Source organism: Podarcis filfolensis (assembly GCF_964270895.1).
Source record: "Podarcis filfolensis genome assembly, chromosome: 11".
NCBI lineage: Eukaryota > Metazoa > Chordata > Lepidosauria > Squamata > Lacertidae > Podarcis > Podarcis filfolensis.
The window spans coordinates 19,001,289-19,145,075 of NC_139613.1; the positions used below are offsets into that span (position 1 = coordinate 19,001,289).

Genomic DNA, 143,787 nt, shown 5'->3' on the forward strand with positions numbered 1-143,787 from the left:
ATGGCATCATCCAGGTATTTTAGAAATTCAACTTCCAGCAGCTCCAGCCAGCATGGTCAACAACATCTGGAGGGCACTAGTATGTACACGTTGCTATACAACAAATCTCTTTGGAAACTGAGAGGTGTTTCAGAGCCAATTACAACGTAGCCCTGGGGCATGCCAGACTACAAGAAAATGTCAAGTTCCACCAAGCACAGCAAGGGCATGGGCATACCTTAGAAGGGTCTTTGGCTCTTAGCCTACAACTACAAAAAACAACAACCACACACAGCAGAATGGTGCCGTATTTCAAAGTCTGGTGCTAGAAACACTGCCTAGTATACGTGAAGAGCTGCCAAGTAAGGTAACAAAATTTGCATTTGATATCAAATGCTTGTGGTAAACAAAGCTTAGCTCTGCAGAGAAACTGCTGGATGATGGATAGTATTTCAGCCTGCTGCCTTTTCGTCGAAGTTTGTTAAGGTCACTATTGACCGCTGCAAGATAATGGCAAGTGAATTGAATGATTCAAAATTACTCGTTCGCATTACTGGGTTAGAAATTAAATTGCAGATTTGTTCAGGAGAGACACGGGCAGTCCTACAACTTGCTAATAGTACATGCATGCATACTCTGGGAATGCAACATTCTTATTTAGGGAAGGGTCACAGCTAGTAGGGAATCTGTTTTGCTTGGAGAAAGTTCCAGGTTCAATTCCAGGCTCTTTCCATCTAGGTCACATCACTGAAACTCAGCTCCAAACTCTGGCTTCATCCTTCTAACTAACCACCCATTAGCCATCTCCCACAGAGCTCCTTTCCTTTGTTTCCCTTAATGGCCCATCGCCCAGGCTATCGCCTCAACATAGAAAGCTAGAAGAATCTTGCACACAGCCTACTTCCGCCCCCGCACCAAACTCAGAAACACACACACAAATAGTTTTGCAGTAGATGTTCCTGCTCACAAATATTAAACTATAAAGAGTTTGGGCACAGTGCTGAGTCCAATGGAATCCTCTGGAAGCTTTTGCAACAGAAATAATACATAACAATATGATTAGCAGGAAACATGCCTCTTTGTGTTTTATCATTCCTCACCTTGCTGGCTCACTTTTCCCAATGAAAATCAACCAGCATTCATGTCTGTGTGTTCACAGCTTGCTGAGCAGCATGCGTTTGAGAATCCGAACTTGCATCATCAGGCTCCTGGTAATTATGCAGATGAGGCTGCGTTTTGAACTGCTTGAGAGCTACTCAAACTGGGCACAGCCAAAGCAAGCTACAAATGGTGCTGAATGCTAAAACAAGGCAGGCGGTAAAAGGAAACTGTTTTCTGTTTTTACTTGCCAGAGAGGCGCGGCTGTTACCTGCAGGCGTCGGAAACACTGGCAAGAAAGCAGAATTTTGAGGGCAGAATTGCCTTTTTCCTTGCTGTACCCGCAGCAGTGTGGTGTAGTGGTTAAGAGCGATAGACTTGTAATCTGGGGAACCAGGTTCGCGTCTCCGCTCCTCCACTTGCAGCTGCTGGGTGACCTTGGGCTAGTCACACTTCTCTGAAGTCTCTCAGCCCCACTCACCTCACAGAGTGTTTGTTGTGGGGGAGGAAGGGAAAGGAGAATGTTAGCCGCTTTGAGACTCCTTCGGGTAGTGATAAAGCGGGAAATCAAAGTCAAAGTTTATTAGATTTGTGAGGTCCATGCCTTTACACAAAATACCATAAAACATTATTAAAAGATAAACAATAAAATTATAAAAATAAGCTAAAATTCATGCCAAGCTGTCCCAGCAAGGAAACTACCCAAAAAACCTTGCCATTCAGGAAAGAAGATACAGCAACAGGTTAGGAGAGCAATGGGAGGAACCTCACCATTTCCTCCAGGAACCATACCCTAGTTTTCATAGCCTTCACCACAAAGACCGCTACCACGTGAGAAATCCGTGGATCAGCGTCCACCAGTAAAAACTTTACTTGGTCCTCAGGGTCGGCTATTGATTTGGGAATAGTTTGTAACATCGCATCCCTGAAGGCCGAATAGATGGGACAATACAACATGTAATGTGTGAGATCCTCTTTGGTTCTCATATGACAAGGACATATACGCTGCTCTACTGGGATTTTTGCATATCTGCCTGACAAATAGGCCGTAGGAATGGTTTGAAAACGGGCCATGGTGAAAGCTCTCCGAAGGGTGGGGTTGGTGATATTCGCCAAATAATTGGCGCAGGTTTTGACTGATTTCAGTCGGGGAAACCAGTGGGAGGACCCTGGGTTCTGTATTTTTGTGATATCTAACAGAGCGTCTCTCTCCAGAATCCATTGATAAAGCGGGAAATCAAATCCAAACTCTCCTTGTATACAGTACTGAGCTAGATCGGCCAACAGAATATGCTCTTAATTCGCTTGCCATCAAGGCAACTGCAGCCTACCAGCCGAAGATGCTCAGCACTACCTCCCTCGCCCTATGCTTGCAATGGCAGGCAAGCAACTTCCACCCACTGACTGGGATTAGGACTAACTTACAGTTTGCTCAGACTCTCTTCAGCTGCGATTAGACTATGTATGTATGCACAAGGTATGGGGTCCCCATCAGTGCCTACCAAATATGGCCAACGCTCAGGGAAGATGAGAGCTGTGATCTAACAGGCAGAGGGCACCATGTTGGCCTTTTCCTGGTGTGGACAACACTGGCCTAGGTGGACAATGGTCTGATTAAGTTTTTTCCCTGAGATCCTGCTTCATTGCACAAGTCGGATTAAATGTGGGTTCTCCTGGCTCCCTAGTTCTACACTGGGGTGGGGAAGGTGGTGCGTCACCTCTCATCACTGTTGGGTAGAGGCTGTTGTGAGTCTAGCAAGAAGCACAGGTTTCACAGCCCTGCTCCAGAAGGAGAGACTGCAATTTCTATAACAACCACCACCGTTTCTCCTTGTAACATTTTAGAGCCGTTCTCTACATAGCTTCCACCGAAGACACCAGCTCATTATTTTTGATATTAACACTACCAAGCCTTTCATTTTCAGGGGGTGGTAGACAACACAGTGCTTAGTAACTTGTTCCATTAGTGCAAGCATGTACACCTACCCCCAACATTTGTTAGGGGGGTTCACACAACTCTTCAGAGCCAATTTGGGGAGCGCATGGAGGCGCACAGGGGAAGTACCATTGCTCAAGCGTAAATCCTTGCACTAATGGAACAAGTCCATTAGATACCTCCTACTAACTCAAATAGCCACTTTCAAGCACAAAGGGGATTCCGCCTACATTCCACTAGGAAGCAGGTGGCTCTGCCTCCTAATATTAACCCTCACCTCACTGCAGTTCTGTTTCTGTATTTTTTACTGCTCTGTTTTCCAAGCAGACGGTGTTAGAAATCTTCATTCCCCCCCCCCCCCCCTTATTTGAAATGTCAAACTCTGCTGGCGGTAGAACTGTCCGCGTTTTTTAAAGAAAGCACTCATTTCACTTGTTTTTCTCTATAACCCCCCCCCAAAAAAACCCCAACAACAAATGTCACTCCACATCCTTATGGAGATTTAGAGAAAAATGAAGCTGCGTTGTGAAATCATCTGCGTTGTGAAATGTGAAGCAAGACGATAACAAAATACAAAGTGTTTCATGATTGCCCCGGTTCTCACAAAGCATGGATTACACGTTGACATGATGATCAATAGCGCAGCAAAACAAAGGTTCCTTTAGCATTATTGCTTGACAAAGATTCTCCCTCATGGTAGCCCTGTCATTTTTATTGCAGTCTGAATTCATCTCCCCGGATTACAAGCCTTGAACGCAGTGGCGTAGCGTGGGTTGTCAGCACCCGGGGCAAGGCAAGTAATTTGCGCCCCCTAACCCGTGGATTTGCCCTAACCCCCAGATGTTGCGCCCGGTGCGGCCGGCCCCCCCTGCACCCCCCACGCTACGCCACTGCTTGAACGCATTCTACCACAAATTTCACCTGCTTGAGTAAACAGAGGGCAAAGGGAGAAGAGGATTAGCCACAGAACCTACTTGAATAATATATAACACAGGAAAAGGAAGGGGTTCTTCAGCAACATCATGGGTCTCCTGGAAGAGTACAGGGAGGAACTATGGCAGCGAATCCCTGGAGGCAATGCTGCATTTTTCCTAGGCCACATTCACACTGTGGATTGTATTCAAAGTAGCACTAAGGGTTCCATTGTGCAATTGGACTTCTCCCCCTAAATATGTTCTACAGGTTCCCCCAACCTTCCGTACCAGATTTGGGGAGGCCCTGTTGCCCTAGTGCAGTGTTTTCCAAACTTGGGACTTCAACTGTTGTTGGGACTACAAATCCCATCGTCCCAAGCCAGCAGGACCAGTGGCCAGGGATGATGGGAGTTGTAGTCCAACAACAGCTGGAGACCCGAGTCTGGGAAACACTGTCCTAGTGGTAATCAATGTGCTATTGCGATGAGTTGGTTGAATACCGCCCTCTAAACATTATGATACCATTTTAACAGTCATGGTTCCCCCCCCAAAGAATCCTGGGAACTGTAGTTTGTGAAGGGTGCTTAGAATTGTTAGGAAACCCCCTGTGCCACTTGAAGCTACAATTCCCACTTTCCTGGGAAGAGGTGTTATTAAACCACTATGGGAACTGTAGCTCTTTGAAGGGGATAGGGGTCTCCTTACAACTCTCGGCACTCTTCACGAACTACAGTTCCCAGGATTATTTGGGGGAAAGTCATGATTGTTTAAAGTGTTGTAGTATTGCTTTAAATGCATAGTGTGGCTGTGACCCTACAATCCTTAACCAAAACATGGAAAATATGAGCTGACGGATAGGTTAGGGCTGTTTAGAGATGGAAACAGCCACCTTGTACTTGCATTTCCAGCAGTAGAAATTCAACTGATGTAGCATTGCCAAGCACAGATGTACAGTGACTGATAATGCACCCTCATCTGAAAGTGAGTGCCATTGAACTTACTGCATGGAAATGCATAGGATTGCATTGCAACTCACTGGATCCTCACAGCCTGCTGTCCTTTGATAACTGTGTTGATCAGGAAGAATTTTGACAGTTGCCAAGTGGTCGGGCTGGAGTAAGAAAGAGCATACATACAATGGCGGGATACAAGACGGTTAAAAATAAAGAAGCACAGACACTGGGTATCCTGGGCTTATGAAGAGGTTAAATAGTATCTTTGGAGACAATAGCATCAACCTTGGACTGCTCTTAGGTAAGTGACATTAAGTTCAAAGCAATGAAATGCACTTTCTGCCCATCTCACCTTGAGCATTTTGTGCCCTTTTATTTTTTAAAAAAGGCTTTCTAAATCACTCAGTCCAAGTCGCATAATCACAGGAGAATAATGCAAAATGGGCCTTTTTTATGTGATAATGGCAGCCATCAATTGTTTGCTAGAACACGAGAAATGGCGCCTGTAAAATGAGTTCTTCACAGTTCTCACTGTTCTTAACCAACAAATTGAATAATGGGGCAGCAGACTTATCTTCACACAGATACCCAGGCATAAAATTGCTCTCAGTCATTTCAACAGGATAGGAGAGTTCTCCCTATCCACACACACCCAGTACAGATCTATTAATACTGATAGCAACAAGGCATTTGTCTTTATTGTTGCCAAGAGTCCACTTGGTATCTCTTTCCTCTGGAAAGAGGTATATCTGCTGTATAGCCTTTCTCTATGTATTTAGAGAACAGCCATATTTCTCTCAGTGATTTTCTATTAGGCGTTGACTTGTAGCTGGAATGGCTTTGTTGTGTTGGTAACCCTGCATGACAAACCTCTACCAGGGAGCTATTGGAACTGAAAATGCTAAAATTTTATGCCTCGTGAAATTTCTTGTTCCCAAGGATCTTTGCGGTGTGTCACCAGTTCTTTTTACACACAGTAACTTGGATCCAAATGAGCCCCTTGTGCAAGGCCATCAGAAGGCATTTCTGCACACATAAGCGAGGAAGGGGGGGTGCGTTTGCCGATATCCTCTCCCATCTCATCCTGCATCATATTCTATTCCAGGACAGTATCCACAAATCCTCAAGAACTGGTCAGGTGTCTTGTGTGAGGTTGTATTGTTGTATATGCTGTACTAACACTTGATTGGAAGCCGCCCAGAGTGGCTGGGGAAACTCAGCCAGATGGGCGGGGTATAAATAAATGATGATGATGATGATAATGATGATGATGATGATGCAGTGGGACAGTGGCAGGATAGCACCACGGACCAAGCAGGATGCCTTCTGTTCTTCGAATGTAACCGTTTTCTTTCAGAAAGTAATTGACTTTAGGGTCACCAACATGGCACCCACAGTATGTGCCTGTAGCCTGCTGGTACATTTGGCCCCAGAGAAAGGACTCAGTAAATATTTTCTCAATGATCCACAATTCAGGAAAGACTCAGTTCGTTTGCTTCTCCTGCACACACAACCAGCAGCCATTTTGTGCCACGCCACACTCCCACAGCAGCTATTTTGTGACTGGCACCCACAACACTTTCTCCACATCCCAGATGTGCCCACTGGCCACTGGTTTTCCTGCCTCTTTCCTTCCATTTAAACGTGATTCTAAACTATTAGCTTTTAGGGCAGTTGGGCACATTGGAAAGCGCGGGGTTGGTGGGAGTTCAGTCAGCTACTGTCTGAGGTGATTGAAAATGGTGGGAGCCTTCCCCCCCCCCCCGACCTGGATTCTTAAGCTGCCCAGGAGCAGTAGATCAGTATAGATTTGGAACAGTGGTTTGCAGAGGGACATAGTTCAGAAGATCGAAGTTAGGAAGAACTGAGGGGCGAACAGTAAAATGAAGAACAGGAAGAGAGCCCTCCCATCAGATGTCAAAGAAATAAACAAGTACCTGACGTTTAAAAGACATCTGAAGACAGCCCTTTTTAAGGAAGTTTTTAATGACTGATGTATTAATGGATTTTTAATCTTTTGTTAGAAGCCGCCCAGAGTGGCTGGGGAAACCCAGCTGGATGGGCAGGGTATAAATGATATATAACAGACTCTCTCTCGCTGGAAAGTATTCAGCCTATCAGTCCAAGGTCACGTAGAGCAGATAACGTGGCGACATATAAAGCAGGTTGCAAGATCAGTTTGCAAGATGGAAGTGACTAGGGGGGAAGTGGGTGGAATCCTTAATTGGGAACATTTTTATTTTGAGTACGGATGTTTTGTTCTTTTGTTGTGATTATTAAAAACCCTTTAAATTGTAAGGAGCTCTGTTCACTTTGTCCTGCTTATCTACAGCCAAAATGGGGGAGGACGCAGAGTCCCCAAAGCCTGACATCTACAAACTTAAGCTGCCCAGGGACATCTGTATACAGTGGTACCTCGGGCTAAGTACTTAATTCATTCCGGAGGTCCGTTCTTAACCTGAAGCACCACTTTAGCTAACGGGGCTTCCTGCTGCTGCTGCGCCGCTGGAGCACAATTTCTGTTCTCATCCTGAAGCAAAGTTCTTAACCTGAAGTACTATTTCTGGGTTAGCGGAGTCTGTAACCTGAAGCATATGTAACCTGAGGTGCCACTATACTAGGACCTGCTAATGTGTGTCATGATGGGCCTGCATCTCGTTTAAGTATTTAGCAATTCCCATGCTGTGAAGGACAAATGAAAAATTCTAGTTCTCATTTTATTTTCCACAGGAACATAGGCGGTTGCCTCAAAAGTCCACTTAGTTCAGTCCTGCCCACAGCACTCCAGGATTTCAGGTTTTCCAGCTCCAACTGGAGATACCAGGGAATGAACCCAGGGCCTCTTGCATGAAAAAGATATGCCCTATCACTGAGCTACAGCCCTCCCAAAGCCTGTCATGACCACTACCATAACTGTATACTTTAAGAAGAAATCTGCAAGTGCTTTTGGGGGCACGGGGGAAGCACTGCCATACATGCATACCATCACCCATAAAAGGATGTATCGGCTGTCAAGATGTAAAGTTGATTCATTTCCCCCTGATAGTTGCACAAAATGATGGCACTGCAGGGGCACGTGCTAATATGATCTTGGGTCATCCAGCATTGACGAAAGCATGTCAGTATTATTATTGGTGCTCTGTTATGTGTTTTTAACATTGTACATCACCCTGGGATTTTTTTGGATAAAGGGCAGTATAAAAATTGAATTAATAAATAATAATAATAATAATAATACAATATCCATCCTTAGGCTCCTGAGGAATAGTACAGTACAGTGGACGCTTGGGTTGCGAACGTGATCCGTGCAGGAGGCACATTCTCAACCCGCAGCGCCGCGTCTGCGCATGCGTGGGTCGCGATTCGGCGCTTCTGCACATGTGCAAAGCATGATTTAGTGCTTCTGCGCATGTGCGAGCACCAAAACCCAGAAGTAACCCGTTTCGGTACTTCCAGGTTCAGCATGGTGCGCAACCCAAAAACGCACAACCTGAAGTGTCTGTAGCCCAAGGTATGACTGTAGTTGGGCTTTCAATATTTTTCTTTTGGGGCAAATACCTAAACTCTGTAGGATTGCAGGGCCCTAGGATGTTGATCTGGAAGAAGTGGTGGCTTCTGGCAATGGTGATTAGAGATTGCCAGATTAGAGATTTTTTCTGGGGGTATGCATACCCCTAAACATTTTGTTAATCTAACGGGAGAAGAAACTAAAAAAAATTAAAATTTCCTTTTCTTCTCTAGCACGGTGAATCATCAGTTCCTTTGCTACCCCCAATGGTGGCCTCATTTCCTGTCGCTGTGTTTCCCAAGTCTCAGACGGAAGCGAGTGTTTAATGTGTGAAGTAGGAGTCGGAATCTAGCATGGTGATTTGTCATTTTCGTTGTTACCACCTCCAATGGCAGCTTCATTTCCTTTCCCGGTAATTTTCTTGAATCAAAATGAGAGTACCCCCAAACATATTTTTTTTAAAGAAAAAAAAAAGCACAGGATATTTGGGAAGGAAGGAGGTCGACATGGATCAAGGCATGGAAGTCTGAACTCACGCAGGAAACTTAGGGAGTTAGGACACCATTGTGCTTGATGTAACCTTTATGAGAAAAAAGGAGGGGACCATTAATAAAGGACACCACGCATGGCACTTTTGTGATTCGCCACCACTGCCAAAGTTTGAGCAAGATGAGATGGGGTGGTGATTGAGCCTTACTGAGGAAACGTGTGTGTGTGTGTGTGTGAGAGAGAGAGAGAGAGAGAGAGAGAGAGAGAGAACACAACCAACGTCTTCAGAGAAGGAGCCAAACACCAGCACATCAGAGCCCCATCAATGTTCCTCCAGGAATGGGACCTTAGCCCACAGCCACCCTTAAGGTAGGTTAAGCTGAGAATGTCTTGTCCAAGGCCACCCAGAGCTTAATCGCTAAACAGGGACTTGAAACTAAGTCTTCCACGTTGAAAACCACAGGCATAGGCAAACTTGGCCCTCCAGACGTTTTGGGACTCCAACTCCCATCATCCCTGGCCACTGGTCCTGTTAGCTAGGGATCATGGGAGTTGTAGTCCCAAACATCTGGATGGCCCAGTTTGCCTATGCCTGCTATACGACATTGGTTCTCAGTTGCCCCAGTTCTAATATGTAGCTTTCATCCAGTAATTTCTTTTTCTTTTAGGAATCTTTATTAATCAAGTATTAGATAAGATCTTTACAATCCAATTCGTACATTTCCACCATCTTTGGAACTGATAAGGGCAAAAAGAGAGAAATGTGACCTGCTACCATTTTAAAGTATGGAGGGAAAGGTCCACTTTCGGGTGGCATAGTTACTATACAAACAGATAAATGGCACAGCAACTGCCGTAAAAAGGCCCTACCTTGCTCCCACTGCGTTGCTAGATATTTGTGCGAATGATTTGTTGATATCAAGGGGAAGGCAGAATCCAGACACTAACTGTAAACATGCAACTCTGTATGCATTTATTAAGAAGTCAGTTTTTTTAAAAAATTAACCATGAGAGCAGGACAATGGCTTCCATTTCAACAAACTTCCATTATCTGAAAGCTTATCAACTCACTGTATGTTTCCTATGCAACCTAGGGCTGTCTACAGAACTTAAATAATGAAAATCCTATGCCGAGGTAACCCAAATTTTGTATAAAGTACAGCTGCATTCTGTGGCCTGCATAATTTATGCAAATTAAATTTGCATCCCTCTGTTTATTTTGCATACCTCATTCTGCTAGCATTTCATTTACTGCTACTCTGAAAATTCAACACAAAAGTGTCCTAAGTGCTATTTATGAAGAAGGGGAAGGAGTTAGTTAACGCAGAGCACAAAGCCCAATTCCCTTACTGCTGGAAATCTCAAAAGCAAATGTCTCTCCTTGGTTTCTGAGGTTTCAGCAGGAAGAGCCCACAGACTTTCAAGCCTGTCTTTGCAGCCCTGAAGACCAGATACATGGTGGTTTAACAAAACACGGACTTTCAATTACAGAATATAAACAGCTCCCCCTGCCCAGGTTTTTAGCTATGCAAACTTCTGTAAGTAGAACTCCTGAATATCCAAACATCTGATTATTTACATGTTTGAAAACCAACAACTTGTCCTGTACCTCTTTCTTTGTGTGTGCGCAGTTGCAGCCTACCGTACAGGCACTTGCAAATTAGCATGTTCTGTGCGTGGAAGTGACCTCTGCCTCCATACAGAGTTTCAGTATTAACGTTCACATCTACAAGGGATTGGATGTGTTTGATCCTATCTCGGCTTAAGCAGAGATATGCATGAGCCTGTTGCCCACACCTGCAGCCCATTTGCGCAGCAAAGCATGGAGCTTCTATTGAACCACAGTCGCCTGTTTCATCCAAACCAGGAAACTATGGCTACCAGCTTTGGAACAACTCAAGGTCTTAAGCCATGCTGTGGCTGAAGATCCTGGCTTGCTCACACCCACACAAAAGAAACTTTGGCTAACTAAAGACTTTCTGGGTGATTTGTGGCTTGCGCATGCTCCAAGAAAAGGCTCGTGTGTTTCTCCGCTTCATAAACCAAGATAGGATCATCCAAAACAGGCTATTGTCTCTTGCCAGTGTTTATTTGCAGTCAAACCTGCAGTGTGGCAATTATAAATATCTAGGTACCAGCTAGGATTTATTTTTGGAAACTGCACTGTTGCTTGCGAATAAACATTTACATAGTTCTAGTTACATAGTCAGCCTGAACGCTAACTACCAAAGAAACTACTTTACAAAGACCTCTTTAAAATGCATAATTGCAAAACAGACATTTGATTCCCCTTCGCTGGAAGCGTGGATGTTAAGCCCAGTCTACTTTTCAAGTCGAAATCTGCTTCATTGGCGAGAGCTTTGGCGAAACCTAGTGATGAAAGAAAAGAAAAATCAACAGAAGAATAATGCAGTTTGGTGCCATATGCAGTATACCTTCTAGCTGAGCTTCTAGAATGTATTTTGGAGAGACATGACCCTCTCCATTTTGCTTTTCAGCTTCCTTTTTAATCATTCCCCTCCTTTTTGGAAGTTTCTTCTTTCGAAATCAAAATGTGACCATGCTGGATTTTCTTGGCAATTGTACATTTATATAGATGCTGAATTTGACAGTGCCATGATCCCTGTTCCCAATGAGATATCAGAGTATCATGGGCAGGAATGGTGAATATGTTATTTCCAGATGTTGCTGGACAACTTCCCAAGTCCTTCAGCAATGACTATGCAGAAACCAAGGAGAGACCATGCTGGGTGAAGCTGATGGAAGCTGAAGGCTATCAAGATCTGGACTGAGATGGTTCCCTGTCTCCTGATACATCACTTATGTCTACCAGAATACTCATGTAACGATTTACAGGAGAAATCCATGCACACTTTGTGGTCTCACAGTGAGCTCGGGATTGGACAACATGACATCCTATGTCTACAGAGAACACTCACACAGAAGATCACATGTTAAAGCCCCGGTGTCTCCAGGCTGAGGGAGACCCCTGCACCTGAAATATTTATTAGCATTTTCAAGAAACACACAACAAACAAAAACCAAAAAATAAACAAAACAAAAAACACAAAAATACATAATATTCAAAACTAGACACACAAAAAATAGAAAAAACACATAAAGTTTCTGTTACTTATTGTTCTTAACCTTATTTCTCAGACCTCCTCACACCTCCCCTTCTTGTATTCCAATTTAAATTGTCAATTCAGCAAGTCCTTAACTTATTTCTTTACCTTAGCTTAAACATTTATTCTAACATACTATTATTTTATTTTACTTCTTTTTTCCATTTCCTCAATTTATTTTTAACAACCTTATTTTCAATTAATTTAGAAAGAAAAAACCAATTTTACCTTATTAAAATTATACATCAATACTTATACCTCATTATTTATTCTTAGACCTTTTTCCTAAAGTCGACCAAAATTTCCCTTCCACGATTTACCCAATTTCCTTACCACTAACAAAATATAAAAAGCAAATTATCCTTATGTACCCTTTGGATTCCCAACCTCGACCCACCCTTTTCCCGGTTCCAGTCCCCAACCAATATCCGTCAGTCTTTATGTTATTTATTTAGCCTGGAGATCTCACGTCCGAGGCCCTTATATCTCTCTCAGTTCCTTTCTGCCGGTCTCTTTGATAGTCTTTGATATTAAGCCCCAAGTCTCGGAGGGGCTCCGGCCCAACAGAATCCATGTTACTTCCAGCCGGTCCTCCATCCTTAAAAGCAAAGCCTATGGGGTGCTCCAACTCTTGTTTCAAATTTCTTTCAGATCCAGATGTCCCCAAAGCTCCAGCTTTCACCTTCAACAAATTTGTAATCCTCAGGTCTTCAGATCTCCTCCAAAGTGGGTCTCTCCATTTTCCAGACTCCCATTCAGACCAGGCTTTCCACATCCAATTTTTATTGTCCTTTTTTGTCATCATGTCAGGCCTCATATTGTAACTCTCCTTTAACTCCTGCAAATCTCCTGCTCCTCCTTCATTTTCTTCAAAAACCACATATTGCTCCATCGTATCTACACTTTCAGTTTCATTTATTTGTTCAGTAGAATAGGCTTCCTGTTTCAAGTCCTTATCATGCTCAAAAATGTTGTTTACTGTCCAGTGTAGTAGTGATGCCTCTGTAGACAAAGCATTGTATTCATCTTGCAAGTTTCCCAAGAGAACGAGTGCTCTGTCCAATTCTGCTTGCAATTTACGTACTCCAGCCATTTTTATGATGTAGTGTCCCTATTACCCCTCTAGAGGGATTTTAGTTCCTTAGTATTCCTTTCAGCTCAAAACCAAAAGTCCAGTTATTTTGTAACAGTCCTCCTTGTTTTCAACAAATTATACCGAATAAACCAGCAAAAACAGCAGAAACAATGTTCTCTTTTTCCAGCTGACAACTAGCTGACTAGCAGCTCACTTGACAGCTGTCAAAATCTTCAATGCAACAGGCTTTCTCATAGGACGTTCCCGGGTCTCGGGGGGGGGGGGTGTGAAATTTCAACTCCCAAAATTCTTTTTATCCTCCAGTAAATCTTCTTATCGTGTCAAAACCGTGAAGTCAAGATCTTTCATTAAAAAACAAGAGACGAATTCTCTCGACCTTAGCTGCCCAGTCCTTTGCTTTAAATTGTTTACAAGAGGGGGGGTGGACTTCCTTTTTAGCCCCTTCCCGCTCGTTCCAAATCCAAAATTAAAAATTTTTTTAAGGTTCCAATCTCCGTATTACTCACGGGTTTATGTTTTAGAGTCCAATCGGTCCTAGAAGAAGTTGGCGCTCTCTGTCAATGGCTTGCGGCTTCACTCCGTAGGCGAGGGAGTACTCTCAGCACCACCACCCTGCCTCCGTTCCGGAGCTTTTAAAAAGGCTCCGTCGCGGATTGGGGGGGCGCAAATGGTGCCCGCCGAGTCTCTGTGTTCACAGGCATCCGCGCCTGTGATTTTAAGGGTCTCCGCTTCGCCGCAGCGGCCAGACCCAGACGCTACGGAGCCGATGCCCTCCGGAGCTCGGAGGGAATCCGCCATTAAACAATGGCGCCAACCCGGAAGTCCTCGACCCCTGCACCTGAAATCCAGGAAAGCTGTAGCCAGCCAGTGTAAAAAAGGTAAAGGTAAAGGATCCTTGGATGGTGACTATGAGGTGACTATGAGGTGCAGCACTCATCTCGCTTTCAGGCCAAGGGAGCCGGCGTTTGTCCACAGACAGCTTTCCGGGTCATGTGGCCAGCATGACTAAACTGCTTCTGGCACAAAGGAACACCGTGAGAGAAGCCAGAGTGCATGGAAACGCTGTTTATCTTCCCGCTGCAGCGGTACCTATTTATCTACTTGCACTGGCGTGCTTTCAAACTGCTAGGTTGGCAGGAGCTGGGACAGAGCAACATGAACTCGCCCCATCGCGAAGATTTGAACTGCCGACCTTCTGATCAGCAAGTCCAAGAGGCTCAGTGGTTTAGACTACAGCGCCACCCGTGTGCTAGTAGGTCCATTTTTCTGACTTGATATAAGGCATCTTCCTAGGTTCCGTCCTGCCCGTTTTGATTTGTACCAGGGGTGAGAAAGACTTTTCTTTTTTTTACAGATTCAGTTTCCATTTGCCATTTTGCCCCAACATCGATGTGGCCATGTCAAATGCCATTTCCAACTCTCTGAAATAATCATCTTTTCTGTCTCCTACTATGGCTGATCTATGAGCCACAGGTGCGCTAATGACAGATGATCGATGCTAGCAATTGCAAAGAAGAATGTGATGATTACATGAGAAAGAGAACAGCTGGAGGAACTAAGGATTCTACTGCACACACCAAACTTCTCCATCTATGTTCTGGAAGCCAGTGTATTTGGCCTTGCAGTGCAGTCCTATACACCTACTCTGGAGTAAGCCCCACTGAGGTTAATGGGGACTGCTCCCACGAAGTGAGTACAGGCCTGCAGCCTTAATGGTTTTTTGTGTCCCCTGACAGAGAACCAAGCTTCCACGGGAAGATAAAGCAGCTGAATCTTGCTGTTTGTGGACTTGCTCACTTTAAAAACAAACAAAACATATCCGATTTATCCAGGTACAGCTTTCCATTCTGGTTGATTTTTCCCCCCATGGTGGCGTTGTAATTCAGATGATAAATTTGACATGTACAAATGAAAATCGCCCTGGTGGGACAATCTGTCTTGAAGCCAAGCTGTAGCAGATCTGATTTAAGGGCACAGGGAAAGTCAAAGTTTTGTCTTTGGGGCCCAACAAAATCCCGAGCGGACTGCTTATAATATCAGCTTCATAAAAAAGAGAGGAGGCTGTAAATCACTCCTCCCTTGTTATGAGGCGGCTGTGCATGCTGCCTAGAGGATGCTCTTTCTAATAAAGCTGTGAAAATCAGAAAGTTCAGTCACAGCCTTCCAAAGAAGCCACAGTGCTGCTGCGTGGTTTCTCTTCTTTTGAGGGAAGCCATTTTGGTGCAAAGTGTACAGGCCCTGCTTCAAACAAGAGATATAAATTAAGTTTCACAGGGTTCTAGCAGTAAGCTAAGTTTCCAGGACTTCCCTGAGGCTTCTCTCTTTGAAGCAGTCCCTGAAGTGAGCAAATTGCTGGTTGGGAACCGAACGCTCCCAGCTTAAAGCAAGATATTCACTTCATTCCACTTTCAATCTATGCGTGAATACAGATACACACAGAGCAGGCCTGAAGCAAAACAGAAGATGGCGTCTCCTCCATTCAATGTACAGAAGGAGTAGGAAAGTAAATGTAGCTCAGGAACTAAATGTGATACCCACTCTGAGCTTTCCCCAGGCCACAGCCCTCACTGGAACTGATTTTGCATCCTGGGTGTTTTGGGCTGGATGGAATGTGTCCTCAAATTCCATCCACTCATGCAAGAATCAGTCGGGATATGTGTGTGAAAAAACTAAGAAAGGTAAAAATTACACTCACTGCTCCACCCACTTTCAATTCTCTGTTCAGATCTACGGGACCTACGGGACCGCCTCTCCCGTTATGCCCCACGGAGAGCCTCAAGCTCCATAAATAGCAACACCCCAGTAGTCCCGGGCCCTAAGGAAGTTAGATTAGCTTCAACCAGAGCCAGGGCCTTTTCAACACTGGCTCCGGCCTGGAGGAACGCTCTGCCTCGTGAGACCAGGGCCCCACAGGATCTGATTTCTTTCCGCAGGGCCTGTAAGACAGAGTTGTTCCTCCTGGCCTGGAGCCAATTTGATTCCCTCCCCCTCTTTCTTTTTTTCTTTTTCCTTTCTCCTCCTGTGATGAGGCTGCATTTTAATATTTTAATGTTTCAATATTTTAATTGTTATATTTTAATCTTGTTTTTAAGTTGTATTCATTCAACTTGTTTTTATTATTGCTTGTTAGCCGCCCTGAGCCCGGCCTTGGCTGGGGAGGGCGGGGTATAAATAAAAATTATTATTATTATTATTCTCTAAGAAATAAAATCCTACCAAACAAATGGAACCTGGTGGGTGGGTGGGTGGGTGGGTGTGTGTGTGTGTGTGTGTGTGTGTGTGTGTTTGAACCTTTTTTCATACTTCCCTCTCCAAAAGCACCAGAAACCTCTCCAGAACAAACTCCTGCAGCAGTCCTTTGCACCTGCAGCATGGACAAGCGGCATAAATAAACCTTCATTTGGGCTGATCTTTGCTTCCTTACCAAGCTCCCTCAGAGCCAAGAAACACAACTGCAATGTTAGCCAGACAATGACTTACTGTGAACTCAGCACCAGTGCTTTTCTTGATGTCATCCACAGACAGCCCTTCCCAGATTTCAATCAGTGTCAGTCCCTTTTTCTTGTCGACATCAAACACAGCCTGCAGGTTCGGAAAGAAATGCAAATTGTTTCGGTCTAAGAAAAGGAAAGGAAGGGAGCCTTGCTAGCTGAATGAAGCCAGTGCTTCAAGTTGATAAATACCAATTCCCTCCACCTTAGCACTGATTTTCGGGAGCACTCTTGGCTGGATGGAGTTATAAATGCCTTAAATAAAATGAAGTAAGGACTTAAGATTGCTATGCAAACTGCAGTATTTGGAAAATATGGCTTGACTGCTGCACGGTTACAAGAGCTGATAGTGTGTGTGAGACATCTGCATCTTCTTCCTGGGCCAGGTTTGCAACACTCCTTCTCATCAAGGGAGCCAGGATATTAAAATTCAAGAGTTAGTCATGGGCAACTCAAACCCTCATTACAGGATTATCGAGAATATAAAAATGCCGCTCAACAAAAAAGATGGATCAGAAGTGCAACGAAAGATAACCTACCTTTTCTGTTATGATGCGGTTCACACACTGTTTTCCCGTAATTGGCAAAGTGCATTTCTCCAAAATCTTGTGGGCATTGCCCTACAGTGAACACACACACACATACAAATGAATGATCAGCTTGTCAGAGCAAACTAGTTGCTTGAAATTCAAAAGGACTTGCAGTCAGTAACTTCAGATTGAGACAAATATATGCTACCTCCAGCTCAGAAGCTTCCACTGTGTTTGGACCTGTTGTGGAAGACTCACGAATTCATTGCTGAAATATTCCGAGGTCCTTAGTGACATGGGTAACGATGACTTACTCAAGAAGGCATACACAACAGGACTGGCATACACTCAAGTGAATCATGTGCCTAAAAGTTCACCTGGAGCCTTCACTATACATCTTTTAAGTGCCAGGGGAAAATGTTCCTCTTCAACCAGACCTTTGGCAAACTAACATCCTATACCCTTTCAAATGTGTTTGTGGAAGGGGGTGGCGGGTGGGAGTTATTGGTTTGTTTTGCTTTTGTTCTTATTTTCCGTATGCATTTTGTGTTCTAGTCTTGTATTTTTATGCTGTGAACTGCCCTGAGATCTAGGGATGAAGGGCGGGGTGCAAATTTTATAGATAAAAATAGCCATACGATAATGACTTCTGCACTCCCTGTTCCTGCTCACTTCCAGGACACCATGAAACACAGACATAGGAACCACATGGGTTCGGCAGATCACTGAATCAAAGAATTATAGAGTTGGAAGGGACCCAGAGAGTCATCTAGTCCAACCCCCAGCAATGCAAAAATCACAGCTAGACCACATAGTTCCTTTCCATGCTTGTGATGTCCCTTCTCAGGGCAGGGAGCAGACAGCAACCTTGGTGTTAAAAGGAATCATGTTGGCTGCCTGGCCAGAAATTATTGATGCATTCTGGGATTTACCACACAGAAGCAGGTTCTAATACTATCAGTATATTTCTAAAATAACTCTGTTAATGCCGCTTCACTTTAGGAGTAAAAATTGCATTTCCCCCAGTAATAATAGTAGTAGTAGTAGTAGTAGTAGTAGTAGTAGTAGTAGTAATAATAATAATAATAATAATAATAATAATAATAATAATAATTTGTTATTTATACCCCGCCCTGGCTGGGCTTCCAAAAAAATATATTAAAATACTGTAAACATCAAACATTAAAAGCTTCCCTAAACAGGGCTGCCTTCAGGTGTCTTCTAAAAGTCTGGTAGTTGTTGTTCTCGTTGACATCTGGTGGGAGGGCGTTCCACAGGGAGGGCGCCACTACCGAGAAGGCCCTCTGCCTGGTTCCCTGTAACTTGGCTTCTCGCAGTGAGGAAACCACCAGAAGGCCCTCGGTGCTGGACCTCAGTGTCCGGGTAGAATGATGGGGTGGAGACGCTCCTTCAGATATACTGGACCGAGGCCATTTAGGGCTTTAAAGGTCAGCACCAACACTTTGAATTGTGCCCGGAAATTGTGCCCCAGGAATATTGAAGTTTCCTTGTAGCATTGCCTAGAACGACATAACTATTCTCTGCTCATATTTTGTGATAACAATCTTAAAAATTATCCCAATATACTGTTGCAATGGTATGTCCTCCTTTATATGCAGGGACAGACAACGCTGTAAAGGACAGGGGCATCTGGGATTATCTTAAAATCTTTCCTACTCTTGCCTTGTTGTTCTCCTATGATTGGCACATAAAAAAACAAAAAAACTGTTGCCTATAATGTTTTTTTGCAAAATCAAGCCCTCTCTCCAACTCCTTGCAGGTTGCCCCAATTGCAAAAAAATAAAATAAAACTGCTCTTTTGGGCAGTCTAGCATTGTCCCTTTAAACTGTGATGATTTAACGAATTTTACAGCGGTGTCGACTCTGCCTACCAAAATGGGTTTTTAATTTATTCTCCCCCCTCCCCACTTTATGTCAGGGAACAATTGCTTCACTCCAATTCCTACCAGTTAACATCTGTTTCTGCATTCAAGACAGCTAGCCCCCCCTGAGTGAAACTGACAGGTATTTAAGGGGAAATGACAATGCTTAATTCAAGGACCTTCCAAGTTCTGTTCCCGGGAAAGGAACAATTCATCTGTGCTATTTTTATAGAAAAGTGTTCATCAACCCATCAGGTATACCTTTAAGGTCATGCAATATCTCCTTCTAAGCATCCCGGGGAGATTGAAATGCTCAGGCTTGAGGAAAGAAGACTGCTTTCCAGGCAGCCGCTGTGACCCCAAGCATTGCAGAATGCTGCAGTTAAATATGATCTTGCTTAACTGCAGTTAAATATGATCTTACTGTCACTGGTTAAAACCTTTCTGAAGCCGCATCTAAAGAAAAATAGCCGCCAGAATGGGAATAGAAGAACAGAGATATTGGCCCAGCCTTTGTAACATCGTCCTATCAAATCTCCCCACAAGCAATTAATAAGGGAAGACTCATGCTTAGCCCAAAGGTTGAAGGTCAAGGGTCAAAGCAATATTATTTCTAAAATGTGTATTACACAGTCCCATTCTGTTGTTGTTTTTTAAATAATATTTATTAAAGTTTTAAATACACAGCCCCATTCTGCAGCATATTCCCATTGGTCCATTTGCACAAACACCAACACACCCCTCAACTGTGAAGCATAAAAGGTAAAGGTAAAGGGACCCCTGACCATTAGGTCCAGTCGTGTCTGACTCTGGGGTTGCGGCGCTCATCTCGCTTTATTGGCCGAGGGAGCGGGCGTACAGCTTCCAGGTCATGTGGCCAGCATGACTAAGCCGCTTCTGGCGAACCAGAGCAGTGCACGGAAACACCATTTACCTTCCCGCCAGAGCAGTACCTATTTATCTACTTGCACTTTGACGTGCTTTCGAACTGCTAGGTTGGCAGGAGCAGGGACCGAGCAACGGGAGCTCACCCCGTCGCCGGGATTGGAACTGCCGACCTTCCAATCAGCAAGCCCAAGAGGCTCAGTGGTTTAGACCACAGCGCCACCCGTGTCCCTTTTGACTGTAGAGGCAGAGCACAGCCATCATGGCTAGTAGCCATGGGCTTTTAAATCTGCTCTTCCACTCGTGCAGCAAAACTTTCTCCTCCTCCCCACAACCCATGCACCCTGAAAACCTGCTCCAGAAAGTTGGAGGAAAACACAAGAGGAGAAGAAGACCCATTGTGTGACTGGAACTCTGTGCACACAGAATTGGACAAAACCTAGGGTATGTTTTCAGTCTAAGGAGAAATCCACAAGAAGAGAATATTTATAAAAAGATTACCTTTGCAGAGTGCTCCATAGTGACGACCACTTTAGTTCTTGAGCTGGACACCAAATCCATGGCGCCTCCCATGCCTTTCACCATCTTACCCTAAAAACACAAGATTTCACACAAGAAGAAAAAGAAGAACAGGTGTCAACAGCACAGCTCAATATACCAACACTCTTTGCTTTGATGCATTTAATCTACAGATTTTGGAAAACAAGCATCAAACCCGCACAAAATGCAAAATTATGCCAATGGTCCCTTTAGTTTCTCTCTGAATAAATTATTCTTCATAACATCTCCAAGTCTCTACATATCACAAGCATACCATTTTGAGAGTGTTACCATATTATTTATGGGGAAAGAAGATTGATGGGCAAAACGAGGAACTGCGTCTTGTCTCCAAATAACTATAATTCTTCAGCACACATGGGTTGTGTGACTAAAAGTTTTGGATTATATTGCTAGGCCACTGAAAGGCTTAATTTAGTTGCAAACCTGATAGCAACCACTTAGCGTGCATGGTTGTTTGGGAAATGCAGTCATTTCAAAATGGCAAACTCGAATTTAATTTAATCCACTTTATTTCCCATGATCCTTCAGGAGGAAGGATTGGGTGCTTTCCCAACATGTAGGTGACAATCCCACACATTCACTTGAAGGGTAATTCCCATTTGTTTTCTGTGAAGCAGAAGACCGCCAAGCAAGCGCTGCTGCCAAAAGCCTCGTGTGACTGCCTTGACGTATCTAAACAGCTGATCCTTTGGATTGGCCCAATTGTGTGAAAGTTCGGCAGGGACAGGATCAGCATTGGTCCATCAAGCTCAGTACTGTCTACCCTGACTGGCAGCAGCCCTCCAAGGTTTGCGGCAGGGATCTCTCCCAGTCCTACCTGGAGATACCAGGGATTGAACCTTGTTCATGCAAGTAGATGCACTACCATTGAGCCAAGACCCTTCCCCAATGAACAGCTCCACACCCAAATAAACCTGTTTAGAACTGAGGCAGCAGCTAACCAGAGCTGGCTCTGCATCATATAAGGCAGAGGTTTTCAACCTTTGTGAGTCCACGGCTCCCTTGACCAACTACATTCTTTCTGCAGCACCTCTGTAGGGCTCAGGAGCCCAGTTATGTCACCCTTTGCCTGCAGAGCTGGCAGCCTCTTGTTTGTTGTTGTTGTTTAGTCGTTTAGTCGTGTCCGACTCTTCGTGACCCCATGGACCAGAGCACGCCAGGCACTCCTGTCTTCCACTGCCTCCCGCAGTTTGGTCAAACTCATGCTGGTAGCTTCAAGAACACTGTCCAACCATCTCGTCCTCTGTCGTCCCCTTCTCCTTGTGCCCTCCATCTTTCCCAACATCAGGGAGTCTTTTCCAGGGAGTCTTCTCTTCTCATGAGGTGGCCAAAGTATTGGAGCCTCAGCTTTAGGACCTGTCCTTCCAGTGAGCACTCAGGGCTGATTTCCTTCAGAATGGATAGGTTTGATCTTCTTGCAGTCCATGGGACTCTCAAGAGTCTCCTCCAGCACCATAATTAAAAAGCATCAATTCTTCGGCGATCAGCCTTCTTTATGGTCCAGCTCTCACTTCCATACATCACTACTGGGAAAACCATAGCTTTAACTATACGGACCTTTGTTGGCAAGGTGATGTCTCTGCTTTTTAAGATGCTGTCTAGGTTTGTCATTGTAAGTTAGTCTACCATTTCTGAAGCGGAAGAGTCACGATGAGGTGACTTTCTCCCCACCCTGCAATATTTACTGTCCCATGGGGTTGCTGTGGAGATAAACAGGAAAGCAACTTTAAGGCCCTTTGCCAATAAGCACTACAAAGAAGTATTCAAGGAGGCTAGAAAGGACGCTGCCTGGTTCCTTGGGGTGCCTGCCGCCATGGTAGGTAGCCTCGTCATAAGGCATCTTCAGTAATATGGTTTTGCCCAGGAGAAGCAGCTGCCAGGAACAGGCATTTCTCAAGAACCCCTTTCTGAATACAAGGAGAGCTGATAAAAGTTGGCAGAAAGTTTCGAAGCGATTACATGCCGACTGTAGAACTTTCCCCAAATTTATTCTTCAGGATTCATCAACAGTTAGCCTCAGGGCATCTGTCACTGGTTCAGTGGTTTATTTGCTGTTGCATCAGATCAGCAGCACCAGTATTTATGGTATTAATATTAATAAATCACTAGGAGACCTCATCCATCACTTTTAATCTCTCCTCCAACTCCTACCCCATTGCTCTTAAAGTGTGATCTTCAATGGCTCAGGGCTATTTTACCAATATAAAAGCATCATTAGTCAAAGAAACTACAGCCTCATATTCAACGTTTCTGTTGGGGGGGAGGGGGGTGTTCCACCCAGAAGAGCAACATAATTCATCGCAAAATGTACTTCTTGATGCAGCCGTTCCAGATAACTCATCACAAAAGAACCAATTTTAAATTGTGCTTTGTGTTTGTTTTTTTACAAGACAGAACCAGCTAAAACAAAAAAAAAAAAATCCACAGTAATTAGTGCTTCAAATACTATTAAGGAAAAATTGCTAGTGAACGTCAAGTCTTTTCAAAATGGACACATTACAGGGTTGGCAACACCTCCTGCAAATCATACAAATGATGACTTGTGCACGTTTTATGTCAGAACGTATTATTTTCCTCCTATTTCAAATGAAGGTGTATCTCATCTGAAAAGAGAGCTCCTTCAGATGCACAAATGGGCTCAATTATAGGGAAGCAGAGTTTTGACTATTCTCTTTCAAATGGAAGCCCCTGGTGCTGCTGTGTTGCAAAATGGTTTGGTCTTTCAAATCTGGGGGGTGAGGGTATAGGGGTAGGCTGGGGTCCCCCCCATTCTTTCAAAAATAATAGCCCCACTGTTCACATGGAGCTTAGTAGAGTATGAAAAGAATAATTTCATTCATACCTACATGCTTAGCCAGAAGTAAGCATCATTGAGTTCAATGGGACATACTCCCAGAGGTTGTGCAATTGTGCATAGGACTCCAGCCCAAGGCAGACTTTCTTTTAAGAAACTAGACTATAGTGAGGATCTTAAAGACTAACAACACATTTACAGCACGAAGAAATGATGGCCATTCAGATCTTGCTGGACTCCAAGTCTAATCATCTCTGACCACTGGCCATGCTTGCTGGGACTAATAGGAGTTGGACTGAGCACATTCAAAGGACAGGTTAACTCTTAAGAAGCCATTGCTCTTTCGGATTCCAAGCAAAGCAAAGAGGGCCTAAATATTCTGTTAGATTCAAGCCTCAAGAGTGAACCAGACTATTTTTTCCAGGATCCCTACATTGGTGTCAGGCGAGGCTGCATGAAAAGGCTTAACTGCTGAGAGTGAAATATCACAAGTTGCAAGTTCTCAGTGGGAGGTGAATAGACTCTGAACTACAGTCATACACACTAAGAAAAGGAAATCCTTGCAATAAGAAAAAAACCAGTTTTTTAAACAGCCCATATTATGGTGATGATGATGGTGACTACATTACATGTGTGTTTACTTCTGGAAATTGATTTAATTCATTCTGTCACCTACATTTTAGGCTTTTGCCAATTTCTCTAATGGACAGCTGGATTCCTTGCTGAAAAAGCCAACGTGCCTAGGAATGACTAGATTACAAAGTGGAGAACCAAATATGTTTAGGGAAGGGCTGTGGCTCAGTGGTGAAGCATCTGCCTTGCATGCAAAGGGTCTCAAGTTTGATCCCCAGCTCCTCCAGGTAAGGCCATCTGAAATTAGGAAGAACTACTGCCAGTCATTTTAGACAATACTGAGCTAAATGGGCCAGTTATAAGGCAGCTTCCAATGTTCAATTGGTAGGTGAAGATTACTAGCCCGTTCTCTACTTTGATTACACAATAACATGCTTTGTTAGGAGGAGTCGTGAGCACCCACCCACCATAAGTTCTTGCGAGAACTTATGAACTGATGCTGGATTTTTTTACATGTATAAAAAGAAGAAGAAGTAGTTCTTCAATTACAGAACAGAAACAACGCATTGGGATCACTGCATGCATCCAAAAGGAGTCATTTTTACTATTGTTGAGAACACATCATTTCAGTGAAATGAAAAGACCCTTCTAAACGCTTCGAATAAAATGCATGATGTAAAAACATAACACGGACCCTTCTCCATCTACTTACAGGAATCATCCAGTTGGCTAGATCACCATATTTAGACACCTGCATCGCTCCAAGCATTGTCAGATTAACATGTCCCCTGATAAAAGGAACAAAGAAAGAAACGAGCACGCTTTTGGCATCAGAAATTCTGGCACAATTTTTGTTTGTTCCATCTACAAGCCCTCTAACCATTCCTCAACAGTAAAAAGGTAAAGGGACCCCTGACCATTAGGTCTAGTCATGGCCGACTCTGGGGTTGCGGCATTCATCTCGCTTTACTGGCCGAGGGAGCCGGCGTACAGCTTCCAGGTCATGTGGCCAGCATGACTAAGCCGCTTCTGACGAACCAGAGCAGAGCACGGAAACGCCGTTTACCTTCCCGCCGGAGCGGTACCTATTTATCTACTTGTACAGGGACGTGCTTTCGAACTGCTAGGTTGGCAGGAGCAGGAATCGAGCAACGGGAGCTCACCCCGTCGCAGGGATTCAAACCGCCGACCTTCTGATCAGCAAGTCCTAGGCTCTGTGGTTTCACCCACAGCACCACCCGCATCCCAACAGTACCTCTCTATAAAAGCAAGGGCAGAAAAATAGCTTAAAAATCAAGCGCCGCTGGATAGCTGCGAGACTAAAATCCCATGCACGTTGAGGCTGCCATCTTATACCCACTTACCGAGGAGCAGTGGCGTAGCGTGGGGGGTGCAGGGGGGGCCGGCCGCACCGGGCGCAACATCTGGGGTTAGGGCAAATCCACAGGTTAGGGGGCGCAAATCCACGGGTTAGGGGGCGCAAATCCACGGGTTAGGGGGCGCAAATTACTTGCCTTGCCCCGGGTGCTGACAACCCACGCTACGCCACTGCCGAGGAGTAAGATCCATTGAATTCTAAGGCAGATATAAGGGTAGTGTCATTATCTGGGATTATGTCCCACTGAACTCAGTGGCCTGGGATAATTATCTACATGTCAAACTTGGTACCATTCGTCATTTGCTAAACAACACACCAAGGCGGTAACGGTAAAAACAGAACATCACTGCACAGCCTGTACCACAAAATCACCCTTAATACTCTGTTCATACAACACAAAAGATTAGTACAAAAAAAGTGTTGGCCTGACAACTGACAGCACCAGCCGAGTTGACTATTTTGAGTTTGATACCCAGCTGCTAAATCTATTGAGTTCCAACACCCAGCTACTAATTATTTTGCTGTTTCGCAGAAGACTGACGGATAGTCACTTTGGTGTGGGTTACTAATAAGTTCGGGCACCAGCTGGGCCTGTGCTCTTGACATTTAGCAAATTAGGTTTTTTCATTACATACCCTCGAATCATTGCAAAAGATTCATCGCTAGAGAAGTAGGAGGCCCCTGGAAGCACGGTGACCGTCTCTTTGCCTGTAGAAGAAACTCGGTGTTAAGTTTGCTATGGCCAACAGGCAAAATCCCAGGGTGGTGCTGGGAATCGATGCTGTCTGTGTCACACAACAGGGCTTCACAAAGCTTCTACAGTGGTACCTCTGTTTGCGAACGGGATCCGTTCCGGAGGCCCATTCGCAACATGAGCAGAATGCAACCCGTGTCTGCGCGTGCCGCGATTCGCCGCTTCTGCACATGCGCATGACTCATTTTGCACGCCTGCGCATGCACGAGCAGCAAAACCCCGAAGCAACCCTTTCCGGTACTTCCGGGTTGCCGCAGGACGCAACCTGAAAACGCACAACCCGAAGCAAACGTAACATGAGGTATGACTGTACTCTTTTTTCGGGGGGGGGGTGAGGAAAACAGAAAGACAAAAGCAATAAAACACAAATGACAAGAGTCCCTCCAAACTTCAAGTAGACTCTTCCAAGGGAGAATGCTTGTGAACAAAGATCCTTGCCAGCGACTCTGATAAAATTTTGTGACATTCCTTTAGACACAGATTATATATATATATATATATATATATATATATATATATATATATATACACACACACACACACACACACACACACACACATATATATATATATATATATATATATACGTATGTACGAATGTCTCTGGCATGCTGGCTCTTAAGTAAGCTTTAATTTCTCTGCAACCTTTTAAATATATTTATATAAAGGTTGCAGAGTAATTAAAGCTTACTTAAGAGCCAGCATGCCAGAGACATTCAAATGCTGCATAGTCGTACCTTGGATCTCAAATGCCTTGACTCCCAAACAAATCAGCTCCCGAACGATTGAAACCCGGAAGTGAGTGTTCCGGTTTTTGAATGATTTTCAGAAGCCGAACATCTGGCGCGGCTTCTGATTGGCTGCAGGAACTTCCTGCAGCCAATCAGAAGCCGCACTTTGGTTTCCAAACATTTTGGAAGTCTATCTGAAGCTATCTGAAGCTGTCCATGGTTCTGTTTCTCTGCTTTCCTCTCCCACCTCCCCATTAACTTCTTGAAGGGTGGGCAGTATAAATATGTGAAAGGAAGACAAAAATCGAGTTTAACCTGCATTGATGAGGTCAGGGTCAACTTCGCTTTCAGATGGGTAAGGTCCCTAGTTAAAACACAAAACAAACACTTGCATCAACTTTCCAATCAAATGGTTGTGTTGTGTATTGATTCCCGTTGCCTGTGTCCCATTCTTACCAAGCCAAGGACTCCATTTTCACTTTGTAGATGAACAGTTATTTCTGGACTGATGAAGTTGCTGGCAAGCAATGGGATTCCAATACCCAGGTTAGCTTAAACGGATCAGTCAAGGTTAAACGGATCCAAGTTCTTTATTCTGTACACGAATTTATTTAATTCAAATGCGCTCCGAATTATTTTTTTTTAAAAAAAGCAACTGCATTCCACACAGCCAAAGGATACCGTACATGCCATCCTCGAATTCAAGGGCCGCTCGCCTGATGATCCTCTCTCTTAGGTTATCGCCATCTTTCTTCTGCTTGCTTTTGCTATCTTCAGCTTTGCGTAGCGACAACCTCTAGAAAAGCAAGCAGAGTGAAAAGGGTGGTGACAGCTGCACTCTTTCGTGGAACATTAAGGACCAACATATATTATATCACAGTTGGTAGAGGCAGGCCTCAGGCACCCTGAAGCAGTAAGAAACATTTTTAAGATGGCCTGGGTTGGTTTACGCTAAACACTGGCCTGATCCCCACATAACGTAAATGAAGAGAAACGTATGAAGTAAATAAGAGAGGCGACCTGGAGGTCCTATATTTATGGTAAGCTCTCTGAAGGTGTCCCTTTGCCTGTTTGCACTCAGAGTCAAACCAGGTGGCAAATTCCGTTAATCTTTTTGTGGCAGTATTTTGGATCACAGTTGTTAAGTGTAGTTTCAGCCTTTCTGTGAGTGTCTTGAATAGTTTCATGGCCTCAGCAGTGGAGTTAGCGGATATAATCGCAGTATGGATGTCCTTTAGCTCAGCTTTTGAAGAAGGTGAGTCAGGGCTGCATTCAGTAGGGGGGACCATTTGATTCTTTTAGCTGCGGATATGCCAAGATTTGCATTAGGGATATATTGCGGTTTTACAATAGAATTGTTGAGGAGCGGACCTGCAAAAGCCAGAGTTAAGAGTAAGTGGTCGCTTTTAATGTTATAGCCCACTTGGAACTCCGTGACAAACTTGCAAATTTTGAGATTAAGATATAATCTATGACACTACTGCCAAACTTTGTGAATTGGATGTATTCCCCAGGGTGATCCCTCTCTATATTGGCATGTAATATTAGCAGGTCCTTCCGCTTTGCGGCCTGGGCTAAGCAAAGTCCTGGGTAGTTGCATCTAAGATCTTTAGAAAGGTGGGCAGTGCCTGTATCTAAATGGATGTCAGAGTCCAGAAACTGGCTGTAGGGGGTGTATAAGCTGTCATCATTAGCACCCATGCGTGCGTTGAAATCTCCACCAATAATGAGCAGAACAACAAGATGGATGGATGGATTTGAGAGACTCTATATAGGACTCTAAATCTGCCCAAGTGGCCTTAATTGTAGATTTTTTCTGTCAAGGAGGTATATAGACTTTGACCAGCAATAAAGAGGCTCTCCTTAGTTTGAGTAGGAATTTCCTTTTCTGCGTATACTGTAATGTTTTGCTGTTGCTATGGCCATTGGTTAATGCGAATAAAGTTTTATCTATCTAACGTAAACCAAGCTATCGCTTATTGTGAACAAGCAAGTGTGCCGGTGCCCAGAAAGACAGCAATTGCTGTTCTGTTTCCCCTTGCACCAATGCTAACTCAGCTCACCACCTTTCTGAGTCTATACTTCTCCACAAACTTTACCCAGCAGGTCATGTAAAGAGACTACCTTATACCGGGTCAAATGATTTGTCCCTCTGGCCCAGGGGCAGGTGGAGGCAGAGTAAAACAAAAAGAACAGGGCAACCTCGTTTTCATTCCCTTTCTCCATTTCCTCCCCATCATGCAAGGTTGCTAGAGGAGGGACATCTTGTTCTGGTCAGAATTTCACCCATTTTGGTACAGACATCCCACTCGGTTTCCGTCCAGTCTTCCACCACACACATGAAGTTAGGGCAATGGCCGCAGGCTGCCCCCAGAGACTGGGGTTTGAGAAACTTGCACCTTCTAGTTACAAACATGTGCCTACTTAGGGGTGTGCAAATTTGTCATTTTCGGTTCTCTAAGTTTCCCCTTTTCCCTCAGTTCTCCACATTTCCACAACAATTTGTGCATTTTAAAAAAAAAATCCTCATGAAAATTTCACCAGCATTCACTGCTTATTTCTGCTAGCAAATGTTATGTTTGTGTGCAGTCCTGACTCAATACACACATTTAGGCAAAACCATCTTCCCTAACTTACTGCATTTTTTGCACGTTGTTTCTTCATTTTGCATCGCAAAATTTGGAGAAGTGCAAACTTCATAGGCTAGCGGCATTTCCGTTTGCCTATCCATTCAAGAAATTCAAATTAGCTTCTCATTAGAATGCCAACAAAATCAAATGCCTCTTCCACCAGCCACTCACTCACATGATGAATTTATACTCTACCTTTTAGGGAAACTTTCCAAGTTATAGAAAAACACTGAGCTATATGGACCCTCCCCAAACCAACTGCTGTGAACACAGCCTTTGGGTGAGTGAACAACACACTTGCCTGGTCCTTCCTCAGGTTATGCCTGAGCAACAGAAGCCCATTTCACCAAGGCAGCACTACTAAGGGAAAGTCTCTTCTAGCTTCTGCTGCAAAACTAAAGTGCTGCTCCAGGTTGCCATCTGCTGTTACCGTTTCGTACAGCATGCCAACTCCTTCCTAACCCAAGGAAGGGCTAACATTAAAAAAACCACACACATTATCAATGGTGGATCAGGGCAGGTAAGACACCACCACTGGTACTCCCCATTATCCAAACCCACATGTCCAAGAAGCCTTTTCCAGAGTGAAACTGAAGCAGACTTGCCAAAAGAGCAGAAGAAACTATTTATGTACACTACAACAGCGGCTAGGATATTACTAGCCCAAAAATGGAAAGATGACAAGATACCAATGAAAGAAGAACGGCAAGATAAACTGATGCAATATGCTGAAATGGTGAAGCTAACTGGAAAACTAAGAGACAAGGACAATAGAGATTTCAAAAAAGACTGGGAACCGTTTATGTTGTATTTACAGAAACATTGTAAAGAAGTGGACTCACTAGCAGGGTTTGAGTAAACACAATTAAGAAAACAAACACAGAAGCTAAGATGTAATAATTGGAAAATAACGAAGTGTAAGATGTAATGTAAAAAGAATTATGGTATAAAAATGATAAGAATATAATAACATTTAATTTAAAGATTACAATATTAAGGTAGAATAAAATAAGAGGAAGCAAATCTTTAAAGAACCAGAAGAGGAAGTTGAGGAAGTCACAAGAGGGGGGAGATTGGGAATTAAAGGTTTTGTTCCCTTGTGATAATGATGATTGTAATGAATATAAAATTGTAAAATTAATAAAAAATATTTAATTATAAAAAACAGTGTGAAACTGAAGCAGAATGAGGAAGAGAGGCAGTAAAAGTTAAGAATTCTAAGCTCAGTGAGGAAAAAAATGAAAACCAAGAAAAACAATAAATCAGACACAGAATGAATGCGAAGTAGCAACAGCAACAGTGCTTTATTAAAATTAATAATAAATAATCAGCAATGCTGCTGATTTCGTCTTCTTCTGAAGATAACGCCTCTGGCAGTACACATTTGCATGAATTCACAGGAAGTTTGGAGTAAACATTCAGCAGCTCCCAAGCCAAAAACAGACTTGGCTTGGAAAGATGTGAATTGGCCCAGTAAGCAGAGCTCAGTACTTCAATTGCAGTCGGAATAAGCTCCCCAACATCCGTGGGGAATCGGTACATTTGAAGTGCTTCCGCTTAGGACCAGTGGTTTTAAAAATCCTTCAGAGTTTTTCATTTATCTACGTTGCTTAAATAAACCCCTGCCCTATTTCACTTTCCAGGCACATGACTTTTATTTGGCAGAACAGATTTCCGAGAGAGAGGATGAGAAATTACGCATCTTTACATTTTCCCTCCAGGAAGACAAGAATCCTGCAGACAGAGGCAAGGGCACTCCTGCATGCATCTCAGAACTGGAAGCCTGGAAGCAGCAAGACTGCTAGGTAAAGGTAAAGGGACCCCTGACCATTAGATCCAGTTGTGGCCGACTCTGGGGTTGCGGCACTCATCTCGCTTTATTGGCTGAGGGAGCCGGCGTACAGCTTCTGGGTCATGTGGCCAACATGACTAAGCTGCTTCTGGCGAACCAGAGCAGAGCACGGAAACGCCGTTTACCTTCCTGCTGGAGCAGTACCTATTTATCTACTTGCACTTTGACGTGCTTTTGAACTGCTAGGTTGGCAGGAGAAGGGACTGAGCAATGGGAGCTCACCCCGTCGCGGGGATTCGAACCGCCGACCTTCTAATCGGCAAGTCCTAGGCTCTGTGGTTTAACCCACAGCGCCACCCGCGTCCCTACCAGGACGCTGCCAAGACTGCTACCAGGATGCTTATACAGTTGTACCTTGGTTCTCGAACAGAATCTGTTCCAGAAGACCGTTTGACTTCCGAAAATGTTCGATAACCAAGGCACAGCTTCCGATTGGCTGCAGGAGCTACCTGCACTCAATCGGAAGCCGTGGAAGCTGCGTCGGATGGCTTCCCAAAATAGTTTGCAAACCGGAACACCTACTTCCAGGTTTGCGGTGTCTGAGAGTCAAAACATTCGAGTCACAAGGCGTTCGAGAACCAAGGTACGACTGTATACTATATCCATGCATTCAAAGCATCTGAATCTAAAACTCTGACTTGCATCTTGGCCCAAGTCTCTGCTTCTTCTCACTTTTGAAACTGAGGCATAAAGAAAACGCGAAGATATGTTTAATAACAGCTTAAATCGGAATTAGGCTTCCCTTGGGATGTTTTGCTCTCCCAGCCAGAGCCAGGCCAGATATTATAGCCATAATTATTCCTCTCCTAATATGATAAACTATCTTCCTTTTCCAGGCACTCTAAGCTAAATCTGCTTTATACTGGAACCCTCACTCAGCACTCGGGTGGATAACCGCATTCCGTCCAAGACCAATTTACATTTGAAGAAGTGAGCCCAGAGCCTCCAAGGTAGATGCAATTTTTATAGGCACTCTCACTCTTAAGACAGTAAACAGAGGAGCTTGCCGTTTCATCGCCTGTTTTGACAAGGCAGATCCCTAGAAGGATTACAAAACTCAGCAGACCAAAATTAATCCCCGCTGTAACTTTGGTCTAGACGATATAAAACACTTAAAAACGAGGGTTTTTTTTTGGGGGGGGGGGAGTGGCGTCGAAGGGAGGCAGGGGAGAAGCCGGTCTGGAGAACAGGAGAAAAACTGAAAACAATCATGGTTTGGCTGTGCAATAATGAAGATCTACACCCAGCCTCCTATTGGGCTGAAGAAGAATCAGGAATAATATTTGATGCTTGGACTCAAAAGGAAAAAGGGAAAGGTAAGCAGTGCTATCGTTCAGCACACGTAAGATGCATTTAATTATTTATTCTCTCTCTCTCCCTCTCTCTCCCTCCCTCCCTCCCTTCCTTCGTTCCTTCCTTCCTTCCTTCCTGGAGCTCAAAGTGACATATATGGAGGTTCCATCATGTGCCCTTAGGGTTGGAACCAAAGCACTATAACAAGAGTTTTATCACAAGGGGCGGTTTTTCATGTTTTCTATGTTCATGTATTCATTCAATCAGCCCTGAGTGCTCACTGGAAGGACAGATGCTGAAGCCGAGGCTTCAATATTTTGGCCACCTCATGAGAAGAGAAGATTCCCTGGAAAAGACCCTGATGTTGAGAATGATTGAGGGCACAAGGAGAAGGGGACGACAGAGGACGAGATGGTTGGACAGTGTTTTCGAAGCTACCAGTATGAGTTTGACCAAACTGCGGGAGGCAGTGGAAGACAGGGGTGCCTGGCGTGCTCTAGTCCATGGGGTCACGAAAAGTCGGACACGACTAAACGACAACAACAACAAAACTTTCCCTATGGATATGCCTGCTAAGGAAGGGTTCCGTATCTGCCACAGACCCCTTGTGCTCTGCAAAGAGTTCTGGGGCAGGTTATAGAGGGTGTGCAGATTGATGCAAGACACTGCCCTTGCGTTCCTTCCCCGTTCAAGTTTTTCCTTGCCTCTGAAACTATCCATGGAGCTGCCTTATACAGAGAGTCACAACATGGGTCCGTTCATTTATTTATTATTTTACTTTATTTATTTCCACCAGGTAGGTCGCAAAGCGGCTGCCAACAATAAAAATATACACTGTGCAAAATTTTAAACATAACTTAAACCTCCAAAACACAGTTAATACTGACTGGCAGGGGCTTTCCAGAGTTTCGGGGATCTCTACAGTTGCTGGAGATTGCCAAGGACTGAACCTTTTTGCATGTAAATCATGAGTGCCAGCTCTGAATCACAGCTCTTCCCTAATCTCAGCATTCCTCGCAAAACAGTATGGAAACCACTTCTAATAATAGGTCAACAGAATCGTAAGATATGAAAGCCACCTGGCCCCACCACCAGCAACATGAAACACAATGATCTGCTCAACAGGCTTCCAAAGGATCCCCTCTTGGCATGAGGTAGTCAGGATGGTACCCTCCAAAATATCCTGTCATTCCTGACCATTTGTCATGCTGACTGGAAGCAACTGAAGTTGGCTACCCCCACCAAGGTCACTCAAACGACACCCATTCTCCAGAGAAGAGGCATGGACTTGCAGAGACAAGAGCTCTAGCTGGCTTAAGTAAAGGTAAAGGGAGCCCTGACCATTAGGTCAAGTTGTGACCGACTCTGGGGTTGCGGCGTTCATCTTGCTCTATAGGCCAAGGCAGTCAGCGTTTGTCCGCAGACAGCTTCCCGGTCATGTGGCCAGCATGACTAAGCCACTTCTGGCGAACCAGAGCAACGCACGGAAACGCTGTTTACCTTCCCGCTGGAGCAGTACCTATTTATCTACTTGCACTTTGACGTGCTTTCGAACTGCTAGGTTGGCAGGAGCAGGGACCGAGCAATGGGAGCTCACCCCGTCGCAGGGATTCGAACTGCCAACCTTCTGATCGGCAAGCCCTAGGCTCTGTGGTTTAACCCACAGTGCCACCCGCGTCCCAGCTGACTTAAATAAGCCAAGCTAAAAAACTGAGGGATGCTTGGGCACACATGCCCACACATAACATACCAGCCAAGCATCTTCGCACCCCCAGAACCTAGGGTGGCAGGTCAGGTTTCTTGCCAATGCAAAAATATGGTAATAACCGGATCCTAAACGTGAGCTCAGAACTCATCTGCTATTTCTCACCAAAGGATGTTGGACACAGCTGCAGTTTGGGGGGCTATTTAGTGAAATTCAGATGTAATTAATGAAGTGCTGAGGATGCGTTCTGTTAAGTGGGTCGCATTGGGATTCAACCTTCATTTATAATTGGATATGGAAACGGCATGGTGTCTGCTGAGGCACAAAAAATGTTTTATTGCTTATACATTCAAGCTCCGATGAGATTATCAGCTTTTTTTTTTTCAAAAAAAGTGAGGGGAAAAAACAAGTTTCCAGCCCCTCAGGATGAAGATATGCTTGGAAGTGTGTGTTTGTGTGTGTGTGTTTGTTTGTGTGTGTGTGTGTGTGTGTGTGTGTGTGTGTGTTGATTTTTTTTAGAAGTCAGAGAGGTGGCTAAGCAGTATCACTCGTGCTTGGTTACATCACTCCTTGTAACTAGCAAAACCCATAATTATGCAAAATAAGAGCAGAAAGACAAATGTGCCCAGGCTGCATGGGCAAACACACAGGGTGGCCCCCAACCCGTTAAAACTTACCTCAATTCTTTTTTCATACTTTCCCCCTTTGATGAGACGATGGACATAGATCTTGGGGACATGAATATCTTCTGGGGCAAAGGAACCAACATCCACAATTTCTTCTACCTGAGCAGATGTGAAAAACAAAAAGGGTAAAAATCAGAGGGTGCACACAGTACACAAAGATTAGCAGATGGCAACAGGCAGGGCCCTTCAGTTCCTTTTGAAGAGGTAAGTCCCCGGGTCCTTTTCTGTAGCAACAATGAGTTACATAGCTCCAAGAGCTCTCAATTTATGAAGTAAGGTGAGGGCTTGGGAGAGCCAGCATGGTGTGGTGGTTAAGAGCGGTGGACTCGTAATCTGGTGAACTGGGTTCGCTTCCCCACTCCTCCACATGCAGCTGCTGGGTGACCTTGGGCCAGTCACACTTCTCTGAAGTCTCTCAGCCTCACTCACCTCACAGAGTGTTTGTTGTGGGGGAGGAAGGGAAAGGAGATTGTTAGCCACTTTGAGACTCCTTCGGGTAGCGATAAAGTGGGATATCAAATCCAAACTCTTCTTCTTCTTCTTAGATCCTTTAACTGGAAGTCTCACTTTCTCTACTACCCACTTCCTGGTTCTGCAAGTAAGCGTTGCACAGATTGTGTCTAAACACACTGAGTGCCATGTGCACAGCATGCTTTTAAGTCAAGAGCGTCAGGTGGTTCCCAAGAACAACCGTGGCAAAATACTTTATGCCATCCATTCCCCAAGGTAGTTTGCTGTCCCAAGATCACCCACTGAGCTTCACTGCAGAGTGGGGAGTTAAAATCCAGTCTCTCCTTTCCTAGTCTAGCAGGCCAACCACTATACTACACCGACTCCTAACACCCCACCAAAGCTTCCACACTGAATATTCTAGTATAAAAGAGCCTGAAGCCAAGCAGGTAATGTTCACATGTTTATGCTAGAGGAGAAAGCCGCCTCAGCTGCCTCTCAGCAGTGCAAGGTCTTGCTATTAATTGCCAGATGGGAACAGGAAGTCCCCTGCCAGTATTTAACTTTCTTGTTCTCTCCAGCAACACAGTGAGGTACTGTGCAATGGTCCTCTCTTTAACCAAAGATGTAGCCAAGGCGATGGCTTAGAAGTGCGACCTGAAGGTGCAACTGTGCCTGTAGCTGCTTTGAGAACTAGCAGCTACTACAGTCACTAGGAGGCTTCTCTCCATACGGCGCCTTTCCAAGAGGAAAATATTTGAGAAGAAACTATTTTCCCTTTCTCTTCCTATATCCATGATCTTTCACTTTACTTCTTGGAAGCAAGGAGCATTTTACAAAGCAAAATAAAAATAAAAATATGAGCACGCATTTATTCTGAGCGTATAGTTTGGGACACTTCAATTCATAACATGTGCAGAATGCACATGTTGCCACCCCATGTGCTAAGAACACCAAAGACATTTATTTAAGCAGGTGGGTTGTCCCCATGGGCTTATAAAAGAATAAGCGTTTTGAAATGCCAGTCGGAGAAACTCATCATAAATCAAGATGCGCATTGCAACATAATAGCTGAACACAGCAAGACTCTTCCCCACAGAAACTCCAAATAGGATTGAGGAGCGCCGTGGGGGTGGGGAAAGCAACAAAACGCACCATTTTCCAATTTGACAGAAGCAAGCAAACAGCCAAGCCTCTCTACCTCCTGCCTTACTTTGCAAAACAGCAGTAGGTACCCAGCAGAACACCAAAGGAAAAATGTCTTTCTATTCTAGCCTTCTAATAAACCTTTCAAACCATTAATTCTACCCCCCACCTTAAACTACGAAAGAGGAAAAACAGAACCAGAGCTCTAAAAACAGTAACTAGATGGATTCCTAAGGCTGAAATGTGGAAGACCAAGATGGCATCATGGCCAAATACGTTGTTGTCGTATGTATGTATTGATATCCTACTTTTCTCCCAAGTTGCATGAAGCACTGCAACCTTGTGCATCTGGGAATCTTGGGTACAAACCTTTGCTCTTGGCAGGAAAGTGTGCAAAGATTCACTACTAGTGACAATTGCCACAGGAATTTCCTGGACACAAAAGGCTAATTCTTGTGTCCTTGCAGCTGGGAAGCCGCTAAAGACGGATGCCCAAGTTCATCCATTCAGCAGGTGCAAATTCATATCTTACACCAGTATATAAAAGCATTTTTGACTGGCCAACGCTGTAATGTTTGATGCGGAAAAGTGATTGTGTGGAAGCTTGGACACGATCCAGGAAGCAACCCTTGACCCTTCGGATGTTGTTGGACTCCAGTTCCCATCGTTCCCGACCTTTGGCCATGCTGCCTACGGTTAATAGGAGATGGATTTCAACACCATCTGAAGGGTCTTAGGTTAGCTACCCCGAATTAGAAAAAAGGGGCAAGATAATAATAATATTATAATAATTTATTATTTATACCCCGCCCATCTGGCTGGGTTTCCTCAGCCACTCTGTGCGGCTCCCAACAGAATATTAAAAACACGATAAAACATCAGTCATAAAAAACTTCCCTAAACAGGGCTGCCTTCAGATGTCTTCTAAAAGTCAGATAGTTGTTTATTTCCTTGACATCTGATGGGAGGGTGTTCCACAGGGTGGGTGCCACCACCGAGAAGGCCCTCTGCCCAGTTCCCTATAACCTCACTTCTCGCAGTGAGGGAACCACCAGAAGACCCTCGGTGCTGGACCTTAGTGTCCGGGCTGAACGATGGTGATGGAGATGCCCCTTCAGGTATACTGGGTCGAGGCCATTTAGGGTTTTAAAGGTCAGCACCAACACTTTGCATTGTGTTTGAAGAAACTCATTGGTAGGCCAAAGCCCCTATTGCAGCTTCCCGTCTGATGCATAGTCAGTGTAGCGCATCTCGGAATTCAAATTTGCGAGGTAGAATTAGAATTAAGCAGAGTTTCTGGGACACAAAAGCCAGGACTGTTATCGGCAATATAAGAGTGTGCATTTATAAGCATGGCCATTTCTCAGCGTCTCCTCGTTAACAATGAAAGCAACACCACAATTTTTGGTGACTAATGAAGCTATTCATTCCTGTCCCACAATGTAATAAAAGTCCATTGTACCTGCGATAGCAGCATTCTAATGGCGTTGCTAAGTAACCAAAGATACATTGCAGGGTTTTTAATTACATTTCCTTAATTAGTTGTGGGTGAAAGAGCATTTCTGCACTCAGATCTGAGCCCCACCCCCACCCCTTTGTTCCTCTTCCTTGCTAAATCAAACCTCATCTTCCAGTCTCCCAACTATTCCATAATGAATGAGGATCTCAAAAATCAGGAGGAAAACTAGGCTTCTGTTATCCTAGCTTTTGTTTTTCCCTTTGGTAAGGAACCATTCCACTTACAAAGTACTCTACAAATGGGATACAAAAAGAAAATAATAGCATGTGAAAACCGCATGCTCAATCTTCCCTGGACTGCATTGGAACTTTTATCTCCATTTGCTGTTTATATCCTGCATTGGGGTTTGTCTCTTCATTTGAGGTGGGATGGGTATGTTGTTGTTTAGTCATTTAGTCATGTCCGACTCTTCGTGACCCCATGGACCAGAGCACGCCAGGCACTCCTGTCTTCCACTGCCTCCTGCAGTTTGGTCAAACTCATGCCGGTAGCTTCGAGAACACTGTCCAACCATCTCGTCCTCTGTCGCCCCCTTCTCCTTTGGCCCTCCATCTTTCCCAACATCAGGGTCTTTTCCAGGGAGTCTTCTCTTCTCATGAGGTGGCCAAAGTATTGGAGCCTCAGCTTCACGATCTGTCCTTTGGGGCTGATTTCCTTAAGAATGGAGAGGTTTGATCTTCTTGCAGTCCATCGGACTCTCAAGAGTCTCCTCCAGCACCATAATTCAAAAGCATCAATTCTTCAGCGATCAGCCTTCTTTATGGTCCAGCTCTCACTTCCATACATCACTACTGGCTTTAACCATAGCTTTAACTATACGGACCTTTGTTGGCAAGGTGATCCCTTCATGGACCACTGCCGTGTCATGGCGAAGGGGCTTGAATAGCTCAGAGAAGCTATGAGCTATGCCATGCAGGGCCACCCAAGATGGACAGGTCATAGTGGAGAGTTTTGACCAAATGTGATCCACCTGGAGCAAGAACCGGCAAGCCACTCCAGTATCCCTGCCAAGAAAACTCCATGGGATGGGTATACTTGTGCCCAATCCTAGCTACACAAAATTCTTCAACTTCTCTCTAGATGTGTAAGGGCAGCTTTCTCTTCCATCCCTGGGGACAATCAAATAATTACGGCCTTCAGAACACCCGTTGTTTTGCAGAAGGGTTAACAAGTGCACACTGGAAACTCAGGTTTGTGAAACTAAAAGTGCCTCAAAGTTGCTCTGTTTGCCCTGGCTCAACAAATCTGTTTTAAAAAACCACCACCACCACCACAGAATCTTTTGGGGCTAGGAGAGTAACCAGAAAATCAGGATGAATGCTGACAGTCATAAATCTTCCCTGCAAACAAATCGGATTGAAAGCTCAAGTGAAAAATTGGACATATACCACCCTGGGCTCATTTGGGAGAAAGGGTGAGAAACAAATTTTATTTATAAAATAACCTCTGCGTAAGTTTTGGACAAGCAGATTGGAGGGAAAGCTCAATAAACAGGCTGTCTGGGGGAGTCCAAAAATAGCTTCTCAGTGTGAACCAGGAACTGACACCCAGAAAACAAGATGGTTATATAGCTCTCTATATAATCTATATATTCGCTTAAGCCTGTTCTGCCCAGTCTATTCTATTCCCTTATGCTACCTAGTTCTCAGTTTCCCCATTTCCCCATTTTTCAGTCTGTCAGTATTCTACAACATTTAATTTTTGTGTGGCTGCTTCCCCACCCTCTAGGATACATTTTAGCTACAGATTTGCTTTTCTGCCTGCGTATAATTATTACTTCATGTCTGCTGGGTACTTCTTCCCTTGAGCGTCAGTGAGGTTTTGGCTACATAAGCACAAGCACGGGAAGACTGGTATGCCAGCATACAGCTGCTGAAGATCTCATCTGCACTATACCTGAAAGTGGCATGATGCTGTTTTAAAACAGCCATAGCTTCCCCCAAATAATCCTGGGAAATGTAGTGTGCTGAGGGTACTGAGAGTTGAGGAGACCCCTATTCCCCCTCACAGAACTACAATTCCCATAGTTCCCTGGGAAGAGAGACAGACTGTTAAACCACTCTGAGGACTGCGATCGTCCCTGCTGATATCGCTTTCTATGCAATGGAAGTTTAGGTTTAGGTTTAGGTTTAGGTTTAGGTTTAGGTTTAGGTTTAGGTTTAGGTTTAGGTTTAGTTGGTTGAGGAACATTAAATCTTGGGGGTCTCCACCTTCAGCCTGCAGGCCTCAGGTGAGCACTAGGCCTTTCGTAGTTGTTTACCAGAAACAGGTGTTCAGGTTTTACATTCACGCAAATGATACCACAGCTTGTCATCATTTGGGCTTCTCTAAAATCCTTCCCTCTTCTATCCCTGCTGCAGGTAAAGGCATATCATCTTCGACTGGAGCAGAACATCACGCCTGGTTTCAGTTATGCATGTATACAGCATCTGTCAACTTCATCTGAGCAATTCGCAAAGATCTGTACGGAGTCCTTGCAAGCTTTGAAGTACAAGTAAAAATTGTTTGACCTTACCTCTACTACAGTTGTTCTGGCAGCTTTACACATGGGCTGGTTAAAGTTTCTTGCCGTTTTCCTATTTGAGGCAGAGAAAAGGGGAAGCTAAAGTTAACTGAAAGCAAAAGATAGGAGAGTATTTTCTGCTCACATTCAGGCTGCTATATTACTTTAATATCAGGAAAAGCACTGGGTCAACCTAAATTTAAAGGAATTAGGAAAGAAGGAGAAGATAGCAGTAAGGTGGTAACATATAGGTAACACATATCTAGGATATGTTTAAGAACACATTTAAAATTGCAGGTTTGTTTACCATGCAGTGTGTGTTTGTGTGCATGTGTGCTACTGTTTAAAGAAGGGGGGGGGACTTTGCAATGCGCTCCTTCTAAGTGTCAACTGGGAAGCTGATTCCACCGAGTTCAGCAGTGTTTACTCCAAGCTAAATAAACTGGGCAACAGGATGCACATCAGGGCACATTTTGAAACGTGGAGGGGAGAAAGGAGATAATCCAAGTTGCACATCATTTGTGACACCTATTTGACCACTGAATGGGGGAAGAGCAAGACTTGACTGCAAAAATACTTCATTGCCTTCTACCCAGAAGATTCCCACTAGCAAACCAAGGCCCATGGCAAACACAATATTGGTTGGGGTTTGTTTTTTTTGGGGGGGGGTGTTATATAAAAATCTGACATATGCTTAAGAACATAAAAACGTAAGAAGAGCCTGCAGGATCAGGCCAATGGCCTATCTAGTCCAGCATTCTGTTCTCACAGTGGCCGACCAGATGCTATGGGAAACCAGTAAGGAGGATGTGAGTGCAAGAGCAACTCTCCATTCCTGCAAATGAGCTGTCCTTGTTTGCATGTGTTGTACATGGGGGAAGAGGGGGAAGGGAATGGGGGGGGGTTGGTGACCAGAGCAAACGGGGTCAATCCCACCGTTATACAGGAGGTGTCAAGTTTTTCTGATAATGTGTCTCAAATGATGGTCTAAGGCACAGACTCTAAGCCTTGGTAGAGCAGCCTCAAAACTGAATCAAAGGATCCTATTTTCTAGATATTTCTCTCTATCCTGAGCTTATCATACAACATAAAAAAATGTTTGGGCTTCTACTGCCCCCTCCTGGACACCTTTGCTTTATTACCATATTTTTCGCTCTATAAGACGAACTTTTTCCCTCCTAAAAAGTAAGGGGAAATGTGTGTGCGTCTTAAGGAGCGAATGCAGGCTGCGCGGCTATCCCAGAAGCCAGAACAGCAAGAGGGAGCGCTGCGCAGCACTCCCTCTAGCTGTTCTAGCTTCTGGCTTAGCCGCATGAAGCCTCCGCATGAAGCCTTCATCCCCGTGCCCTGCGAAGGTTTCGCGGGGCTATCCCTGGCTTTTGCAGGAGGAAAAGCCCCCAAGAGCTGCGCTCTTTTTCCTCCTTGGGGAAAAGCCTGCAAGCACCGCACACACGCTCCTTGCGGCTCGTGAAAGGGAGCGCTGAGCAGAGCCTGGGATGCATACAGGCTCTGCTCAGCGCTCCCTTTAAAGAATTTTTTTCCCTTGCATTCCCCCTCTAAAAACTAGGTGTGTCTTATGGTCAGATGCGTCTTATGGAGCGAAAAATACGGTAAATGCTAAATGAGTCCCTGTGGTCGCCAAATTTGAGTGTTTAGAGTTGCATGATACAAGAAATGCAGATTTCTTTTTTAAAAAATTCAGATCTACCCTATTTGTTTTTTTTACAGCATTATAAATTCATTCTCCGTCTATTTAATCCTTATGTTTCCTAAATCTCCACTCTTCACGGGTCATAAGAAACAGAGTCAGACCATTGGTCCCTCTAGGTGAAAACTGTCTGCATTAACACACTCAAAACCTAATCATAACCAAAAAAAGCCAACCCTGAAGTGTGGGCTAAACAACTTTTAAATTAAATTTAAATTATTATACAAGTCAAGTGGACATCATGTGCCCCATGTGAGCTGCAGGTGCATTCCAACACAAGAAAAAAAAAGCCCCTTGGAGCTGCGTATTTCAGGGGAAGAACATTTGCACACTGATGGGTCAGCTTTGTCCAACATGACTGATCTTCACGTTCAGGATACTCTGGTGAGCTTCCAAAGGAAGTCCAAGATTTCCTGGAGAACCCTGCTGCTTTGGAGAAAAGCACATCTGCTCTGTGTGCAATACTGTACCTGAAGATAATGTTCCCGGCACGATCAGATTTCCACGCCTTCACTAGAGCAAAATCCCCTGTTATCGACTTTTCCATAATATAGTGTCGCCCATCAAACTCCCTCACCTGTGAGAAGTCGGGAGCGGGAGGAAATATTTGAAAAGTTATTCATCTTGAAAACTGTTCCTTCCCATGTTGGCATTTTAAATTATTCCTTTGCAGAATGCCAATCAACAGGGATGGAGGCATGGCTGATGCTAACTGGTCAAAAGCCTCACATGGTAATAATAATAATAATAATAATAATAATAATAATAATAATAATAATAATAATTTATTATTTATACCCCGCCCATCTGGCTGAGTTTCCCCAGCCACTCTGGGGAATCGATTGTTAAAAACAATACAGCATTAAATATTAAAAACTTCCCTAAACAGGGCTGCCTTCAGATGTCTTTTAAAAATAGGATAGCTGCTTATTTCCTTGACATCTGATGGGAGGGCGTTCCACTGGCCGGGCGCCACCACCGAGAAGGCCCTCTGTCTGTTATGGACTCTCTCTTCCCAAGAATGATGGTCCCCTACCGCTGCCCTAGTTCCACCATTAAAACACACAAGCATGATCTTTTACCTCTCTGGGCTCGCTGGCAAGGGCAACAGTACCGTCTGTGTTGTATTTGATCGGAGCCCCTCCTTCTTGCACTAAAGTCCCGTACCCCGTGCTGGTGAAGAAAGCTGGGATACCCGCTCCTCCTGCTCGAATGCGCTCAGCCAGGGTGCCCTAGAAGGAAAGAAACTGTTAAGTACAGAGACCAATAACAAGAGAGAGTCCCAGGTTGTTCAGGACGTAAGTGGAGCCAGCAGGATCAGAAGTGGGGCCAATGGCCCTTCTAGTCCAGCATCCTGTTCTCAAACTCCCTACTTCTCCTGCTTTCTCCCCTTTGACTTTTTCTGCCTGCTTCCCACCAAACAGCTCCAATTTTCCTCAAACGGCATGTACTGCCATCTGAATGCAAAAGTATGCAGAACAGCACTCATTAAGGGATTTGGTTTCACGGAAGGTGCACATGGGCCTTAGGATTTCGAATCTCATTGGCTGGCCTGCTCTGATGTCACAGGCTCTCTTAGCACTCTGCTGCCTGGCCTGGAGAACCACTCCTGCCTATCCCACGGTGACATGAAACCCAGAGACAACAGAGAGAGGAAGAAGGGTCCATGAAAATATTTTATGGGAGAACATCCTGCCAGAGCGACAGACAATTTCTAATCTGGCTAGGACCTGCTTTATTCCACCTTTGCAACGGTGGCCTATTTTATGGATAGGATACAGTACTTTTTGTTGCTAGGAAATTCAACACGCCAGCAAACCTGCAAACCTTACCAAAAAAAATTGCTTGATCTCAGAAAGGCCTGAATAAATTCATTCCATACTTAAGTTTGATCCACAAGATGGCAGCATCTGTACTTTACAAACCTGTCTCTGACAATTCTTATCTACCCACCCAATTTGTTGTTGTTGTTTAGTCGTTTAGTCGTGTCCGACTCTTCGTGACCCCATGGACCAGAGCACACAAGGCACTCCTGTCTTCCACTGCCTCCTGCAGTTTGGTCAGACTCATGCTGGTAGCTTCGAGAGCTCCCATAAGTTCCTTGGAAGCCACATGTTGGACCAGGTGGAAGTTCCAAGTTTTTCTTCAAGGGCAGCCCCACATGAAACACATTGAATCATCTAGTCTGGAGTAGTACAGTGGCCAACTCAGTTCTGTCCAAAAGGGGCCTTAGCTGGTGAACCAGCAGGATCTGAAAACAGACGTTCCGAGCCGAGGCCACTTGACCCTCTGGTGAAAATGTTGGATCCAGGATAAACCTCAAGCTACAGACCTGCTCCTTCCAGGGGAGTCTAACTCCACCCAGAACAGGCCAAGAAGCCAAGGTTCACTCTATTAGGTATAACTGTTTTAAATGGCCACAGCCAGCAGGCTGACATCTGGTGACAAAGCGGAAGCAGTCTCTTTCCAAAGCAGCGATTATCTGGAAAACCTTCTCCTGCCAAATCCAAGAATCAGCTGTGATGTGTTCTACAGGCCTGTTAAAAAATGTATTTATTTGTTCAGGCATTTCCTGTTGTTAATTTTTAGATGGCACTGCTCAGTGTCTTGCTTTAGTATTCCATTTTTGTTTATATATGTGTGTGTGTGTGTGTTGCTTGCGTATCTATAAATTCATTACGAAACACATTTTCTTAAAAAATATTTAGCCCCTTCAGAAAGGTGTTCTACCTGTGGCGTAAGCTCAACCTCCAGTTCTCCAGATAAATACTGCCGCTCAAACTCTGCGTTCTCCCCAACGTAGGACGACACCATGCGCTTGATTTGCTTCGTTTGGAGTAAGAGTCCCAGCCCAAAATTGTCTACCCTGCACAGAAAAAGTTGTTGGGCGACGGTTACAACAAAACAAATGCCACAGAATATTATGAAAATTCCACACTGGGGTACCCGCCTTCCAAAAGGGAGAATAAGATAGATATGCCATACTTGGCATCACCCTTTCAGTTTTGTATGTAATAACCTGCACAAGTGCCTCTGTGCCAGAATTGCAAAGGCCCATCACTAGGTGGCACTAATTGTATCGCACAGCTGGACCGGCCATGAGGTAATCAGTTTGTGCTTACATCTTGTCAGTAACAAAAGGAAGCTGGCAGACCATTCATGCACCTAATTCATTTGTCTATACAGTCGTACCTCAGAAGTCGAACAGAATCTCTTCCGGAAGTCGGTTCAACTTCCAAAATGTTCGGAAACCAAAGCGTGGCTTCTGATTGGCTGCAGGAAGCTCCTGCAGCCAATCGGAAGCCGCAGAAGCCCCATCGGACGTTCAGCTTCCAAAAATAGTTCGCAAACCGGAACACTCACTTCTGGGTTTGCAGTGTTCAGGAGCCAAAACGTTCAAGAACTAAAGCTATTTGAAAACCAAGGTACGACTGTACTAGGAGTGGGGGACCATTTTTTGCCTCCTCCCCTTCTGACAACCTTCCAAGGGCCACTTGCTAGAGATGGGCAGCACCAGGGTCAACAGCGGATGGAGAATGAATGTAAATATCACTTTCATTAAGCTAGTTTCTCCCCTCTCTATCCTCCACCCAGGAGACCAAGAGTTCATGATCAGAGTTCAAGGCAAAGAACATCAACGATGGGATGAAGCAAAGACAGTAAGCGGTGTCAAGTTGCAAGAGAAGGTGTGCCCTGGTGAGAGTCCTGAGGTCCAGATAAGGAGGGCTGGAAGGTCACATTCTCCACCGTCCCACCCCAGTCCTGAGGCTCCTTACTTTTGATCTATACCAGTGTTTCCCAAACTTAGGTCTCCAACCATTTTTGGACTACAACTCCCATCATCCCTAGCTAGCAGGACCAGTGGTGAAGGATGATGGGAATTGTAGTTCAAAAAAGACAGCTGGAGGCCCAAGTTTGGGAAACAATGGTGTACACCAACTGGCATTATTTCCCCCACCTAAATCTGGGGGTGCTAGGAATGGAAATTGTGAGTGTATTATCTTCTTCAGTGTGAGGACAACAGTTTGGATAGAGGACACACTGTAATTCAGAATTCAATAATTATATGGAATTTTTCAATTTGCTCGCTTGCTCTTCCTAGGCTATAGGACTGGCCCATCCGGCAAAATATCATGAAGGCAGGCTCCTTACCTAACTCCTGCTCTTTCCAAGCCATAAAGTCATAAAAGTCACCATAAGCCACTTGCTTTATGGCCAGCTGGGACAACTGTCCTCAATCCATCATGAAACGGACTTGGCAAACAATGGCAGGAACAGGAGTGGGTAGGATTGGCAAGATTTAATGCTGCCCCAAGGCTTTTAAACTGCCAGAAGTGAACTACAGGGAAATTATCATCCAATAATTATCAGATAGGAAACGGGGCTGGAAGGGGTCATCAGACAACGCTGCAAAGATGAGCTTATGGAAGCCGATAAGATCACAGAATCATGTTCCTAAAGAGTTGTCGGTGCCCCGAAGCAAAGTCATGCCTCCATCCACAGAAACACACACAGAGAGAGATGAACCACTTTAACTCACAGGCAGGGAGCAAGAGCAAACAGCCTGCATTACTTACTTTGATCTCAGCATCACTAATTCAGATACAGTGGTACCTCAGGTTAAGTACTTAATTCGTTCCGGAGGTCCATTCTTAACCTGAAACTGTTCTTAACCTGAAGCACCACTTTAGCTAATGGGGCCTCCTGCTGCCGCTGCGCCACCGGAGCACGATTTCTGTTCTCATCCTGAAGCAAAGTTCTTAACCTGAAGCACTATTTCTGGGTTAGCGGAGTGTGTAACCTGAAGCGTATGTAACCTGAGGTACCACTGTATACATATGGAAATAGCAGCAAACAGCAGTAAGGATAATTATAGTGGATTCTACTGCTGCACACAATGCAGCTGTAACTTCGGCATCTGCACATTACAGGGGTGGTAAAACTCCCTGCAATGATGCCATAGGGTCACAAATACATGTTTTGTTCAGTATTAGCCGAGGGCCATGTTCCCTTATACACAACCTTCTGGGGGCCGCGTGTCAAGAGTAGGTGGGGCCCGAGGCAAAAATGGGCGGAGCAACAGATGCGGTTCTAACCTTTCGTGCGCTCCAGCCACGCAGAGGAAGCCAGTGGGTGTTGTTGATATTTTAAGACCTATATCTCCATACAGGGAAGCAAGAAGCATCGCCACAGTTCAAGAACACATTCCTGACAGGCAAGGGGCACTCAAATGGGGGTGCAGAGCAGGGCTGGTGAGAGGTGCAGCCTAGAGAGAGTCCCGAGGGCCAGGTGGAAAGGTCTGGTAGAGGGTGCATTTAGCCTCCAGGTCACCTGGCCCTAGCCTTATAATACAGTGGTACCTCGGGTTACAAACACCTTGGGTCACAAACACTTCGGGTTACACACTCCACTAACCCAGAAGTAGTACCTCGGGTTAAGAATTTTACCTCAGGATGAGAACAGAAATCACGCACCGGCGGCATGGCGGCAGCGGGAGGCCCCATTAGCTAAAGTGGTACCTCAGGTTAAGAACAGTTTCAGGTTAAGAACGGACCTCCAGAATGAATTAAGTTCATAACCAGAGGTACCACTGTACTTGCATGCTGGCAGTGCTCCTCTTGAGACCCAAATGGGATTAGTAGTGGGTCCCAGACCCACCAGTTGAAGATCAGTGTTCTAGGCCAGGGATTCCCACACATGGGTCTCCAGCTGTTTTTTTGGACTACAGTTCCCATCGTCCCAGACCAGTGGCTGCTAGCTAGGGATGATGGGAGTTGGGGTCCAACAATTGTCTCTACCCAAGTTTGGAAAGCCCTGCTCTGGGCCAAGATTGGGGACCCTGCGGCTTTCCAGATGTTGCTGGACTATAACTCCCATCATCCCTGGCCACCACCATGCTGGCTGGGTTTCTCTTGGGAGTTGAAGGCCAACCACAACTGAACAGCCAAAGGTTCTCCACCCCAGCTTGGTTCAGTTCATTTGTGTGCTCTCTTTTTCCTAGAGCAGCTTCTGTTTCTTGGTCACTCTGAGGGTGAAGGTAATAGAAGCACAACAGAAAAGGAAACCTCAAGTTTTTAGGGGTCCCCTCCTTCATGTTATACATTATGGATATCATGCAGTCAGTCACAATACTCACAACACAAGCCTAGCAAATGACATCTAACAGGGGCTAGGAAAAAAATAACATCCCAACCAGAGAAGAATGGCAGACTAAGTTGATGGATTATGCCGAAATGGCAAAAATGACTGGAAGAATCAGAAATCAGGAAGACTAACATTTTAATAGAGAATGGGAGAAATTTATAACTTATCTAAAAACCATTGTAAACAGTTAAGATTGTTAGTAGGATTGGAATAACACTTGTAGTTTAATGGTGAATTTTGGATTTTATGGAGATGGATTACTATAAAAGATTCAGGAAGGAATGGCTAACAGTAGGACCCACAAAGGGGAGGAGGGAAGTCCAGGAGATTCTTTGGAATCTTGTTTTTATGTTGCATGTTGAATATGTGATTGTAAAACTGTAATTCGAAGAACCAAATAAATAAATAAATAAATAAATAAATAAATTTTAAACGACATCTAATAGGGGCTGCAAGCCAAGGTTAATCTTTTTGTCTCTCATGCATGACAGACTGTTCTAATGCAGTGGCTGACTTCAGGGTTGGAAAACCTCCCATGTTTCCATTCCTCGTTTGTCGCCTGAATAGCAAACAACCCTGTCGACAGTGTGTGAACATTCAGAGCCTCTGTATGTTAGGAATTATTACCGGGACTGTCTGACCTGCCAGAATGCTGAAGTAACCTTCTCCCTATAAAAAGAAATTGCTGTTCTGAAGTGTGTAGGGTTGACAGTGTCAGTTCAAAAATAAACACAGTTAACATCTGGTGAAATATGCTAAAATAATTTAGGACCAGTTGGGCTGGTCCGAATATGTATTTCCATTTATTTCAAGGTAAGAATTGGGTGCCGTTGTGAGGTGAAATGAAAGCAAACAAATCCATAGGCAATCCAGTGTTGCATAGAAAGAGGCTGCAAACCAAAATGCAATCTTATTTTTTGGAGGTGAGGGGAAAGAAGAAGAAGAAGAAGAAGAAGAAGAAGAAGAAGAAGAAGAAGAGGAAGAGAAGAAGAAGAAGAAGAAGAAGAAGAAGAAGAAGAAGAAGAAGAAGAAGAAGAAGAAGAAGAAAGAGAGAGAGAGAGAGAGAGAGAGAGAGAAGAGATTGTGTGTGTGGTTGTAGCACCTGTGCTTTCTGATTTCGCTCATTTGCAAATGTGCCCAGAAGCCCAAAGAAGTTGCCAACTGATATACAAATTTAATTAACAACAACAAGAACCCCCATACAAAAAGCATGAACCCGAGCCCTGGGAAAATGCCTCAGTGAGCTTCTTCACAGGTGTAGCGAGGGCAGCAGAGCAACTGGTTGAGCCAGGCACTCAGGAATGCTGAAACTGGTGCCAGCATCAAGGGATGCAGAATTTAAAATAGGTCGCCCAGGAACTTAGCCAATATTGGTCATCGTGACCCCATATGCCCTTTGTCCCCTTTTGACAGGCATTAAGAAAATATATGACTGAAGTCAAAAGAAAAGTAATAGATCTGACATAAAACTGGGGGAATATGTTAAGGACTGCAGAAGATTAACACTGCGTGCAACAAACATTATTTTCTTTGTTTCCACAATTTGCATGACGTCCCATAACAAAAAGTTACCTGGACAGTGTGCATAGCTATAGATATATGTATATCTTGTGCGTATATATTCTTCAGCATCACAAGAAAAGCTTGAGCATTTCATGTATTCCAAGTACTGTGTCAAGTTTCCAGCAATGACATTCAAATTGGGTAATGAAAAAAGACTAAAAGTGTTTTGATTATAGAGGATATCAGCATGATCTTATCATTTAGCTACACTGTAAATAGCAGTATCAGGGAAAACCTTCTTTATTAATTAATGTTTAACCAGATTCAGGTCTTTTACACCAAGCATCCAAATCCCTCTGGTGTTTTGCAAACACTCGTTAACACTGATAACATGGGACAAAGTTAATTTAAATGAAAATGCAGGTCTTGGTGCTCTGCTTATGTGAATGTAACCAGGCACAGCCACCGGCAGCTCAGCCCTCACTACACTTGTATATAATGCATTTAGCGTAGTACCAGCCTCATCATTTCAAGTTATTATTAATTACAGTGGTACCTTGGTTGTCAAATGCCTTGGTACTCAAACAACTTGGAACCCAAAGACTGCAAACCTGGAAGTAAGTTCAGTTTGCGAAGTTTTTTCGGAAGATGAACGTGCTCTGTTTCAAGTGTCACGCTTCCATTTTGAGTGCCACACTTCCGTTTTGAGTGTTACGCTGAAGTCTGCTTTTGTTATTTATTCTGCGGCCCTTTTTGTTTTGTTTTTGTGACTGTGTGGAACCCAGTTCAGCTACATATTGACTGATTGTGTGACTGCAGTACATTGTTTATTGCTTTCATTTTATGGATCAATGGTCTCATTAGACAGTAAAATCCATGTTAAATTCATGTTTTAGGGGTTGTTTTTAAAAGTCTGGAATGGATTAATCCAAGCGTGCCTTGGTTTTGGAACGCTTTGGTTTTGGAACGGACTTCCGGAACGGATTAAGTTTGAGAACCAAGGCACCACTGTATAAATGTATATATCGCTTTATGCCAAAACAGTCTTCTATTTTGAAATGTGGGTTCTCCAGAGGGAAAACCAGGGCGCTTCCTCACGCATACAAGGGCTGTGGTCCATCACCAGTTGCATAAGAGAATCCCAATTAGATTTTGTACAAAATCTATTCCAAGAACAGATGCACACGTACCCTGCATTGTTACTGACAGCGGTTATCCCTTTTACACCAGTCTTCAACAGTGCTCCTATGAGGTTCTCAGGGATGCCACAGAGCCCAAAACCTATGCAACACAAATTATTCAGCAGTGAACATCTCCATTGCAAAAATGACCCACCATCAACCATTCGTTCACCTCAAGCAGGGACCTTCTTCAGCAGCACATGATGGACCCTGCCTTCCAACCCAGAAGAAGGGGTCCCTCCCATATTATGATGGTCTTCAAAGCCAACACAACCCCCGTTTTTGTCTGCATATGGGGAATGGGAAGGGCCAATGGAGACCACAAATTTCAGCCCACTAGTAAGCTGACCCAAAACACACGGATCCTATTAAATCTAAATGTTGTGATCAAATGATGTGGTTTGCCAAGTGGCAAAAAAAAACCAGCTAGCACCTGAAACCATGGGTGGAAACATTCAAACCTGCAGAAAGCAGCAGCTCAATTCTCCCTTACCTCTGCAGGCTAACTTTGACAGGTGGACAGGACTTTCTTAACTGAACTCTGCACTGGTCTCCCCTTTGTGAAATTACTGGCCTATATAATGACGTTCCCTCCACAACAATAAAACAACGTACACAATGCTTCCTTTACTTATCTTTCTATTGCCCTGGGCTGTTCAACTTCTAGAGCAATTCTCTTTGTGATAAAGGTACAGTTCTGAAGTCAGCAGAGACCAAACCACAGCCCTTTATAGTCTTAAGAGCTCTCAGCTTTAAGTATTTTTAATGCCCTGACGTGAGAACTCTGCATTCTGAAGCCCTCACCCTGCCCTAGAAACGTTACTCGTAAAAGTGTTTTATGCTTGCTTTCCCAACATTTTAACACCATCCCTGAAAAGCCCACAGATACACAAACCCAATGAAGACAATAAGTCTGAGTAGGCGCAGCTGTTTTTGCAGCTCTAAAGCACTAGGTGTGTCTCCTAGGCTGGTTTCTTGAAGCCAATGATGGAAGCATCTCCTGCTCAGAGGCAGAAGCCCAACTTCCTGGCTCAATCAAAGTGGAAGCCCTTTTTCTCATCTTCTAAATCACATGCATATTGAATGCGTGGAAGGGAAGCAGTTCCACACCCACTGTCTCTACCCCATGATCTTCACACAATTGGCAGAAGGTCTGAAAAAGGCCTCTGTTGACATACAGGTGTAGGCATGTAGCCGTTCCACAAGGTCGGAACCCAGTTTAATCAGGGTTCCAAGTTGTGCAGTGAACCCATGTACACAGAGGTTCCTTCCAGACCTTTGGCCAAATACATATGGGGCAGAACCCCAAGGCACCCAAAGGTTGGGAATGGGGCTGGGAAGCCCAGCTCTACTCCTCGCTCCCTGCATGCAGAGGAAGTATCAACAAACCTGTAGAACAGCCTTGTCCAACCTTGAGTGCCCAGATGGTTGTTGGCCTCCAATCATCCTTGGCCAATCTGGCTAGGGATGATGAGGATTGTAGTCCAACAATTTGTGGAGAACCAAGGTTGGAGAAGGCTTCTATAGAAGAATGCAAGGGAAAAGGAGTCAGGTTAAATCTGATTATACAGGAACATAGGAAGCTGTATGGTATTACCAGCACTGACTGGCAGAGGCTCTCCAGGGTTTGAACCTTGGTTTTCTGCATGCAAACCAGCTGTTCTACCACTGACCTACAGCCTTTCTCCCATTTTACCAACTGCCTAGGAATCCTTTACAGTGGTACCTTGGGTCCCGAATGGCTTGGCTCCTGAACAAATCGGCTCCCGAACATCGCAAACCCAGAAGTAAGTGTTCTGGTTTGCAAACGTTTTTTGGAAGCCAAATGTCCGTTTTGGCTGTCAGCATTGTTTCTGGCGCCAATCAGAAGCCACGCCTTGGTTTGCAAACGTTTTGGTAGTCAAACGGACTTCCAGAATGGATTGAGTTTGGGAACCAAGGCACTGGTGTATTACCGTATTTTTCGCTCTATAGGACGCACCTTGTTTTAGAGGGGGAGAACAAGAAAAAAAATTTCTCCCCCTCTCTGCGCAGCGCCCCTTCAGCGAAGTGGCAGGAGAAATGGAGCCCCTTCCATTTCTCATCCCGCTTAGCTGAAGGGGCGCTGCGCCTTAGCTGAAGGGACACCTACCCTTCAGCGAAAGGAACCTGAAGCCTCCTGAGCACGGCGGGAGCTCCCACTGCGCTCCGGAGGCTTCAGGTGGCTATCTTTGGAGCCTGTAGAGCGGGAGGGGTCGGTGCGCACCGACCCCTCTCGCTCTCCAGGCTTCAGCGAAAGCAATGTGAAGCCTCCGGAGCGCGGTAGGAGCGTTCCCACTGCGCTTCAGAGGTTTCGCATTGCTATCGCTGAAGCCAAGGAGCCTGCATTTGCTCCATAAGACGCAAACACATTTCCCCTTCATTTTTGGAGGGGAAAATGTGTGTCTTATAGAGCAAAAAATACGGTATGTTTTGTCTGAAGTACTGAAAATCTAAAGCCTATCATTTATGTTCATGGAGTAGCAGAAATGTTTCCAATTCATAAAAATGAGCAAGTAGATTCCTAAGTACTTACCACCAACGAGGAGAGTGGCCCCATTGGGTATGTCTTTTACTGCTTCCACCGGATCATTATAAAACTGGGTGTTGTGGCGGCTGCTTGTTGAAAAATAGCAGCCACAGCTCTAGAAAGAGTAGAAGAAACAAAGGGGAGAAAGCGTCAAGGTACAACCTTAGGTGCTCATTCGCAGTAACAAAGGATATCCCGCCAGCAGTTTTTAGAAAGACATGCACAAGAAATTTGTGCTGATCAAAAAGTGCAAAGAATGCATGCTAGAGGCTCATGGGTAACACTAGATTTGAAGGGTGTACGTCACTATGGTCAAAACGACATGTATGCTGCCATTTTATACAACCATACAACTAATAAAATGAATGTGATGTTGAATTTCCCAATAATCTCTGCTTGCTTTCCTTCCTTTTTAAAAGGGCAAATTTCTAGCTACTGCGCTTGAAAGTTTTCAGGCAATGCACCCTGAAACATCAGAAGGAACTGCAGTTCCAGACATGCTCTGCATAATATGAGCTCTGAATCACTTTAGCAAATACTGTATTTAGGTGAAGGACAGTAGGGGAAAGATTTAAATTCTTTAATTATTCTTTGCAACTTGGAAGTAAGGGTATTATTACAAATACCAATACTCTTAAGCAATAAACATATTGTAAACTTGAATTTCCAAAACCACATTTAGAGGTCTGTCCTTGATATGTCTGGCCACATTTTTAATTAAAGAAAACAGTGTCTGAACAGACTGTACTACTATCTTAAGCAACTCCTAGGAAATATCTTTTCTCTAGACACGCAACTAGGGCAAGGGTAAGTATATTTCAGGTTTCAACAAAATGCCTGAGCTTCACAAGCTTGCAGAATCATAGTTAAGAAACTTTATGCTCCAATCCTAAAAAGACTAACTTAGAAGCAATTGCCACAGATCACAGGCTTAAATCCTGTAGGAAGTAAATTCCATTGAAGCCATTAAATTTCATTCTGATTCTGCAGACATGGATACTTATGGATTTTATTTTATTTTATTTTTATTTTATAAATTAGATTCATATCCTATCTTTCTTCCAAGGAGCTCAAGGTGTCATACTTTGTTCTCCCCCTCCCCATTTTATCCTCATAGAATAACAACCCTGGGGGGGTAGGTTAGTGACTGGCCCAAGGTGACCCAGTAAACTTCAAGGCTGAGTGTTTTATTTTAAATAGTAAAACTAATGTGGTATATCTTAAAAAGAACAATATATAAATATTTTTTAAATAAACAAGGATCTGTCTAGTCATACTAACATATACTATATTGTAAAATGACATACAATTGAGTTATATTCCTATTTAAAATTTATTTACAATTCTTTATTATTTTTGAAAATGTTTTGCCATCTTAGTAAACAACACAAAGTCTTAAGTTATCAAAGGTTCTAAGGCTGCAATCATAACCCTACTTACCCAGAAGTAAGCTCCATTCAATTCAACAGGACTTACAGTACTTCTGAGTAGACATAGCTAGGACAACACAGTAAAATGTTGATTCTATTGCAGTTAAAACCCTTTCTATTGGAATTTCAACTACGTGTCAGTCACCTTGTGGGTGTTTCTAAACGGCAACGCCAGGTAAACCTCTTAATAAACCAGATTCCTGGCAGTGCAAGTATATTTAGTCAGCAGCAAGTTCTACTGAATTCTATGAAACATACAGTAAGGTAAAGGTAAAGGGACCCCTGACCATTAGGTCCAGTCGTGACCGACTCTGGGGTTGTGGTTCTCATCTCGGTTTACTGGCCGAGGGAGCCGGCATACAGCTTCCGGGTCATCTGGCGAACCGGAGAAGCGCATGGAAACGCCATTTACCTTCCCACCGGAGCGGTACCTATTTATCTACTTGCACTTTGATGTGCTTTCGAACTGCTAGGTTGGCAGGAGCAGGGACCGAGCAACGGGAGCTCACCCCGTCGCGGGGATTCGAACCGCCGACCTTCTGATCAGCAAGTCCTAGGCTCTGTGGTTTAACCCACAGCGCCACCCGCGTCCCTTGAAACATACATTACTCCCTAATAAATGATCTTAGAAATGTAGTCTTAGGCTGCATTCTGATACAGCAAGGTGGGGAACTTCCAATCCATGGACCAGTTTGGCCCATCAGGGATTCCATTTTGGGTTCTGAGGCCATTTTTCTAAAACCATGGTCACTTGTCAATCAAGTGGCATCACCCAATGATGCCTTGGGCATGTGATATCAACTGATTGGCAGGACTTCAATCCAGCTTGTACGTTTTACTTCCCTGCAAGAAATGGTTGGCCCAGAGGCTTCAATCCTGTTTTGTAGCGTACACTTACCTAGGAGTAAATTTGGTTAACAACAACAACACATCCTCCATGTAATCCTATGACATCTGCACTACTCTTTACCTATTTACAAAAATCTGAGATGTCTCCTGGCCTGACCAAATATGTAAAATTATGTCCTATTTCTAATCAGATTATTAAGTAGATATACAACATAAAATAGGAGGGGGGAGGAACTCATTTTCCTTACTATTAAAGCCCAGAAATAATGAGCAATGGAGCACTCAGCAATGGAGCTTCTGGCAGCCTTCTGCACAAGATACTTTAAGAAGAACCAGCCAACAATTCTTCCCGGCGTGGAAAGTCACATGCTATGCTTCATCAACACTGGCACAACAACAGAAACCCCAAGCAACCCTTTCTCCAACAAGGACACATCTCTCAGCCAGTCAAAGTGTGCCGACTAGGTCAAAGTCATTTCTCCTTTGACACAGAGCTACAGCTAGTCTCCAATTTATACTGCAGTGCAGCAGTTCAAATTTCTGCATATGGAAACTTTGTGAGCCAGTATTATGCACATTGAGAAAAGTTGTGTCCAGCATGTTAAAAACACTGGGTGACACTGAATTGTGGCATCCAATGAAGGACTTCTACTTAACCTTCCTCTGGGGAATCCTCCAAGAGCAGAATGAGGAGGGAGGGAGGGGAATTCTGTGGCATCTACTGGTGTGACATTAAATCTGGCCTACAAGGTTTCCATTGCCTTGTCAGGAAATCTAGAACAGGGCAGAACACCTGAAGCAGCGTCCCAATAAACAAGAGATTGCTAGGTACCAGCACAGGATTACATGCTCACTTGCAGAACAAGAATGCCCAACCTCCAGCGCAGACAGCTGAAAGTTGTGGCACTTCTAGACAAGAGCAGAAGAGCCCAGAGGGCCTGAGTCTATGGCACAACACAGCTAAGCCTATGCTATTGCTTCCCTCCCTAGTGACACACCCTGTCTTCCTTCCCAAAGCAGGAGACTAGAAGCAGAGCCATGGAACTTGCTCCCGTAAGAGGCAATGGCAGCCACCAAGTTGGATGGCTTTAGAAGAGGATCAGACGAGGGGCGGACTCTGGTAATAAATATGGTGCCCTGAGCAAGGACAAAATTTGCCGCCGCCACCCCAAAAAAGCATTGCTTATTTTCACAATACAGTGGTACCTCGGGTTAAGAACTTAATTCGTTCTGGAGGTCTGTTCTTAACCTGAAACTGTTCTTAACCTGAGGTACCACTTTAGCTAATGGGGCCTCCCGCTGCCACCACGCAATTTCTGTTCTCATCCTGAAGCAATGTTCTTAAACCAAGGTAGTATTTCTGGGTTAGCGGAGTCTGTAACCTGAAGCGTATGTAACCCGAGGTACCACTGTAATGTCTTTAGTACAGTTGCTTTCTTATGGATCTCTTCAGTAGGTACCCATATAAATATAGGGTTGTTGTTGTTGTTTTGCGCCCCCTTGGCTTGGCACCCTAGGCAGGGGAACTACCTGCATCCCACTAATTCTGGCACTGATTAGACAAAACAAGGCTATCCTTTGTTCTGCCTCTGCTGCGAGAGGAATCGGGCCTCTGAATACCACTTGTTCCGCTCATGTCCCACTGGCATCCAGTCAGTGGGAAGAGGATGCTGGACTGAATGGACCTGGTCCAGCAGGCTTGTCTTATGTTCTTATTCATCTGTTTTGCATGCAAAAAGTACCAGATTCAGTCTCTAGGTAGGGCTGGCACACTCCAGACCAGAAACACGGCCAGTCAGCCTAGACCAGCCTTTGCCAACCAGGCCCCCTCTCCAAATTCCCTTTGGGGGGTTAAATGAGGAGAGACCACCTTGAGCTCCTTGCAGAAAAAGCAGGATATAAATGCAACAAATAAACAAATGTTTAGGACTTCGATTCCCATCACCCCCAGGAAGCAAATGTTCAAAAAACCCCAAAAACTTTAGAATTTCACTGCTTTCTGCATGCTATTTGGCTCTTTAAAACTTTTTTAATTCAGTTTTTTTCCTATTTATTTAGGGGGATTTTCCTTGAAGGGCGTGGAGGGGAGAAACAATCACACTATGCAATCGCACTCATGGGCATAGCCAAGGAAATAAAATAAACAAACAAAAATACTTAACTAAAAGCAGAAATTGTAGAAAGATTTTGACAGGTGTTTTCCCCCCTGAGCACTTGGGGTCAAAATAAAGTATTTTAAAACATTTCATTCCCAATCGGCTAGGCAGTTAGACAAAGGATGATGACAGGTGGGTGTCTTGCTGCCTCCCACCCCACCCCCCAACATAAATCCTGGCTGCGCCCCTGGCCACACCTGACTATACCAGTTCTATTTGGAATGTACCTGTTTCTGTGTTTCCACATCTTCCAAGAGGCGTAAGGGAGCGCCTTAATGAAAGATGCAAGAAGACCTCTGGCTAGGCCTGTCTTACCGCCAGTCAGCCTGCTCCTATCCTAAGTCACTTAGCCAGCCCTGTCCCCTGGGGATGGGGACAGAAAGGGACAGAGCGCGGGCCTGCAAGCAAAGCTGCTCCCTTCCTTCTTCCTCAAGGTCAGCTAAACAAACAGGCGCCTCTGTTCCGCTGAAGGACGCGCGCTCAGCAGGTAGGGATCCCCTCCGGCCTGGTCAGCCCAGTGGCGCAAGGAGAGAGGCGCGCCGCTCCTTCTGCCGCGCGTCGCGGGGGAATCTTTACGCCTTTGCAAGGAAACCTTCGCGCGCAACGAGCCTTGAAGGGAAAGGCGAGCAGGAGGTTCATCCACGGTTCAGAGCCGGCCAGGGGCCAAAGGGAAGGGAGCCAGGAGGCCGGCGAGCGGATTAGAGAGCAAGAGGGCATGGAAATGTCAGTGGGACGCGTTGCTGTTTAGGGGGGAAGGGGGCGAAAGGCTGCCCAGTGGCCAGGAGAAAAAAGAAAAGTGGGGCAGGTGGCGGAGAGAAGCAGCATGGCCTGCTCTTGCGCCTTCGTAGGGGAGGATTTTTGCATCACATGGAGCGAAACCTGATCTCCTGCTAAGGCTCAAGCTGCGCCGGCGAGTCGGTCCAAGTTGCAGAGGCTGCAAAGGCTTCCTCGCGAGTAAGCGCGCACAAAGCCGCCGCAGAAGGGTCCTCTGCAACCATCGCCGCGCGCTTGCTTACCTTGGCCGGGGCTCGACTGAGGAGCTGCGCCGTGCCAGAGCCGGGCAGGCAGCGAGCAAAGCGGGCCAGGAGGCTCTGAGCCGCCATCTTCGTGCGCTTCGCGGCGTGCAAGGCGAGCAGGAAGGAGCCGGGGCGAGCAGCGGCCTTGGAGAAGGAGAAGAAGAGGAGGCGGTGGCGGCGGCGGCGGCGGCTGATGCCCAACCCCCTCGGCGCGAGGCTGCCGGAAAAAAAAGAGAGAGCAGGGCGCGCCTGTCAAATGGGATGCGAAGCTGGGGGAGGGTTAGGGGGCTCGACGTCTGACGTCGTTTTTAACTCCTTGTAAAACCAAGCGGGAGGCTGGAGAAATGCACCGGCTCCTTGGAGGAGGCTCCTTGGGAGTTGGAGATGCAACAGGGCGCGCTCTGTGCTCCGTGGCGCTTGCTCCCAGGAACGGCGCCCTTACAGATTAGCAGACTGTGTCCTTTTAAACGTGTTTCTTTTTTTTCTTTTTTTTTTTTTTAAAATATTTTTATTTTTCCATATAAACACAATACAACAAACATAAACATACAAAAACAAGAACAAAACAAAAAACATGTATCGTTTCATATCCTAATTTCATATCCTATCTTCCCCGACTTCCTCATGCCTCCCTTTTCTGTATTCCAAATTCTTATCGATTGTTCAGCAAATCTTCCCTTATTTTAATTTAAATTTAGACTATTCTTCCTTGTTTTCCTTGTCTTAACCATTGCTAATAGTAACCATTTACTTTCCAGTCCAACATCATTCTAACTTTCATTAACTTTGTGATATTTCTTTAAATAGTCCTTGAATTTTTTCCATTCTTCTTGCGCTGCTTCTCTTCCCTGGTTTCGGATTCTGCTCGTCATTTCTGCCAACGTGTTTCTAGGATGCTTTGGTTTGGTTTTCCTCTTGTTTTCGTTATGTACTTTGTGGTTTTATTCCGAGATCTTCGGACGAAGGATGGTATACAAATTTAATAAATATACAATTGTACTAATGATGCCCCCGACCGAGCCGAATGTTTTGGTTGTTTAGTTGGTTTGACTTATCTGCCGCTTTTCCACAAGGAGCAGCTCGCAGCAAACTTTCGGAACGGCACAACGGAGCACCCTGGGAATACAAAATGCAGATCATGTCAGTAAATTAGAAATAACGAAAACCATCCATTTAGCAAACACAGAATGAATTCAGTAATACAAAGAAAAAACAATATAGGCTTAAATACTACAGAGCAAAAACGAATGGAGCTTTCACTCAATAAAGCAGGGTAAGGACGACTAGGGATGCAAAAGGTTAGACATAGTTTACTTGGGAGTAAGCCATATTGGGCTCAGTAAGACTTCCGAGTACACACTGCAGTGACGAGTGTAAGATCCAATGAAATCAATAGCGCTGATTTTTTAGTAAATTGGTTGTAAAGTGATAGGACGAACTTCCAAAGACAAAATAAAATTAAGGAGTGGATTTTAATGGATCCTTGTGGTTTGGTTTTTTGGGGTTGCCTGCTTGTGAACTGGCCCCTGTAGCTGCTCCCTGTAGCAGCACTTTTATTTCTGCAGAGATTAGCAGGTTTTCATTTTACCTGCATCCCATGAAAATTTTTACTCCTGATTTCTGCATATCAAACCTCAGCTAAAAGCAGTGAAGTTTTTGGCTTTTCCTGTACAGTTGGCTTTGTTCCGCTTTGTCATGCAAACTCAGCAAAATCTGCTCTCAGAAATCATAACTTCCATTTGTTCCTGCAGATTGCATTAAAACAACAAAGAAATCAGACCTTTATGTAACTCTTCTGCCCTGGAATATGCTTCCTAGTGAGGTTGTGAAATAAGAACATGTCTCCTTTTGCACCATACATTGAAAGCACTATGGTACCACTTTAAGAGTCTCTGCTCCCCAGAATTCTGGGAACTGTAGTTTGTTCAGAATTAGAGCCTCACAGAGCTACACTTTTCAGAGTAGTGCAACAATCCCTGCCTTAGCTTGTTGATATTTGGGGAGTTTCAAGGGGCTAATCTCCCTTTTGGGATGGGTGTTTCAACCCCTTGATTAAAGTAACCTAGTGATGGTCTGTCCTCTGAGAATCTCTTGAAGTTTGGCCTGCCAGAAGTTGTATGTGCAAAAGACCTCTTTTGTGCAGTTTTACATTGGATTTCTCTGTGTTTAATGTCCCTGCTACGTCCAAATAAATGTGTTCAATCACTGTGAAGCACCCCTAGAGCTGGGGAGCACATATTTTATCACGGAGTCCGATCAGTTTTGCAGCACAATACCCTTCTGTCACTCAGGCTACTGTCTGCAGAGCAGAACACAGCCCAAAAATGAAAGATGTGTCCGTCCCCGGCTTAGAGCAGTCAGCTTCTAAGTCAGCAACAGACATCTGACAGCCTGAAGTTAGCATTTGAACCCTGCAGTCATATGTCATGGTGTCATTTTTCAGGAAAAGCAGGAGTCAAATGAATATTAGGGTTTGGGTTTCAGGGTTTAAATATGCCAGTGCAATGAAGCAATTGAATTAATGCGCGTTATGCATAGTCATTGCATAGCTCCTTCTAATGGTACTTTTTTATGGCTAAACAACAATACGCACAAATGAAACATGAGAGCAAGCATCTACATTGGCTGATAAAACTGTTTCCCAAATATCAGGCATGCCGTAGTTGTGGCACCTTTCAGTTTTTTAGTCAGATCAGTGCAGTTTAGCGGCTAGGAGTTATGAATCAGGAAGCCCCTGGTTTGAATTCAGCCTCTGGCATAAATTTCCTTAGCAAGCCCCTCTTTTGCAGCTTCAGTATGGCTATTGGGAGGCTTGGGCAGAGGAAGGGGAGTGTGGTGGGTGCGGGTCATCCCAGGTGTCACTACCGAGGGGGGTGACAAAATGCCAGGCAGCACTCATCATCATCATCATAAACTTTATTGCACTAGCCAAAGGCCATGGCATCATTCACAAAGGGAACAAAAAGAAAAGCAACAATAACCATAAAGACATCAGGCACTGCAGATGCAATAAACCACGATCACGTCTCCTAAGAATTATTTGTTGCATACGATAGAATAGCAAGGAATTCTCAGGTAGAATGTGCCAGGTTAAATGTCCGAATCACCTTTGCAATTGACTGCTATTTTATCTAGTTCTTTTCTCCTGATCTTCTTAGCTGCCAATGCATATTGTTGTTGTTTAGTCGTTTAGTCGTGTCCAGCTCTTCGTGACCCCATGGACCAGAGCACACCAGACACCCCTGTCCTCCACCGCCTCCCGCAGCTTGGTCAAACTCATGCTGGTAGCCTCAAGAACACCGTCCAACCATCTCTTCCTCTGTCGTCCCCTTCTCCTTGTGCCGTCCATCTTTCCCAACATCAGGGTCTTTTCCAGGGAGTCTTCTTTTCTCATGAGGTGGCCAAAGTATTGGAGCCTCAGCTTCAGGACCTGTCCTTCCAGTGAGCACTCAGGGCTGATTTCTAAGTTACAATCACCACAGGGCCTGCAGCGCGTCCAACCCATGCGTCTCTCCTGGGAGTGACGCAGTGGCTTGGGCACGCACAGGCTCCCTGCTGCCCAAAAATTCGCCCGCTGCCTCCCCCAGCTGTAAGGTGGCTGAGTGGGAGGAGACAGTCAGACTATTTGGAGGCCCCAAGGAGCATCCTGCCCTGGCCTGCCCCACCCCTGGGCGCAGGGCATGCGCGCAACCCCAGTCGCCCGATCAGTTTGCTCCGCCGCTGATTGGAGGTGGGCATTATGCATACTGTAACTCTGAAACACGGGGGAAATGAATATTGACTTACCTAAGCTGGGGATAGCTCACTTGGTTTGAGCGTGGTGCTGGTAACACCAAGGTTGCAGGTTTGATGCCCATAACGGATAGCTGCATATTCCTGCATTGCAGCGGGTTGGACTGGATGATCCTCAGGGTCCTATGAGTCTGTGATTACAACCAGCTAATGTAAGATAAGAACCTTGAGCCTGTTACACAGTGGACCTGGTTATCAATTTAAAATCTTCCTTATAGTTGACTGCATAGTTAGCCACTCACACATCTGATTCTGTGCTGCTCAGCAGTCTGACCAGCTTTCGTAGACTGATATTGCTTTTAAATTTGATCCTATATTCTAACATTTTTGAACTTCTTCCTAGTTTTTTTTATTATCCGTGGAAATACCCTATCTACCCATCTATGTTCTTAATGTTTGCTGGCAGTGGAGATTAAGTGATGCAATACATTGGAAGAAAAATAGAAATTATAGAGATGGAGAATGAATACATAATGTTATAAAAAGAATTGGGATATATATGATGAACTGATTTTTTTACTTTAAAAAATCAAATTAATCAAATTTTCTAGTTTTCTTTTTCTACATACAGGTGCAAATTAAATTAGATATCATATTTGCCTTTTAAAAATTAAGTGCCTACTGTACTGAACACGCATACTCCCATCCTTGCCATTCCAGAATGTACAGTATGTTTGATGTGGATTTTCCACTACCATTTTGAGTTTTATTGTAACACTGGCCAGCAAAAACAAACTAAAAATCATACATTTTGCAGGGAACAGTAGCTGGAGTTTGGAACTTCTTATGCTGAACAGGGATAATTTGCCAGAGTTAATGTGATGGAAGGAACTAAGTTAAACCTGTTAGAAGTTAATCATTACAGACACTAGTCTTAATTTTCTTAAACCTTAATCAAAACCACTAGAACACTAACTTGGTCATAGCAGTATTGGAAACAATCCAAGGAAAACATGGTGTTAAAGGAATGAATAGTCATGAGAACTTTCCCGAATTCATCTCCTCGGATGGAGCACACATTTTAATTTTATTCCTACTTTTCTTTTCCTGCCATGTTGCAAGGATGAATTACAGTGTATGTTCAATTCATTTTATTTGAACTACCACCACCCAATTCGGTTGCTTAGGCAAAGAAATCATTAGTTACACAAGGTCACCCATGGAGAATCATGGCTCAAAAGGGATTCCAAGTAGAGTAGGAGGAGTAAATTGAATTTGTTTGGTTTTTTAATAAGAAGCTACCTGATCTGCACTTCTTGAACCGAAACACAGCTATCCTTTGAAACTCTTATTGATCCCAGTTTTGTGACGCAGCCTTCCAACCAAAGAATACGCACAAAAGTCAATAGAATGGGGAAAATAACAAATTAAATTCATTATATATGCTACCCTACAAGCTGCACTTTCTGAAAACAATGGAAGATGTTTTTGTGCCCAGTTGCATGAATGTGTCTCTGCCATGTTGCATATATTTTGTATTGCATTGTCCAGGACAGCCTTTCATTTGGTTAGTGCTGGGTTACGGGAGATTCACATTCACAACTCTATTTAGCTGTGATCTTAATTGGGTGATCATGGGTCAGACGCCATCTCTCAGCACAAAGTTTGTTGTGAAGATAAAGGAAAGGGGAGAAAACTATGTGTACAGCCTTATGCTCCTTCGATGACAGCCAGGATATAAATATAACTACAGTGGTACCTTGGTTTATGAACTTAATTTGTTCCGGAAGTCCGTTCTTAAACCAAAGCGTTCTTAAACCAAGGCATGCTTTCCCATAGCAGCAGGGGACTCAATTTACAAATGGGACACACTCAACAGGAAGCGAAACATGTTCTTCTTCCAAGGCAAAGTTCGCAAACCAAAACACCTACTTCTGAGTTTGTAGCGTTCTCGATCCAAGTTGTTCATAAACTAAGCTGTTCTTAAACCAAGGTACCACTGCACTCTGCTTCTTGCAGTGCTAGTCACAGGTGATCTGTGACAACAGCCATATCCAATCATCCCTGGTTTCTTTACTATTAGCAGGGGAAATCGCTACATGAAGAGTACATAACAAAATGATGAGTAGAAGCTAAGACTGTTATAACCAGAATCCACTGTTATAACCAGAATCCTCTTAGCAGCTGACAACCAACATGCCAATTCATGTCTGATAAAACCTTCAAGAACAGGATTTTCTGGACTGTAATACAATATTCAAAGGATTACTTCTACTCTGTTCATGTAACACACTGTACGTGTTACACTCTATATATAAGCTGCATGGTGATATTGTCCTTAAGGATTCTCAGGGAAAGGCAGGAAAGTGCTTCAGGCAGAAAAATGCCTTGATCCAGTCCTGCCTTGCTCAATACAGCAATCTCTGCAACAAACACTGGATCTGCTGAACACATTGCAGTACTATAACTGCAGTCACAAAACCTTTTGCCAGTTCTAAAGCCTTCAACAGATATGTTCCCAGCCTTGTTCTCCTGACATCAATCAAGAGCTCGACTGGCAAAGGAGCTGCTATATGTGAATGATTAAGCTGGTTGGATTGAGGTACGTCTAGAGGGCTTGTCATAAAGACTAGGGCTAAACATAGACCTCAACTAGACACAGGCAGGAGAGTTCGGAGCTGACTTGTAGGTTCCCCTGGAGAAAGCAAGTTATCAAGACTCTCTTCAGTCTGTTTCATTATCAGCTTACTACACTTTTTAGTGATAGCTGATCCATGGCCATCTGATGTACCTTTGGGGACTATTAATTTGGTATGTATTTATTATTGGTTGGTTAACATGCAGGCCTGTCATTTCTTTCACTGGACTGTATTTGAATGTAATGGTTTTCATTTCATATTATTGTTAGCTGTTACAGTCATACCTCATGTTATGTCCACTTCATGTTACGTTCTTTCAGGTTACGTCCCGCAGCAACCTGGAAGTGCAGTGGTACCTCGGGTTAAGTACTTAATTCGTTCCGGAGGTCCGTTCTTAACCTGAAACTGTTCTTAACCTGAAGCACCACTTTAGCAAATGGGGCCTCCCACTGCCGCCGTGCGATTTCTGTTCTCATCCTGAAGCAAAGTTCTTAACCCGAGGTACTATTTCTGGGTTAGCGGAGTCTGTAACCTGAAGCTTATGTAACCTGAAGCGTATGTAACCCGAGGTACCACTGTACCAGAAAGGGTTACTTCCGGGTTTCACCGCTCACGCATGCACAGAAGTGCAAAATGACGTAACGCGCATGCGCAGAAGCAGCGAATCGCAACCCTTGCGTGTGCAGATGCGCCGCTGCGGGTTGCGCTCTTTTCATGTTGCGAATGGGCCTCCAGAACGGATCCCGTTCACAACCAGAGGTACCACTGTATCACTGAAACAGTTCATTATCCTGGAAGAACTGTACTGTCTGCTGCTGTGCTCGGAGCACCCTATTGCGATGTTTGGAGCACCCATCATCTTATGTTTGTAGGATATTGACTGTAGAAAGGCATTCTGCCTCCATTTCAGTAATCTTTGACTTACCACTCCTACCATTCATGGAACATTTATTTGATTCTTATTCGTTTGTGACTCCATGCTCCATATTATATGTCTTCTGTTTATGAATTTTGAAACAGCATAGTGTATGTTTATGAATAGTCTGTTTATGAATTTTGAAACAGCATAGTGTAATAATAATAATAATTTATTATTATTTATACCCCGCCCATCTGACACCCATTCATACCCAAGGACATAGTGACATTCTCCTTGCCCCAAGTGGGCAAGTAATGTATATGTGAACGGATGTAAACAAGCCTGGTTACTGGGCATTTTTACATTTGATTTGTTCCAGTAGCCACTGAATTCCATCTACCAGTCCATCCAAGGTGGAAGTTTCAGTGTCCTGAACCTGTGAAATGCAGGAATAAGCAAATGTTAGTATCTTTCACAAAACAAAAGCGCTTGAGGCTTCGGCTTGATTGGCAAAGAGATGAAGGCCTGTTTTCTGCAGGCATTGCCTCTATGAGTGAATTTCCTGTGGGGTGAACGGGTTCACACTGCTGATTCAGCAAGTGTTAGAAGCCTGCTTTCTCTTGGCAATGGTGGTGCACCTTATGGCTCCCAATTGTGTGCTGGTAGCTGCATCTCTACCTGTTCCTGATGGAGTCAGGTGAGGGCAGGTGAGCCCGGTGTAGGGAAAATGGCCTTGTGGGCCAAATCTGGCCTGTGAGCTGCTATAGACATAATTCAGAATGAATTTGACCAACCTTTAAAAAAGGAATAAGGCATCAAAGGTATAGTCCAGTTCTGTAACCTACAGTGAAATTCTATGCACGTATACTGAGAAGGCAGTCCCATTGGTTTAACAGGCATTACTCCCATATAATTGAGAACAGGATGGCAGCCTCAATTACACAATGTGGAATGGTGCTTCTAGAGCCTGTTGTCAATCAGTTTCATGATCCCAGATACTTAAACAAATGAAAGGGGGGGAAATGCTACCATCCATGGCCGCATGCCAAGCAGGTTCAGCTGCAGCTGATGTGCCATATAAACACAAGGAATTCTTTTGATCTCAGCACAGGAAACGCAGGACAGGACAAGCAGAGGCCTATCTGTAGGGCCAAGGACTGGGTCAAGCATGGCTGCCAGCCAGTCAAATTCAAGTTGACGCTTGTGTCCTGCAAAAAGAGAGTGAGGGAGATAAAGGATTTGCCACCCTCTACCAGCTGTACGCTAAAAGCTATGTTGGCATCATTCAGAAGCCCTTACATTTATTTATTTTAATTTTAAAAAGGTTTTTGTTGGTATAAAGCACATGCACACAGAAAACAATAGAAAATACAACAGATCCCCCATTCTTAGACCCTACTGGGTTGTATAGCCACATAATTATTCCCTTTTGTCCCATATGGCGCAAAGGTCCTTACTTTTATGAGTGTCAGCATATGCAAGATAGATGAACCCATCCATTAGTCTGCACACGTTTTTTAAATGTTTGTTCAGACTGTAATGCATTTTCCCATCAACACCGGACTCCGCAGAGAACACCTTGTTGACGGGACTGATGTTCTCTTCCTTTTCTCTGAGACTTTCCTCACTGGAAAGAGAGGAGAGAAACCATTTGGTTTTTCCCCCAGATACTGTGCAGCAAGGAAGGGAGAAACTATGCAGAACTGAAGGTGTTGAGGACTAGTGCCTTAAGAAAGAACAGTGTGGTCTTTTGTACACATCTAGGCCAGGCAGTTCAAGCAAATGAACAATTCACAGGTCTACTCTGGCTCCTAGTAATCTTAAGTCCCCAATTCCTGAGTGAACTGAGCAAATGAGGCCATGTCCAGACTGTGGCCAAAGGTTTCCTTGGAAGAAACGTGCACAGAATGAGCACTTCTTGAAACAGGCTTGCTCTCCTCTTCAATCAATCCTATTACTATTAGAAAATTCCCATATGCATCGGCATGATGATGGACATCTAGAATTTTCTTCTTTTGGGACAATTCTATCCCTGTTGGAATACTGTTACTTGAAGGGGTAGGGAAGCAAGCAAGCAAAAAACAACACCTCAGATAACACTTACATGGTTTCTGTACACAGTGTAATATTGAATTTCTGGCCATTCAAATGATATGTGACTCCTAATTCTATCCCTGTTTGAGACAAAGAAAGAAGAAAAGAAAGGTGAAGAATTTGACACCTGTTTAAAACTGGTAAGTTCTTAAAAAGGTAAAGGACCCCTGACAGTTAAGTCCAGTCGCGAACGACTCTGGGGTTGCGGCGCTCATCTCGCTTTACTGGCCGAGGAAGTCAAAGTTTTGTCTGCAGACAGTTTTTCCGGGTCATGTGGCTAGCATGACTAAGCCTCTTCTGGCGAAACCACAGCAGTGCACGGAAACACCGTTTACCTTCCTACCGGAGCAGTACCTATTTATCTACTTGCACTGGCTTGCTTTCAAACTGCTAGGTTGGCAGGAGCTGGGTCCAAGCAATGGGAGCTCACCCCATCGCAGGGATTCGAACCACTGACCTTCCGATCGGCAAGCCCTAGGCTCAGTGGTTTAGACCACAGCGCCACTCGCATCCCACATCCTTCTAAGTTCTTAGAAGATTATAAATGGCAGCTAACAGATTGAGGTTGAATCCTGACAAGACAGAAATACTGTTTTGGGGGGACAGGGGGCGGGCAGGTGGGGGGGACTCCCTGGTCCTGAATGGGGCAACTATGCCCCTGAAGGAGCAGGTGCGCAGCCTGGGAGTCATTTTGGACTCACTGCTGTCCATGGAGGTGCAGGTCAATTCTGTGTCCAGGGCAGCTGTCTACCAGCTCCATCTGGTACGCAGGCTGAGACCCTACCTGCCTGCAGACTGTCTTGCCAGAGTGGTACATGCTCTAGTTATCTCCTGCTTGGACTACTGCAACACGCTCTATGTGGGGCCACCTTTGAAGGTGACCCAGAAACTGCAACTAATCCAGAATGCAGCTGCTAGACTGGTGACTGGGAGTGGCCACCAAGACCATATAACACCAGTCCTGAAAACCTACATTGGCTCCCAGTACATTTCCAAGCACAATTCAAAGTGTTGGTGCTAGCCCTAAACGGTGTCAGCCCAGTATACATGAAGGACCGTCTCCACCCCCATCATTCAGCCCGGACACTGAGGTCCAGCGCCGGGGCCTTCTGGCAGTTCCCTCACTGTGAGAAGTGAGATTACAGGGCCTTCTTGGTAGTGGCGCCCGCCCTGTGGAATGCCCTCCCACCAGATGTCAAGGAAATAAACAACTATCTGACTTTTAGAAGACATCTGAAGGGAAGTTTAGGGAAGTTTTTAATGTTTGAAATTTTATTCTGTTTTTACTGTTCTGTTGAAAGCCGCCCAGAGTGGCTGGGGAAACCTAGCCAGATGGGCAGGGTAGAAATAATAAATTATTATTATTATTATTATTATTATTATTATTATTATTATTATTATCATCATCATCATCACTATTACTATTATTATTATTATTGGAATACACAGAGCCTCTGTTCTGCCACTGACTCATTGTCCCTCATAAAAAATATAGTACTACTAGATAAGTACTATATATTTTTGAAAAGCTGTTTCTTCTCTTTCTGTCTAATGATAGGGCTGGCCCCACTCTGCCTCCAGTTAAACTATGTTCTGTAGCTGGGTTAGAAAACATCCCACTCAGAATAAGGAGGCTTCAAATGTTCACCATTGCCCTTTCTGTTTGCTTGCTTAAGATAAAGAAATCATGTTACCATTCAGTTGTCCAGAAGGAAAACCAGCCAGCGGCCAAATCTCTGGACACACTGCCATTCTGTACAGCAAAGAGTCATCCAGCTCTTCCAACACAGGCCCAAACATTGCAAAGCGAGGCTCTGTCTGTGTGATCACCGACTGTAACATGGAAGTGACAGATCCAGAAGTGGGTTGGCTGGTTTTTGGACATCTTTTACGCCAGGAGCAACACTTTCTGTACCTGTGTGTATATAGAATGTGTGTGTGTGTATACACAGAGAGGAAAAAACCACACACACCATAATAATGAAAACTGATTGTAAAACCTTAGAAGGAGTAAGACAAGTTTTTCAGCATGAGCTGCAAGGTCCCACAAATAACAACAAAAAATGCTCAGCGCTGTTAACACAGCTGAATCTAACCAGGTGGGACAATTCTGCGAGCCCAAAAGAACCTGCTCAGAGCTTTCCAAGGAAGAGTTAGGTGCACATTTGTTAGCTTTGAAAGTACTCAAACTTACTGTGACACTTACTGTTAACAATTTCATGGTGAGTACCAGCACCTATTTTTCCTAGAAAAAAAGCACTGCCTAAAAACAACACTTTGAATATATGCTAATAGCAAACTCAGTTCTCTGAGTGTGGATCCTTATTCCATCAAAACATTGCCATCTATGGTCAAGAGGGAACCAACAAAGAACCCTTAAGCAAAAGCTGTATTGTAAACAACGGAGGTACAGTGGTACCTCGGGTTAAGAACTTAATTCATTCTGGAGGTCCGTTCTTAACCTGAAATTGTTCTTAACCTGAGGTACCACTTTAGTTAATGGCGCCTCCCACTCCTGCCGCGCTGCTGCTGCGCGATTTCTGTTCTCATCCTGAAGCAAAGTTCTTAACCTGAGGTACTATTTCTGGGTTAGCAGAGTCTGTAACCTGAAGCGTCTGTAACCCGAGGTACCACTGTAATATGATTCTATGATAGCATACACTAACTGTCGAAGGCAATCTGCTAACACACAAAGTAAATCTGGGATGGCATAAAATTTAATGATATATTAGTGGCAAGTGTATTATTGATGCCAAATGTTACATAATGTTTACAAAAAGAGGAGTAATTGTAGAATCAGGTTTTAATATTACTGAATGTTTATAGCTGTTCATCAATTTATGCTATTTTAAATCCTGTTATGTTTTTGTTTAAAAAGAAGATTTGGAGACATACAGCACAAAACTTTGTATGTCTATAAAGATGTACATTACCTACGTGGAATTTTAGAGGATACTTACGCAGCCATGTAGTCACATGAGACACTATTATGAAGTTCAGAAAAGGATTTATTAAATATGTTTGCATCAGGGACTGACTCCCAATCAATAGAACGACAGGAAGGAAGATCGCGGATGAGAAAATAACGCCATAGTAAGGGATCCTGGATTGTTAGACTCCAGTAGCGATTGGTGATTCCCAAATTACTCAGATCTTTGGGTGTGAGGAAGGACATAATGTATAACTTCACATCTATCTGGGGGGGGGAAAGTTTAAATATTTATGAATGAATCATTTAGGAAGCATAAAAACATAAAACAACAGCCCCTATCATTCTCATATATATATATATTTGTTGTTGTTGTTTAGTCGTTTAGTCGTGTCTGACTCTTCGTGACCCCATGGACCAGAGCACACCAGGCACTTCTGTCTTCCACTGCCTCCCGCAGTTTGGTCAAACTCATGCTGGTAGCTTCGAGAACACTATCCAACCATCTCGTCCTCTGTCGTCCCCTTCTCCTTGTGCCTATGAATGACCTTGGGGAGTCCCTTCCAAGTTTACCATTCTGTGCTTCTATGAGATGCTCCAGCAATGGCCTGGAGCCTTGTCCCAAACAACCTGACGGAGGCACATATATATTTTTGTTTTCATGCAATCAATTAGTGCATCTTGTTGACTTTTTGCAGGTGGTATTCTTAAAAATTAATAAACTTAGTGTTATGGGTTTGTGGGTGCCAGACCTCTTCAATCCCTGGATCCAGCAAGTGCTCGAATTTAATCAAGGCTTGTGGTGTTAAAACTAGGTGCCAGACTTCTAATCCCTGAATCCAGCAGAGGTTAAAAGCTCATCAAGCCAGGAAATCGCCTGGGTGATGGGCGATCAAGAGAGAAAGGAGAGGGGACTCTGTGCCCCTCCTCCAGCTCTCAGATAGTTAGAAGGACAAAAGTCTGAGTCTTAGAGCACCTTCTGCTGTGATGTGACCTAGAAGAAAAAGCTGTCAGCTGGAAAGGCAGAAAAAAACCATGCCTGATTTCTGCTGGAATCCAAGGCTGCAAGCTATGGGAGAAACAAGACCCCTTTTGGGGTGTTAATGCTGTGAACCCCTCCATCATATGCTCAGGTTGTATATACGAGTTAATAAATTATATGTCATAAAGACACCAGAGTTTCAACTGTGCCTCATTGCCAAAAGGAAACACGGACCCTGGGTAAGTGCCTGGAACCCCTGGAATGGGGGTGGCGCACAGCAATATATTAAAATAAAATAAAATAAAGAGTGCAACTGCCTGGCGTCAAAGGGGCGGGGCCGTGAAGGGACCAATGGGAAGCCGAGCGAACAGGAAGCTCCAACGGGGAACTTTTGGCAACACTGCTGGAAGCGGCGGCCGTTCGCCTCGCTGGGATGCGCCAGGCGACCTCGGGGGCGGGGGCGCGCTTACCGGCAGGGCCTCCAAGGCGCTGGGCGTCGTCCTCTGCTTTTCCTCCTCCTCTTCCCCAGCGCGATCGTCGCTCTTCGGGAGCCTCTCCGGCTGCTGCTGCCCCCACTTGCCGCGCAGGACGCGCAGGCTGCTTCGCAGGAGCGTCTCCAAGTTCTGCCAGTCCCCACCGCCATGCGCCATCGCTCCGGGGCGCACCGGCAACCCTCCCCGTTTCTTACTTAGCTGCTTCTTACTTTCAGCATCCCCGGCACTGCAGCAGCTGGAATCCTGCGCCCCTTGGCGTCAGAGCCCGGATCCCACCAGGAGGTGGGTCTCAGGAGGAGGAAAGCGGCGTCCGCGCAAAGGCGAAGCTGCTTGCGCGCAAGTAAGAAGGGGAAGTCTTGGCGAAGAAGAAGCCGCGCGCCCCACCGGGATTCCGCCTCCGGTTTGTTCCGGAGGCGTGGGAGGCATTCGGGCCGCCACCCCCGCAGTCCCACTGGCAACTGCGCGCTGCTGCTCCGGATTCTAGTCCTGGGTTAGAGCGCGAGCATCGCAAAAGCCAACCCCCCGCGATTGATTAAGCATTCGCGGCCGCGTCGAAGTTCCAGAAGTCGTGGTGCAATAAAAATATGGTCCCCACATCCCGCTCCAAAATACAGTACACATAAAACCTTCTAGAAATTTTAATTATTATATTTATAATTTTTAATGATTATTGTCATATCAACTACATTCCTTTGCTTTTCTGTTAGGATCATATGACGTTTAAGATTATAAGACCCAGCTAGACATACACGTCCTTTACTTGTTCCTCTATGGTTTCTTAATCAGTTGAGAATGCTTCCTTCCTACTTAACAACCATCTCATAAGGTATGCGCCTCTTAAGGTTTACTTTGATGCAAGTCCCTTGTTTGTTCAAATGGCCTTACTCTCAAGTAATACGTTTAAAACTTCAGCCTCAATAAAAAAACAAGCGAAAACCTTAAATACTATTAATCAATAAATTGTGGCATCAGCTTTCAGTTTGTCAGATTTGTGTTTACTGGCCGAAATTTATTCTCATTCATTTAATTTGCAAGAGCAGATTTACCAGAATGTCACGTTCTGCAATGTGAATGTTACTAGCACTGGTTGTAAAATGGGGTCAGGGGGTCAGGTCAAATTAATACACGTCTACCTCTAATCCCAAAAGCAAACCAACAGTGTGTCTTTTGAAAGGGGGGCTATAAAGTGAAACTTCTTATGGACCCAAGTGAAGGCCAGCCTGGGACTACAACTCCCATTAGCCTCAGACAGCACATCTGTGTGCATAGCATCTGGAGGAACCTAGATTGGGGAAGGCTAACGCGGTGGCGCTGTAGGTTAAACCACAGAGCCTAGGACTTGCCGATCAGAAGGTGGGCGGTTCGAATCCCTGCAACGGGGTGAGCTCCCGTTGCTCAGTCCCTGCTCCTGCCAACCTAGCAGTTCGAAAGCACGTCAAAGTGCAAGTAAATAAATAGGTACCGCTCTGGCGGGAAGGTAAACGGCATTTCCGTGCGCTGCTCTGGTTCGCCAGAAGCGGCTGTCATGCTGGCCACATGACCCGGAAGCTGTACGCCGGCTCCCTCAGCCAATAAAGCAAGATGAGTGCCGCAACCCCAGAGTTGGTCACGACTGAACCTAATGGTTACCTAAGCAGACAACACTGGGCAGATTGTGGAAGGCTAAGTAGACAAATAGCCTGAGCTTATTATAAGGCACCTTCCTGTGTGCTTTTTAAAGAATTGGATTACACTGTGGACTAACATCATGCATGTAGTAAATCTGGAATAAAAAGTATGGCTTTGAAGGCATATTGTGGGATGTGGAATCCTTTAAAAAAATGTAATACAATCTTTTGGTACAGCAAATGTCAACATTTTAATCAACTCTGTGATTGAGACTGGTTACATCTCTGTGTTGAGCTTTTTCTGATTAGCAGATGCTATTCAACCTGCTGCAAGATCTGCTACTTAAAACTCACTTCTGAAACACTTCATTATATCAAAATTGCACGTGTGCATTCATCTAAGTTTCTTATGATGATAACTTTGTATCCGTTCAGGTATACAGAACACCTTATTTGGCAGTTACTTTCCAGCCACCTCACATAGTCTGCATTTCATGTGCTCCATTCATGCATAAGTAATCCAGTGCAGAATGAAAAAGCAACAAAGGCCTCCTCTAGATGAGCTGTTTATTGAGCATTCATCCAAATTTGCTGGCCCAAGGCTATGCAAAGGTTAGACTGTGAGTTTTACTGTGCATTTGTTCCCATTTGTTTGTGTGGAAGTCATTTGACAGCAGAGTATTTTTCTGCTTCAGAAACGTGTGAAGAAGCACAATGGCTTAGAGCAGGGACCGATCCACTGTCCTTCAGAGCCTGTGGGCGGCCAGACTATATTTTTGGGAGGAAAATGAACGAATTCCTATGCCCCACAAATAACCCAGAGATGCATTTTAAATAAAAGGACATATTCTACTCATGTAAAAACACACTGATTCCCGGACCGTCCGCGGGCCGGATCCGGTCCCCAGGCCTTAGTTTGCCTACCCATTTTTTAATTTAGAGGATCTCAGAATGCCAGATTCTAAGCTCATTAAGGTTATGGAAGACAATCAGGGTTGTCTGAAATTGGTGCGGTCAGAGAAGGTAAATACACGTACTAAGCACATAGACCTAAAATGTTATACAATAAGAGATTTGAGCCAGAATGGGTTTATTGAAATGCAGTATCGTCCAACAATGGAAATGACAGCTGATATTTTAATAAAGCCTTTGTTGAAATGAAAGTTTTGAGAAGTTATGTGCTAAACTAAATTTTATTAATTCAAATTAGGCACAGTGAAGAGATTGTAACATTTGTGACATTTATTAGGATGCCTGGCATCAGGTGGGCAGGGCTTATGTGTTGTGCTCTGGAATCGGCCCCTCCTTTCGGGTGTTCGGTTAAGTTCAAATGGACAGGCCAACTGCCATTCTTGCCTCATGATGCTGTTTTAGTTTCTTTCAGATAGTATGTTATGTTACAATTTTCTTTATTATTAAAGTTTTGACATATACAGTACTTGTAGTGAACAAATTGCTAAAAGAAACATTGCTGAAAGAAAAGAAACTCTGCTGAAGAATGGTGGAATATCCTAAACTGGGTGGGGGGATATTCCCAGACTCGCCAGCATGCCCCATCCAAAGTGTCACTGAGGCTAGCTGTGGCTGGCTCTCCAGTGACGTGGTGGCTTGGGTGCTCTGCGGGTCCTGCGCTGCCTGAAAAAGCAGTGTGAAGCTGTCGCCTCCCCCTCAGCTGCCCTCCGGGTGGAGGGTGCCTGGGAGGGATGCAGCAGCTTGGACACAAGCCCCACGCTTCTTTACAGCCAACATGGGAGGGACACAGCTTCAGCAGCACACAATCCTGAGGTCTGTGAACCACGCAGTATCTCTGAGGAAGGCATCAGGGTGGCACCTTTCACCATCATAATGGCTGTGCTAATTTGCATCTGTGCCACTTGCCTTTTGGGGTTTTTTGCCCTCCATTACCTGCATGAAATGAACAAGTGGTGCAGCCAGGGGCTGGAAAGCTGAAGCATGAAATTCTTTAGAAGGTGAGAAGAACCTACTTGTCTTCCTACCTACCCAGGGGCCTAGCAGGGGGGGGCGAGGGGGCCATTGCTCTGGGCTGTTTTTCCTTGGGGGGGGTGCATCAAGACACCCTGCCCCGTTGTGAGTTGGAGGGCGCGTGGGAGGGATATAGTGGCTTGGGTGCTGCCCCCCCCACTGCTTTTGCAGCCAGCGCAGGGCCTGCAGGGCACCTGGGCTGCTGTATCCCTCCCAGGCACCCTTCTGCTGGAGGCCAGCTGAGGGGGAGGTGGCAGGCAGATGCCAGCCACTAGGGCTCTCTATGCCACTGCCTTAGGGGCCCAGGAAATCTTCGTCTACTCCAGAAGATCAGCCAATGGGAGTTCTGGAGAACCTTGGGCTGGTGAACTCACAATGGGGGCCATGCATGGACAGGGAAATTCCAGAATGCCTTCAGTTGGCTTTGGAGTCAACTGCCACCTAGCTGAGTTCATGGCTGCTCCAAGTGCACTTTGGGACTTAGCACAATACGCTGCTGAGCTGGCTGATTCTGAGGGTCCCATGAGCCGCCATGACTATCCTGAGAGTGTCATTGAGTTATTTGAAAGGGGAGGGGAATCTACCTGTCTTCCTACCTACCCACCTACCTACCCATCCACCCCATTTATCTTCATCTCTTCCTCCAAAGAGTTAAGACAGCAAATCTACTTCTCTCCCCCATCGTATCCCCACAACAACCCTGTGAGGTAGGTAAGGCTGAGAGACAGTGACTGGCCCCCAAGGTCACATCCTCTTTTTCAGTGTTAAAAATGGTGTCCAGGCGGATTTTTAGAATTCGGCAAAGCATCCAGTTGTTTGGTTTGGTTTTGTATGGCAGAATCATAGCACTGTAGAGTTGGAAGGGACCCTGAGGATCATCTAGTCCAACCCCCTGCAATGCAGGAATATGCAGCTGGTCCATACAGGGATTGAACCTGCAACCTTGGCGTTATCAGCACCATGGTCTAACCAACTGAGCTATCCAGGCTCATCGAACTCTCACAAGCCTTGGGCACGCAGGGCATTGCTGCTGCAGCTCGGGGTGGCGCCATTTCTTCTTCTTTCTCAGCTGCTTTATTCTGGGACTAAGAGGGATCCTAGCAAATAAAAATAAAAATAAAAATAAAAATAATAATAATAATAATAATTTATTATTTGTACCCCGCCCATCTGGCTGGGTTTCCCCAGTCACTCTGGGCGGCTTCTAACAAAGATTTAAAATATATTAAAATGTCAAACATTAAAAACTTCCCTGAACAGGGAAAAGAAGGAGGGGGTCCCGCAAAAGGCAGTTCAGGTCATCGTGGAGAGTTAGCCATCTGGTTTCCAGGATATAGGCCTCGAAACCCGAAACGCGGGTGAAGGCAGTGGGTTTCTTTAGGGTATTGTAACCCAGGGCGACGACAAAGCTGGCAGTGCCGTGGGTCTCCCATCTCCTCCGTCGGCAGCCTTGCAGTTTATGGGGACGCCAGTCACCTTGCAGCCGGCGCGAATGTCCCCTCCGGCAAATATAACGTTCTGCCGCCGGCACAGATCAGATCAGACACCCGGAGCAGGAGGAGAGCAGAGGCAGCGGGAGCCGACGGGGTGGCTGCTGCTGTGGTGGCGGCGGCGACATCTCTTGCCCGCTCGCCGTAGCTTTGTCTCCCTCAGCGCCAGGCCCCGCCGGGCCTCCATTCCCTCGCCCTGACAGGACGTGGCGAGCAGGGCAGAGGGCGGCCGAAAGGGCGACGAGGGTAAACCCCGCCCGCTAACGACAGGAAAGTGACGGTTGCTGAGCGGTGGGAGGGGCAGCGTTCCGAGCACGGCTTTGAATTCAAAGTCAATTCATAGCGGCGCGAGGGCGGGCAGGCGGGGCGGGGCTGCTCTTCCCTTGCCCTACGGTGGCTCCTTTGGGACATACTGCGCAACGGCGGAGCGCGCCCCGCCTCCCCCCGTGACTCCGCCTCTAGATTCGTGGCCAAGCGCCGCGTAGTCTTGGGTTAGCGCGCGCATTGCAGAATCCCCACGATGGGCGATGCAATTGCGGCCGCGTGGAAGTTCGAGAAGTCGTGGTGTAATAAAAATATGGTTCCCACCCCCTGCTCCAAAATACAAATAAAATCCCCTAGAAATTTTAACGGTTATGTTTTTACTTTTGATTATTATTGCCCTATCAACTCTTGCTTTCCTGTGATTTAATCTGGAAGATGGTAAGACACAGGTAGAAATACACGTCCTTTGCTTGTTCCTATTCGGTTTCTTAATCAGTCGAGAATGCTTCCTTCCTACTTAACCACCACCGCATAAGGTAGGCAAAAAAATATAATCGAAATTATAGATGGGGCCTTTGGAGGCAGAGATAATGGGTGGCTTAAGCTAGTTTATATTCAAGATAGCTTTGGTTTATGGTTCTTCTAAACAGCTCCTCTGAAAGAAGAGGGGAGGAAATACAGTATTTATCTTCATCATTAATTAATCTAGCCTTGTCTGTGTCTGTAACAAGAAGTCCTCGATGGGGTGGTGAGTACATTTGACTGAACTCAAGCATCTTAAAGAAACCGAAGGGGGGAGGGAATTAAGTGCTGCTCATTTTATATATTTAGGCTGTGAACGTCATTCCCCCATTTTGAAAGAGCGTTCAAGTTTGTTTGTTTTTCTTACTTCCAAACTCAAAGCTCAAAAAACAAACAGGACCCTGTCCTGGCCCCAGAGCTGATGGGTGCAAATGAGCTGCTGACTTTACAACAACTCCCCCGCCCCCCCCAAAAGGCGGTATAGTCCTTTAGACCTACAGTCAGCTCGCCTTTCAAACCGATCTTGTAAAGAAAAAGAGACAAATGCTCCACTGTGAATTAAATCCGGACCAAGATCTGCGGTATCGATGGCTGGGGGTGTGCGCGTGCGTGTCGCAAAACCCGGAAGTGGCCTCAGCGGTTTTAAAACCCAGGAATCCAGGCAAGTTGCCCCCTTCTATCCTTTTCCTATCTCTCGTGGCTACAAAGCCTCCGCGGCGCGATCCTCCTCCTCCTCCTCCTCTGGGCTGGAGCATGTCACGTGACGAGGAAAAGAAAGAAAGAGGCGTGGTCTGCGTAAGCAGCTGCCAGTCCGGACCTGGGAGGCGAGCTCCGCGCGTTCCATATGGCCGGGGCCGGTTTCGCTGCCGAGCTGCGGCTGCGGCTTGCGGCGCTCAAAGGAAGGCTGCAGCGCTCGAGCCAAAGCGAAGAAGCCTCCGAGGGTAAGAGCGGGGTGGTTAAAACTGCGAAACCCGCTGCGGGGAGAAGCGCTTCCTGTTTGCATTGAACCTCCCACTCTCCCCTTTAAGCTTAATTGGGCGGTCCTTGGTTTTAGGGTTTGTTTTTTCTTAATTAAAAAGTTCCCATTTCTTGGGTATTTTTCACTGGCGGCGGCATTTGTAGGGTATGTGCCCAGTGCAGCATTTACGTATAAGCTAAACAAGCTATAGCTTAGGGAGGGCCCCACTCTCTTGGGGGCCTGCAAAAAAAGGGAAAAAAACTGGATGTACATTTCCAAAATATGAGAAAAAACACACAAATAAAATAAAACCTACATACAGCAACAGTGTTTTGTGTTGTGTAGGCTCCTATGATGTAAGTAACGGGACCCACTTGCTAGCCTGCTCCCTAAAATATCACTGGTTTGCTCATTTCTATATATAGGGTGCCTACATTCTGCGTGGACTGGTTGCATTGTTGTTGTTTAGTCGTGTCCGACTCTTCATGACCCCATGGACCAGAGCACGCCAGGCACTCCTGTCTTCCACTGCCTCCTGCAGTTTGGTCAAACTCACGCTGGTAGCTTCGAGAACACTATCCAACCATTTCGTCCTCTGTCCTCCCCTTCTCCTTGTGCCCTCCATCTTTCCCAACATCAGGGTCTTTTCCAGGGAGTCTTCTCTTCTCATGAGGTGGCCAAAGTATTGGAGCCTCAGCTTCACGATCTGTCCTTCCAGAGAGCACTCAGGGCTGATTTCCTTAAGAATGGATAGGTTTGATCTTCTTGCAGTCTATGGGACTCTCAAGAGTCTCCTCCAGCACCATCATTCAAAAGCATCCATTCTTCGGCGATCAGCCTTCTTTATGGTCCAGCTCTCACTTCCATGCATCACTACTGGGAATACCATAGCTTTGACTATATGGACCTTGTTTCACTGGTTGCATGGCAACGTGCAAATGGCTTTAGATACCTATTAGATCCATAAATTACCATATAGTATATATTCAACACAAAAAAACAGTAACAATTTATTGTTGACAAGGACAGCCGGACATATAAAGGGCCCCATTACTTTCAGTAGCTTACGGCCTCACCAAACCTAAATCCAGTCCTGTATATGCCCATAGAGGTGCAACCAGAAGCAAGGCCTTCTCCCCAGCTTAGATGTCTAGGTCTGCATAGGATTGCAAACGTAAGGACGTAGGAAACTGCCTAAGTCACACCAGGGGCGTATATGGTTTGTTGTTGCCAACACTGGCTGGCAGCGGCTCTCCGATGGATTCAGTCGAAGGCACCTTGCCAGCCCTACCTGGATGAACCCGAGGCCTTGGCGTGCAAAGGAGATGCTCTGCAGCTGAGAGCAGCTGCCTTCTCCTGGATTTGTAGTTTCTCATTATTTATGTTGTGAGGGTTTTTGGGGTGGGGTTCTGTATCACACTTGAGCCCCTTCTGATTTCTTGGGGGTCATGGATCCTGAAAGGGTTAAAAAATCTAACCCTAGATTTTACTAGTCAGGCATGTTTTTTGTGGCACCTTTGTAGCTCAGTATGAGACTTTTGCTTCAAACCCCACATTGGGTTGTGCAGAAGCTTTTGCATGAGCCGCTAATGTTTTACAGGTTCTGAATACTGTAATATCTCAGTGATATTTGTGGGGGAAATACTGTCTTATATGGATTGTGTTTTGATGGGGTCTTTGTCTCTTTTCATCAACAGATCCCTTCTTAATGCAAGCTTCTGCTACACTGGAAAACTTGACTGACCTTTGTAACCAACCTGGAGAAAATGGCACACTTTCCAAACTCTTGCAACTTTATACGCAGGTACTGTGCAGTGATGAATTTTCGGCTCTTTAGGCTGCAATTATAAGCAAGCTTGGATAATAGGATTCATAGTGTGTGAACTATAATATGGTTTGTACTGGCGAATAAGAGAATTTCCCAGTGAAAGAGTCATTATGAAATAAATGCTTTGTTTGTGGTTAAACTAGAATGGGGTTAAGATTAAAAGCACTGTGAATACATCTTAGAGTTTTATGTTTAAAGGAACAGACAGGGCAGTCCATGAACTAGTTTATGGGCATGGTATAAATATTATTTTTATTTATTTATTTACCCTATTTTGTATGTATAAAGTGAGGTGCTGTTGTCAAATTTCAGTGACACAAATAAAAAACTAGCTTAATGGTGATTAAGATGAGCTTATGTTTGTGATTCCATTGACTTATTAAATTGGCTTAAATGCAGTTTTCTGCCTTGATCTTTCTGTGGCTTAAACTGTAGAGCAGTTATATATTCTAGCATACCCCTAAAGCAGTTATATATTCTAGCATACCCCTATATATATATTCTAGTATACCCCTAAACATTTTGTGAATCTTTGTACTTTTGTCCATTTACTGTATTTATTTTTCCCGATTTGAACTATAAAATGGTGATTTTCCTGAGTCAAAAAGAGAGTACCCCTAAACATTTTTTTAAAGAAAAGAAAAGCACTGGATACGGTTATAGAACCATAGCATAACTTCTGACCTTCACTGTTCTTAGATTTGCTCAGACTGCTTGCCCCAGATATAAGCGAGATGACTTAAGACAGTGGTTGATAAACACAGCAATACTTGCTAGCACAAATTCTTGCCAGCGTAGAGCAGGCACATAGGAAACTGCCTTATCAGGCTTTTATTGATAACATCAAGCTTTGCCCACTCCGATTGACAGCAACATTACAAGGTCTTTCTTACCACCTAGAACCTAATCCCTTTTTAACTGGAAATGCCAAAGATTGAAGCTGGGACCTTCTGCTTGTAAAACATGTCTTATACCACTGAAGTCGACCCCTTCCAGAACAGCCTTAAAACTGAGGTGCTGAGCTGATTCATTGCATCAGTATATTTGTCAAGGCAGAGAATAGCAGACCTATTATGCTAATATCCACCACAGGATGCTTAATTTTCAAATTCTGAGGTTACAGAGAAGGTATTGGTGACCTGAAAGTGTTGAAGGTAAATGTGGTCTTACAATGATCAGTGATGCATGTCTCCCCCCTCTTGTTTGTATATTCTAACATGCTATCCTGATCTTCGGAAAGGGATTCCAGGATACAGCAAGGAAAATACTTGTACAGGTTGAATCCAGCCCAATGCTGGCATTAGCAAATCCATCCTTTGCACTGTGGTTTGTAAACTTCTGGTTTAGAAATCCTTGCAGCCTGGTCAGGGGAGAGGGGGAAGTGTAGAAGGGACTTGCTTTAAATCCCCTTCTTAGAAAGTTGCCTTAACATAGTACTTTGCTTAGTCGTTTAGTTGTGTCCGACTCTTCGTAACCTACTAGTAACATAGTGTGTGGTCTGTGTGTGTGGTTTGGGAGCTGCACGGCCTGGGGAAAAACAATGCTATCCAGGGTTGCAAAGACTGCAGAGAGAATAATTGGGTGCACTCTTCCGACCTTAGATCAAATCTATGCTGCCAGGTGCCATAAGAAAGCGGCAGAGATAGCACAGGATAGTACGCACCCCGGAAATGATCTCTTTCAGCTTCTGCCTTCTGGAAGAAGGTATAGGGTTATAAAGGCCAGGACTAGCCGCCTGAGAAACAGGTTCTATGCAAATGCAATTCTGGTTGTAAACGCAGCATAAGGGGTTTCTACAGTATAGTATATTTTAAAATAGGGTTTTAGAGTTTTTAGGGGTTTTTGAATGTTTTATGTAGTTTTGTAGTAGTTTTGTAGTAGTTTTATGGTAGTTTTATGGTAGTTTTTTGTAGTTTTTCAATTTCATTGTCCTGCATGGGACAATGACAATAAAGATATATCGTACTACTCAGAGCTTACTTGGACAGGGTGAATGGTCAGCTAGGAAGGACGGAACAGGTTGCAGATTGTGGTGCTGATATTCTTCCACCTTTTTAAAGGCCGTCCTGGATATCACATATTTTGAGGAGAACCAGCTTGTCGATGAAGACTTTCCAGAGGAGTCCTCTTTGCAGAAAGTTGAGGAACTAATCAACGCACTTTCAGAGCCAGAGATCTTGATCGATGAAAGCGGTACATCTCAAGAAGTGAGTACGTCTCATTCGCCAATATTTCTTTAAATTTCATTTAACACACAAAAACAACCTCTAACCCCTCTTTCCTTCAGTGTCTCTGCTCAGATTATATTCCCATTTTCTTTGTTTTGAATTTTTCAGCCTATAACATTCAGTGGTATTATCAGCGATAAGTACTGACTTGACACCCGATGGTTGTGTTGAACTGTGTTAACTTTTATTTAGGGAAATTCACTGTTGTCAGGCCTGAAGCCAGAATTTTTGTGTTGGTGGTGGGGTCCCTAAGATATGAGAGAATAATGCAGTACACTGGCCTGCATCTAAATAAAGGCAACATAACCTAATTTAAAGTTTTTAGGTGCTATTTAGCTAAGTTTCATTTCGAGTAATTTCCTGCAATTAATGAAACTCACCTGGTTATGTTCATGAATTTCAGTGGCTCTACTCTGAGTAAAACTTAGTTAAATACCACCCATTGAGTTGCCTTAAGATTGAATTTTAATAAAAGAAAATGAAATTATATATTTAAAATAAGCACCTGTTGCTTATAATTTTACCTCAGTGCATTTCTACTCATTAGCTAGATTACTAGAAGGCAGTGTGACACAAATCCTATGCATATTTCATGCAGAAGTAAGTTTCATTGTAGTAAGATTTGCTCAAGGACACATTGGATTGCACGCATTCTGATAGGACCCTGCCTGCCTGTTTTATTTTATTATGCCACAGTAAAAGGCCAATGACTTTTCTCTCTTTAAATGAAAACTAAATTCAGGAACAGGGTCTCAAATATCCGTGGAGACAGACGTCACTTCACGCTGATATGCCCTCGAGTTCTGGCATAATTTCCCATCTGCTGAATAGGGTGGCAGCAGGAGTTGAAGGGATGGGAAACTGGTATTCCTCCAGATGTGGTTTGATTATAATTCCCTTCAGCCCTAGCTGGTGTGGCCAATGGGTAGAGATAATGGGAGCTGTAGTTCTTCTACATCTGGACAGGCGCAGATTTTGCATCCTTGACCTAGGGAAACTGATGCAGGAAAGCCGATGTAAAAGTAATACCTGAATATTAGTGGAAAGGGTGTAATCTCAAGCAACTGCTTTTTAAATGTTATTTATGAAACTATTATTTGTGGATAAGTCAGGGAATGACTGTTATACTTTGCAAAAAGAACAATTTTTTTAAAAAAATAGTTTGGTGTGTTACCTGCTTCCAATAGCATGAGTGAAATGTGCACAGCTCCTTTTAAGGCAGTACAGTGGTACCTCTGGTTACGAACTTAATTTGTTCCGGAGGTCTGTTTTTAACCTGAAACCGTTCTTAACCTGAGGTACCACTTTAGCTAATGGGGTCTCCCGCTGCTGCAGCGCAATTTCTGTTCTTATCCTGAGGTAAAGTTCTTAACCTGAGGTACTACTTCCAGGTTAGCAGAGTCTGTAACCCAAAGTGTTTGTAACCTGAGGTGTTTGTAACCCGAGGTACCAGTGTAATTGAATATAATGGAGATAATGCAATGAGGGAAGCCCAGGGGGGAAATAAATTGAGACAGGCTTTGCGTGTGGCAGAGTTTTAGTTGTGCACCCAGTCAGCTCTGTTCAATATATGTAGTTCTACAAACAGTTGGGTTTCCTGTGTCTTGTGAATCTGAATTCCTGAGAGTGTGGATACAGCATACAAATCTGATTTGTTTCATGCCTTTGGGAGACATTCATATGAAAAGATATGAAACACTATTTTTTAAAAAACTCAAACTCATTCCACCAACTCATTTCCAAATATGCTATGTTTGCCCTTTTTATTCAAGGTTTAGGCATCTTAATCAGTGTGGATATCTGATTTATTTATTCATTTCCAGCCACTCGCAGTGCTTGGTGTAGAACTGCTGGAATGTCTTTACTGGAGGAGAGGAGCCTTACTCTACATGTTTTGCCACACGGTGAAAGGAAGGAAGGAGAGGTTGATGAATAAGACCGATTTGTTTAAAAAGGTAAATCCCTTTCTGCTTAAAAAGTTGTTGTTGGCACCCGTCTGTTTTGAGACAACGGCGGAGAGAGCAGGGTTTTGCCTTGAGTCCTGCCCAGCAGAGCAACAGGACTGCGGATACAGCCATAGCTACAACACTCCATCATGCTTTGGGTTAGGATTCTGTTAGTTGATGTCGTGCAAACTTGGTAAATAAAGCCTAGCATGTTTAGGATTGCATAGATCCTGCCAATCTTTGTCCAGATTTACTTTACAATTTAATGTTTGTCTCTTTTCCTTAGTATACAAGAGAGGTTTGAAAGGTTACCTGACTGTAGGTAAAGGACTGTACCTCAATGGTAGACCCCGTATTTTGTATTCAGAAGGTCCAGGTTCAACCTTTGCCATTGATGGGAGTCTTGCCCAGCCCTGAGACACCAGACAGCTACTGCCAATCAGTGTAGATAATACTGAGCTGTAAAGTCCAGTCGCCTGGTTCAGTATTAAAGCAACAGCTTGTGTTTGCCTTCTTTACGAGTTGTGTAAATTAAGTGGTTCTTTTGCACCCGACGGCTCTCATGCCATGACTGAGTCCTGTTTGTCATATTTATTACTGTTTTTTCAGCTTTGTGACTAGAAGAGGGGCGGGGGGAGGACATTCTTTCAGAATGAGTAAATGAAGTTTGAGACTAAATACATAACATGCCGTGCTTAAATTTTCTCCTTCAGTTTCTTAATGAAGGAATCCAGTACTTGGTGAAGATGCTTGAGTTCAGATGTTCTGATCACCCCATTGAGGACTTCGTGTTTCAAGACACAGACACGGTTAGATTAATACATGAAGGTAAATATTCCGTATGGTGCTTTTTTGGTCTCCTTTTCTTTTAGAGGGGTTGTTTAAAAGAACCACAAATCAAAGATAATCTTGGATATAAACTGTCTTAAGCCACCCATTATCTCTCCCTCCATAGGCCCCATCTAAAATTTTGATTATTTTTTGCCTACCTTAGGAGGTGGTTGGTTAAGTAGGAAGAAAGTATTCTCAACTGATTGAGAAACCAAATAGGAACAAGTAAAGGATATATATTACTAGTTGCCTTATCTTCTACATTAAGTGATCCTAACAGGAAAGCAAAAGAACACAGTTGATGCGACAATAAGCTTATTTTTGTTTTTATTATCACAGTCTAAAAAAGTATCACCCTTGAGTAAATTGTGTTATTTTTGTCAATGGACCTCTTACACCCACACTTGAGCCCAGGTCAGGCACAATGCTAAACTATGGTTTACTGTTCCATGCATGGGCCACTGGCTTGCACACTCCCCTTTCCACAAGAACTACATTGGTATCCCAATTGGAATAAACCACCTGTGACCAGCATCTTGGGAACTTTATGCTGCACACTACAGAACTTGTAGGGACGCGGGTGGCGCTGTGAGTTAAACCACAGAGCCTAGGGCTTACCGATCAGAAGGTTGGTGGTTCGAATCCCCGCAATGGGGTGAGCTCCCATTGCTCGGTCCCAGCTCCTGCCAACCTAGTAGTTCAAAAGCACGTCAAAGTGCAAGTAGACAGATAGGTACTCCTCCAGCGGGAAGGTAAACGGTGTTTCTGTGTGCTGCTCTGGTTTGCCAGAAGTGGCTTAGTCATGCTGGCAACATGACCCAGAAGCTGTACGCCGGCTCCCTTGGCCAATAAAGCGACATGAGCGCCGCAACCCCAGAGTCGGCCACGACTGGACCTAATGGTCAGGGGTCCCTTTACCTTACAGAACTTGTGAAGAGGAACAGTTGCAATTTTAGGGATTTCTCTTGTATGTTTGTTGCTCACAAATTGCAGCCTTGTCATTTGCAAAATGTAGCTATTAGATGGAAGTTGTACCTATTCAGAACCACTGCTCGCCTTCAGCTGCTTCTCTCCCCTACCTTTGGCAGGCATATTTAGCGACACCCACCTACTGGCTATGATGTACTGCGGAGAAATGTGCTACTGGGGACTGAAGTACTGCAGAGAAGTTAAGGAACAAAGTCGAAGCGCAGAGGCAGGATCGAGCAGGGAGCAACCCGGAAGCTCACAGAGCGAAGTTCTGGACCATCGAGAGACGGGAGAGAAAGTGCTCCTGAAATACATAACTGTGTGCGAAGGACCGTTGAGACTGCATGACTGGGATACCAAAAACGCAAAGCTCATACTGGACTATTTTAAGCAGTTTTCTGCCTAATTGACTTAAGGCCACTGAGAAATGGGGGGGGGCACACATTTTTCCTTTTAGAGGCTACATTCCCTTGCAAATAATCCATTGGGGACCACATGACACGGGTGGTTAGAGCACTGCTTTATTTTTTTTCCTCCCCACAAATTACTTTTTCCCCTTCCCCCAAATCTTCACTTAACCACGGTTGGCCTTGGAAGTTCTGAAGCGACAGGAATGTTTGTTGGGTTAGGTGCCAAGGATGCTTCCCCTACCTATTCCCAGTGTCTTGTCTGGCTCATTCTCCTTGTAGCAGCTTCCACTTTTGCTGGAGAGAATTGAGAGTCAAGAAAACACCAGGCAGCTTGGAGGCCTGACTACAAAGAATGGCAACTAGAGCTTCCCAACTCTCCTCCCAGCAGCCATCGCTTTTGCTGAGCGGAATGAGGAAGGGACTGGGAAGCGGGGTTGGCTTGCAGCAGAGGAGATGGGGGGAGTTGCAGAGGAGGGGGTTGGGGCCTAGGTGGAGGCACCCGAGGCCAGGTAGAAAGGTGCTGTGGGCTGGGGTTGGCAGAGACGCTGGCAGTTCCTTGTCCCTGATTTAAGCGGATGGTTTGTGTTCCCAGAACAAAACTGGGGCAACCTTGTATAGCTCCTTGCAAACCAGAAGGTGTAATTTGTGCCTTTAAACAAATACACAACATTTCAGAGCATACCTTGATTTAATTTCTGTACAGTTTACGAAACTGCCGTACAAGTTACTTTACAGTAATCCTTCTGAAGCTACTCTAGTTGCCAACAGAGTATAGGTCTCCAGGTAGAGTTTCAGGTAAACCTAAGTTGTTGGCATCCATCTAGAGACAATGGAGTGTGCTGGGGCGGGGAGTGAAGTCAAACTGCTGTGTTAGCAGCACCAAAGAAAGATGTTCTGGTTAAAATCCATATAATTTAGCTTTGCTTGGTACATAAAACACATGCGAAATTGCGTAGAAATAACTAAAAATGATTGCCAAGTAGCTGCAGTTACATTATATATTATTATTGCTGTTATTAATAATTATTATTATTTTACCCATTGAAGATACCTAAGACTTTGGAGGAAACCCAGTTTGGCATCAGCCCCGTGCACAGAGATAAGCAGCACACAAGGGTACAAAATAAAAATTAGATGTCATTTCCATGTTTGCAGGAGTTCTAGGGTTGCTACCACTTCTGGAGTGACTTTGATGTTGCTGAATTTCTGCTCCCCAGTAGAGAAGTGAAAACTGCAGCAATGTCTCAGTAAAGTGCTCTGTTTCTGGGTGTCTTCCTTTTCTAGAATATTTCATTCTCCCAGCCACTCAGCACCATGTGGCCACTGAATGCGCTCAGTCCTTCCTGGGCTGCTCTGCCAATGTTTTGTTCTTTGACAGCCCTTTTTGCATTTTGCTGCCTGTTCATACTTCCCTCTTCTACGTGGATTAGGTGGAAGAGAACAGAATAACCTTTCCATTTAATGCTTATTCATTAGCATGGTTTAATTCCCACCTTGGAACTGTTGCATGCTGCAGGGCAGGGCTAACAATAAATATATGCTTGCATCCTACATCAGGTTTTTAAAGGGCCTAATTGGCATGGGAGGGACTATTTGGGATGACAGCAGGGCGGACAGCTCCTCCTCGAAAACCACTGTCCTCCACTTGCAACATTTAGGCTTTTTTAAAAAGGTTGGTGTGCAATGGAAGCTTCTTTTTATTTATTTTTTAAGTTTGTATAAATAAAAATGTATCATTGCAAAAGAAAACCCAACTAATAACATTTCAATAAATTGAAAACAACGTAAGGTTGTACATTGTCATTGTACTTACCGTATTATTCCAGTATATCAGGAACACTCCTTTCTCCATAATTTTAGTGGGTCAGTTTGCATTCTCCTATAGTAGGTTAATTTAGCCATTGTCACAAGAGACAAGACCTTTTTGAGCCTTTCAAAAATAATAGGATGTAAGCTCTTTTTCCAGATTTGGTTTTTTTCAATTGTAATTTTTGTAGTCATAATTAGGTCAGATACCATTTCTGTATCATTTTGAAACAATGTTCAAAGCCAAGTCTGCTGGTTCTTTTTTTAAGATGGAGAGCTGCATAGGGTGGTGGGGCTGAGGAACAGAGCTGATGGGGGGAGGCAAAAAATGGAAGGGGAAAAAGCTGGGAGGGTGGGATGGGTTAATGTGTTTGAAACAGATGGGAGATAATGAATGGAATGGATTTGTGGAAGTGTTGGTGACTCCTGCCATGTCATAGAATACTGTAGAGCTTGAAGGGAGGACAAGGGTGAACCAGTCCAACCCCCTGCAATGAATTTTCTGCCCAACGTGGAGCTTGAAACCACATTCCTGAGCCTGAGTCTCATGATCTGCCGATTGAGCTAAGTCCTTTCTCGCAACTTTAAGCCATTGGTTCGTGTCCCACCCTTTGGAGCCGCAGAAAACAAGTTTGCTCCAAGTCCACCGTAGCCAGCCAGCGGATGTTACGGACTACAACTCCCATCACCCCTGACCACTATTCATGCGTACTTTGGAGCGTATTTTTATTGCACCACGACTTCTGGAACTTCCACGCGACTGCGAATGCTTAGTCGCAGGGGTTTGTTTGGCTTTTGTGATGCTCGCGCGCTAACCCAGGACTATGTGGCGCTGGCCACGAATCCGGAGCAGCAGCGCGCAGTTGCCAGCAGGACTGCTGGGGAGGTGGCCCGAGTGCCTCCCACGCCTCCGGAACAAACCGGAGGCGGAATCCCGGTGCGGGGCGCGGCTTCTTCGCCAGACTTTACTTGCGCGCAAGCAGCGGCCGCAGGGAACCACCGCGCGCTTCGCCTTTGCGCGGACGCCGCTTTCCTCCTCCTGAGACCCACCTCCTGGTGGGATCCGGGCTCCGACGCCAAGGGGCGCAGGATTCCAGCTGCTGCAGTGCCGGGGGTGCTGAATCGCAGCTAAATAAGAAGCAGCTAAGTAAGAGACGGGGAGGGTTGCCGGTGCGCCCCGGAGCGATGGCGCATGGCGGTGGGGACTGGCAGAACTTGGAGACGCTCCTGCGAAGCAGCCTGCGCGTCCTGCGCGGCAAGTGGGGGCAGCAGCAGCAGCCGGAAAGGCTCCCGAAGAGCGACGATCGCGCTTTGGAAGAGGAGGAGGAAAAGCAGAGGACGACGCCCAGCGCCTTGGAGGCCCTGCCGGTAAGCGCGCCGCCGCCCCCGAGGTCGCCTGGCGCATCCCAGCGAGGCGAACGGCCGCCGCTTCCAGCAGTGTTGCCAAAAGTTCCCCGTTGGAGCTTCCTGTTCGCTCGGCTTGCCATTGGTCCCTTCACGGCCCCGCCCCTTTGACGCCAGGCAGTTGCACTTTCCAATTTTTATTTTAATATAAAGATCCGTGGTGCTAAATGTTTCGGTTTAGTGAATATTAGGATTTAAGTAAAATTTCTGTTTTATAACTGGGATATGTTATAAGACAGTCTCTATGTATTAGAAAGGGAGTTATGCAAGGAGGTTGAGGTGTTTATGTGTAAAGACTGGATCTTGAGAATGTCATCAAGATCCAAGAGTATTGGAATCTGTGGACTTATGAGCATCAGCAATTAGCATGTGAAGAGGTAAAGGTAACCATTAGGTCCAGTTGTGACCGACTCTGGGGTTGCGACCCTCATCTCGATTTATTGGCCGAGGGAGTCAGCGTACAGCTTCTGGGTCATGTGGCCAGCATGACTAAGCCACTTCTGGTGAACCAGAGCACCGCATGGAAACGCCGTTTACCTTCCTGCCGGAGTGGTACCTATTTATCTACTTGCACTTTAACGTGCTTTTGAACTGCTAGGTTGGCAGGAGCAGGGACCGAGGAACTGGAGCTCACCCCATCGCGGGGATTCGAACTGCCAACCTTCTGATCGGCAAGTCTTAGGCTCTGTGGTTTAACCCACAGCACCACCCGCGTACCCAGAGTAAACCTGGGTAAATGTCCTAAGTGTGTTCCAGTCTTTAATCCCAGTCAATCTACAGGTGCTGATGAAGTAAGGGGAACCCCTTTGTTAGGTGACACCTGGCGGGAGAGAGATTAACCGTTAGTACTTCAAAGCACCAAAAGAGCTGGCCATTAGAATGCAACTGAATAAAGGAGGCTTAGTTGTTAGGAATTAGGATAAATGCCTTGGACTCCATGGCTTGGGGAACAAGGCCCTCTTGAAATGACCATGCTATAAGGTCTGGACTCCTTCCATGCGCACTTGCAGGTGTAAACAGGTAAATAAACCATATTTTTCAAAGCTACGACAATCTTGGCCATGACTTCAATTCTCCAAGGGAACACAGACCCTGGGTGAGTGCCTGGAACCCCCTGGAATCATGCAGAGAGTGGGAGTGGCACCCAACTTTTGTAACAATATTTTGCTGCATGCCATTCCAGTCTTTGAGGGCTGTGAGACTCCGGGGGTCCCAGTGCCTATTCACCCAGGGTCTGTGTTTCCTTTTGGGAATGAGGCACAGCTGAGATTGCAGTGTCCTTATGATATCTGGTTTATTTACACATATATACAACCTGAGCCTACGATGGAGGGGTTCGCAGAACAAAAGGGTCTTGTTTTCCCCATAACCACAGTCTTGGATTGCAGCAAAAATCTTTCATGAGTTTTTCTCTCCCTTTCCAGGCTGCAGCTTTTTCCTCTAGGTTGAATCACAGCGAAAGGTGCTCTCAAACTCAGGATTTTTTCCTTATCTGAGAGCTGGAGGAGGGGCCCCACAAATTTGACATCTTGCATAGAGACCCCTTTCCTTTGCTCTCTTAATGGTCCATCACCCAGGCGATTACTTGGCTTGATGTGTTTTTCACGCTTGCTGGACCCAAGGATTAAATGTCTGGCACCCTGTTTAGCACCCCTAGCCTTGCTTAAATTCTAATACTTGCTGGATCCAGTGATTAAAGATGTCTGGCTGTTATGAGACATTACAGTGGTACCTCGGGTTAAGTACTTAATTCGTTCCGGAGGTCCGTTCTTAACCTGAAACTGTTCTTAACCTGAAGCACCACTTTAGCTAATGGGGCCTCCTGCTGTCGCCGCGCCGCCGGAGCATGGTTTCTGTTCTCATCCTGAAGCAAAGTTCTTAACCTGAAGCACTATTTCTGGGTTAGCGGAGTCTGTAACCTGAAGCGTATGTAACCTGAGGTACCACTGTATTAGGTAGATCAGGGGATTATTTGTATATATTATTATGCCATTATTATTTTTATTTGGAGGTCCATTGCTGGGCATATTCACACCATAAATTTAAAGCATATGATTTCCCCCAAAGAATCCTAGGAACTCTGGTTTGTTCAGGGTGCTGGGAGTTATAGCTCTGTAAGGGGAAAATGGCAGAAAGTGAAGAGGAATTAAAGAACCTTTAATGAGGGTGAAAGAGGAGAGCGCAAAATATGGTCTGAAGCTCAACATCAAAAAAACGAAGATCATGGCCACTGGGCCCATCACCTCCTGGCAAATAGAAGGGGAAGAAATGGAGGCAGTGAGAGATTTTACTTTCTTGGGCTCCATGATCACTGCAGATGGCGACAGCAGTCACGAAATTAAAAGACGCCTGCTCCTTGGGAGAAAGGCGATGGCAAAGCTAGACAGCATCTTAAAAAGCAGAGACATCACCTTGCCAACAAAGGTCCGTATAGTTAAAGCCATGGTTTTCCCAGTAGTGATGTATGGAAGTGAGAGCTGGACCATAAAGAAGGCTGATCGCCGAAGAATTGATGCTTTTGAATTATGGTGCTGGAGGAGACTCTTGAGAGTCCCATGGACTGCAAGAAGATCAAATGCATCCATTCTTAAAGAAATCAGCCCTGAGTGGTCACTGGAAGGACAGATCCTGAAGCTGAGGCTCCAATACTTTGGCCACCTCATGAGAAGAGAAGACTCCCTGGAAAAGACCCTGATGTTGGGAAAGATGGAGGGCACAAGGAGAAGGGGACGACAGAGGAGGAGATGGTTGGACAGTGTTCTCGAAGCCACTAACATGAGTCTGACCAAGCTGCGGGAGGCAGTGGAAGACAGAAGTGCCTGGCGTGCTCTGGTCCATGGGGTCACGAAGAGTCGGACACGACTAAACGACTAAACAACAACAACAAAAGGGGGAAACTACCATTCCCAAGATTCTTTCAGGGAATTCGTGGCTTCTATATGCATGGTGTAGATCTGCTTGGTTCCGATACCGTTAGCATATATTTTGTAGTAAATCTTTTTTAAAAATATATTCATTCTTATATACGTGAAGAGGAAATTTTGTCAGGGGCTGCTGTTAAGTTTTTATGTTTCCTAAATGATTTATGCATAAATATTTAAATTTTATTTTCCAGATAGATATGAAGTTATACATTATGTCCTTCCTCACACCCAAAGATCTGAGTAATTTGGGAAGCACCAACCACTACTGGAAGCTAACAATCCAGGATCCCTTGCTATGGCGTTATTTTCTCATCCGCGATCTTCCTTCCTGTCATTCTATTGATTGGGAGTCAGTCCCTGATGCAAACATATTTAATAAATCCATTTTTGAACTTCATAATAGTGCCTCATGTGACTACATGGCTGCGTAAGTATCCTCTAAAATTCCATGTAGGTAATGTACATCTTTATAGGGATATGAAGGATTGTGCTGAATGCCTCCATATTTTATTTATTTTATATATATATATATATATATATATATATATATATATATATATATATATAATATTATATTATATATATATATATATATATATATATATATATATATATATATATATATTATTTATTTATATATATATTTATATATATATATTATTTATATATATAAACAAAAAAAGGAAAAGGATTTATGATAGCATAAATTAATGGACTACTCTTCAGTAATAAGTAATTTAAAGGTACAATTTCATGCTAAAGCCTGATTCTAAAATTACTCCTCTTTTTGTAAACATTCTTTAACTCTTGGCATCAATTATATACTTGCCCATTCATATATCATTAAATTCTGTTGGGCTGTCCGAGTTCTCAGCACTGAGCATTTTCTTGTGTTTCTTGTGTGGGGCCCTTCAACTCACGCTGAGTCTTGCCTTACTCCTCCTAAGATTTGGCAATCAGTTTTCATTATTATGGGGTGGGTTGTTGCTTTTTAATTTTTACACAGGTACAAGAAGTGTTACTCCAGGCGTAAAAGATGTCCGAAAGCCAGCCGGCCCTATTACGGATCCGTCACTTCCTTTCTGCAGTCGCTGATCACGCAGGCAGAGCCTCGCTTTGCAATGTTTGGGCCGGGCTTGGAAAACCTGGACGACGCTTTGGTGAACAGAATGATGGCGAGCCCACATATTTTGCCGCTGGCCGGTAGACCTTCCAGACAAATGCACGGTAACGTCATTTTCTTTTCTTTTAAACAAGCAAACGAAAATGGCCATGGTGAACATTTGAAGCCTTCTTATACTGTGTGGGATGTTTTCTGACCCTGCTACAGAACGTGGTTCAGCTGGAGGCAGAGTGGGACCAGCCCGTTAGGCAGAGAGAGGCAGAGCCTTCAGGTGGCAAATGCTGGTGGGGAGGTAGTGATTGGATGTTTGTGTGTGTGTTATGCAGCCTTCCCCCTGTAGGCCCCAAGCTACCCTTTGAAGAAGTAAGGTTCAACTGATGGCCCATTGGTTGTCTTGCTGTCTCAGGGAGTGTCATTTCTTGGGCGGGTCTGACAGAAGGTGCCAAGTATTGTGCCTTGCCACTGACCCATTGTCTCTCCTAAAGCATGCTGGCCAGGTTGGTGGTTCTGTGAATTAATGGAGGACTAAGATTTGACCAGGGGACGCGGGTGGAGCTGTAGGTTAAACCACAGAGCCTAGGACTTGCCGATCAGAAGGACGGCAGTTCGGATCCCTGCAACGGGGTGAGCTCCTGTTGCTCGGTCCCTGCTCCTGCCAACCTAGCAGTTCAAAAGCACGTCAAAGTGCAAGTAGATAAATAGGTACTGCTCCAGCGGGAAGGTAAACAGTGTTTCCATGCGCTGCTCTGGTTCGCCAGAAGCGGCTTAATCATGCCGGCTACCTGACCCAGAAGCTGTACGCTGGCTCCCTCGGCCAATAAAGCGAGATGAGTGCCGCAACCCCAGAGTCGGCCACGACTGGACTTCACTGGATTTGACAGGACCAAGCTGTGGCTTTTTGCTGCCTAAAGTAGAGGATCAAGTTGGCCTATTTGTCCACATGCCCAAAGCCAGGGTTGGTCAAGTTATTTCGGCACCTGTATTAGAAAATTCACACAAGCCCTTCTGTCCCTCCCTGGAGCAGAGCCTAAATAATTTATTACACAATTTAAAAACAAAACAAAAAACCCCACACTGTTGTCCGTGACACTTAAAACAGCAGCTGCTTCAGTTTGCCTAATATCAGTGCCAATCTATTATATCTGGGGAATTTAAAGCTCATGCTTTCAAATGACACACTAGGCTGTCTCTGAGGGAACCGGGCAGAGGGCCTTCTTGGTAGTGGAATGCCCTCCCTTCAGATGTCAAGGAAATAACCATACAACTTTTAGAATACATCTGAAGGCAGCCCTGTATGGGGCCATTTTTAATGTTTGATGTTTTATTATGCTTTTATACTTATTGGAAGCTGCCTGACCAGAGTGCAACCCAGTCAGATGGACAGGATTCAAATAATAAAATTGTTATTATTATTGTTATTATTATTATTATTATTATTATTATTATTATTATTATTAGATCTTCTGAAAACCTACCAGCTCTCAAATTCTTTGCCTTTCATTTCTTCTTTGTTTCAAACAGGGATAGGATCAGGGGTCACATTTCGTTTGAATGACCAGAAATTCACCATTCTGACATTGTATACAAAAACTAGGTAAGTTGTTATCCAAGGTGCTGTTTTTCGCTTGCCTGCTTTTTTCTTCTCGAGTAACGGTATTCCAAGAGGGATAGGATTGTCCCCAAAGAAGAAAATTCTAGATTCTACCATCGTGTAGATTCACACAGGAATTTTCAAACGCTAATTGGATTGTCTCAAGAGGAGAGCAAGCCCATTTCAAGAAGTGCTTATTCTGTGCAGGTTTATTCCAAGGAAACCTTTGGCCACAATCTGGGACATGGCCTCATTTGCTCTGTTCACTCAGCAGGAATGTGGAAACTTGGATCCCCAAGAGCCAGAGTAGAGCTGTGAATTGTTCGTCTGCTTGAACTGCCTGGCCTAGATGTGTACAAAAGACTACACTGTTCTTTCTTAAGGCACTAGTCCTTAGCAACTTCAGTTCTGCATAGTTTCTCCCTTCCTTCCTTCGTGCATAGTATCTGAAGAAACTGGTTTCTCTCCTCTCTTTCCAGCAAGGAAAGACTCAGAGCGAAGGAAGAGGACACTGATCCTGTCAACAAGATGTTCTCTACGGAGTCCAGTGTTGATGGGAAAACGCATTACAATCTGATCGAGCCCGTTAAAAACATGTGCAGACAAATCGATGGGTTCATCTATGCTGCAGATGCCGAGGTTGATAAAAGTAAGGAGCTTTGCTCTGTGTGGGTCAAAAAGGAATAATTATGTTATACCACCCAATCTGTTGGGGGATCTGTTGTATTCTGTATAGTTAGTTGTGTGTATATGCTTTATACCAATGAAAACCTTTACAAACTAAATAAACGTAAGGGCTTCTGAATGATGGCAACATAGCTTTTAGGGTACAGCTGGCAGAGGGTGGCAAAGCCTTTATCTTCCTCATTCTCTTTTTGCAGGAAACAACCGTCAACTTGAATTTGACTGGCTGGCAGCAATGCTTGACCCAGTCCTTGGCCCTACAGATAGACCTCTGCTTGTCCTGTCCTGCGTTTCCTGTGCTGAGATAGAAAGGATTCCTTGTGTTTACATGGCGCATCAGCTGCAGCTGAACCTGCTTGGCACGCGGCCATGGATGGTAGCATTTATTATTATTATTTTGCTCTTGTGTGTTTTGTTTAAGTGTCTGCCCCAGCCTGCATTCCACTTTTGGAATTATGAAACAGATTGACAGTAGGTTCTGGAAGCACTATTACTCCAGTTGGTGTAAATTGAGGCTGCCAATCTATTCTCAGTTATATGGGAGTAATCCCTGTTAAACCCAATGTGACTGACTTCTGAGTAGATCTGTATAGAATTTAACTGTAGGTTACAGAACTGGCCTGTACCTAGGATGGCTTTTTTTAAAAAAAACAACAACAAAGGATTACAGTGGTACCTTGGGTTACAGACGCTTCAGGTTACATACGCTTCAGGTTACAGACTCCGCTAACCAAGAAATAGTACCTCAGGTTAAGAATTTTGCTTCAGGATGAGAACAGAAATTGTGCAGTGGCGGCGTAGCGGCAGCAGGAGGCCCCATTAGCTAAAGTGGTACCTCAGGTTAAGAATGGACCTCCAGAACGAATTAAGTTCTTAACCTGAGGTACCACTGTACAGTCGTATCTTGGATTCTGAACACCCTGGAACTCGGACGTTTTGGCTCCTGAACGCCGCAAACCCGGAAGTGAGTGTTCTGGTTTGCAAACGTTCTTTTGGAACCCAAATGTCCGACAGGGCTTCCGCAGCGTCTACTTGGCTGCAGGAGCTTCCTGCAGCCAATCAGAAGCCATGCTTTGTTTTCTGAATGTTTTTAAAGTCGAACGGTCTTCTGGAACGGATTCCATTCGATTTCCAAGGTACGACTGTATGTCTATAGCAGCCTGTAGGCCAGATTTAGCCCACAAGGGTATTTTCCCTGCACTGTTCTCACCTGCCCACATGTCATATGTGATACCAGGTGTGGGACAGGCAGAGATGCAGCTGCCGATTGGCAGCCTTAAGGAGCATCGTGAGTTGTGCATTGCGAAGGGAATGCAGGCTTTAGCTGGAGACTGGTGGAGTCAATGCCTGCCAGATAAATGGTGTAAAACAGTTCATTCCATAGGAAGTTCGCTCACAGAGGCAATGCCTGCAGAAAGCAGGCCAGTGTGGTGTAGTGGTTAAGAGCGGTGGACTCGTAATCTGGTGAACCGGGTTCGCTTCCCCGCTCCTCCACATGCAGCTGCTGGGTGACCTTGGGCTAGTCACGCTTCTCTGAAGTCTCTCAGCCCTGCTCACCTCACAGAGTGTTTGTTGTGGGGGAGAAAGGGAAAGGAGAATGTTAGCCGCTTTGAAACTCCTTCGGGTAGTGCTAAAGCGGGATATCAAATCCAAACTCTTCTTTCAGCTCCATGCTGATCAAGCTGAAACCTCAAGCACCTTAGCTTTGTGTAAGATACTGACATTTGCTTCTTTCTTGGCTTTTACAGGTTCAGGATACTGAAGTTTCCACGTTGGATGGACTGGTAGATGGAATTCAGTGGCTACTGGAACAAACCGAATGTAAAAAGGCCCAGTAAATCAGGCATGCTTACAAATGCCAGTGTGATTTAAAAGAAAAAGAAAACAAATGCCTTATTTACAAGCAAGACTTGAGGCGGGCACAATTTATCCTTAATTTGACATGAGCTGAGAAGAGATTTTTGTGCATAACATGGACCAACATTGTCCTAAACCTGTTGCTATTTAAAATGCAGACTGGATAAAACGGAAAAGGGAGGGATTGTATCTTGGGGGGAGGGCATTGGCATAGTGGTGGCACTCCTCTTATGCTAGTGCCCCTCCCCATTGGCAAGTTTATCCAGTAGTAAATCTCTGAGAGGTGCCAGGCTACTGCCATTTAAATTTCCCACAATGACTTCAATGTAACATTGCTCTGGGGCAGCATCAGTGATGGTAGGCACTCAATCCTGATCACCAATTTATTTATTTAAAAAGTAACTGGGGGGATGGGACTGGCAGCTGCCCAAAGATGCCATGTGGTGATGCCAGGCTTGCTGGATTCTAGTTGTGTTAGGCTGTTTATGGTGCTGACAGTATCCAATGCAGGTTGGAATGTCAAGCTTTTAATCAGGTAATTCTGGACCATAATGCACACATTTAGTGGAATCTCTGCAACAGTGCAATAGACGGGTAACTGATGGACATTTCTTGGAGTGGAGAATATGAATGACCATTTTATCAAGTGCACATAAGAGAAAAGTTGGCCATGTCAATCAATCATTCAATCTTTATTACGGTCCAGAGACCCAACAAATCATTACAAATCAATACACAATTCATACAGCCTGCCTCCAGGTTAAACAAGCATTTTGTTTAGAATATAGGGCTCATTTATTCTTGCAACCACCGATAAAAACTTCGCCACTGCTAACGTTCTAGCATTTGTCCGGTCTTCCAGTAGGAACCTGACATAGTGAGCCTCTGATTTTCCCGGGAAAGGTACCAGCAAGGGTAGTATCAGTTCAGCCCTGGAGTTGGCCATGTGCCCCCACCCAAGTTTGTTGTTAATGCCCAACATGTTTCCGAAAATGATTTCCTTCAGGGGTCAATGTAAAACCCATACAAAAACTTTCTTTCTTTCTGTCTGTCTGTCTGTCTGTCTGTCTGTCTGTCTCTCTCTCTCTCTCTCTCTCTTACCGTATGTCTCAGGAAACCACTTAAAACATCTTAACAAAGAAACTTACTCTGGTCAAATTCATTGGGAACAACCAATCAAACCTTACCTCTTCTGGAATGAACCAAACACAATAACTTGAAATACAATGCAATGTCTTTCTAAACCCACTTCTACTGGAAACTACAAATATTGTTTTATCAGGAGAAAAAAGGGGGGGCATTGGTGAAAGAGAACAAATAAAACGATATCACAGCACTTTCTAGTTACTCCTTTTGTTGGAACATTGCAGGAAGAAAAAAATACTATGGAGGTTTTTTCCTTGGCCATATGAAGCTATGAGGTTGAATGCCCTACTAAATGTTCGCTTATATATTTTGAAGGTCATTGAGTTTGGTCGACTGTAGAAAAGGTTTTCTTTTTACAAACACATTCAATCACATATGCATTACTGCATGCCCACTTGGGGCAAGGAGAATTTCACCATGTCTTTGGGTGGATAAAGTTCTTCATGTGCGTCTACTGTTTCTCACAGTGATGTGTGTTTACTGTGATAAGTTGTCGGTTGTTAAATGAAAACCAGAACAAGGGAGGCATGGCACCGGATACAGGAAAACAAAGGAGAAGAACTCAAAATGGACCTCCAAATGTTAGCTGTAGTTAATAATACTGCCTGCAGCAGTGGTGGGAGAGCATTGGCATCGTGGCTAGCAATAATAATAATAATAATAATAATAATAATAATAATAATAATAATAATAATAATAATTTATTTGTACCCCGCCCATCTGGCTCGGCCTCCCCAGCCACTCTGGGCGGCTTCCATAGAAACCAAAAATACACTAAAATATCACAGATTAAAAACTTCCCTGAACAGGGCTGCCTTAAGATGTCTTCTGAATGTCAGGTAGTTATTTATCACTTTGACATCTGATGGGAGGGCGTTCCACAGGGCGGGCGCCACTACCGAGAAGGCCCTCTGCCTGGTTCCCTGTAGCTTTGCTTCTCGCAATGAGGGAACCGCCAGAAGGCCCTCGGCGCTGGACCTCAGCTTCCAGGCAGAACGATGGGGGTGGAGACGCTCCTTCAGGTATACTGGGCCAAGGTCGTTTAGGGCTTTAAAGGTCAACACCAGCACTTTGAATTGTGCTCGGAAACGTACTGGGAGCCAACGTAGGTCTTTCAAGACCGGTGTTATGTGGTCTCGGCGGCCGCCGCCAGTCACCAGTCTAGCTGCCGCATTCTGGATTAGTTGTAGTTTCCGAGTCACCTTCAAAGGTAGCCCCACAATAATCTTATCCTCCATGAATTTGTCTAAACCAGGGTTTCCCAAACTTAGGTCTCCAGCTGTTTTTTAGACTACAACTCCCATCATCCCTAGCCAGCAGGATTCAGCGGTCGGGGATGATGGGAATTGTAGTCCCAAAACAGCGGGAGACTCAAGTTTGGGAAACCTTGGTCTTAACCTTTTTTTTTAAAGACATGCTGTCATGACGTAGTACCTCTTTTGGAAGCGAATTACATAGTTTTAACTATGTATTGCATCAATAAGGGCTTTTTTTGCCCTAAATGTGCCTGCATTCAGCATCATTGGTCATCCCCAAGTTCTGGTATTGTGAAAGAGGAACAGCAACCTTTCTCCATCCATTTTCTTCCTCCACGCCGTGTGTGCCCACTCTTACTTGCCTTTCCTATTAACTAAAAGGTCCCAAATTCACCAGCCGCTTCCTTTTGAGCCCGTGCCTACAGTATAATCTACAGCCTAATACATATATATAACTAAGTTCTACCACTGCCTTGCATTGCTATGCCCATTCCCCTGAAGTAGGAAGTCTTCCTGCAGAAGTTGGAGCCAGTGTGGAATAGTGGTTGGTGGACTAGGACCTGGGTGATGAGAGTTCGAATCCCAACTCAGCCATGAGGCTCACTTGGGCCAGTGGCTGTCTCTCGCCTTAACCTACCGTGTAAGACACTAGTGAAATTGGCGAAGGCATGCACACCACCTTGAGCATCTTAGCGGAAAGGTGGGGTATAAATGTAAAAAAATAAATGTAGACTTCACTAGTGGAGGGCAATAGACAAAGCAGCCCACAGGAAGGGGGGGGAGTTGTAACAGTTGTAGATACAGACGTGTTTTAACTTACTGCTAATTGTCTTTAAATGATTTAAAATTGATTATTCTAATATTTCTTTTAAACTGTCTGAAGGTTTTGCTACGGTCAAATTATATTACTATGTTTTGTTAAATAAAAAAATAAAAATGTATGAATCGCCTTCCCCTTAAGACTAAGGTGACTTATGTAAAAAAAAAAAAAGTACCAAAAAGATAAATAAAGCTAGGTTTTTAAACTGTACAGAATGAACACCTTTTGGACCAGCTGGAAAAACCTGTCGGAACAAATATGTCTTCAGTTGTGTCTCAAAAGTACAAACTGTGGGTGGCGCTGTGGGTTAAACCACAGAGCCTAGGACTTGCCGATCAGAAGGTTGGCAGTTCGAATCCCCTCGATGGGGTGAGCTCCCGTTGCTCGCTCCCTGTTCCTGCCAACCTAGCAGTTCAAACGCACGTCAAAGTGCAAAGAGATAAATAGCTACCGCTCTGGCAGGAAGGTAAATGGTGTTTCCGTGCGCTGCTCTGGTTCACCAGAATCATGCTGGCCACATGACCTGGAAGCTGTACACCGGCTCCTTCGGCCAATAAAGCGAGATGAGCGCCGCAACCCCAAAGTCGGTCACGACTGGACCTAATGGTCAGGGGTCCCTTTAGCTTTTTTACTGTGTCTCAGCAGGGATGCTGCCCCCTGGAACCAGCCCTGCCGCACAGAAAGCCCTGCTCCTAAGTTGTTGCGGAGTTGGCTCCTGATATTTTAGGGGCTTCCAAAAGAAACTCCACTGCACAACAGAGAAACCTATGTTTACTCAGAAGTATGTTTACTATGCAGTTCAGGCTTTACCTGCAAGCAAGTGTTCAAACTATTGCACCTCCTTCCCAGCCACCAGGTGTCACCTATGTTACACAGGAGTGAAGAACAGAATTTAGAAAAAAATCTAGCTCCTTTTTATCTGCCTGCATTTTGCATTCAGGTGTGAATGTGTGAAAGAGTTGTTGAGCTTTTTGGGAGGGGGGGGCAAACTTCTGAAGTTTTAAAGCACTTTTTCTGCAAAAACAACAATTTTGGAATGAGTTGCCGTTCGTCCGGGTTTTCCCAGATGTTTTGCCGATTGCTGAGAATTTGAGGGCCGAATCCTGTATACATCCAGGACATTTGGCAGCCCTAGTGTAGCTCAGCTATTGTGTGTGCATATGGGGATACTGGAGACTCATTGACCTTGTGCATAACTATGAGTTTGACTTCCAAAACATTTGGAAACCAAAGTGCGGCTTTTGGTTGGTTGCAGAAAGCTCCTGCAGCCAACCGAAATCCACGGAAGCAGAAGCCCCGTTGGACATTCAGCTTCCAAAAATAGTTCGCAAACTGGAATAGCCAAAACATTCAAGAACTCAGCTGTTCGAAAACCAAGGTATGACTGTGCTGCTCAGCTGTGTACATAGGTACACAGATTGTTCCCTCACTGAGTGTAACGTGGAGTTTCCTACAAAGAAGAAAGATTGAGGAAACGGCAACCAAGAAGAAACAGAAAGTGTGCTCAGAATAAGGACAGAGTAGAGAAAGTTGAGTAGGCTTGTTCCGTAAAAACCAAAAGTCTGATTTTAGATCCCTTTTGTCTGACATTTTGTACAATAGACTCATCCTCTGGACCGACCAAAAAATGTCAGGTCTTGACTCTGCCTCCTGTCTAAGGGAGCTTCAAATTGTAAGGTGTCATTCAGATCTCAAAATGGGGGATTGGCAACAGTCTACTTTTTTACGAAAAGCTTACAGGATTCCTCCCACCACCACCCTACCCCAGAAGGATAAAACTGCATTAACCTGTGTGGATGCTCCCCAAAAAATGATGAAATGCTTGTCTGAGCACCCACCCCACAATAAATCCTTCTCTAAAAGCATTGCAAGATCTGTTCAGGGTAGACTTTGCCCCATGACCCATAGGCATCCCATCCAAGGCTCTGCCTAGGGACCAGAATCTGTTATTTCCAGATCTGGCATCACTGGGAATGACTATCCCTCTCATAGATCAAACCTACCAGAGAGGCTGTAATAATAGTAGACGTTCCAGTGTGCTGTTTTGCTAGCAGATGATCCCTCTGCTTGTGATTTAGTCTCCCAAAGGATCAGCATACCAAACAAATGTAACAACGATATTCTAAATAAGCGCCATTAGCAAGTCTGTGAAGCAGCATCAAACTGCCAATGTTTATTCCTGTGGGCTTTTTTGCTGAAAGTTGAATTAGCATATGAGGTAACTGAACCAAAACAAGTGCTTTTAGTTTTGGAAACTCTGGAAGGTAGGGATTGCGTATTATTTGACAAGTGCTACCATCAAACTAAATTGAAGCCGTTTAGAGGAACAAACCCAAAGATGAATTTCCCTATGGGAGAATAGCAGCTTGGCAATGTTCCTGTTTAAAAGTCTGCTGGCTCATTTGCGAAGTTGGGCTGGGGGAATCCAGATTGGAAGGGTTTGGAATATGTACTCTCAGCAACCAGAAGCATCATAGTCAGACACTGGAGAGACCTGTCAGGAGTAAGCATGGAACAATGGTATCAAATAGTATGGGAAACAACCTTATTAGAAAAACTAACCAACAAACTGAAACTGGAGGCAAATAGAAGAAGATGCCCTTCAGCCAGTATGGTTCCCCTTTATCACATACTTACTTGGAAAATCAATACAACCCAGGTGCTTAAGAAAGCCCAACAGATACTCCATCTCCTCAGAGTATTGCGAAAGAATGATGTCAATCAACATTTGATGATCTCCTTCTACCGGTCCACAAAAGAAAGTGTCCTTTCATACTGCATCATGGTGTGGTACGCTGGTTTGACATCAACTGTTAGGAAGTGCCTACAGAGGGTGGTGAATACAGCACAAGATATTATGGGCTGTCCCTTGAATCCGCTGGATGACATCGCGGAAGAAAGTTGCCTCAGGAGAGTGAGGAAAATTCTCAAGTGTAGAAGTGACAATAAAGTATTTCAATTCGATACATAGCCCAACAAGACAACAAGGACCCACCAACAGCATTTGAATCAATCTGGCTAACCTGATCCAAACACACACACACCACTCACACATGAAAACAAATTTCACTACAGCCAATCAAAGACAATCAACCACACCTTAGGGCAGTGATGGTCAAACTTGGCCCTCCAGCTGTTTTGGGACTACAACTCCCATCATCCCTAGCTAACAGGACCAGTGGTCAGGGATGATGGGAACTGTAGTCCCAAAAATAGCTAGAGGGCTAAGTTTGGCCATCACTGCCCTAGGCCAACCCCAGCCTCTCTCACCACCAAAGGAATGCAAGCGAATAGTAAAGAGAACCTGCACAAACGACACTGACACAAAACCCCACACATGCACTAAGTAGAAGAATAGAAGCATTGATACCCGACCCCACCCCACTCACCATTCCCCCCTCCACCTCTTTCCCCCGTTTCTTCCTAATGTAACACTAATGTCTCAACAAATGAAACTGATCTGTGGAAAATGTAACTCGAAAAAAGAGACATAGATTTCCTGTTTTACAGAAGTATGTGCAATATCTATCTATCATCTATCTATCTATCATCTATCTATCTATCTATTTATCTGCTGGCTCTCCTCAGGGTGCTTTCATATTTTTTAAAGTGGTTTCGTGCATCCCTCAGGCCCAACACATTAGTAAGTTAACTTTTTTTAAAATATGTATTTTTTAATCGATTTTTCAATATTCCAATAACAGCCTCATTGTAACAATACCAATTCTATCCAATTAATACAATTACTAATCCCAATTATTCAAACGCCAAAATTATACAATTTAATTAAACTGGCCCCCTTGCATGCTAGAGTTGATGAGTTCATTCTTCTACATTTTTTCTGCGTTCCAAAATTTTAATAATTTCCATTACATTCTATTCATATATAATAATCCCTTATATAACAGCTACAATCTTGTAATTTCAATTTGTGTTGGCATGGTAATTTATAACGTTTCAAGTGAGGAACTTTAGCTGTAATCCTTATTCTTTCCTGTGTGTGGCAATTTTTTCCCCATGGTGTTTTCCCTTCCATATATGGTGTATCTTTTAATCCTGCAACTGTTGATGGTTCCTGTCATGTCTCAGGAGAAGCTGTTATCTCACAGTTTCCAAAAGTCACAGCATCACTTCGTCCCGTGATTCAGCTTCCAGTAAACAAGCCGTCTTTGCCATTTTTCCAGCCTAAGAAGAACAGTCTGAATCCAGACTGCAGGTAGTTAATCCAAAAACTTCTATTCTCCCAGCTAGTCGACTCCTTTCCTCCCTGCTGCTGATTTATGGCCATTTATCCTTATCTCAAACACATTCCTTTGGGGATAATGGAGGTTAGGGAGGATTTTGCTCTATATTTTAAAAGCACAGCATTTCTTCCCCCCTTCCCTCTCATTTCCTTTCTCTCAAACACGAAGTTCCATATTATATTCCAGTTTCTTCCATCCTCACTTGTGCAGATATTTTAAAATAAAACTTGCATTCGGGGTGTGTGTGTGTGTGTGTGTGTGTGTGTGTGTGTTGCCATATCATAAATGTAGAGAAAAACCTTAAGTAAGCAAACTGTGGGCTTCCCTCCCCTCATCATCTCTTCACTGAATGAAATCCGCTCTCAATCCAAACCATTCACATCCTTGTAGTTGGGTTGTTTTTGCAGTTTCTGACCTCGTTGTCTCTGGCATGCACCTGTAGTTTACTCCAATTAAAATCCAATTAACCTGTGCTTCCAGGAACTAGATTGGGGCGAGGGTCGCAGCAGCCGGAGGGCTCCATGCACCCAGTGCCTTTGCCTGCCCTCACATTCCATGGGGAAGCGAGTGCCAGACCGCGATGGCAAACTGCGGATGAGAGCCTGATTCCTCTTCCAACCGAAGAGGAATCCAGAAAATGAAATTCCCCCATCATTATCTGATTATCTCTGTCTGTGTGTGTCTCTCTCGCGCACTGTTGGAAGCGGCTTCATTCCTGTCGCACCGGAAACAGGAAACCCATTAGTAAGGTAGCTTAGCAGTGGGCACCCTGAATTCTCAGACTGCCTTACTACATTATCACACAGCGATGCTCCTATACAGACAACCACAGAGTTAACAATTCGCAGAGTGGTTTAACAACTGATTCTCCTTCACAGGGAACTCTGGGAATTGTAGCTCTGCCAGGGGAACAGGGAATTCCTAACAACTTTCAGTACCCTTAAGAAACTACAGCTCCCAGAATTTTTTGGGGGAAGCCATGACTATTTAAATTGGTTTCATAGTGCTTTAAACACAGTGTTTTTTTCTTCTAAAAAACTGTTTAGGGGTACTCTCATTTTCCTACTCATATTGAAATACTGCCCCTCAATGAGGCCAAAATTAAATTCACAAAATGTTTAGGGGTATGCGTACCCCCAGAAAAAAGCACTGTTTAAACGTATGGTGTGAATGTGGCCTAAGTATATAAAAAAACATGTGGCAGACTAATAAGCTTCCTCTCAGTTTCCCAATTCACACACACAGAAGTTTACTAGGTGTGCATGTGAATAGGGTCCTGTATCAGCATAAACACAATGCTAAATTTTAACACCACCTCCTGTAATTGGCATGTGAGCCTACAAGATTTAGACCAAATAATTATCACAGAACTCGTAAATCAGATTTATGTTTTGAGGAGTAAGTAGGCCCTTCAGCAACACTGGATTTAGGGTGCCGCAGGAAGTTCCCCTACACAGGGTGCTAAGCTGAGGGGGCACAAAATTACAATAATAATAATTTTTTAAAACTTATATTTATTTGGGTACTTACTGGGAAGAGCCATTAAAAACGCAACTGTACCAAAAGGAATTATTGTGACAACAAGAAATATTTGTTGGGAGGGCACCAGATTTTGTGCCATATTACCACCCTTGCCCTTGAATTCTTCTGGTTAAACAATGTATTGCCTATATGAGATAGCAGAGGAAAGATGACATTAAATTTAAAAAACACATCTATTCCTGAGTGAGCTACTGGGTAATTGTGTTCATGGAAATCATTACCCAGGTGCATAATGACAGTAAGAGCACTCACATAACGTACCTGGCATGCACCAGCCTCTACGCAAAGTCATACCAAATGCAAATGGTAAATTGCACTGGAAACAAATTATTTGGTTTCCATAATTATGGTTGATGGTTGGTGTGATTCTCTCATTTCAGGAAGTGATAATTTCCAGGGAATGTATGTGTGCGTGCATGTGCACAGACATATATAGAAACCTAATATATAGCAAGGACTAGTATGAAGTAAACAAGCTGATATTTCTCCGAAGTCTGCAGGGAACCAGGAAATAAGCAGATTTACACACAGTGCTCTAGGTATGTGGGTGCTCATAGTCACAGCTATGCGCAAGCTGTTGGGGCTTTTAGCACTTTACCTGTGTGTCTCTGGGTCCCCTTACGGCATGGCTCCTTGCTGCTTCACAGAAGTAAAATCAAAAGCTCTGGAAAATTTGGGTTTTGTCAAAGACTTGGGGGGAGGGAAATGGAGTCACTGGAGAGCAGGGGAGGGAGAAGCTAAGAGTGGAGTATGTGTGTGTGTGTGTGTGTGTGTGTGTGTGTGTGTGTTTGTGTTTGTGTGTGTGTTTGAATACTGGAGTGTTAGAGAATGAGTGTGAGACACAGGGCCCTTTTAGATGTCCTTTTTAATGTATGTGTGTGTGTGTGTATGTACACACTGTACACACCCACACCCACACCCCGTTCCTCTGAATGGGTTGTACATTCATGATAAATGCTTTTGTCAGTAGAAGTGCAATTCTGTTATTCTTATTCGATCTCTCTGTGGACACTTAATGACCATGGTATCCTTCTGAGCCAAATTAGTCAGGTGGTTTAACATATAGAATAAGTGAACAAGAAGAACATATGTTTAGAGTGGATTGGAAAATGGTTATTGAATATAAGGGAAATAACTGTGTACAGCTGAAAATGCTGACAGCATTAAGATAAATTCAACAGTGTAAACAAGTTATGATGGATGTAATAATGGAATACTGAATGGTATAGTTTCTGTAAAGTATGCAGGGATTTATGATTTGTAAAATGAACCATGGAAAGAAGGGAAGTCACTGATATCTTAAGGATGTATAAACGAGTACTTTAAACTGTAAAACAGAAAATGTAATTATATATATAAAAACAAATTACAGTGGTACCTCGGGTTACATACGCTTCAGGTTACAGACTCCGCTAACCCAGAAATAGTACCTCGGGTTAAGAACTTTGCTTCAGGATGAGAACAGAAATCGTGCTCCGACGGCGCCACAGCAGCAGGAGGCCCCATTAGCTAAAGTGGTGCTTCAGGTTAAGAATGGACCTCCGGAACAAATTAGGTACTTAACCCGAGGTACCACTGTAGTGGGAAGGATATTGGAGGTACTGTTCTACAGTTCCTCTAAGCCTGTCTCCAAGGTTGGTTTCAGAGAATAGCATTGGGCTCTTGTCTTTTAGCCCTCTGGCTGTGCTAACCTGTGAGGTGTTTCAGGGTTCCATCTTGTCCCCAATGCTGTTTAACAGCTATCTGAAGTTTCTGGGAGCAGTCATTAGGAGATATGGTGAGGTGTCATTAGTGCACTGACGATATCCAGCTCTGTTTCTCTGTAACGTCTGAACCAGGAGAGGTTGCGCAAGCCCTGGGCTAATGCCTGGACTCCATGGTGGGCTGGATGAGAGTCAAGAAACTCAGTCCCGGCAAGATGGGGCACTGTGGGTGGATGGTTCCTGTTATGTACTGAAGTTCTCACCCTGGGCCAGCAGGGGGATACTGTAGATAGTTATGCAAATGAAGGATCGAAAGTGACGTTCAGTGATTGGATAGTTTGTATGCAAATGAAGGATCGAAAGTGACGTTCAGTGATTGGATAGTTTTAGAAAGTTGCAACAGTTACCTTGTTCTGGAGCTCTATATAAGCAGGCTGACTGAGCTCTTCAGTTCAGTTCTGTTCTGGCATCTGAATAAAGAAGAGCTGTTTGAAGAATCGCTGTGTCGTCTGATATGTTCACCCACAACTTAACAGTTCCCAAGTCTGCACTCATGCACCCATCCAAAGGTTTATAGTTGCAGGGGTGATCTGGGATCTATCTTTGTTGATAGATGCCCAGGCAACCTCAGGAACTAGGAGTGGAGTGCTTTCTACCAGCATCAGCTGGTTCAACAGCTACAGCTGTTTCTGAACCAGGATATCCTGACTGCTGCTGTGCTGGTAACTTCCAGGCTGGATTGCTGCAATGCAGTCTTGCCATAGAGATTGGTCTGGAAGCTGCAACTTGTGCAAAATGTGGTGGCACATTGGGGTAGGATAGTACCAACATGATATCCAGCTGTTGAAAAAACTGCACTGACTGCCATTTAGGTACCAGGTGCTAGTTTGGGTGCATAAAGCCCTATACATCTTTGGAACGGGATACCTGAAAGATCACCTTACCTATTATACACACCTGTCCTGCTGGTGAGGACCTCCTGAAGAAACCATCTTACCAATAAGTCTACGGGACCGCCTCTCCTGGTATGCCCCACAAAGAAACCTACGGTCTGCAAATAAAAACATCCTGAAGGTCCCAGGCCTCAGAGAGGTTAGGCTGGCCTCAACTAGAGCCAGGGCCTTCTCGGCTGCGGCTCCAATCTGGTGGAACGCTCTGTCACAAGAGACTAGGGCCCTGTGGGACCTGACATCTTTCCGCAGGGCCTGCAAGACAGAGTTGTTCCACCAGGCCTTTGGTCAGGGCGCAGCCTGACTCCCTCCTCTGGCAACCTGCACAGAGTTTTGCTTAATGGTTGCCATCAACTTGATTTTAATTAATTTTTATAATGAAATATTTTTAGAATGTTGGTTTATTTGATTGTTTGATTATTTGATTGTTGTTAGCCACCCTGAGCCCGGCTTCGGCTGGGGAGGGCGGGATATAAATAAAATTTTTTTTTTTTTTTTATTATTATTATTATTATTATTATTATTATTATTTTCCACACAAAATAGGAATTGGATATTTAGTCTTGTGGCACCTACCCTTTGGAATCCCCTCCCCTTAAATACTGGATAGACACTGTCTCTTTTGTCTTTTCAGCACCTATTGAAATCCTTCCTTAGGGTAATTTATTGTGGGGACAGGCTCTTTCCCAATGGTGGGTGGGGCTATTGTCAAAAGTGGATGAGGTTGAAACACTAACATGGGGCTATGATTTATTCAGAGTCTGGGAAACCCAAACTCCCAATGCGACAGCAGGTGTGAGGAGCTGGGGAAGATGTAGTGATCTAGCAGTAAAAATCTGTGCTGCGCAATTATTTCTAGAGCAAGGTCAATATATGTACATTTGAAAGGAAAGACAAAGATAAAGAATTCGTGGGGCATTCAAACAAAGCACAACCACCCAAGTGAATAGAAGCCAGTATTATTATAAAAAATAAAATGTAAACAGATAGGAGCACCTTAAAATAAAAAGCAACCTCACTATTATATAATTATAATGGAAATCAGCGACATGAAGGCATTTGGGGATCAACAGTTGTGTAAAATGCTTCACTAACTATACTGATTACATTGTCAAGACCTTGAGGAGTTTCTCTGTTACCAACAAACAGTGTTCTTGAACCTCTCATACAAAATTAAATCTAAGCCACAGCCTTGTCTAAATGAATAAGCTCAAGGTACAATTCTCAGGCAACCAGAAGCGTTTGGATGTTTCCCCCCAGTACTTCTTTGTTCCTGAAGTGCCTTAGCAGCTTCTCTTCAGACAGCAGTCAAGGGTCTCCCGCTGCTGAAAATGTGTCCGTATAAAAACCTACTCTGCACAACAAAAGCTAGAAACCAGGAAGGCATTGTCTAGCCGTTGTCTCAGATTTCATACCCATAGTCCTTGGCATGCTTCATCAACAGTGGAAATTGAAAATGAAATTGCAGGACCAGTAATCCCTTCAGATCTTTGCATTTGAGCCACCCATCGCTGGCTTCCATGGAGGGATCTGCTATACTAGGCATAGGCAAACTCGGCCTTCCAGATGTTTTGGGACTACAACTCCCATCATCCATGACCACTGGTCCTGTTAGCTAGGGATGATGGGAGCTGTAGTCCCAAACCATCTGGAGGGCCGAGTTTGCCTATTCCTGTGCTATACTGTTTAACCTGCAAGTGTGATCAGCATATAGGCAAGCCCTCCAAATGTGGTTGGACATCCTCAACCATTGGCCATGCTGGCTTGAGATGATGGTAGTTGGAGCTCAGCAACACCTGGATGGCCACAGACCATAAGCCTCCCCAATAATAGAACATATGCTTCTTTCCTCTGCCTCTTCCCCATATTCCTGGGCTGATTGATAGCCCCCTGGCTGGAGGGAAGGGCAGCAGAGCCATCACCCTAATCAATAACAGCAAGGAAAGCATGCTGGTTTAAGCCTCCCTTTCCCAACTGCAAACGTGGTAACTATTAAGTAGTGGGTTGACAAAGCAGACGACACAGAGATTTCTCCAAATGGTTCTTTATAGTAAGCTGGAACTGAACTGAACTGAACAGCTCAGCTGGCCTGCTTTTATAGGCAGCCGGCTGTCAACATTGTAGCAACAACAACCCAGGGTTTCATGCCTAAATTAACTGACGTGGACCTGAGTGAAAACTATATACACAATACCCCTGGTGGCCAGGGTGAGCACTTCAATACATAACATTAACTACTACCACCCAGTGGTGGAGGAACCCTCTCCGGCACCTGGGGCGCACGCACGGCAGCCCGTATGGACATCGCGCGAGCAGGGCACATACTGTCTGTGCGCGCGCCCTCAACCACTTCTACAGCTGGGGGGAGACAGTGGGCCAACTTGTCACCCCCCGAGTGGTACACAAGGTGACCCACCCCCTCCACTCCCCCTTCGTACGCCCCTGCCACCACCACCCCAACGTGGCAATTACCATCAAGTAAAAACCCTCCCTTAAGCAACAATGGGAGTTTGTTTCTCTAATGTTAAGGAGGGGTGTTTTTTGTTTCTTACCAAGATTTTGGCTGCTGAGAGAAGACTAAAACCATCACTCTGTGCTGCAGTGCCCCCTTGCCCCCTGCACACCTGGTATTTTGTTTTTTAGGACTCACACGGTTGCTAAACTTGTTATTAACATAACTTGTAGTTAGCTTCTTTTCAGAGCTTCTGAAAACATGGAGATTCAGGGTCTATTTTGTCCCCACTTTTAAGTAGCCCCCCCCACACCATCTGCCACCTGTTTCTTAAATTGAGGGGTACGTAAGCAGCAGCTTGAGATTTTTCTTTGGCACAGCTCCTGTGCCTTCAACAGCACAAATTCAAAAGGCAAAGTATTTCCTCAGCACAGAGAGACCTGCATAAATTGGTTGGCAGGGACATAGCTCAGCAGTAGAGCATCTGCCTTGCAAGCAGACCGGGGTGCCAACTTAAATTGTTGGGGAGGGCCTAGGTAAGTCCCGCCCCACATAATCAATCACATGATGCACTGCACGCACAACATTTGAATGGCAACGCCCATCAACTTTGCGGAGGGGGCAACCCCCTCAAATACTTTATTGTGGGGGCTGAAGCTCCCACAGCCTCTAGGAGATGGCGCATGCACACAAAGAATCATGCTAAATGATGCTTTCATTTAGATTTGCTGCTGCTACTGCGTTTTTCATCCTTTTTCAATTGTGATAGAGTGGACTTTGGGGCACGATAACCTTCTGTGTATTCCTCTTGTTTAAACTTTCTTGTAAACTAGTGCTGTGTTAATTCCCTTTTGTTTAATTCTTTCGAGGCTTGCTATGACCTTTGCTCCTCCACAGTGAAATAATCCTGAACTTTAACTATGCGACATTTGTCTTTGATATGTAAGAAAGTGTATTTGTTCACCTCCTGGAGGAAGGAGAGACAGAGAGAGAGAGAGAGAGAGAGAGAGAGAGAGAGAGAGAGAGAGAGAGAGAGAAATGCTGGGATTGGACTAGTCTATATATATGATTTATTTACTCAGTGGTGTGTGGGTGGTTTTTTTTTGGGGGGGGGGGGAGAATGTCTAGAATGCCGAGACTGCTTGACACCATCACACTCGGAATAAAATGTTCCGGAGTCACAAATTACTTAAATTCAGCCTTTTGGAAGTAAACACATTTCCATTTAACTGGGAAGAACAAAATAAAATGAAGTGGTTTGTTTACCTTCGCTCAGCATGAGAAAGAGAAGATTGATGTTCAATAAAAGCAGAGATGTAATTGCTTGGGAGTATTGATGGCGGGGGGGAATCCACTTCCTTTTGTTATTAGTGTGCTTAATCCAAATTGAACGGAACGTCCAAAAGTAATATTTTTGTATTGCTATAGCGACACCTGACAAGATAAATGTTTTACTAGTTGCCTACCAAATGCCACTAATCATTGCATGGAATTACTCCAAAACTGTGGTGATGTCTGTTACTTGGAGTTAGATGGCCTTTCAAGGGCCTTCAGATGTCTTCTAATGGTTGTATAGTTACGTATCTCCTTGGTTCGGGGGGTCGCAATAACTCCACACCCTCCAACATTTCTCTGATGAAAATAGGGATGTCCTAAGAATGGCCACCTCATGAGAAGAGAAGACTTCCTGGAAAAGACCCTGATGCTGGGAAAGATTGAGGGCACAAGGAGAAGGGGACGACAGAGGACGAGATGGTTGGATAGTGTTCTCGAAGCTACCAGCATGAGTTTGACCAACCTGCAGGAGGCAGTAGAAGACAGGAGTGCCAGGCGTCCTCTGGTCCATGGGGTCACGAAGAGTCGGACACAACTAAACGACTAAACAACAACAAGGAAAAGTGGGACATTCCAGGATCAAATCAGAAACCAGGACAGCTTCTGTCAGTCCAGGTTTGTCCCTGGAAAATAGGGACACTTGGAAGGTCTGGGGTTGCAATCCCATGCATTTCTATCCACTGAAAACAATGGGGCTGACTTTTAAGTAGACATGTCTTGGATTTCATTCTATGTTGCCTGGTGTGATTAGCTTTCAAGTAAACATGCATATATTGTACAGCAGACTAGGACCAGGCAGAACTTAAAGGGCTGAATTTGGTTCAGAGGAAAGTGTTGCAATTCTGTCCAGACAAAATCTGCACAACTAAATGAATGTTGCCTCGCAAGGGGTTTCCCCAAGCTTATTTATGTTGTAAAATCTGTTGGTAAGTTAGAATGCCAGCAGGTTACATGCTTCCTGCAATCCATTGCCCTAGTGTAGACTGCACTAAACATCTTCACTGATGTGTAATAAACCTCCTACATATAACAGGCAGATGCTTTGGTGTTGATTTTAGTTCCTATGCATTTCAAATGCTTGAGGCTGAAGTTTAAGCCCTGCTGTCTATCCAACATACTATAGTGGGGTGGGAGTGCTGAAAATAATGATGAAATATTTCACACCTAGCAACCAATGTGCCACTTTGGTTTCAGATAGTACATGTGTAGATGAATCTAAAAAGCCCGGCATTCAAAATTTCAGGACCCTCTAGCAGTTATGGTGGCTCATTTAACAAAAGTAATGTATTGCGTGATGATGCGGCGAAAGCCGCAGCCCCCAGGGATCATAAGGATGGAATAAAGACTCTGACAACATATATGGAATTAAAATTAGGCCACAACTTTATTAAACTTCCAAATGTAGAAAGACCTTGGCTTAGGCCTTGGGCGTGTATCCCTTCCAGCCTCTCAGCTGGGGGAACTGGGGCTCATCAGGGTAAATGGGATATAGGGGTGCTCTGCGAGATGTAAGTATAGCAAGTAGCCCAGCCCATATCCCTGCACGCAGGGTAGTTCACTGACGACCCTTTCGGTGTATGGCCAGTGACACCCAAAATACAACCCCTTTAAGAGAGGGACCCTGGAATCGCTGATGCAGGGGGTTGGTCACCACTTCACGCCCCCCCTCCAAATAGGGAAGAAAAGGCTAAAGGATTCCACCCAAGGCCATAACCGCCAAAGTTGTGACGAATTGCTACAGGGAAGACAAAACCTGCCAATGCAGGAAAATTTCTTCCCAGTCCTTCAACAGCAACCAGTCAAAAGAGTGTAGCAGCGCCAGCTAAACAGGAAGAAAAAGTTAGCCTGCAAACAAGAAACATTAAACAAAGGGAAGGTAGGGAGCGTGAATCTCCAGAGCCGACTGCCTGGCTATTGCCTGCTCCACCCCCTATTTATAAATGGGGCTGGCCCCACCTCCCAGCAATGAAACTTGATTACTGAAGCTGGGCATGAACCTCCAAAAATTAACACCGAGAGGCCAGCCCGCCCCTGATTGCCAGTAAGCTCCCTGGGAACTGTAGCGCTGCGCGCAATCCCTCAAAGGGCACCCACGATGTAAAGTGTGAGTGCTCATTTTGCATTAACTCGGGAAGTTTATCCTCGATTCTGAAACTAACTGAGCTACCAAGAGCAAAATAAACACCAGGATTACCTCCCTTCCCCCAAATATCATAGAACCATAGAATTGTAGAGTTGTAAGGGACCCCCAAAGGTCATCTAGTTCAACCCCTGCAAATATGACCATAAAACCTTCAATCCCCCCCTTATTTGATTTAACAGCATCAAAAATGAAAGAAAAGAAAATACTTGCCAAGTGTACTTCATGTTTCAGAGAGAGAAACATCCATCCCACTGTATATAGATAGCTCTCACAATTCACACTTTCAATGAAAAGAAATAATAAATAAACAGTCTCATCTGGGCCTGAGAGTTACATATAATCAAGTGCAAGAAGTATCAGCCACAGTAATAAATGTACTGTGTGAACAATACAGGGGAAATGGTGTGTGTCCACCCAAGCTGTGTCATAATAATAATAATAATAATAATAATAATAATAATAATAATATTGTTATTTTTGCCCCAGCCACCCAGGTAGCAAGAGGCCAGGGGAAATATTAGAAAAGAAATGTGTGGGATGGAAAATACATTAACATCCCAGAAGCAAATCAGCACCAATATTCATGTTCGTATGACCTCCACACAAACGAATGGGAACAAATGATTAGTAAAACCCATAGTATAACGTGTGCATAGCCTTGGCCCAGCAAATCTGGATGAATGCTCAATAAACAGCTCATCTAAAGGAGGCCTTTGTTGCTTTTTCATTCTGCATTGGATTACTTGCACATGAATGCATGGATGGAGCACATGAAATGCAGCATGAAAGTAACTGCTAAATAGGGTGTTCTGTATACCTGAACAGATACTCAAAGTTATCATCGTAAGAAACCTAGATGAATGCTGTCTTGTGGCACACGTGCAATTTTGATATAATGAAGTGTTTCAGAAGTGAGTCTTGCAGCAGGTTGAATAGCATCTGCTAATCAGAAAAAGCTCAACACAGAGATGCAGCAAACGTGAATAAATGCAATCAGTCTCAATCACAGAGTTGATTAAAATGTTGACATTTGCTGTACCAAAAGATTATATTACTTGTAATGTCAATCACATTCTTGATTCCACTGAACTGAAGGCTCATTAGGGAAGTTTTTAACGACTGATGTTTTAATGTATTTTTAATGTTTTGTTGGAAGCTGCCCAGAGTGGCTGGGGAAACCCAGCCAGATGGGCGGGGTATAAATAAATTATGATGATGATGATCAGTGGGATTAATCCTACATTTAAGTTAATGTTTTTAAAGAATGGAATCCTCCTTTTATACACACTCAAACACCCAGAGTGGAGCAAAGCATTTATTTCTGAAATACAAAACATTTTCTAAAAGATCCCATGTCCCACAATATGCCTACAAAGATGGACTTTTTATTCCATAATTACTACATGCATGATGTTGGTCCACAGTGTAATCCAATTCTTTAAAAATCACACAGGAAGGTGCCTTAAGCTCAGGCTATTTGTCTATCCAGCCCAGTGTTGTCTGCTTAGCCTTCCCCAATCTAGGTTCCTCCAGATGTTATGCATACAGGTGTGCTGTCTGAGGCTGATGGTAGTTGTAGTCCCAGGCTGGCCTTCACTTGGTCCGTAAGAAGTTTCACTTTACAGCCCCCTTTCAAAAGGCACACTGTTCGTTTGCTTTGGGATTAGAGGTAGACATGCTATTAATTTGACCTGACCCCATTTTATCACCAGTACTAGGACATTCGCATTGCAGAACGGGACATTCCGGTATATCTGCTCTTGCAAATTAAATTCGTGAGAATGAATTTCAGCCAACAAACACAAATCTGCCAAACTGTGAAATCTGATGCCACAATTCATTGACTGATAGCCTTTAATGTGGTTGGTTGTTTTTTATTGAGGCTGAAGTTCTAAAAGTACAGTGGGCTTGCATCTACAGTGGGCTTGCATCAAAGTAAACAGGCAAAGGCTTGCACTGTTAAGAACGCTTTCAGTTTTTATTCATTTGTGTAAGCAGTGGATGGGGAACCCTTTTTAGCCTAAGGAACAGAACATTGGCACAGGAGGTGATGCCTTCTAGCTACGGGTGAACATGGGCACTATTTAAATGTAGGAGAGCCTTGTGCAGGGAAAGAGAAACATGTCCGCCCTCTCACAACTGAGGCAACATGAATTCTTCACATCACCATATGCAGCTCTGTAGTGGAGGCTTAGTGAAATGTCAAAATTCCATTTGAAAGCGTACTGTAGCTGTAATTGCACATCACAGCCAGCTAATGTTTTGCCTGCACTCAAAGCTGGCAGCTGTTAATGTTGGCCTTACAGCTGCTCAAACCAAACAGCATCCAAGCTCACTATTATAATGGAGATTGGCTCTGATGATAACGATTACCCACATGGAATTTAGCCAGGACTAATTAATTGTCTACATATGTGCTAACTGGAAGATTATTATTTTTGTTTTGCACAGGATTGACCATAAGCTTGGCATAAAAAATACTGTCACCATCAAACAGAAACTTTCCATCAATGGCTTTGTTAGCTGTGTGTGGCAAGCTCATGTTACAAATTGGTAAATTCTACCTGATCAAGTGAAGCATAAATCAATGTCTTTGGATTTAACATGATAATTTGACATCCAGCATACTTCCTCAGTGCCATGCAGCTGATTCTCTCCTGCTTGAAAACAGTACTCTATCAGGGTGCTTCCATATCCTTAAGGTGCACAGCAACGTTATGGACCACTATCAAAGAAAGACAGGACGCAAAGGTGAATGCATTACATTGATTTATACATTACAAATGAATGCATTACACTGATTTATGATGCTTTATGCAAACACGTGTTTGCAAGCACACCTATCATATGAGTAAGGCGGTGGGAGATAAATTGCATTTCCCATCTCTTCCATGTTAAGCAGTTCCTTAGAGGATGCCTTGTCTGAGAGCCTCCAAAATCTTAAATAGAGGACCATCCAATCTCTATTTAAAAACCTCCAGTGAAGGAGTCTACCACCTTCCAAGGCAGTCCACTTCATTTTGAGACTGGTGTTTGCTACACCTTCTCAAAATTCCAAATAACCCAGAAAAAAATGGGCTGTAAATATTCTTGCATGCCAATCTTTGCGCTACATGTTTTTTGTGATGCCCCTTCTAAACTTCCCAGCATCCTCCAGCTGAGATGGCTGCGCCAATCTACCCAATGGCAGGGTCAGACCTGTGATTCTGGACTGGCCCCAGAGAAATGATGATTAGGCACAAGAAAATACACGTTGACCAGAATGTTGCATTTTAGTGTACTAAGCAAACTCTTCCTTTAAACAAACCCTCGGCACTTTGACGTGGCAGAAGCAGCCTAGACTTTTAATTCTTTTCATCCTATTCCATATCAGCCTTTGCAATCCTTTAAATGTCAGCTTAACTTATGATGCGTTAGCTAGGGAGAAAAAAGAGCTAGCTGGTTCACGTCTGGTCACATTTACCTTTGGATGAGTCATCACTGTTCCATTCCCAGACAGTTTTCTTTGGTTTTTGTCTGATCCAATTGGTTTAATAAATCACTCACTTAAAAAAAAAAAGAGCAAACAGAACCTTTGGCCGTGCTTGTCCAAGTCACTGGTAATCAAGAATGTGTCTCTGCCAAAGGAAAAAGCGTGGTTTCAAAAAGTTCTTGTTGGTGTTCCAGAAAAATATCAGGATCTTTAATCCTGTGATACATGCACGTATTGCAGTAACCTGCTTCGGCTTATCACTGATTGCACAGAATGCCAATTAGCTCATGGGCTAAGTTCAAGGTGCTGGATTTGGTGTCTAAAGCCCTATATAGCTTGGGAGCAGGGTACCTGAAAGATCATCTCACCTGTTGTATATACCATATATCATTGTGCTCTTCCTACAGAATGTGGGCTTCCTACAGAAACCATCTTGCCATTGGCCTTGCAATAAAAGTTGCTGAGATTTTGCAGTATGTGTATGCTTATTCTCTTCCTCTGGCCTTCAGAAGGAGTCATAACTGTATGATAATGGTTGGCATGGACTCGCCATCTTTTTAATACTGGCTGGCTCACTTTTTATATAACTAGTCAGTCACTGCCCTGTGCAGATGAGGTCCTCCTGCAGATACCATCTTATCATAGGGTTGAAAAGGTAAGTTAAGTCCAATCGTAGACAACTCTGGGGTTCCGGCACTCATCTCGTTTTACAGTCTAAGGGAGCTGGTGTTTGTCTGCAGACAGTTTTTCCAGGTCATGTGGCCAGCATGACTAATGGAACACCAAAACCAGAGAAGTGCACGGAAACGCCATTTACCTTCCCGCTGGAGCGGTACTTATTTATCTACTTGCACCTTGACATTTCAGCAATTTCCACCTGGACGCTGCTTCCGACTGCACTATTCCAGCTATGTCCAAGAAATTCCGGACGTATGACAACCCTATCTTATGAGGAGGAATTGGCTCTTTAGTGTGATGGTCCTTGTTGGTGGGCAAGGGGACGGGGGTGGGGTGGGTGGGAGGTATATAAATAAAAGTTATTAGATGCCAAGATCAAGTTGGGGGCGAGTACCTGTCAGGTTTAGCACTTCTTCCACACCAGACACGACACGCCGGCAGTTCAACTAGTTGAAGTTCATTTATCAACAACAGACTTTCAGCATTCTGAGCTTCCCACAACTCATACCTCACTGTCAGAGTCAGTTGACTCAAATGCCTTCCAGCCTCTTCCAAGGCCAGATATACGCCAAGCCCGCCCCGGCTTCCTGCTGGTCCTCCTTTGTTCTAATCGCTTGCTCCGCCTCCTACTTCTTGGAGACTCAGGTGCAGCCAATTTCTCCTCCTCTGGAGTTGAAGCCAACCCCTTACTGCCAATTGCATCCTGCTCCTTCATCTCTGGGCTGCTGCAAAAACTTATAGACAGCCATCCAGCGTGAGAAGGGCTTGTCTCATTTTCACTGTGTGAATGAACCAAGTTCTTGTTTTCCTCAGCCTCTTCCTCCCCATCTGGAGAGTCCTCTCTGCTGGCCATGTCTCTGACAGTACTCTTTGATGAGAGAACCCCAGCAGAGATTTAGCAACACAAAACATGCAGAAAAGTAAAGTGTGAATATATAGGCTGTTAGACCTTTAAAATACGCCCTTGTGAATTCCTTCCAAAGTTTCCCTCTCCCACTAGCATGTAAAAAGACCACACATTTGTTAAGTTAAAATGGTTTACTTACAAACTCTCCAAAGGTCAGATTCATGTGCTTTGCCATACAACGTCTGGGAAATGTTGCACAGGCAGTAAAACTTGGCTTAGTTACAGTGGTGAAAGATTCTAATTTATTGTATAGAACTCAAGAATGTCTTGTTGGGGCCATGTAGCCTGAATGCGGAGGTGAAAACAACAATGGCTTGTGTAATACAGGAAACTGCTTTGAGAAATCATGTATATTAGGCAAAATTGCATGCATACATGTGAATATTACAAGACATTAGCACCAAAATGGTGGTGAATTTTCATGAGGATTTTAAAAAAGAAAGAAAAGCAAATTGCTGTGGAAATGTGAACAACTGAACTCAAGGTTGGGGGAAGGAGAAACTGAGTCAAAGTCAAAACATAAGATTAGTCCATTCATACCTATGTGTCTCCACAGACAAAACCAAGGAAATATTGTGACCAGGGATAAGACATCAAAAGAGGGGGAATCAGAGCTAAAGCAACTGTTTCATAGAAACCTAGAATTGCAGAGGTGGCAAAGTTGTCTAAGTCAAGCCTTTCAGATTGTGGCAGAATTGTCTGTATCAGACAATGCCAAGCAGGTTTGCTCGTACTGCAGCTGAAGACAGAAGGGATCAAAGGGCAGGAAACTCAAGGAAAAGCAAGGCATGAATTTTATGCTGAGGCTATGTCAGGACTGGGGAATCTGCATCCCTCCAGTTGTTCCGGGACTGTAAGCCCTACCTCCCTGTTCACTGCCTTGGTTTCTGAGGCTGATGGGAGGCTACAGATTCCCCATCCCTGAGCCAACTGGACTTGTGGGGTGTCTGGATGAGTGACCACCTGAGAGCCATATTTATTTATTAGATTTTACCCTACCTGGACTCCCAACAAACTCTGGGTGGCATATGTGGATATCCTGTAATTATTAAAATGCCCTTCGCATGGGCACACCCAGGTTCACCCCACTGTGGTGTAGCGATTAGAATGTCAGGCTGCAGTCATCTGGCAGTTTTATTCAATTTCCCCAATTCCCCCCTAACTTTTAATTTCTGCATTATATTTCAGCTTTTGTGTGATTTAAGAGCCTCTTCTGGAAAATGAATGCAACATAGTGCATGTCTAGTGCTCAGTTCCATGTTATTTTATTGCAGAGTGGTTTAACAATCCATTTTTCTTCTTGGGAGCACTGTGAGAAGAATAGGGGTCTCCTAGCAACTCTCCACACCATTAACAAACCACAGTTCCCAGGATTCTCTGGTGGAAACCATGACTGTTTGAAGTGGTATGATACTGCTTTAAATGTTTAGTGCTGATGGATCCAAGGTTAGGACTTCAGTTTGTGTTGAAATTTACATTTAAGGCTACAATCCTTTGCACATTCACTCGAGGAATAATCTCTACTGAACACAGTGGGACTTATTTCAACATTTTTAGATGAATGGGCACCCCATCATCTTCTCCAGTTTCTCAAATCTGCAGCTCAAGAAGAAGCAACCTCTGGCAAATTGTCCAGTATTTAAAATGATCACCCCAGTATCTTCATGGGACGTGATAGCCTTTGTATGTCTGCCAGTTCTCTAATTTTCTCCAAAAGTGTTTTAAGGTTATGGAAGCTTGTTTATGTTTTACACCTCGAGCTTGCAAGGTCTAAGATTTACTTGCCTGCTAACTGATAAAATGTTTTCGGTTCAGGGTGCTGGTCTGCGGAAGAAGAGATAAGAAAGAAAACCACATTAGCCTTCAGAATGTGACAAAGGTTTGGGTGGAATTCTGTTGTCGCACTCCTGGCATAAACCAGTAGAATAACCAGTATTCACACAATACATAATCAAACAAGAGTTTCTAGCGCTGGAGATAGCTGTGTCTGTTGCTGCTGCAATAAAGGTAAAGGTGAAGGGATCCCTGACCATTAGGTCCAGTCGTGACCGGCTCTGGGGTTGCGGCACTCATCTCACTTTATTGGCCGAGGGAGCCGATGTACAGCTTCTGGGTCATGTGGCCAGCATGACTAAGCCGCTTCTGGTGAACCAGAGCAGCACACAGATACGCCGTTTACCTTCCTGCTGCAGCGGTCCCTATTTATCTACTTGCACTTTGACGTGCTTTCGAACTGCTAGGTAGGCAGAAGCAGGGACCGAGCAACGGGAGCTCACCCCGTCACGGGGATTCGAACCGCCGACCTTCTGATCGGCAAGTCCAAGGCTCTGTGGTTTAGACCATAGCGCCACCCGCGTCCCTTTGCTGCTGCAATACCTGTTGCTAATAAGCCAAATGTGCCCTTAGGAGACAACAGTGTTGCTCTGCATTAAATGCGCTTTGTGTATTTTTTTAAAGGATCCAAACTGGCAGAGCAATCCAGAACCCCCTTTCTCTGGGCCTGAGGTGGATGGGGGATTTAGTGGAGGTATCCATCTGTCCAACTCTCCCTCCACCCAGCTTTGCTGGCTGTGTCAGCCTCCCACCAGCTGCTGGTCTCGAAGTGATGCTTCTCTCTGTCAGGACAGTATTCAACCTTTCACCTGTTGAATGCGTGGGTGGGATTGCAGCCAGGCTGCCTACCGACAGCAGCTAGCAGAAGGCTCCCAAATGCAGTGGCGTAGCATGTGTTGGCATCGCCCGGGGTAAGGCAAGGATTGTGCCCCCTAACCTCCTTGCGGGCATCGTGCGGGAGGTAACAGGGAGACTTTGCTGTGCCCCTGCTGCTGGTCGCTACTCACGGAGGTCGCTTGCTGGTCGCTGCATTCGTCCTCTCAGCTCTAAGAGCTCCCGGAGGAGAAACTGTGTGGTTATGGGAGATGAATTGGGCCCTCAGTGGGAAGAGGGCATAGGGACAGAGAAGCTAAGGCCCAGGGAAGGGTGGATTAAGGTGGTTGGGGGCCCTGGTGAAGTTTCCAAAACATGCCGCCTTCTCCTGGGAAGCAGGGCTTTTTACCAGTCAGAACTCACCAGAACTCAGTTCTGGCACCTCTCAGGTGGGTGCAATTGCCATTTTAAGAGAACAAGGGACAAGTACATGGTGAGTTCTGTCACCTCTTTTTCTAGAAAAATAGCACTGGGTAACCCAAAACAAGCCTTGTGCTATCTTCAAGACTAACAAATTTATTATGGCATATGTTTTTGTGGGCTACAGAAAAAATATCAGCAGCATGTGTGCTTCAAAATAATTTCCTCAGAGAGGAATTCCTAAAGCCTGGTGCCCAAACAACCTGTACTCACCAATCGCAGCTTTGACTTCATGTGCTAGCTTTTTGGCAGCCAAGCTGGCTCTTCTGACAGTAATGACTTAAAATGATGGTTGCCAACTTTTCAGAGCCCAGGAGCACATTCAGATTTTTGAAAGAGTGCCACAGACACCATTCACACAACTGCCGCCACAGGGTGTGGCCTAACACAAAATGGCTGCTGACAGGTCTCTCTTTTTCTTTTTCTCTCTCTCTTTCTCTATTACACACACACACACACACACACACACACACACACAACCTCTCCCACTTGACTGCCTAGAAATGATGTGGTTTTAGTAAAAACCAATCAGGATTCAGATGCAGCAGAGAGGATGCAAGAGGCAAAATCTGGCATGCTTAAATTTTACACATAGGACAACACTGCAAACCTGATTGATGCAGAGATCTTAAAAGTCATCTGCTTACAGTGCAGTCCTAGCCATGTCTACTCTGAAAATCTTTTTGCATGTATGTGTTTTCCATTTCACTCTCATGGTGACTTGTTGCCTCTATTATACAAAAAGACAAATCACTAAAACTTCCCCCAAACTACTTCCAAAAAAAGGATCAGTACTTGGCTTCCTTTAATTTCCATGCACCAAAAATGTGTGATCAATAAAAGAACTGTTGCAACGAATATGACTTGAAATAGTAAGCTGGTTAAAATGTACTAATTTTGTACCCTCAAAGAGCACACTTACCCAACAGGCACATTAAAACCCAGTGGAAGAAAGAATGCTAACTGTAAAAACTTTAAAATAATAAATTAAAATTCCTAACACTTGATGGATGTGAATCATATGCTTTTGTTCCAGGTGTCATACTTAAGAGAAATTAATTTCCGGAAATACTTCAGATTTAGTTATGAAGGCTAGATCCATCTACCCTCAAAGCTTGTGAGCTGTCTGGTCTGAATAGCTGTGATTATAATTAGGTAATTGCTACAGCAATGTTGTTCTCTTGTGCAAAATGAAGAGATGACCCTCTTGCTTGCTAGCTGGTTGCACAGCCTGGTGGTTGGTAGCGCTGTCTCAAAAGATGTCCATCAGTTTCCCCCCCTGAAAGTTTTATTTCCCTGAGAACAAGGCTTCCGTCATTCCCAGAGCACTTTTGAACTGCTTCTGAATTTCAGTGGTTGCAGGGCTAAGCTTACTCTCGTGAGGCGGCTAGGAATGGACAAATCCGTCAATTTCATTTTCTCTCTGTGTCTCATTTTTCAAATCTCAAATGCAGTTCTCCACTTTTTGTAAGGAAAATAAAATATTCATGAAAATTCATCAGCATTTGGTGTGAATTTCTCCTAATGAAAACACTTTATTGTAACACAGCTTTGATGCATATATGTGTTTTTGCAATAAGTTTTCCCAAATACAAGGCATTTTTGCATGTCCTTTTTTTGTGTAGCTAAGTGGGCAAGGTGTCCCCATTGTGCAGGCCCTGAGGTCCTTGGACATAGTCCCCTTCGTGGACCTCCTCCTTCTCCTCTTTGTCCCAGAGATCAAGCACTTAAGTAGCAGGCAGAGAACGCCAGAGATGATGGATTCCACAAAGTCTTGTTTAATAAGAATGAAGTTCTCAACTACAATGAATTTTAAAAGGTTAAGCAGGAGGAGCTTGAAGACAGATGACAGCCATCTGAAAATGGAGATGATGTATGTACTTTGGGAACCCAAGAAAATCTTTAATAAAAGCATTTTTAAAAAAAGATTATAGCCTAAATGCATGACTCACTATTTTCCCCGATACAATGCAAGCATCTTCAATGGGGTGGGAGGAGAGACACTGTTCCTTATGATATCAAATCCTTGCCAATAAATGCTACGTTGAGGTGAAAGATAGATGATTTGTCTCACGCTAGTTTCCAGAACATGGAACTCCTGCACCCTCTTCCATTAACTCCGGATGCATTTTGAAGTAAACCGTATCATGTCTTCTGTATAGTTGTATAATTAATGGTAATAATAAACTGGTTGCCTTCAATCAAGTTTTGATCTAACTGCACAGGGGCTCTCCAATGTGCTCACAGAGCGTTGCAGCCAATTAAAGTCCAACTCAGAGTAGACCCATTTAAATTAATGAACCTAAGATAGCCATGTCCATTAACTTTAATGGGTATCCTCTAAATACACCCCAGAACGTCTTTCACACCATACGTTGAAAGAACTATGACACCACTTTAAACAGTCATGGCTTCCCCCAAAGAATTCTGGGAGCAGTAGTTTGTCAAGGGTGCTGAGAGTTGTTAGTCCCATCACAAAGCTACAATTCCCAGAGCGGTTTAATCATCAATCCTTCTACCAAGGGAGCTCCAAGAATTGTAGCTTTGTGAGGGGGAATAGGCATCTTCTAACAACTGTCAGCAACCGTGACTACTGTAACTACAGTTCCCATAATTCATTGGGGAAAGCCATGACTCTTTAAAGTGCTCTCATGGTGCTTTAAATGCCTGGTATGAGACTGTAATTTATTTCATGGTTGGTCATGAAACTTGATTAGTCACTCAGGACCTAAATGCATGTTGGCAATGTAACAAGTTCATTTTGCTTGCTTAAAATATTCTTGGGGGTGGGGTGGGGGTGTGAGATTATCTTATTGTTGTAACTGAATCACCCATTCTCCTGTGAGTTTAGGCACACAAGAGAAATGAACCAAATACGTCACTGAATAAAACATAAAAACTAAAATATTTATAAAGTAATGATCATTAAAAATGCAAATCCTGAAACTGCTTTTAGGGATAACATTGCAATATCAAACTGGAAAGACCTCAGAGAACAGAAAACATCTTCAATGGACATCTAGCAACAAAGCAATACAGTGGTACCTCGCGTTACATATGCTTCAGGTTACAGACGCTTCAGATTACAGACTCCGCTAACCCAGAAATAATACCTTGGGTTAAGAACTTTGCTTCAGGCTGAGAACAGAAATCGTGCTCCGGCGGTGCGGTGGCAGCGGGAGGCCCCATTAGCTAAAGTGGTGCTTCAGGTTAAGAACAGTTTCAGGTTAAGAACGGACCTCCGGAACGAATTAAGTTCTTAACCCGAGGTACCACTGTAGCTGTAACCCCAGCAGGAGGTCAAAGGTGAGGACTCACAATGAAAAACACACTTTTACATATCCCTTATACAAAACAATCCCCCAAAACCTCTTGAGTGGGCTACAAGCAGAGCACACATATTCACAAACATACTCACACCTGATCTAAGGTATTGAGTCAGGTGGTACTGCAGGAGGCACTGGAGCAATTTAGGGCTTTATAAAGCATCACCAACACTTTGAATCAGGCTCAGTAGTTCACAGGCAGAAAACACAGTTCTTTTGGGATTACATTCTCCCATCTCTGCCTCTGCTAATAACTTGGCAGCCACATTCTTCACTAACTGCCACTTCTGGACCTTTCTTCAAGGGCAGTCAAACATCATGGGCTTTGCAATAATCCAAATGTCAGCTTGCCAGAGCAAGAATTACTGATGCCAGACCGTCTTGGTCCAGGAATGGCTGTAGCTGGTCAACCAGCCATAGCTGGAAATGGGCACTGAATTTTGCAGCAGCAACAAAAAAAACCTTTCCCAAGAAATTTTGACTCACAGTACTATCCCATGTCTCCTCAGAACCAAGTTCAGGGACACTTATTCCCAGGAAAGTGTGAATATAATCCTAGCCAGTGCTGAGTGAAACTAGTGGTTGAAGGGAACAATGAACTAAGAGTGGGGGACACAAAGGATTAGGGGCCAGGCCCATTGCTTCCTTCGGCAGTGTTAAAATAATATTAAGCAACCTTCAAATTGGATCCAAAGTTGCACCCCAAATTAACAGAATATTTCTAGAACTTTCCAGAATGTTCTCCAGAGGGCAGAAATTCTCGATCAGTTCAGCAGGTGATTGAAAAAGATTTTTAAAAAGCAAACAAACTGGGGAATTGTTTCTTGGAGAAATTTTGGCTCCGCTCAACTTGCCTCCTTACACATCAGAATGCAGTGCGTTTCATAATCTGCCTCAAGTTGTTTTCTTCAAGTGATGCCTGGAATGCTGCTACTATTTCAAGAGCTGTGTCTGTTTTCATTTCTTCCAGAACCCTTTAATTGAGACAATCCTTCTGCTTAACGCTTTTAAGCCAGAACCTTAGTTGGGACGTTTGTTATGCGCTTGTCAGCTGCCTTTTTAAAGAGCTGGGCTGGCTCCTGGTTTTGAGAGGCCCTGGAACAAGATGGCCTCACGAAGGCCCCCTCCCTGAGTGAGTCCATGTCCTTCTTCCCTGGGTTGCCACTGCCCATTCATAGTTTCCTCATTTGGGCCCAATCCATGCAGCCACCCAGAGGGGCTAGAAGAGACTGTTCCTCCTTCTCCTCCTTGCTCTCATTGCTGCTTATTATGTATTCAGTGATCTGTGTTTGCCTGAGCTTGAGTCTGGACTAAGGATTCTGAGCCCCTGTGTTCTGAATCAATACATGATATCCAATCACAGAACATATCAGGATATGGGCCTCTGCCATTGGCCCTTCAACTCTTGAGTCATGATTCGCAGCTTGGAAGTTTAGACAGCCAATCACGTTGGGAGTGGGAGTGGCTCAGGCCTTCAGAAATGTATATAAGCAGTCGCTTTGCCCCTGTTCTCTTAGTTCAGGCATGTCCAAAGTCCATTTTGGGGGCCTAATTTGGCCCGCCAGTCAGTTTAATCTGGCCCCTGTGGCAGTGTCTATCTCCTGGGGTAAAATCCTAAAAAAAGCTCAACAACTTCAATCTTAAAAAGGTCAACAACTTTGGTCAGCCCTCACGCATGTTCACTTCATCAAATCTGGCCCTCTTTGAAAAAAGTTTGGGCACTCTTGTTTCAATAAAGGTTCTTGCTGTTATCACTGTGTCTTGCTTCATGGGAACCCACCTACATTTCACTGCTCACTTGCTTAGACCAAGCACTTGCTCACTTGCATAGAACAGGCAAGGACAGCAAGGAGGAGGAGGAGCAGAATCACTGATTCCCCACTCCACCTTATAGATCTCCCCTCTTTTCTGGAGATGCCTGCTTCCAAAATAGATTGAGGGTGTGTTCAGGGAGCTGCCAGGTATTTGAGGAAGGGTTATAGCTCAGTGGTAGAGAACCTACCTGTCCTGGAGAAATGAAATTGCAAGCTAGCCTATTCCTCTTTCCCAATGGCTGCACCCAGATTATGAAACACTTTGTGGGTGCTCCCCTCACTACTCCCCCCACCCTTAAAAAAATCTCAACAGGCTTCAATTTTTACAAGTCAGATGATGTTTGCATGTTTTTTGAAACTGCTGGCCCCGTCAGTCTCTTTTTGCAATTGTTTTATATATTGTTTCATGGAATTGCAATGTTCTGCCTTCTAAGCTGCCCCAAGTGGTGATTTTGCACTACAGTGCTGGGATATAAAAGTTTTAATAAAATAAAAGGTAAACAGCAACATTCAGCTCCTGAAAACAATGATAAATTGGACAAGCTGCGTGTTCTTTCCCATAAAGCAATATTGTCCAACTGAACAAATTTCCAGCCTAACTGAATTATGTCAGGCAAGTTGCAACAAGGCTGATTTAATAGCTTCATTTTTATCTCAAGCACAAGCCTATTAAGTGCCGCCAACCCCCCTGGACAGCGTTTAGCATTTTCACCGCACGGCATTACGGCATTCCAATTAGCAGCATGAGATTCAGATAGCCTTCTTAACTTGTTTTGCAAAAATTCTCAAAGGGGCATTTCAGCGAACCTATCCTTTTGAAATGAGTTTGACAAAAAAATTAATGTCTCATGTGGGATCGATGTGAAGAAAGCAAAGCAAACAAACAAACACAACATGGAGACCAAATTGGATGGAAAAGTTTCACATTTTTCTGAGCTTCAGTGTGCGGGATACTCCTTACTCATCCAAAACTTAGCATTCTCGTACCTGGTGCTACTTGGGAATTTCAAGGAAATTCCAGAAATCCATGCTGTTGTGAAAGGTTCAGTCAACCATCTCGCTGCAAGACTACATTCAGTTGTATCCAAATATAGATGAAAATCTGCACCTTGATTTCAGGAACCACCATGCAAAATTTGGGTTTGCTGTGGAGTGTAGGCTGATCGCCAAAGAATTGATGCTTTTGAATTATGGTGCTGGAGGAGACTCTTGAGAGTCCCATGGACTGCAAGAAGATCAAATGCATCCATTCTTAAAGAAATCAGCCCTGAGTGGTCACTGGAAGGACAGATCGTGAAGCTGAGGCTCCAATACTTTGGCCACCTTATGAGAAGAGAAGACTCCCTGGAAAAGACCCTGATGTTGGGAAAGATGGAGGGCACAAGGAGAAGGGGACGACAGAGGACGAGATGGTTGGACAGTGTTCTCGAAGCTACCAGCATGAGTTTGACCAAACTGCGGGAGGCAGTGGAAGACAGGAGTGCCTGGCGTGCTCTGGTCCATGGGGTCACGAAGAGTCGGATACGACTAAACGACTAAACAACAACAAGTGGGGTGGGAGACAGTCCCTATAGCAAGTTCCCCACTTCTGCCATGTGTGGTAAGACACCAGGACTCTGTGTTCTGCTGGTGCATTTGCTGCCCCCGCAAAATATGATAAGGCAAAGTTAAGCATCAGGAAAAGTTTGTCCTCCTTTATCTGGACCTTTGACTGTTAATTTAATTCACTGACATATGGCTTTTGTTTCATTAGCCTTGCCTGCCCAATTTGCCTTATGGATATGGTTTATTGACTGTGGACCTAGAGCATTCTTCCATTCAGTTTTTTATGATGTCAGTTCTTGCTATTCTGCTTTGTGCTTTTATGATTTTTCTGAAATTTTGTGAAGCTTCCTTGAATGCCATTTACAGTAAGAGGAAGGTGGGGTGTGCTTTTAAAAATAAATAAACAAAGCAGGTTTGCTACACATCAGGAAGTGGGCACAGAGAGATACATCCACAGGTGTCATTTTTAGAAATATATTTTCAATATTTTTATTACCCTTTGTATATATAAACATACAATCATAAAACGAAGTCATAGTAAACAATAGCAACATATAAAAAAGGGGGTCACTTAGAACATGCAGTTGTGCCTCTGCACCATTCATACTCAAACAACAGGTGTGCTCTCCCAAGCCCATATTCCTGGCTTGTTCACAATCCGGTCTCAGCGACATCTACACTGGCTTAGTCGTGTCCACAGAATGGAAGATGGCAGGATTCCCAAGGATGTGCTCTTTGGGGAGCTGGCTTCAGTCATTCGACCCTATAGCAGACCAGCTCTGCATAACAAGGTAAAGGTAAAGGGACCCCTGACCATTAGGTCCAGTCGTGACCGACTCTGGGGTTGCGGCACTCATCTTGCTTTATTGGCCGAGGGAGCCGGCGTACAGCTTCCGGGTCATGTGGCCAGCAGGACTAAGCCGCTTCTGGCGAACCAGAGCAGCACACGGAAACACCGTTTACCTTCCCGCCAGAGCGGTACCTATTTATCTACTTGCACTTTGACGTGCTTTCGAATTGCTAGGTGGGCAGGAGCTGGGACCAAGCACCGGGAGCTCACCCTGTCACGGGGATTTGAACCACCAACCTTCTGATCGGCAAGTCCTAGGCTCTGTGGTTTAACCCACAGCACCACCCATGTCCCACCTGCATAACAAAGATGTCTGCAAACATGACATGAAGGCTGTCAGCATTATACCCATCCTTGCAGACAACTACAGTGCCTGAAGACAGGCAGTCAGGTCATGCAACCATAGCAGTGACCAGAGGAGGAATGGGCACTGGGAGGAGCGCAGTGAGAAGAAATGTCATGGTGCATCTGCAGTAGCGCAACCGGGTGCCTTCATCTGCCCCAGCTGCAACAAAACATGTCTCTCCCACAACAGTCTCTACAGCCACAGCTGGCGTGGTAACCTTCCAACCGTTTGACTTCACCCGCATTGTCTCCTGAGACAGACTGATGCCAACAAGAACTAATTTCGCCTTTAGTGGTTACTTACTGCTTGAACCAGCCACAAGTATTCTGGTAACATAGCTTTCTTGGTGGAACACTAGCAACAATACAATTCCATTGTGATTCTTGGTGTATTTGATAAACACCTTGTTTATTTCTGCCTACATCCCCAGGGATTTATTTTTAAAGGAAAAGTTCACATTACGCTGTCAAAATACTCAAAATACCTAGAGAGAGCTCAATCATTTGTGTGCCAGCTTGACGGTATAAAAAGATTTGGGGGAAAATGTTTTAAACTATTTTTCACACCACTGACAAGGAATGGCCAATGACATCTAGAAAACAAGCCAGAAGAAATGGAACATAAAGTCTGTATTTCACAAACCAACCTTCTTCGTAGTTTGACTGCCGTGCCACTAATGTCTGTGGGAATACATTTGCTCTGCTTGAATTGAGAGCAATTTGTGGTTTGAAGGCTAGCAAGAGAACAAAATCCAGTCAAGGAGGGCCGGACCAATTCTGAAGTTCTGGTGAAGAGTTCAAGGTACATGCTTTAAAGCATGATTGGTGCGATCAATGCAAACATTAACACAAACATATACATTTCAACAAGTTTTTGTTTAATGCATCTGGTCCAATGGTACCACTAAAGCAGGACTTAGTGGGCTAATGCCCAGGACCACATTCAGCAGGATAAGCAGGAGATTCTATCCCCCTCCCCCCGCCAAATATGCAGCTGCCTTACCACACTACGAAGTAAATGAAGTAATACAGTTACCATCTAAAGAGCAGGCTGCCCTAAACCATTTAGCCCAGAGACTAAAATTACCTACATCCACCATTACTGATCATAGCTGTCAACTTTTCCCTTTCTTTGCGAGGAATCGTATTCGGAATAAGGGAATTTCCCTTTAAAAGGGGGGAAAGTTGACAGCTATGTTACTGATAGATCCATCTTGTCCAGATTTTTGTTTCATACAGCAGCCAATCTCCACCAAAGGCGTTTTCAGAAGCTCACCTGCAGGGTTTGTTGATGATGACCAACCCCATCATTGGGTACCCAAGCTCTGAATACTGGGGTTCAATTTCACTATAAAAGCAAGGTCCATTCCTGCACATTGTGGCATTTCACCAGGTGCTAGAGCCTACAGACTGCCTTAGCTGATTTAATGAAAGAGAATGATAAAAAAAAGGTCAGTGTAGAGGTTAATTTCATCCACAGTGATGCAAAGATGAAGGTAGCACCAGCCTCCAATTACTTTACAGATGCATTATGTAATATTTGCTAAAGAAATATGGATAAATGCTAGAAACTGCCCTTTGCCCCTCAAAAACTCTCCTCCCCATTTATGTTCAAATATATCAACCAGATAACAGGAAAAAGGGAGAGAAAGAGTCCCTCCATATTATATATTGAAGTATAGGTGAGGGTGTTGCTTGTGTTAGTTTTCCTGATTAGAATGCTAGCACTTCTGCCCGTTTTCTAATATTCCTTTCACACCACAATACTTGTTGTGTTATGGAACTGTGGCTTTTCGACCGACGTACCGCCATGCAGTGCTAAATTTCATTCACACCAATTTCATTCACACCAATTTCATTCACAACAGTGGGCATGGTAATCCACGACAAAAAACATCCTTGGACAACTGTTCCCTGACTCTTTCCACACACGCGTGCTTCTGTTCCTCCAGGATTCGACACTGGAAACTGCAGGAAAGAACCCCAAATTCCATAATTTTACTCCAATGATTTTCCAAGTTAAGGGAGCTTCAAGCGGATTTTTTTCTGGAACGAAATAACATGGAAATGAGCACTGAACGTGTGCTATATTCTGTTAGTTTTCCAGGAACGGCTTTTACATAACATGAAAGCTCAAATATAATATGGAAATTAACAGCTAGACAAATGTTGGGGAAATGGAATGAACAGGTGCATGCATGCAGACTCGGTAATTTACCGTTCAAACCCTTCAGTGTTTCTTAACACAATAAATTCAGCAAAATGCTCACAATAGTCTTTATTTTACTTCTTCCCCAGTCCCTGAGTGAAATACGCTGCTGGAGATCATTCACTTAGCAGAGTTCTTTGTGCTTGCCTTCTTGCTCAGATTAATCAGCCATATTCCCACGTGCTGCGTTGTAGCGGAGATTGCATCTTCCGAGGCATAAATACACAATAGATGATATGCACAAGATAAAATCTTCTATAATTTAATGATGACTCAGTGATGCCAAAAGATTGATTTTTCCAGTCTGAAAGAAATCCACGCTGAGAGTGAAGAGCTGCATGGCAGCAGCTGTATTTCTGTTGGATAAATAGTAATTTTGCTTGCTGCTTGATAGTGTAGATAGGGTCAGCGGGTTTCTATCAGCTTTCTGCTGGATCAGGCCCATGGCCCATCTTGTCCAGCACCCTGTGGCTTATGGGAAACCAGCAAGCAGGATTTGAGCATAAAAAGGCCAGCAAGTGTTGGACAGAAGGACCACCCAACTCAATCCCTTCACACTTCTTTTTCAGGGCATGAGGAGGTTCAGGTGAAATCCCGTTTGATGTTGCTGTGATCATGAATGTAACAAAACCAGGGATGGAGAAACTGTGGCTCTGCAGATGCTATCAGACTACAATTCCCATTATGCCTGACCACCGATGAGGAGTTAGAATCCAGCAACATCTGGCAGGTCTCATCCTTGTCTAAATGCTAGTTTTAGAATTTGCCCTTGTGGAAGGGGACAACAACTACTGACCTAGTCACCAGCTTTTCTGTGGTCTTTTTAAAGGCGACTTCCCAGCTATGTTCTGGGTAGAATCAGATACTTATTTATTATACTATATTATACTATATTTATTATACTATTTATTGTATTATATATATGAATTGATTCTAGAATGTATTTTAATTAATTGACTGTGCGATTTTATGTAAATGGTGCTATTTTTACCTATTGTTAGCCACTCTGAGCCCGGCTTTGGCCGTGGAGAGCGGGATACAAATAAAAATTTGTTGTTGTTGTTGTTGTTGCTACACTTTATGCATCACTTTTTCACTCCACAGCTGCTTAACTTCAGCTACCACACATCATTGTGTGTTCCTGTGCCATTTGCTAGACTCCCATGAATAGCCTGCAACTGAGGTACACCTATCCAAGGCTCATTCCATTTGAATTAGCAAATCATAGGTTACCTCTCTCCATTGCTTACAGGTATGAATGGAACGAGGTCTAAGGGCAGAGGGAGCCAAATGAGATCTGGAGACTCAGGGGGATCAGTAGCTGAGAGGTCTGCCCTGAGGATAAAAGGCAATAAAGACAAGCTGCATGGAAGTTAAAGAATGAATTTGCACCTGTAGGATGCTGAGAGACTCTGAGAGAATTTTTGCTGCAAAAACGGCTAACCAAATGTATGACGTAATTAAGGCTTTTTCTCATTTTCTTTCCAGAGTAACAGATTAATTCAGTGCTCATTTTCAGTGCTGACACCCACATGTAATAGGTTCCCGCTGAGCCATTTGAAAACCCATTAGCCAGCTTCGTATAAATGAACACCGCATGGGACCCACCAAAAATGATAAAACTGCATGGGAGCTTCCAAACAGACTGAGCAATTTTTGAATATTCCGTCATGTGGGTAGTAATGAAAGATTAACATGGCCAACATACATAGACTGAAAGGTGAGATTAATCCAGCCCATTATGCAATCTGTGTGTGGGTATGCGTTTTTTGAGAGAAGCCCCCAACTGTGCTGAAAGAATATGATTCAAAGGAACACAAACAGCCTAATTAATTAATTGAACAGCACTGCTGGAGAATTGCAAATGTATAGCAGTTAAAGGCTTTACAGTAAAGTCTGGTTGGCTGCACATACCCTCTCATTCGTGCAGGTTATTGTCCTTTTAAGTGAGATAGGAGAAAAGTATCTAGCCCTTGGGGTACCATCAACAGCAATGTAAAATGTATCTCATCTTGGGAATAAAAACCATTTCTGGCTGGTAGTGAGGGGAGAAATTTGATTCATATCCTTTTGAAATTTGCACTTCTCCAGATTTTACCGTGTACCTCTCCAGCCAAGTGACGAGCACAAAAAACGGTGTATATTTGTGAAAATAACATGAAATGCCTTGTATATGGGGAAATTGCTTTGCCTTAATGTGTAGAATTAGCAAAACTGCATTCATAAATATGCGTATTGGAGCAAATTGGCAATCGAATGCTTGTGAATATTCATGAAGGCTTGAAAAAGAACAGCAACAACATCTGGAAACTGATGTGGAAATCAGAGAGCAGATCTTAAGGTTGGGAAAATGAGAAACTAAAAGTAACTGAAAGTGACAGATTCATCCATTTCTAGTTCCATCACAGTCTTTATTGATGGCGCTGTTCTCCCCTCTAATCCTGGTACACAACTTCCACCCCATATGAATTCCAGTCACATTTAAACAGAAAAATTTCTTCAAAGTTTTCGGGCAGAGAGAGAGAGAGACCATCTGATGCCTGTTTTAATGCTTGCCCCCTTTGCAGAGTCTCATCATCAAGACTTTCATTGTGAACATGTATGGTTCAGCGTGGGCAAGTCAACAAGCCAGCATGCTGAAAAATCAGGCCTTGGACATATTGCCCCTCAAATCTTAGACTGTTGTGCGTAAGTCATTAGAGTTTCATTAGTTCAAGATGACTGAATCTAATTTCCGTCTGCGACCCATCTCTTCAAGTGACTCAGTATTATCTGTCAGGAGAACTGCTGAGATTGAAAAGCTTCAATATATATCTCCTCAGCCCACGGTTAATAGGAAAATGCCCTCATATGGCCTAACAATTTAGCCTGAGGCAAAAACTGATCAAGTTGGAGAATGCAAAGAAGAAGAAGAAGAAAGGCCCCTGAAAGCCAAGATGAAAAGGCCTTTCTATCCTTTGTAGGAAGGGAAAGAGGGTAGCTAGTTGCCTGTTTTGCTGTAGATTGGTTGCCATGCCAACCAGTGGCAAGGTACACGAACGGCTAACAAACATCCGGAAGCATATAGAAATGTAGCATCCTTCCAACTCTACAATTCTATGATTCGATGATCCACTGGCTGTAGAACAGATGCTTCCAACTGGTCAGAGATCCTGTGGGATGTAAACACAGGAGCAGTCAATGACAACATTCCTAGAGTGTACATGTTATAACATGGGGAGGGATGTCTGTCCAGCAAGCAGGTAAACTTCCTGGGGATGGACTTCCTCCGCATGTGACCAGAGGTGGGTGTGGCCTCACCTGTGCAGGTAAATGATAAAAGCACAGGGCAGGCAGCCATCTCTCTCTCTCTGCCATCTTCCTTCGATGAGGAAACATCTAAGGATGCTCTCTTGGCTCCCAGCCAAGAGAGGAGATAAGGACTATCTTGCTATAAGATAGATTCTAAGTGTATGTAACCTTTTTAAGCTGTCTGCCTTCTGGGATCATATTGTGAACAGAACGTGAGTAAACTCTTTTATACTTTTATAAAGACTGTGTAGTGTCTTGTATTTTAAGAGGGAACAAAGGGGAAATTACCAGAGTAATTATTATAGAGGTTCTAGCGAACCTGTGCACATGTTACCGTTGCAAACTTAAAGGGGAATGTCTGTAAACTCTGCTGATATTTTGGGAACTTGTTAGCACAAGTTGGATAAGGATATAATTAGTCAATATATCCTCTCCTGCACCCCTGAACATTCCCACAGATCCTTGGGAAATTGGGGGGTGGACAACTTGGGGCTGTTCCCAAGGTTCCCAAAGATCACAGTTGCATATAGCCATAGGGTAGAAGTTCAACTGCATTTGCAGTTTAATGAGAAATGACCTAATTTGCATTACTTGAACCAAAGCACAGCGAGAACCAAAATGCAGCTACCCATCATAATTGTGATATCATTCTCCAGTCAAAAAATATGTACAAAAAAACCCACGTACCTATCAGGGGAAAGTGCATAGAATGCCTATATTAATGAATATAGATAATATTGTGTAAGATTGCTTGCAAAATGTGTATACTAGTCCAAACTACATACAAAACTGTGTGTATTAGATAAGATCCTCACTCAAGCACTGAAAATTTTTTAATAAGGATTTATTTTGTTAAAAAAATCACAGATTGTTGAGGAAATGTGGAGAACTGAATTTAAGATTGGGGGTGGAGAGAATGAGAGAAATGAAATTACATGAAAGCAGTTCTTCCAACTGACAGGTTTCAAATTATAGTCTTAAATTCGGAAGTAAAACAATAAATAAAAATAGATTTTCCGTGGGAATGATGAAGAGATGACCTGCTTAGCCTAGAACTTTTACCGTTCCTGCTAAATTTCTCTAATAAAGCTTGCATTTAAAAACAAAACAATAGTTCTGGTATTTTTATCAGGACCTTAGGAAGTTGCTGCTGCAGCAGTCTAATCACCCAATCTGATAAAATACCAATTGTATTGCAGCAGATAAAATATGAGGAGCCAAGCCTGGAGAAGTTGTTGCACAAATAATTTTTACATAATTTCCAATTTACACCATTATCTGGGTCAAGTTTGAGATGAACAGGAGAAGAGCATGGCATCATTGGAGTCTTCTGAGCTGGTGTTTGGGTAATATTCCAAACATTTGTTTCAAATTACCACATTCAGTACATTCCTTTAGAGCTGTAAGCCTATTAATTCTGCTGAACTATGGAAGCAATAAAGCAACAAAATTGATTGCAGCATTTCTCTCCATGTTTGGAGCACACCCCGTGAATATAATACAGATGCGCGCATAGTCTATTTTGCATTGTGAAAGTGAGGTCTGATCTAGAGATCAGTGTTGGGTAAACACTTAGGTAAGGCAGCAAGAAATCTCAAGAATATGAAGTGTCCACTCCAAGCACCGTGACTGATTGTTGCTTTGAGGGAGTGGAGAAGGTGGAAGAGAGACAGTATACAACCTCTAGCTGTGCTCAGGCTCAGTTCTTTGCTGTAAAACCAAACCATGGTTTAGCATTAAGTCTGAACACATCCAGCAAGTGTGGGACTAAATAATTCTGTGCAAGGTTCACATTCAGAATGATAGCGCCTGCAACAGCAGGTGTGTGTGTGGGGGTGTTTACATGTACACACAGCTGCTCACACACCAATGCACTGGTTTGAAGTGAAGGGAAAGGCAAAAAAATCCTTTCCAAGAATACCATTACCTCAGGATATTTTGCTTTGTATCAACAGCACCCTGCTTTTCAAAGTGGCAGTAGGTTCCAAGATAGACTCTTTACAGGGCCTGTTTTCTTGCGATGAAGGAACACCAAAGACTTACATTGTCTTTGTAACACCTGTTTACAGTGGTACCTTGGTTCTCAAACGCCAGGTTTTTGAATGTTTTTCGGAAGCCGAATGTCCGATGCGGCTGTTGGCTATTGTTTCCGGGGCATCTGCACCAATCAAATAGCCTTATAGGTTTTTGAATAGCCTTGGTTTTCAAACATTTCGGAAGTCAAATGGATTTCTGGAACAGATTAAGTTTGGCGCTTTTGTTTTTGCTATTTATTTTGCGTTTTTCTTTTTGAGAATTTTTCGGTTAATTTGTTTTTGTGACTGTGTGAAATCCAGTTCAGCTATTGATTGATTGAGACTGCGGAAATGGATAAAAGCCCCCCACCCAAAAAATGACTATCATCAGTGCAGGTAAGATAATTTTTTTATATATATTATTTTTATCATCTATAATTCTGTCTTATTTATTTTATAGTACAGTACATTGATTATTGCTTTAATTTAATGGATCAATGGTCTCGTTAGATAGGAAAGTCACGTTAAATTGCTGTTTTAGGGGTTGTTTTTAAAAGTCTGGAACGGATTAATCCGTTTTGCATTACTTTCTATGGGAAAGCGTGCCTTGGTTTTGGAACGCTTTGGTTTTGGAACAGACTTCCGGAACAGATTAAGTTTGAGAACCAAGGTACCACTGTATTTATAAATACTCAAGCAGAGCATATTGGAAGCAAAAAGTCTCCTGAACCAGGCAGCACAATTACTAAGCCTGTGTTAAATTCCCAGATCAAACTGAGTGCCCTTGAAGGTCCCAGAAACTGTTGTACTGTATCTTCTTGCAAGCCAGCTGTAAATAAATAAATAGATAAAAATCACAGGAAGCTGCCAGGTGTCAAGTCAGACCACTGGCCTATCGAGCTCAGTATTGTTGAAACTTATCAACAGCAATCTTCCTACCCGTACCAGAGATGCCAGAGTTTGAACTTGGACCTTTTGCACGCAACACATGTTCTTGCTACAAAGTTGGAGACTGTTCCCAATCAGACCCAGCACTCCGACTGGCTCAATTCCACCTCTAGAAATCTTTTAGTGTCTCAAGAGGACCATAGTACACTGATAAGCAATCAAACTCCCAAGGTCCAAACGCTCAGCTAAAATCGAAGCAGGAGCGTAAGAGATGCCAAGACAAACAGGATGCCAAGACAAAATCAATCCTGGCTGTGTTGCTTGATTGCTTTGCCAGCTGTAGGGTTTTGAAAAGAGGCATCATGTTTGAAATGGGCAGTATTCACACTCTCCTTGAGAAGTTCAAATGGCCAGGCTAATAGAACTCTTAAACCAATTACCCTGGGCTGCGACAACTGGAGCTTGCCTGAATTGTGAATTTCTGCCTACTTTTATCCCAAGTGCTAAAAATATATATATCTGTCTGTTGCCTTCAAATCAATAAAGAAAATGGTGAAATTCTGAAATGGTCCCTCCTGCAAAGACTTTTTGTACTACCTAAGCCCTTTTAGTAACTTGCACTTCGATTATATGCATTAAAGTTGTCGTGGTCATGCAGTGATAATGCCTAAACATTTCTTGGTATGGATCTACTCCTATTTTAAACTAAACGAGTTTTAATTTTGCACCTTTTGTTTATAAATCTTCTCTCAAGTGAATGTTCCCAATGGAAGGTCCTGAAGGAATTAGAACCACAATAATTGAATGGATATGCATAAACAATAAACACAGAACAAGATGTGCTTTATGTTCACATTCTTCACATGATATGAATATGATAAATGCAAGAGCATGACTGTGGGGAACGATTTTTTTAATCACCACTGAGCTAATATTATTATTTAAGATATATTAACGTCAAGCATTCATAACTGAAAAACAAACTTGCAAATTTATTGGTCATGGCTCAGGACTGTAAAACCTCAAGGACTGCTTCCATATTAACCTACCTGGACCCTGGGATTATCCTCTGAGGCCCTTCTTCATATGCCTCCTCTATAATAATAATAATAATAATAATAATAATAATAATAATAATAATTTATTTATACCCCGCCCATCTGGCTGAGTTTCCCCAGCTACTCTGGGTGGCTCCCAATCAAGTGTTAAAAACAGTACAGCGTTAAATATTAAAATCTTCCCTGAACAGGGCTGCCTTAAGATGTCTTCTGAATGTCAGGTAGTTATTTATCTCTTTGACATCTGATGGGAGGGCGTTCCACAGGGCGGGCGCCACTACTGAGAAGGCCCTATAAGTGGCAACATGAGAATGAGCTTCTTCCGGGTTGGCGCCATCGCCGAATGGCGGACTCCCTCCGAGCTCCGGAGGGAGTCTGCTCGGCAGGGGCTGGGTTCTACCGCACCGGCGATGCGGGGACCCTTAGAAACCACGGCCACGGAGGCCGTGGACATGGAGACTCGGCTTGCACCGTTAGCGCCCTCCCGACTCGTGAAGGAGCCTTTTTAAAGGCTACGGATCGGGTGCCGGGGAGAAGCGTGGTGCCTTGAGTTTTCTGCTTCCCCTGCTGAGCGAAGCCGCATGCCATCCGGCGGAGAGCGCTGACTTCTTCCATTGAAAATTCGGACTTTTCAACAACAACCCGTGAGTAAATTTGGAAACCGGGCTCAAAAGGAGAAAAAAAAAAAATTTTTTTTTTTTTTCGAATTGGATACGAGCGGGGGGGATCCAAAAAGGAAGTCAGTCCCCTCCCTATTGTAAACTTTCCAAAACAAGGACGGGGAAACCAAGACCCAAAAAGGCTTGCATTGCTGATAAAAATCCAAAATTTCACGATGGGGAACTACAAGAACTGTGCTGGAGGAGGAACTGGAGAAGGGAAACGCAACCCCCCCCCCTGGGAACCGGGGCGACTGAAGAGAGAGCCTGGTGAAAGGAGTCGGAGATTTTGACAGCTGTCAAAATAGCTGTCAAAGTCGAAAAGCGGAGTGGATTTTATTATGAGAACTTGGCTGGTTAAATTTGATACAATTTGATACAACTTGTTAAAATTTGGATACAAAATGGCGAATATGGATAACAAATTGACTTTTGGATTAGAGGAAACAAAGTCACAACAATCCCCCTTGAGGAGCTTCGGGACATTACAAGGATTGGGAAAGTGGAAAAACACCAATGGAACTTTACAGGACTGGTTATCTTCTGGGAAAGCTGCAAAACGGAAATAACATCTCGTCTTCAGGGTGTTTTCTTTTTTGTTTTTTTAAAGGAGACAATAGATTTTTCTATTGAAGAAAGGAAGGGACTGAACGTAAGGTTTTGCCCCTGAATAACAACCATCCCTGCAGACTTACCAAACTTTCGAATTACAACGTTTTAGCAGCGGAACAAAGGGAAATTAGACTACAACCTGGAAAGAACAATGGAGGGAGTTCTATTACAGTTTTATTAAAGACTGAAGTTAAAGTTTTGAAAAATAATGATAATAATAATAATTTTGATTTTCAAAAAAATTTATTTT

General features: G+C 44.1%; 4 protein-coding genes and 1 long non-coding RNA gene across 7 annotated transcripts; 3 read left to right on the top strand and 2 right to left on the bottom strand.

The window, feature by feature from the left end:
* The first annotated feature begins 7,499 nt into the window (after positions 1-7,499).
* LOC310744737 lies at positions 7,500-10,090 on the top strand. Its single transcript, XR_014539720.1, has 2 exons — positions 7,500-7,998; positions 8,622-10,090. It is a non-coding gene; the product is annotated as an uncharacterized lncRNA (long non-coding RNA).
* On the bottom strand, positions 9,826-59,360 carry OXCT1 (3-oxoacid CoA-transferase 1). Of its 2 annotated transcripts, none has more exons than XR_014539640.1 (17): positions 58,998-59,245; positions 53,553-53,661; positions 51,008-51,098; positions 44,901-45,036; positions 43,253-43,402; positions 42,641-42,747; positions 40,475-40,535; positions 34,836-34,943; positions 27,360-27,474; positions 27,135-27,229; positions 26,994-27,042; positions 25,829-25,901; positions 24,528-24,603; positions 20,389-20,478; positions 17,129-17,209; positions 13,937-16,680; positions 9,826-11,872 (listed from the first exon to the last, which is right to left on the bottom strand). XR_014539640.1 is itself a non-coding variant. In XM_083576195.1 (17 exons), exons 1-17 carry the CDS (start codon positions 59,082-59,084, stop codon positions 11,206-11,208), a joined length of 1,572 nt encoding a protein of 523 aa, XP_083432321.1. In that variant the 5' UTR covers positions 59,085-59,360; the 3' UTR covers positions 9,826-11,205. The 2 variants fall into 2 exon arrangements, 1 of the variants encoding a protein (XP_083432321.1); XM_083576195.1 differs by having other exon boundaries at positions 9,826-11,247; positions 16,579-16,680; positions 58,998-59,360.
* Positions 59,361-63,779: 4,419 nt separating this feature from the next.
* On the bottom strand, positions 63,780-77,145 carry LOC310744632 (F-box only protein 4-like). Its single transcript, XM_083576252.1, has 10 exons — positions 76,055-77,145; positions 74,356-75,923; positions 72,703-74,023; positions 71,282-71,517; positions 70,016-70,236; positions 68,332-68,401; positions 67,685-67,854; positions 67,257-67,435; positions 65,942-66,663; positions 63,780-65,706 (listed from the first exon to the last, which is right to left on the bottom strand). Exons 3-9 carry the CDS (start codon positions 72,880-72,882, stop codon positions 66,574-66,576), a joined length of 1,146 nt encoding a protein of 381 aa, XP_083432378.1. The 5' UTR covers positions 72,883-74,023; positions 74,356-75,923; positions 76,055-77,145; the 3' UTR covers positions 63,780-65,706; positions 65,942-66,573.
* A 1,975-nt stretch (positions 77,146-79,120) lies between these two features.
* On the top strand, positions 79,121-89,550 carry RIMOC1 (RAB7A interacting MON1-CCZ1 complex subunit 1). Its single transcript, XM_083576246.1, is given in 7 exon segments — positions 79,121-79,390; positions 79,392-79,533; positions 81,248-81,354; positions 83,439-83,585; positions 85,430-85,561; positions 86,266-86,380; positions 87,472-89,550. Coding segments are annotated over 7 exon segments (1,185 nt in total). The 5' UTR covers positions 79,121-79,135; the 3' UTR covers positions 87,759-89,550.
* A 635-nt stretch (positions 89,551-90,185) lies between these two features.
* Positions 90,186-100,487, top strand: LOC310744631 (F-box only protein 4-like). Of its 2 annotated transcripts, none has more exons than XM_083576250.1 (7): positions 90,186-90,936; positions 94,088-94,323; positions 94,903-95,123; positions 96,541-96,613; positions 97,090-97,259; positions 97,492-97,670; positions 99,043-100,487. In XM_083576250.1, exons 1-7 carry the CDS (start codon positions 90,754-90,756, stop codon positions 99,130-99,132), a joined length of 1,152 nt encoding a protein of 383 aa, XP_083432376.1. In that variant the 5' UTR covers positions 90,186-90,753; the 3' UTR covers positions 99,133-100,487. The 2 variants fall into 2 exon arrangements, with proteins under 2 accessions (XP_083432376.1, XP_083432377.1); XM_083576251.1 differs by having other exon boundaries at positions 90,374-90,936; positions 94,092-94,323.
* The last annotated feature ends 43,300 nt before the right edge of the window (positions 100,488-143,787 follow it).

What these genes read in the sequence shown, in the direction of transcription:
- OXCT1 (XM_083576195.1), bottom strand. Translation starts at nt 59,084, where the DNA reads ATGGCGGCTCAGAGCCTCCTGGCCCGCTTTGCTCGCTGCCTGCCCGGC. An exon ending in TCAGTCGAGCCCCGGCCAAG is followed by an intron (nt 53,662 to 58,997) that starts GTAAGCAAGCGC and finishes TACTCTTTCTAG; the next exon opens with AGCTGTGGCTGCTATTTTTC. An exon ending in GCTGTCAGTAACAATGCAGG is followed by an intron (nt 45,037 to 51,007) that starts GTACGTGTGCAT and finishes TTTTCTGTGCAG; the next exon opens with GGTAGACAATTTTGGGCTGG.
- LOC310744632 (XM_083576252.1), bottom strand. Translation starts at nt 72,882, where the DNA reads ATGGCGCATGGCGGTGGGGACTGGCAGAACTTGGAGACGCTCCTGCGA. An exon ending in ACACTGTGTACAGAAACCAT is followed by an intron (nt 67,855 to 68,331) that starts GTAAGTGTTATC and finishes CTCTCTTTCCAG; the next exon opens with TGAGGAAAGTCTCAGAGAAA. An exon ending in ATATGCTGACACTCATAAAA is followed by an intron (nt 67,436 to 67,684) that starts GTAAGGACCTTT and finishes CTCTTTTTGCAG; the next exon opens with GACACAAGCGTCAACTTGAA.
- LOC310744631 (XM_083576250.1), top strand. Translation starts at nt 90,754, where the DNA reads ATGGCGCATGGCGGTGGGGACTGGCAGAACTTGGAGACGCTCCTGCGA. An exon ending in GCGCCTTGGAGGCCCTGCCG is followed by an intron (nt 90,937 to 94,087) that starts GTAAGCGCGCCG and finishes TTTATTTTCCAG; the next exon opens with ATAGATATGAAGTTATACAT. An exon ending in ACATTGTATACAAAAACTAG is followed by an intron (nt 96,614 to 97,089) that starts GTAAGTTGTTAT and finishes CTCTCTTTCCAG; the next exon opens with CAAGGAAAGACTCAGAGCGA.